General features: G+C 45.3%; 2 protein-coding genes across 2 annotated transcripts; one reads left to right on the top strand and one right to left on the bottom strand.

Annotated features, from left to right (window-relative positions):
• Positions 1 to 43,829: 43,829 nt before the first annotated feature.
• LOC136582069 (LRRN4 C-terminal-like protein) lies at positions 43,830 to 47,641 on the top strand. The gene is made up of 2 exons (XM_066582842.1): positions 43,830 to 44,068; positions 46,531 to 47,641. Exons 1-2 carry the CDS (start codon positions 44,048 to 44,050, stop codon positions 47,500 to 47,502), a joined length of 993 nt encoding a protein of 330 aa, XP_066438939.1. The 5' UTR covers positions 43,830 to 44,047; the 3' UTR covers positions 47,503 to 47,641.
• A 3,239-nt stretch (positions 47,642 to 50,880) lies between these two features.
• Positions 50,881 to 110,125, bottom strand: LOC136582068 (girdin-like). The gene is made up of 20 exons (XM_066582841.1): positions 109,939 to 110,125; positions 97,342 to 97,463; positions 94,926 to 94,995; positions 90,102 to 90,171; positions 89,942 to 90,000; positions 88,395 to 88,478; positions 87,780 to 87,920; positions 73,284 to 73,441; positions 72,103 to 72,184; positions 70,470 to 70,619; positions 68,656 to 68,802; positions 67,322 to 67,526; positions 66,955 to 67,133; positions 61,349 to 65,523; positions 60,841 to 60,966; positions 60,137 to 60,323; positions 58,265 to 58,410; positions 56,301 to 56,396; positions 54,402 to 54,544; positions 50,881 to 53,553 (listed from the first exon to the last, which is right to left on the bottom strand). Exons 1-20 carry the CDS (start codon positions 109,996 to 109,998, stop codon positions 53,306 to 53,308), a joined length of 6,648 nt encoding a protein of 2,215 aa, XP_066438938.1. The 5' UTR covers positions 109,999 to 110,125; the 3' UTR covers positions 50,881 to 53,305.
• Positions 110,126 to 144,179: the final 34,054 nt, after the last annotated feature.

Raw genomic sequence — 144,179 nt, 5'->3', positions numbered from 1 at the left:
CCTACTTCACCCAACATCCTCACTAGCGCTCTGCCTTTCTGCACCCCTGGCTTCATCACTGACCAGAGGCAGGACTTAGTTCCACTGGCTGGATTGGCAGAGTAGTCTCTCAGTTGTAATATGTGTGGAAGGAGCGAGGAACACTCCTTCCACCATCTTACATTACCATAGTAGTTTTTTTTATTCAGACACTATATGGTGGTATTACTGAGTTACTGTTTCATAGTATTATTCATTCACTGTAGGATGACATTATCCAATGACGGTTTGGTTGAATTACTTAATAACAGTATGGTGGTATTATTCATTCAGGGTATGGTGATGTGCTGTTCACGGTACGGTAGTGCTATGGCCTAACTGCAACAAATACAGGCTTCCTCACAATCATCCATTATCATCATTGTTCAGAGAAAATCATAACGATAATTGACAAATGTAAATGGGCCTTTAACAGGGTGTATTCAGGTTTAGTGCCTATGGCAGTATGCGCGGTAAATACAGCCCTGCCTAACCCTGTACGCTGTAGCGCTCAACTGTTGCTGTGTTCTCATGGTGTGACCCAGCAATAAAGCTCGGTCACTTTAGATGCAGCTGCTTGTTTTTCTTCTATGTTCTTTCAGTACAGCCGCTTCGCTCCTCGCAGGTCTCCCTTTCTTCTTTCTTGCCTGCTCCACTGCAAGCCAGCTCTTCACCCCAACAATCAGAACAGGAACTGCTCTCTATCTGCTCCAGACCACCATGAAGACTTCTTCCATCTAGGACTTGTTTGTGCATGCTTTCCTAATATTACCACTACCCCAAATGCTTTTCTCAGTGACCCCTACACAGTAGTAGTACCCTCACACAGTAATAATTTCCTCACCACAAAATAACAATGCCCTCTTCTGCCCCAACAGTAATAAGCCTCATCTGTGCTCACCACAAAATAATAATGTCTCTTTGTATCTTAATGGTAATAAGCCCCCACTCTGTGCTTCCCTAATTTTGTGACTGCCATGTTAATTCTTTATAAGCTCCTTCACTTGCCACAGTTATTGCTTTAGCAGTGACCTGCTTCTTGTAGCCTTCAGCCCGCACTGTGTGCATCTTCTATCCTCCTTCTCAGTCACTGGCCCTTCAGAGTATGAGGCACCAGAGCACACAACATGAGGGAAAAGGACGGAAGGTGACACAGTTCCGACCGAGTGCCACAATGTATGAGAAAGCAAGTCAGTAATGATTTGATAACTGTGGCCAGGAAGGAGCTCATTAAAGGGAATCTGTCACCTACTTTTAGCCCTATGAGCTACTCTCATGGGCTAAAAGTATGTGACCCACTGAGTCCTGGGATGTAAGTGTTATACTTACCTTTCCCGTCGTTCCCCCAGTATCAGTGCTGGAAGCCGCTCAATGCATTGAGCAGCAACGCTAAGTGTTCTAATTTTAAATTTGGACTACTTAGTGCGCCGCTCAATGCACTGAGTGACTGCTTCCAGCGCTGACACCGGGGGAACGTCAGGGGAGGCACGTATAACACTTGTATCCCCAGACTCAGCGGGTCACATACTTTTAGCCCATAAGCTTGGCTTATGGGGCTAAAAGTAGGTGAAAGGGTCTTTTAAAGAATTAACAATACAGTCCACTAACTCTCTTTTCCATCTCCACCACCCCCAAGCTTTCAACTGTATTTGTGTCCTGATTGTGCCTTTAGTAGGAAAGAGGTTAATTGGTGCATTTCCTGTGGTCTTTGGGTGGTCTAGAGAGGTGACCACAGTTTCTGAGAAAATATGTGGTAAGCATCACCATAATAATGAAGACTCCAGACCAGACCTAAGAATATAGACCCCGAACAAGTACGGTTCCTAAAATGACTAAAGATCCAATATGAGGACCTTTAAAAGGGCTACTCCCTTTTCCTTTGGTCACAGATGAGCTGGGCATCTAGCTGGCATCTGATTTCCAGGTTGTCACATTATGGCCCTCCTTGTCCCGCCTTCATAGAACTTGAACTCTGCCTGCCCCAACCCTCAGACTTGTGACCCGGACGTCGCTTGTACGCCGCCAGAGGACCATATCCTGACCACATCTATTGATGGCCTATCCTCAATAGCCACACTGATAGTGGTCCATTTTCTGGGATCCTTCATGATCAGCTGATTCCCGGGCCCGCTATCAGTGCAGACAGTGCTGTTTGTATTGCAAGTCACTTCCATTGAATAACTTTTTAATTTATATTTTATTAGGAGAACGCAGCATCTTCCTCATCTTCTCGCAATCTGAAATCCCTCCCGAGTCCTCCAAAATCCCACTGGAGTAAATATAGGACACAGAAGAGTGATTGGAAAGATTGCTAATGTAGCTTTTTTTCTCTTAGTGTATCCGTGAGATTTCAAGCGGAAGGGGAACCAAAGTTGGGACACATCTGATTGTCTGAGCACTATGGGATGAAAGCCACCAGGATGAACCTTGTCCACTCAAAGAAGGCCGAGAACAATAACTCAGTAACAGAAGCCATGCAAAGACCCACGTTAGCTACATGTGACATAGTTTGGTGACAGTTAATTTTTATTACATAACAATATTACTGAATAATATGCTTATTGCTTGTAATATGTATCACTCACTGTCCATTTATGTATTTATATTTACTTTGTTCTCTGCAAAAGAAATTCTTGTGCCTTCAGCCATTTCTGAACTTTTGGTATTTTCTTCAACCTTTTCCTTAGAATATAATTCCCTTCGCATTTCTGTAATATGACTTGGAGTATAATTGCTAGTTAGAGCTCTTTGTTTCCAGCTGACCATTCTCTGTCTTTTCCTATACGTATTTTGTGGATTAATGGTGTAAGGGATGACATATACGATCCAAAAGAAATGTAGGCAGTTTCAAATAAAAAACCCAACCCACTGTATTCCTGGGAGTGAGGAACCAGCCGCTTCCAGAAGAACATGGATTGTCACCAGGGAAATTAAATTTAAGTCTTCATATGTGCCAATCCAGCATATATAGGCTAACATGCCTTTATATTGGTTGTGATCCACTGAGAGAAAGAGCAGGAAGATCATGCAATATGTGATGCCAATTAAACCATAGAAGACGGAGTATAGATGGGGGATGACTCTCAAGGCATTGCTACTTCTTCTGTGTTATTGACAGATCTTAGTTGAATGAGAACATTCCTTAAATTTCCATTGTTGAAGACAGTATGAATAAAATTGTCCAACATCATACATATTCCAGATAAGGTGGCACCATCTCTCGGAGACAGACCGCAGCATCCAGTGGCAACATAATTGTTCATTCTTTGTACTGCAAAAAAATATGGGAACATGTTGATTGTTGGCTGCTTTTAGCTACCGTATCAATACATCACTGCGTAATTTTTACAAACATTCAATAATGTTGAATCGAATGGCAACCAAGAAAAACAATCTAAATGCAGATCAAGGTCAATGGAAGCAGATGGACAAATCATTATATGGAGCCACCTTCCCTTGTTTTAGACAGCAGAAAAGAGAAAAAAATCATAGGGCCATACTCGTGCCTAAAGAATACCATGCAGTGCCTTAGGGTCCTTTTTACACTGGCAGAATTTTGCGCATTCCGTACTGCAAGTCACAGCTCCATGTGGATTTTGATGCGGAATGAAAATGGCTTAAATAAACCTGCAATTCTGCACCTTAATCTGCAGTTTGCCCTGCGAATTTTGATGTGGAATTCTGTAGGCCGCAAATTCTGTAACATCCTGAGGGAAATATTCCATCCATGTGACAGGGCCGTTAAGGGAATACAGTGCTCAATATTGTCACCAAATGCTGCAAAATACTACACTATTTCCCCCCAAAAAAGACCTACCCTGAAAATAAGCACTACACAGATTTTGGGGGATATTCGTGGAGGCTTCTAATATAAGCCCTACCCTGAAAATAAGCCCTAGCTGCATTAGATTAAAAAAAAAGAATAAATTACGTAGCAGACTCAGTCCAAGTCCCTCCCGCTGCTCTCCAGAGCTCCGACGCGCTTCTTGCAGTCCTCGGCCGCCCTCAGAAGATGACTTCCTGGTTATGGGATTCATAAATCTCACCTCCAGGAAGTGATGGCTCTGATTGTGCAATTCATAAATCCCGCTCGAGAAACAATCAATGCTGCCGCTCAGCCAATTCATAAATCTCACCTCCACAACGTAATGGCTGTGATTGGTTCTTCAACTGCTGCTCAGCCAATCAATGCAGCGCTCGATGAGCCAAGCACAGCCATCCCATTGTTTCATCAAGTGCTGCATTGATTGTCTGAGCAGCGCTCTAGAACCAATCGGAGCCATCGTTTCCTGGAGGTGGGATTTATGAACCAGGAAGTTATCTTCTGTAGGCAGCTGAGGATTGCAGGACGCTCAGCAGAGCTCCAGAGAGCAGTGGGAGGACCAGGACTGAGTCTGCTAGGTAAGTATAATAAGACATTTCCCAAAAATAAGACCTAGTGCCTCTATTGGGGAAACAATTTAGACAGGGCCTAATTTTCGGGGAAACACGGTACTAATATATAATTCCTAAATAACAGTGCCATACACTTCCCAAATAATATTGTCTCATAGTAGTAAAATAATACAATAACACAATTACCAAATAGGGCCTTGCATGGCAGCAATAGAGACCCTGGAAGCTCCTGCAGTAGTCATGTGCTGTTCATTGTTCATGTGATCTCTGCAGCCAATCACTGGGCTCAGTGGTCACAAGACATTCATGGCAGTATCACCACTAAAATCAATGACTGGCTGTAGCAGTTACATGACGTGACCGCTGTAGGAGCTTCTGGGACTAGAATGGTGGCTGCGGTGGACTAGGAGCTATTCATGAGTGAGTAGTGCTCTAAGGGGATGCTTGGAACTTTGGGGATTTTTTCCACTAATGTTCTGGCCTAAGGATAGGTCATCAGTAGATGACTGTTGAATTTTTGGTGGTCTGCTGTTTGGGATCCTCGCTGATCAGCTGATTTTCTTTACTGCTTTCACTATGGACAGCGCAGGAAGCAGATAAAGCAATCTCTACTGCAGCGGCCTGGTTTAGTAGTGCAGGCGCAGCTCCCACTCAATGCAATAGGGGCTGCACCTGCACTACCAGACTGAGCCACTTCACTACAGATGGTGTGATCTTCTTCCTGTGCTGTCTGTACTAAAGGTAGTGTCAGCAATCAGCTGATCGGCAGGAATTATGAGTGGCAGACTCACTCCACCCCTGTTCTGCCCATCCATTGCAAACATTGGCGAGGATCAGAGAAGGGGCGGCAGCTCAGTGTACTGCTCCTGGCCCACCTCCTCCCCCTGCAGAAAGGGACACCATATATCGGCCGGGCGTGAAAACCCGGCCGATATACGGACGTGTGAATAAGCCCCAAAATAGAGGATAAAAAGTCTGAAAATGGTCATTCATTTACTCCTGGAGTAAAGTCCCTGGTCCCTGTCTGATGACATAAACCACCTCAGGTGCACAAACTTGTGCTGTCTGAAAGAAACACTTTTAGTTACTTTATTTTGTATTAAAGTTTAAACAAAGTTAAAATCCATCCAGCTCCGACATTTTGGGATGGTTTCACTCATTGATATTTTCCTGCGCAGGTCAGGCAAAAAACAAAGAAGTAACTTGCCCTACATTCTTTCTCATTCGCACACCAAAGGTCCCCACATAAGTCGATGCACAAATGTGCTTGCAAAAGGCAAGAAGATGTCTGATATGCTGCACAAGGCTTCATTCACACAAGCGCATATACAGCGCGTTTTTACAGCCGCCCATATACGCGATTATCTGAGACATTGGTTTCCAATGCATTCGTTCACACTGGCGAAAATATGTTGCGTAAAAACGTTGCATCAAAAAAAATGGAACATATGCAATCAAAATACGGGCCCGATGTATACACAGTGGCTAAAAAGATAGTTCTGGAACTATCTTTTGCCCAATATATGTCGCTGGGTCCAATAGACTCCTATGGGCGCTGAAAAAAAAAGGGAGGGGGAGGCATTTTAGCAGCGTCCAATGCAGGGAAAAGCTTACAGGCGCCTCTATATAAGCATTAGAAGGCATTCTAAGGATTTTTGCAGAGCGACGGTTTTCCGGGGTGCGATGTATTTTTTCACTAGAAACGACGCTCACGGTCATGTGAATGGGCGAGAAAACGATAGCCGTGTTTTCAGAAAAACGTCCATTCATGCGGATATACAGCGTAAAAACAGCGAGTGAAAGAGCCCTAATTCTGCTGGAAAAAGAACACTTCTAGAACTCATTAGACAAATTAGCTATTTCAATCCGTGCATCTTTGTTTGCTGTGCGCAAATGAACATGCCCTGCGGACACAATAAGTACAGTAAAATATGCTAATGTGTGCACAAAAAGCATTGTTCATTCCACAAAAGCACAATGCTCAGGCGTGTGCAAATTCGCATACGCTTGTGTGAAGGTGGACTGAGAAGAGCATTGCAGTTGCATGCATGTATTGTAGATGTACAGGTACAGAGTACAAGAATAGCAATAGAGAGAAGCATGGAAGTGGTATAGATAAGGTGCCGAAGGGGTCCAAAGAAATAAAGGGGAGGGTCAGTTGTAGGAAGAGGGGTGAGTGGTGCCCACAAGTCACACAGGCCAACCTAGTAGGGGTAAGCTGCTGAGTGGTCAGTAGTCACGCCAGGGGGACTAGATTGGAAGCATCATGTCATGACAGAATAGACGCTTGTTTCTCACTCACCAAAGAGATGAAGTCTGAGTTGTATTTTCATATCTGACATAGTAGATTGTCCACCCAAAGGAACAAAGTTGTAGAAAAATGTTAACATTTCTTGTAAGTAAGCAACTATAGTAATATAGACTTTAGACTGATGGAGTACTGCGCTCAACTATTTCCATCAGTCACATAGACATTAATTGGAATGGCAGGAATCATGGGACCTTGGGAGCTTGGGACCCCCATTCTAGTGATCAGTGAGGGCCCGCAATGGTCATATATTTGGTGGGATAACCTATTTGAGAGGAATGAGAAGAAACAGTGCAAAATTATGTTCATAGCTAGTATAATTTTTTTTTCGCTTGTCATACAGTTCAAAGTGCAACAAATTTATTAAGAGATCTGCACAGTTTAATAGAAATGTGCTGCATATATCGCCAACTTCCCGCTCCACTTTGACTGGCATAAAATAGGCCATTATTAGTGATGAGGACCTACGCCTGCAATCATTCTGGGTAATTAATATGCAGGACTCATCAACACATCAGCAACAGGTGTAGAGGTATGTTCACAAGTGGCAGCAGCTTATGGGAATGAGACCATGCCCACTTACGGCAGGCAAGGTTTTCTAATAGTCTGCTGATCGTCTGCACAATTTTGCCAGTAATGCTGCAACTTTATCCACAAAACTACACGGTCAATAACATTATTGTTAATGGACAGATAGATTTGCAGGTAGCACTGCAGAACTACAGGCAAGATCGTGTGGCAGACTATTTGCAAAAACCCCACCACCCAGCATATGTAAATTGTGAAATTATATAGGAGCCGACTGTTGGGCGCTTAAGCAACCGACAGCCTTCCCAATGATGATCACTCCTCTGCTTCCACTGAATGGAGGCGGAACGGGCCGCAGATCTTTTAGTCTGCCCGCCTCCATTCACAGTAAACAGGCAGTCATACATAGATGGATAACCTCCTGTTTAAATGGGTGTCACTCACTTGCCCAGTCAGGTGCCATGCTTACACGAAACAGTTGCCCGTAATCACTCCTTTGAGTGACTACTTGGGTGACTGTTGACCCTGTTAAGGTATCCTAAGAGAGCTAAAAATGAGAACTGGTGTGGTATCGGTTTGTTGCATTCATGGAGAACTTCACATCCTTTACTCTTTACAGTGTAAATGCAGAAGAAAAATGGACACGCTTGAATCTAGTGTTAGGGTAAATTAAATCATAGTCACCGTTGGGTTACAGATGTGAAAACAGAAGAAAATGGGAGAATCTTTATCCCCCAGATACTTACATTGCGCCACTCACACTCACTAAAAGACTGGACTTGACAGGTGGCTCTGCCCAACTGTTGTCAATCAACTGCTTTCCCCTTGAGGGCTCAGGCATGGGCAATAGAGCACAGATTGTACTAGAATGTGCGGACCACAATTCCCATTTAGATACAAATGTGAAATTATCTAATTATAAGAAGCAAGGGTATTTTGTTATATGTATTAATAAGCCAAACGTCAGTCTGTCGTCTACTATTAACTTCTTTATGGAAATGCTCTGAATTGTGATCATCGCGTTGCTCAATTTCCTTTCCATTCTCTCATAGGTGCAGCGTACAGTAGTTGACGGGACTTTTTTTTTCTAAATTTACAAATATCAGTTTTCTCTTAGATTTTATTGTTTGAGAAGAATCCTCCATTACCACAAGAAGCTCCTTTTGGAAAATGACCCTATAACAGCGATGTCAAGCTCATTTTACTGAGAGCCTGTAATCCTTAACATGATTTCTATGTACTATGATGGTGTTTCTTTCCTTCCCGTTCTTTAGCACTGAGTTTTTTCTACCTTGAAGAGGGGCCAGGGTGCCCGCGTGGGCTGTAAGAGCTGTGCCACCACCTCCGAGTTGCTATACAGAGTGGTGTGGAAGTGCAGATTGGAACTCAAAATCCAAGATGGCACCCACTCCCTGTGCTGGCGCTGTCCCTCTGCCAATCGCTGCTTGCATCTTCCAGGGAAAGTGGAAAGCCGGTCCATCTGTGTTTGTCGCGAGCCACATAAAATGAGGTGGCAGGCCGGATTCAGCATGCAGGCCTTATGTTTGACACATTTGCCGATAGGAAATGGCAGCAGCTCCTTAAATGGGCTGTATAAGATTAGAAAAGAAGGGCTGCTTTCTCGCAAAAATACTACTTCACTTATTGATGGGCTACTACTGGTATGGCTGCTCTGCCTCATTCACTCAGTGCTGGATTCTAGTTGATATATTGTGTAGCAAGTGCGCAGGTATCTTCGTTGGAGCTGTAGGAAGTGCGCAGGTATCAGTTGCAACCGGGCACTGGTACCTGAGGGGTCCAAAGGTCCCTCTGCCACATCAGAAGACATCAGTATAATAAATGGTTATATGGTAAATAGGAGACCTCTGTATTGCAGATTGGGACAGTTATTTCCATTCCATACATCTTTGATGATAACTTATCTCTGTGCTGATCAGAGGTGATACAAGTCAGCTTTGTCCCAATTCAAAATGAGAAAGTAGCTTTTTAATACTTGTGTTGCAAATGTGAAATGCAATAATGCCCCTCATTGCCTATTGGAAGGTGGCTCCTTTATGAGTAAATGTCCAACTTTGTAATAGGTCTTGTGACATGACTAGGGATATAAACCAAACCAAAGCCTTCTCCATAAGGAAGGATGCCCATTTACAGATAACTATATTTATCTGTAACTGTTCCTGATTCTCATCATAGAATGGTAGAGTTGGAAGGGACCTCCAGGGTCATCGGGTCCAACCCCCTGCTCAGTGCAGGATTCACTAAATCATCCCAGATAGTATGGAGTAGGGTTCTGGTGGTCTGAATGAGGCCATCAATGTGGATCTGGGGGAGGAGGCGTAATATTTCTCCTTTTGGACAGTACCACAAGGGTGTAGGGAGTATACCTTTCAATAGGTGGCACAATCTCACATTTGTATAGTTTTTTCCTAGGGAGCACTGTGTGGCCTGTAAGATTTTCTATGCCTTCCTGGCACTCTCCACAAGGAGAAACATTATCCCTCCCAGACCCAAATTGATGGCCTCTTACGCAGCCAATCAGATGATTACTTTGTACTGATAAGGTGCAAGAGCCATGACTATAGTTGTCTGCAGATTAGTGTCATTTCCTGTTGGTGAAGACTCTGGTTTGGCTTTCATTGCTAGCCATATTGCCAAGCCCGTTGACAGGTTGGGTATATTGACTCATGGGGTAGCTACTTTTCAATAGGTGGTGCTGTGGATATATTATTTCATGTCCAATGTGCATATTACTTGTATTGAAGTAGCCAAGTGCCCATGCCCTATATGCCTCCCTATAATTTGGCTCTGGTCTGGAGTCCTCTCAAGGCATATCAATCAATTTGAATTTCACAAAATATTGACACCCTCTGATATAATTTTACTTCTTGCTTTGTTCACTTTTTCTTTGTGAAAGAATACCAGAACGTATAGGGTAGTTTTCTTGTGCCAGAAATGTATTGGCTTTGTTGAGTTCTTGGTCAATAAATATAATTCATGTTAACACTGTACTTTGATGTAGTTTTAATGCGACTTGGTGATGATTGTTTTTGTGATTTCCACTTTTATGAAAGCTTTCAAAAGCGGCACTTATTTAGTAAAATGAGTTACAGAGGATACAGTCAGCAGCAATTTCCTTCCTGAGTAATACTGTTGACAGTGACACATAAATTGGCAGTTTATGGTGGTGCAATCTGGGACAAATACTACTGGGGTAATCTAATTAGCAATTTATTCCAGTTTTCCAGCAGAAAAAAGTTGGATAATTTGGCGCACAATGTGTGTGTGCAAACATTTGTTACTTTTTCCATGGGAGGTCACACCCCTTTTGCTCGGCCCCTCACTTTTTGAAAAAGTGGTAAGAAGGACTTGAAACTAAACAAGGCACAAATGTTTGTGCAAATCTGTCATGGGCCAAAATTTGCAACCTTTTCTGTTTTGGCCCCTCTGGGCTGGGTTTAGTAAAAGGAGTGTGACCTCTCATGACTCAAGAGATTTATTGTAATTTACACCAGATACTGCTATAAATTAGGCCCCCTGCACACGGGCAGAAATTTCGCGATGGGATTTCCCACAGAATTTCCGCCCGTGGGCGCTGCCATAGGATTGCATTAGAAAACGCAATCCTACGCAGACGGCCGCGATTTGCACACGTGAAATCACACGTGGAAAACAAGTTGCGGCATGTTCCATTTCTGTGCGAGTCTCGCAGAGGCCTGCACAGAAACGTCACTGGTAACAGGCTGCCTCCTCCTTGTGCATGCGCCAGCTGGCCGGCAGCTGGCACACAGCGCAGAGAGGAGACACCAGGAGGTATATATCCCTATTTAACACCACCTCTACTCAAGCCAACTCAAATAACCAATCACCATGAATCAGCCAACCCAAATAACCGATCACCATGAATGAGTAAATCCAAACAACCAATCAGGTTGCTAATGGTGTGGAGGTGGGGTGTAAAAAGCTAATATGCCACCGGGAGTGGGTGAGCCGCAGGCCACTGTAGGGGCACGGAACCGCATCCCGCTGCGGAAATTCTCACAGCGGGATCCGACCTGGCCGTCTGCAGGCGGCCATAGTGGAAATCCATGCCAGAAGGGCATTGTTACTTTGAGAGGGCAGAGAATGTCACTGCTACCTTTAAGAGCACAAGTGTTACTGTGCGGCAGCTGCAGGTCCTCCCGGGGCAGCGGGGTGCTGGGTCCTGTCCCCCCGGCTTGTTGTCCAGCTCCGGGGGCGTGATACTGTTGGTGCGCGGCGCTCGCGGGTCCGGGTGGCACCGTGTGCGCGCACCTGTAGTCAGCCCCATGAATTAGCACCTTTTAAATTGGTGCTGTGGGAGTGAGTGTCTCCCTCTCTCCGCCCCTGGGTGGAGGCTTGTGTTTTTAAGGTTGGCAGTGACCTGCATTCACTGCCAGTTATTTGGTTTCCTTCAGCGTGCTAGCATCCTGCCTCTGTTGGTCTCCAGCATTGTCAGCTTGTTCTGTCATATCTGCCAGGTTCTCCCATCTGCCTTGCTCTGCTTGTATTTTTCTGTTGGTTGTATCATCTGCCCATCCTGTCGGTATTCTACCTTGTTACATCTTGGTACGCCAGTGTCCCCGCTCGGTCCCTAGGGAGAGTAGGGACCGCCGCCCAGTTGCCCGCCTGGGGTTAGCCAGGAGTGGAGGAAAGTAGGCAGGGACAGGGGGTTGCGGGTAAGTTCTAGGGCAACCCAGGCTGGCGTACCAGTGGGTAGGATACCGTAACAACAAGATTATTACTTTGTAGGGGTACAGAGGGGGTACTATTTGAGAAGGCACAGAGGGGCATTATTACTTTGAGAGGGCACAGGGTGGTACTATAGCACAGAGAGGCATTATTATTTTGAGGGGTGCAGATAGTATTACGTTAAGAGGGCACAGATGGGCAAGATTTAAAAGCATGGCTTAATACACCACAGGGATAATCCCTCTTTTTGTTCTTTGAAAGATGTGAGGTATGCATACAATATTACTTGTACAACTTTCTTCACTTAAAGGGCTTGTCCCCCGAAAGCAAGTGGGGTCAGCACTTCTGTATGGCCATATTAATGCACTTTGTAATGTACATTGTGCATTAATTATGAGCCATACAGAAGTTATTCACTTACCTGTTCCGTTGCTAGCCTCCCCGTCGCCATGGTGCCGTCTAATTTCAGCGTCTAATCGCCCGATTAGACGCGCTTGCGCAGTCCGGTCTTCTCCCTGGTGAATGGGGCCGCTTGTGCCGGAGAGCTGGTCCTTGTAGCTCCGCCCCGTCACGTGTGCCGATTCCAGCCAATCAGGAGGCTGGAATCGGCAATGGACCGCACAGAGCCCACGGTGCACCATGGGAGAAGACCCGCGGTGCATCGTGGGTGAAGATCCCGGCGGCCATCTTAGTAAGGTAAGGAAGAAGTCGCCGCAGCGCGGGGATTCGGGTAAGTACTAAACGTTTTTTTTTTTTAACATATGCATTGGGTTTGTCTCGCGCCGAACGGGGGTCCTATTGAAAAAAGAAAAAACCCGTTTCGGCGCGGGACAACCCCTTTAACTAAAATGTGATTGCAGAGACAATGACTGAAAGCCTGATGCTCCGTGGACCTACAGACATGCTGAGTACCATTTCATTTTATTTCTCCATGGTCATTTTGTCTCTCTTCTTGTAACAATTAAATAAAGATGTTGAATTATCATTCTATAGATGTAATTTAATAGTGATTGCAATGCACATACACCCATGATTCAATGAGATCTAATGAGGTCTAAGGGTGGTTTCACATCTGCGTTGGAACCTTTGCAGTTCCAGCTAAATTCCAGAAGAAAAAGAGCTACATACATAAAACGGGCCCGTATTCTGAGTTTATGCAGTGGCTGTCCAGCAGTGAACACTTTCTTGTAAATTCATAAGAAACAATATTTAAATATTACATTAAAGGGGTTGTCCCGCGCCGAAACGGGTTTTGTTTTTTTTTTAACCCCCCCCCCCCCCCCCCGTTCGGCGCGAGACAACCCCGATGCAGGGGTTAAAAAAACAAACCGGAGAGTGCTTACCTGAATCCCGGCGGTCCGGCGTCTTCATACTCACCTGCTGAAGATGGCCGCCGGGGTCTGCTCCCTCCGTGGACCGCAGCTCTTCTGTGCGGTCCATTGCCGATTCCAGCCTCCTGATTGGCTGGAATCGGCACGTGACGGGGCAGAGCTACACGGAGCCTGCATTCTGCACGAGCGGCTGCATTGAAGAGAGCAGAAGACCCGGACTGCGCAAGCGCGGCTAATTTGGCCATCGGAGGCCGAAAATTAGTCGGCACCATGGAGACGAGGACGCCAGCAACGGAGCAGGTAAGTATAAAACTTTTGATAACTTCTGTATGGCTCATAATTAATGCACAATGTACATTACAAAGTGCATTAATATGGCCATACAGAAGTGTATAGACCCACTTGCTGCCGCGGGACAACCCCTTTAATGTATAACCTTACATAGTCAGTTAGTGCCCCCTAAGGTAAGTGTACTATAGCTTCCATTCCCAAAGGGTGCAGTACTGATTTAAAATAGATCTTCATAGGCTGGCATCAGAATAGCGTGCAACTTTCTGTTATACATCCCTATCCGAATTGTCTTCTGTGATCTTCAACAGTTATCATCAGGAACAGAAGCAGGAGGGAGGACTTGGCAGTGATATACTGTACTTCTGATTATACAAATAGGAACACCCCTGATGTCAGTGATTTACGTTCATGTGAGAGGTCATTCTGTATTTATGGTGCAGTGGTGATATAAAATGTATAAAAATGTAACAAATATTAAAACAAGCAAATGAACCAGTGGCATAGCTAGGGGAATGTGGGCCATGTACCCCAGGCTCAGAAGGCAGGGGGGCCCCAACAGGCACGCATTAACCGCAAAGGGAGAAATCCGAATGAGCTGGATGGGTCACAGGCGGTCCAATTTTCTGGGTTAGGCACAGCAGTTGGCCCTCCTGATCATTATTTTTTACAAAGTGTGTTTAATAAAATAAAAAAACAGTATATACTCACCTCCTGTGTCGCTCCCTGGTCACTGGTAGTCGGCACCGCTCTGGCCCCTGCTGACTTCCACATTGTGCAATCATGCGACACACATGATCGCTGTGGATGTGCAGACATTCACCGGCCTCAACGTTAGAAAGGCCAGGGATTGACTGCAGCGATCATGTGTGTGTCACAGGTTACTTGCAACGCTTATTCCAGTCCATTTCTTTGTCTTTCCTTGCCACTCACTGAGAAGCTGCATTTAGTTGCTGAACTTCGACTTTGTTGCCAGCCACCTTTGCTGCTCTTCTTTTCTTGGCTGTTCTGAGGCTTTGCTCTGACAACCAATAGCGTTGTTTTTCCTGCTTCTTATAGGTGAAATGCTTACTGGCTGTTTCAATAACTGTGGACCGTATTCCATGCCATAGTTCCCTTGCATACTTTTCTCATGTGTCATCATATATAGCAAGTAGCAAGAGGTAGTTCATTATATATAACAGGGGGCAAAAGGTGGCATTACATAATGCACGCGCTAAAGGTGGCATTATATATAACAGTGTGTTAAAGATGGCATTATATATAACAGGAGGCTAAAGGTGGCATTAGAAGTAACAGGGACTAAAGGTGGCATCATGTATAACAGAGGGCTAGAGGTGACATTATACATATCAAGGGGGTAAAGTTAGCATTATATATAACAGGGGATTAAATGTGGCATTGTATGTAACAGGGGGCTAAAGGAGGCATCATTAATAATGAGGCTAAAGGTAGCATTACATCTAATAGGATAGCGCCGATCGCAATAAAGTAAATAAAAAGTTTTAAAAAGTTACAGTTTCAGCTCTGCTCATGAATCACATCCACGAGGGGGCTGAAACTACTCACCCCAGTACTCCACAATGTTCCCCGCTGATCCGGTCTGCAATAGACCCTCTGGTGTCTTCTGCGCATGTGTATCTGAGTTAAAATGGTGATGCATGCGCAGATGACCAGATTGGCGCAGGACATTTGAAACCTCCTGCTTGCCGGCTACTGAAGGTAACTGGGAAGCAGGAGATGTCACCAGGGACCGTGGTGACCAGTCCCCAGCTCTGTGATCTCCGCTATCCAATGGATAGCGGTGATCGCGGAAAAGTTGTAAAAAGTAAAAGTTTCACCTCCCATCATGTATCCGATCCATGAGGGGAGATGAAAATATTCACCCCGGTCCTCCGCCATGTACCCCGGCTATATGGTCCTTCCAGGATCTGACGTCGCCTACTGCACATGCATGCCCGATAGAAACATCAGGCGTGTGCACAGAAGGGCTTGAGCCCCGGGAAATTTAAAATCCCTCTGCTGCTGGCTAGCATGTGTATGGATAACAGTGATCATGTAAAGTAAAAAAAAAATGTAAAAAAAAGTTCAAAAAGTTAAAGTTTCATCTCCCCTCACGGATCACATCTATGAGGGAGGATGAAATTAAAGGGGTTGTCCCGCGCCGAAACGTTTTTTTTTTTTTTTCAATAGCCCCCCCGTTCGGCGTGAGACAAACCCGATGCAGGGATAAAAAAAAAAAAACGGGTAGTACTTACCCGAATCCCCGCGCTCCGATGACTTCTTACTTACCTTGTGAAGATGGCCGCCGGGATCTTCACCCTCGGTGGACCGCAGGTCTTCTGTGCGGTCCATTGCCGATTCCAGCCTCCTGATTGGCTGGAATCGGCACACGTGACGGGGCGGAGCTACGAGGAGCCGCTCTCTGGCACGAGCGGCCCCATTCAGAAGGGAGAAGACCGGACTGCGCAAGCGCGTCTAATCGGGCGATTAGACGCTGAAGATTAGACGGCACCATGGAGACGGGGACGCCAGCAACGGAACAGGTAAGTGAATAACTTCTGTATGGCTCATAATTAATGCACAATGTACATTACAAAGTGCATTAATATGGCCATACAGAAGTGTATACCCCCACTTTGTTTCGCGGGACAACCCCTTTAAGTAGATAAGGCCCCCGGATTTGTCCGCAGACCTTACCCCGGCTTCTGCACACGTCGCCAAAGTGGTGGATGCATGCGCAAAAGCCGCAGATTGCCCGGGTAATTTAAAATTTACCTGCTCCTGGCTACCAAACATAGCCGAGAGCCTGGAGATTTCACAGGGTTCCACGGTACCTGTTCCCTGGTCACATAATCGCCGCTATTCAATGGATAACAGCGATCACGTAGAAGTAAAAAGAAGTTAATATTTCACCTCTCTTCACGGATCTGTGATTCATCTGCATCATACTGCAATTTTTCATTCGCAGAGAATTAATCACAGCATGCTGTGACTTTGTGAGGGTTCCGCACGGACGGCTTCCATTAAAGTCAATGGAACCAATCCATACCGCGGCACTTCCGCAGTGAGCACTGTTGAAGTATGGTGGTATACGTGTCCCCCCCAGTGCCGGTGGCTACTGTGTATCCGCAGCATGTGCAGAAGCCGCCGGACGGGTACTCTGAGGGCATCGGGTTGAACTCTGCTGCAGTAATCTCACATGCGGGGTCCGACCTGCCTGTGTGCAGGAGGCCTAAGGCCTCCGGCAATGTTCCCTGACAATGTTCCCCGACAGGGTCCTTATCCATTGACCTTTCCCGAACTTCAGTGCATGCACACTTCGGCAAAATGGCGGATGCAAATGCAGAAGCTGGGGAAATTTAAAATCTTCTTGCTCTTGGCTTCTAAATGTAGCCGAGAGCCTGGAGCAGTGACTGAGGGCCGCAGTGAGCGGTCTACGGTCACATGATCGCTGTTATCCAATGTATAATGGTGATCACGTAAAAGTTAAAAACAGTTGAACTTCAATGCTCCATTTGGTTTGGACCCCGTTGTGCAGCAAGACAGAAGATTAGGGCCACAATGGGTATATTTCTGAACATGGGACAAACAGGGGGATCCATTTTGGGGTGAAAGTCTTCATTTATATGTGTTCTGTACAAAAAAACTGTTTTTAAAATGACATGATTGTCAAAAAAATGAAAATCGTAATTTTTTCCTTCTGCTTTGCTTAGATTCATTTAAAAACTGTGGGGTAAAAATATGCAGTACACCCCTAGATGAATTCAATAAGGGGTCTACTTTTCAAAATGGGTTCATTTGTGGGGGTTCTCTATCGCTTTGGCGATTCAAGGTCTCTACAAGTGGGCAATGGGGCCTAAATCACCTTCAAGCAAAATGACGTTTCTGAAACCACTGGCTGCTCCTTGCGGTTTGAACCCCGCATACAGATAGAAGATTAGGACCACAACGGGTATGTTTCTGAGCACAGGACAAACAGGGGTATCCATTTGGGGGTGAAAGTCTTCATTCCTATGTACGCTGTACAAAAAAATTGTTTTTAAAATGACACAATTGCCAAAAAAATGAAACTCATAATTCTTTTCCTTCTGCTATGCTTAGATTCATTTAAGAACTGTGAGGTCAAAATATGCAGTACACCCCTAGATGAATTCGCTAAAGGGTCTAGTTTTCAAAATGGGGTCATTTGTGGGGACTCTACAAGTGAGCAATGGGGCCTGAAACGCCTTCAAGCTAAATTTCTGTTCTGAAAGCCACCAGCTGCTCCTTTCGGTTTGGGACTAGGACTAGGGCCACAATGGGTATGTTTCTAAACACAGGACAAACAGGGGGATCCATTTTGGGTGCAAATCCTTATTTTTATGTGCACTATATAAAAAAAATATGTCTTTGAAATGACATATTTGCAAAAATATGACATTTTATTTTTTTCTCCTCTAAACTGCATTTCTGAAAAAAAAATGTGGAGTCAAAATACTCCTGACACCCCTCAGTGAATACATTAAGGGGTGTAGTTTGTAAATGTGGTCATTTGTGGGGGTATCAATCATTCTGACACCTATGAGCCTTTGCAATCTTGGCTTGGTGCCGGAAAACAAAGTGTTCCTCAAAATGTTGATAAGTAATGTTAAATTTGTACGTCTGCTAAATGGTTAAAAAAAAAGACAAGATTTTTCAAATGTGCGTCCAGAATAAAGTAAACAGATGGAAATATATAGCTTAGCAAAAAGTTATACAGTATGTTTGCACATATTTGAGATACCCATATGATACAGTTGAAAATGTGAAAAAATAAACTTTTTTCCAAAATTTTCCCAATTTTGGTGCTTTAATAAATATTCACAAATTCTATCGGTCTGTTTTTACCACCTAAATGAAGTAAAATATGTGGCATAAAAACAATGTCAGAATCGCTTGGATATGCAAAACCTTTATGTTATTCTATGTTAAAGTGACACATGTCAGATTACCAAAATTTGGCTCCATCACTAAGGCGCAAACAGGCTTTGTCACTAAGGGGTTAAACACTGTCAATAATTGTAGCAGAAGCATATCCTGGGAGCTCTAAAACAATACATTTGGAATGCCATCCAACCCAGGTGATTTTTCATAAGGAAGTGTTACTACTGCATTCCTTAACTCATTCAGTGTCAAAGGAGCCTCTAATATCATCAGACAAAGTTGGCAACTGCACCTGAGCCAAATATTCACAAAGATCTTCACAATCCACACTTAACTTAGAAGCTTTTTAAAATAGAGAAAAAATGTCTCCAAAGTGTCATCGGTATTAGAGTATCTTGACGCCACCAGGAAGTGGTGGAAACAAGATTGACAGCTGTGTCACACCCCCTGAACCTGATAGGCTGCTGATAGATTGACAGCTGTGTCACACCCCCTGAACCTGATAGGCTGCATAGCTGTCTCCCCAGCAGGTCCTGGCAGCCCACTAGAATTCTGCTCTCACCTCCTGGCTCTTGTCTCGGCTCCCGGCAGTGATAGAAAAACGTGGCTGCTGACTGCAGGGGCACCTCCTTCACCATGTGTAAGACTTTCCGCTCTCCCCGCTGCAACGTTATATTCCCCGGCGGTTGTAAGTTTGCATCTGCGGTCCTGATACTGCTGCTGATTCGTGGCCGGCAGTTTGGCTGAGGTGGTCGTTATCCCCGATGGCAGGCCAGTATCCATGGGCAGGCGCGGCTCCCACACCCCTCTCCAAGGCTCCCCGCTGCAGCTGTATACTTCCCGCCGGCTGTAGCATCACACGTGCGCTCCTTGTACCTCCCCTGTTGTCGCCACTCACTAAGCAGCACTGAGGGCCGCCGGCCGGCACATGTGAGCGCTGCTATCATCCCTGAGGCTGCTCATGCACTGCAGGAGTAAGCAGCAGACATAGTTGCCGGACGCAAGATGTGAGCGCTGCTCAGCGGCAATGCGGTGTATTGGGGGAGGACATTTTTTCGGCCCACCGACGGACTCTATGGGTATTATTTGGGGCGCACATAGTGGTCAGAAACGCACCATACTGCAGAACAGTATGTGGAGCCCCGGAGGCCTGTATGCCTATTAGTGTATGTTGTCCTCAACCTTTCAGGACTTTGCCGACTTCACCCAATCGGGAGCTAGGAGTGTGACAGGGGAGTTCCTACATGGAAGACGTGTCAAACCCCGAACTTCCTGGTGGCGTCAAGATACACTAATACCAGTGTTATTCTCCCTTACAACCAAAGAACTATCAGGCCTGTTTAATGCTGTAACCGAAGATAATGATTCCTGTGCCTTATTTATGGAAGCCAAACGATATCCCCTGGTTCCCCTACCTCAAAGATCTTCTGCTTCGAAACAAGATGCTTATTTTTTGCAACACCTCTCAGATGATCAGCAAGTTGAGACTGTGCCTCTTTCCAATTAATTTCCGCCTGATTAGTGGGAGAATGTGTAGTGTCCCGGAATAACATCCTGGAACCCTCCATAATTGTCATGCATGTATTGTATAATGTGGATGCACTGTGCAAATCTGTCATGTCTGTTTTCTGTATGTGTGTTGCACAGCTGCAGTGTCTGAAGGGTTAACTCCCTTAAAATCATTGCCTGTTAGCTCTGTCTGTATGCTGAATGTATCTATCCTACTGTGTCATGTGGTACAAGTGAGGATATAAATGTGAGTGTCTGAGAGCAGGAAGAGGTCTTCTTTCTGTGTTGGAGTAGGGTTCCATCTTACCTGCTGCTCGGAGCTAACACAGAGCTGCATGAGAGCACCATCAGCTTCCATGTTGGCGAAGATGGAAGAGGAGGAACGACTACCCATAGTGCATGAAGAGTGGATGCAAACAGCGTAAGCCCAATACAGAGAAAGAGAGAGAGCGCACAACCCCAAAGATCCTACTTCACACAAACCAGGTACCCGTTCACAAAACAGGCACTTATTTTTTCTGTGTGACTGTCTGCCAATAGGATCACCACACAGAGGTACGTGATTTTGACACCCACGTACCGAATATGGGGGGTGCAATTAAGCTAAGTCTTCTTCTAAATAATTTTGTCTTGCCAGAGAGTATGTGGAGAGGATCTTGCCTTTTTGCCTCCTCCGGAGTAAATTTCATGTCCACGACCGGTGACATATAGATAACATAGACTATAGGGCCGTATTGTTCCTGTGTGTTTTTCCTATCAACCTCTGAGCGGTATTAGTGTATCTTGTCGCCACCAGGAAGTCCTGGTGGAGTCAAGATTGACAGGGGAGTGACGTCCCCTGTAGCTGATAGGCTGCTCAGAAGTTTTGCAAAAAGTTCCTGGAAGCCCACTAAAAGTGCCCGCAGAAAGCATACGGCGGGCTAATATAGCCCGCCAGCAGCTGTCAGCAGAGGACTGGGCGGCAGGGATCTCACTGTGCCTGTGGACGAGCACAAGCGCTCATGGCGACAGCTGGCAGAGGGGGAGCGCGGCCACGCAGCTGACAGTCCCAGCGATGGAGCAGCAGCACGGAGAGCGGAAGCTCTGAGCGGGCAGCGGCCAACAGGGAGCTGAGCTTTGCGGCGGCCAAACACAAGCAGTGCGGGCGGCATATGTGAGCGGGGGACTTTAGGGTAAGGCTTACATCACTTTGTTGCATTACACTATCACATTGTAATGCTGCGATGTTACAGCGCTAACATGGAGGCATTTTTGCAGGACCTTGATGCCTTGACCCTATCAGGAGCTTGGGGTGTGAGAGGGGTATTCCCCCTGTCAAACCCCTAGCTTCCGGTGGCGTCAAGATACACTAATACCTCTCTGAGCTTCTGCCTGTAACTGCTACCGTGAATGTACCTGTAATTACCTGTTTTACAAAGTTAAACTAAGTTAAGTTTTACCGGGCCTCAACCGTTCCTGAGGACCCGAGGTACGACACACTTGTCCAGTGTTTATTAATCCACCATGTATGAATGCCGGTGTGTGGAATGGTGGCGTCACAAACTTGACATCTACTATCATCCTGAGGACTACTGGCCCTATCCTTTGCTGCGGTAACTCCCTTTGGGACCAGGAGTTTATTAAGTGCCACCGTGACAGGTCCACGCACTACACCCTCCCAGCTCCAGCCATATGCGTGGGTAAGGAGTAATTTCCCTGCAGCATCCCATGCATGGGTGTTGCAGAAGTTAGTGTCTCTCACAGGACACCACAAGTATATTTATGCTTGCTCTGCATCCAAAGCTCATCACTGAAGGGCCATAATGAAATCCTGAGATTCAGGGTGCATTCACACGAACGTATATCGGCTCGGGTTTCACGCCGAGCCGATATACGTTGTCCTCGTGTGCAGGGGGGGGGGAGGCTGGAAGAGCCCAGGAGCAGGAACTGAGTTCCCGCCCCCTCTCTGCCTCCTCTCCGCCCCTCTGCACTATTTGCAATGAGAGGAGGCGTAACAGGGGCGGGGCTAAGTTCCGGGAATTAGCCCCGCCCCCGTTCCACCTCTCCCCATTGCAAATAGTGCAGAGGGGTGGAGAGGAGGCAGAGAGGGGGCGGGAGCTGAGTTTCTGCTGCTGGGCTCTTCCAGCCTCCCCCCCCCTGCACATGAGGACAACGTATATCGGCTCGGCGTGAAACCCGAGCCGATATACGTTCGTGTGAATGCACCCTCCGACTTACTTAAGGTAATCTTCTGTATATAATGACCATGTATAAATGCCTTCATAGCACTGCACACAGCCTCCTCCGTTTTAGCATTACCATCAAGCATGTTCAACCAAAAGAAATTTAAGCTCCAAACTCTATCCAAACCAAACCCCCCCATCATTCATAATCAAGGACAAATAGAGTGGAGGGTGATTAGGCACAGATCGTGCTAGGTATTCCACTCTACGAACATAAGGAAACATAAATGGCTGGTTATACCTCTAGTTATGCAGCTGAGCATCCCCCTTGCTTCTTCTACTGCGGGGCCACACTAGTGACTCATTTTGAGACTTACATAAATCAGTACCCCTGAATCTCTTTCTTTGGAAGTCTAAGCTAAAGGCCGTTTTACATGGGCAGATTGTAGTACTAAATAAGCCCCGATCAAGGAGGTTAACTGCCATTAAAGAAAAGTTTGTCCTGCACAAACAATCAAACCTGTTAGCAGCACATACCCCATTCACATAGGAAAATGTACAGCTGATAACGATGATTTGTTTTGCAATCAGCAAACACTTGTTCATCGTCTGATTGAGTGCAGCTTTACGTGGGACAACAATCAGGCAAACAAGCGTCTATACAAACATTCATGTCCAATTGGCTGCCTGTGTAGAAGAACCTTTAACACAGAACTATCAATGCAATACTCCAAGAATTAGAGAGCATTACTTCTACATTGCTTTATTTTACCCTTGGAAACATTACACTGCAATTTCCATTGTTTGACCATTTATCCAGTAAAGCTAAATCATTTCCCAAGTTACAGACAGCAAAAGGAAAATCAACTCTATTACACACGTCTTTGTCATCAGCAAACAGACAGATCACATCTACCAAACTTTTTCCTATTGTATTTCACCTAAAAACAGAGCCTTGCAGTCACATTTTGTAACACATCTCAGAATGTTCAGAATGCACATCACTAACAGTAACAGCGACAACTGACACTCTGCTGCCACGGCCAGGGTTGGAGAAGACTCCTCTCCCAATTATTCAACGATTCAGATGCTGCGGTCAATAGCGACCACAGCATCTGAGCAATTAAACAGATCAAGAGGGCTCCTCTTGGTCATTATATACAGAAGATTAACTTAAGTAAGTCTAAATCTCTGGATTTCATTAGGGCCCTTCAGTGATGAGCTTTGGATGCCGAGCAAGCATATATATATTCTCTCATTAAGCATCACTGCCAGAGGTGATCAAGCGAACACATTATTGAGTCTCATAATGGCACTAAAAATAAATGTAAAAAAGTCAGAAAGAATGTTTGAAAATTAGATAGAATGTTCGAAAAGTTTTTCCCCTTACAAAGTGCTTTATTATGTCAAAACGGAAAAATAAAATGGAAAACAGGTTATGGCTTTTAGAATGCGGCAATGCATGAATAATTTTTTAAGTGTTCTTATGGCGCAAAAGTAGTAAAATATAAAAAAAAATCATACTAGTATAAAATTGGTATTGCTCTAATCGTACTGACCTACATAATGAATTTAACTGTAATACTACAGAGCTGATATCTGTCTATTAGTTCAGGGAGTGGTACTGTAGTGGCCCAGTACATCATCCTGGTCCCCTCCATAAATGTCATACATGTTTGTCCCAAGTGGATGCTCTGTGCAAGCCTGTTTTGTCATTTCCAGTGTGTGTGTTGCACAGCTGTGGAGCTTGAGAGGTTAACTTCAATAAAATCATTACCTGCATGTAAATGTATCAGTCTATCATGTCATGTGGTATGAGTGAAGGTATAAATAGGTAGCTTGAGAGCAAGAAAGGAGCTTCCATCTTGCCATCAATCTGAGAGTCTAACACAGAGCCACATGGAAGCACCTTCAGCTTCCTTGTGGTCAAGATGGAAGAGGAAGAGAGATATCCTGTAGCGACTGTATGGTGGATGTGAGTGCAGTGAGCCCCAAGCATAAGAGAGAGCCTTTGTAAGTAATTCTGTAAGACAAGGCCCAGTGCAGAGGTACTAATTAAAGCCTCCAAGTTTTCCTACGCGACCGTCCAGAGATAGGATCCCCGCATAGAAATACGCTACTGAGTTACACCCACACGTCTCCAGTGTGGGGTGCAAATACTGAAAAGTCAATAATTGCTGTCAGAGTATCTGTGGAGTGACCTCTACCACTTTCCTCCTCCGGAGTGTTCCCTTTCCAGGAGCCGTTCCGGCAGATAATGTAGACTGCAGGGCCGGTGTCATCCTGCATTTCCTCCCTGACCTCTCATCTCTTCTCTTGCCTGCACTATATAGACTGTACCTAAATTGCCTTGTAATAATTGTTTACTGCAAGTTTGTCCAAATAAAGTTTTCCGGGCCCTAACTTTTCCTGGGGACCCGAGGTACTAAGAGACTGTGTCTGTGATTATTCTCCGCCATATACCATATTGGTGTGTAGGAACGGTGATGTCACCCATGACAACTACTACCCCCATCATCCTTTTTATTGGTATTCCCTATCCTAAGGGTGTCTTTCCCTATCCTAAGAGTGACAAGCCATCCTTAACCCCCCCCCCCCCCAACTCCACACGTATGTCAGGTGCCCGGGGTGTCCCTATGGGACGCTGCAGTACCAATTATATATTCCATTTGTCTGCCCTCAATCATAGGTCCGTTATCTATAAAGCCGGGTACTCTCTGAATCATGAAGGTCTTACATCTACACAGTGGAGTATTGGCTAGCATTTATCTGAACTGTTAAATGGAATTTCACTGCAAAGCATGTATGACACTAAACACTGTATAAAAATGTATAGAGAAGGTGAATACTACAATTCCCATCTGATTTTTTACTGTTACCATTAATTCTCGAATATTATTTTTACTTCTTCTATTTAGTTAGAACAAAGAAAGTATGTTTAGACAACTACTAAAGAATGACCGTCGCAGTATACCAGTTGTGGGGTGATAGCTTGGTAGCGTGCGGGTTTCGTGATATTTAGAGACAGAACACCAGCGGATGCAGTCCAAAGCAGGTGTGGCCTGCGTTTATTTTATAACAGCAACATAAAGTCCAACCTTCGCTTCAGGCAAAACAGCAACATAACAGTCTAAGCCTTAGTTTCAGGCAAACAAATAATAGTCCACAATCCCGCTATCAGGCCGTCCCGGCCTGATCAGGTCGCACTTAGCAAGTGCAGTGTACCGCAGGCCTCTCTCTCCAGCCGGTCACACAGGCTGCCAGGGTCCAGCAGCCATTTTAGCTCCCCCTGTGTCCGTGCACCTGCTATTTATATACACCCTGAGTCTGGCTCAGCCTCAGCACCTGGGCTGATTGACCTCGCTAACACCCTGGAGTGGAGGAGGTGGAATGGACAGCCCCAATACCAACCTGCCATCCATTCCAAAAAAAAAAGGGGCCCGGATATTTTTAAAGAACAGATCTCCAGCAACTGCTTGCTGGAGACCACATTACGCTCCCGGTTTCCTACATCTCCAATAGCAGGACGTGACCTTCCTCCAGTCCCCTTATGCATAATACCGGAACCTAGGGGCGACGTAGCGACCATCCACTACTACACCCCTCAGTACCTCACACAGTATATAACATTAAATCTTAACACTCTTGTGGCGACTATCCTGTTCTATCTCTACTTTAGGCTGACTGCACTCGAACAGATTTTTGCTTCGGAATCTGTGGCGGGCGTCTGCACCGCGGATCCACAGCAAATACAGCTCATAGCATACTATGGCAAATCAATACTTCCTGCACACTAGTGGAAACCAATTGTGGTTTCCACGAGTGGAGGAAAAAATTGCAGCATGCTCTATTTTAGTGCAGTGTCCAAACGGGTAGTTTCCATTGAAGTCAGTGGAAGCCGCCCGACCCGCGGCTCGTTCACAATTGACATCGCAGACAGATCATGGATTTTGCAGCATTGCCTAGCGACTGTGCGGGAAAAATAACCATTTAAAAAAAATGTGTACTGCACATGTCTGACGGCAGCTTGCCGCAACCATCCGCAGTACAGATGACGAACAGAAAAGACAGGTATGCGCGGATGCTGGCTGCTGCCAGGGTTAGATTCTGCTGCAGGCTCTCGCGTGCAGAATCCAGCTCTGCCGTGTGCAGGTGACTTTAGGGTGCATTTACACAGGTGAGTTCCTTGGACCGATATTGCACTTGCAAATCCAGAATTTTTATGCGAGTGCAATGCTTTTTGCGTGAAAAAAATAACTCCACGCATATGAAAGCCTCCTTATGCCTTATTTCACTTTTCAAAAAACGTGTAGCGAAACGGACATGAGTCAGAAACGCTGTCTTTTCTCCTTAGGGAGAGCACCTAGATGGTGAGGAGGCTTAAAAGGCCACTTACACTCCTCTGGGTAATATGCAAATAAGGGAGATGAAACAATGCCTCCACAGTGCCACCTATTGGAAGTCAGCAATACCTAAAGTCAATGTTTAGACCCTTTATACTAGCCTTGTGACAATGACTGGGAATTGAAAGCAAAGTCAGAGCCCATGCCATACAGATGTTTCAGGGTTTTTGCCCTTCATCAGTGTGCAGTAGTTTCTGACTTTACTAGAGAGAGACCTATGACTGGGGTCAGAAACGCTATCTTTTCTCCTTAGGAAGGGCAAAAGCCCTGAAACAGCTGTATGTGCATTGGCTCTGACTTTGCTTTCAATTCCTGGTCATTGTCACAAGGCTCATATAAAGAATCTAACATTGACTTTAGAAAACAAATCCAGAAAAAGGGCCATTACTTACTGTTGTTTTTAATTCTTGATTTCCCCTTCTGTGATGCATTAAGATTGAATTTAGGCATTGCTACCTTCTAATATTGTTTCATCTTCCTTATTTGAGAACCGGACATGACACGTGACTTGCCTGGCCAGGATTTAGAGACATTTATAACATACAGCATTTTAAAAAGTCGTACAATATCTGTGTGTATCTCAGTAGCCGGGTGTGTGCAAAGTCACTCCACGTCTCCAGACATGCAGCACTGTGCAAACATTTTAGACAGGTGTAGAAAAAACTCTGTAAAGTAAGAATGCCTTCTAAAAGAGAAGTATTAATAGTTTTTTGTCTGTTAAGAAAATGCAAAGTGAATGAACAAAAGAGAAATCTATGACCACCCTTCACCTTCAACACAGCATCAGTTCTTCTAGGTAGACTTGTACATATTTTTGAAGGAACTCGTCAGGAAGGTTGTTCCAAACATCTTGGAGAACTGACCACAGATCTTCTGTGGATGTAGTGACACGACTACAGCAAACCGTGACTGGAAGTGATATATTGTAACTAATGACTGCAAATACTTCCGGTCTTGTCAGGACTTGCAATGCACCTGGCTTTTGTCTGGCTTATACTCTGCAATTTTGTCTATTGTCAGTTTTGTGCGTGTTCTGTGTTTTATGTTCAGTCCTTCCGTAGTCCCCGGTTTGGTTCCCCAATTCCTCTCTGACTTTAGACCTTGCCTCGTTTAGGCAATGGGGTCATCCCTTTCGGGACAGGTGCTCCCCTTCGAGGTAGGTTCTGTCTGAGATGTTCAGGATGTTCCGCTCAGTTCTGTACCCCTGTGATTGGTCTGGTCCTGACTGAGTCTAGCCACCATTAGTGTCATGTACACATGCCTGTCCAGACTGCTCTGATACCTTGCCCACCGTAGTTTTGTCAGCAGACACAGATACATGTGATGTGTGTTTTATCACATTTTCTGTAAGTTATGCCTTTAGGTTGTATTGTGGTCTTAAATACGTGACAAAAACCTGGGAGGAACTTGACATTTTAAAACAGAAACGACATATTAGGAAGTTCTTCTTTTTTGTCAGACACTGAGATACAGTAATGAGCATTCAAAATAAAAATAAAACAACCATTCTTACTTTAGCTTCCTGACACTTCCTACCAAAATGTATTTTCAACATTAATTGCATTAACAATCATTTAGATTTCTTCAGCAAATGGCCATAAATGACAAAGTTCACAAATCACTAAGGACTGTAAAAGACATGTGAAAGACATGCTGCAAAAAGGCTAAGAAAAAGTAAAAAGATTATGCAACTTATCAAAATGAATGGAGAAAGAGAGACAGAGGACAAAGGCCTCATTCACACATCGTGGTTATTTTATGGAACATGGCCATACCGCTTTACCCACATATAGCGGCCAGAAAATACTGCCATACACTGTACATTAATTTTCTCTGAAAATATCACAATGTCTTATATTAATTTTTGCACCAAAAGAGGCGCAAGGTATTATTTTGGGGGGATTTCTTATTATACTTACCTAGCAGGCTTCGTCCACTTTCCTTCCGCTGCTCTCCACAGTTCCGATGAGCTTCCCGCAGTCCTCGCCCACTCATACAACATCACAAAGATGACCATCTGAAAACCATCATCTCTCCTCAGGAAGAACACCCAGAAGGGGTGCTATTCCCAATCATTGTTTTACAAACTTGGTAAAAACTCATACATTGATTTGAAGGAATGCTGCCATTCAATAGGTGGCGCTCCAGAGGTATTGTTCCATCTTCCTTGTTTGCAGGTTTGAAGGAGAGATTTCACATTCCTTGTCATTGGACTAATTATTTACTGTTATGGTCATCCCTCCCTGCTATTTATCTAAATCCTATTGATACCAGCATATCTGTCCCCTCTTACCCACGGTTTCTGGTATTTATCTAGTGAAAATTAAGTTCACCATGTTCCTGCCCTTCCATGTAATCAAGTGTATATATTAAATATGTCTTTAGATTTGCTCCATTATTGCCCGAGGAAGGACCCTGTGAAGTCCGAAAGCTCGCTATAAGATCATGTATTTTTGTTACCCATTAAAAGATATCATATCTACAAGATTACTTGGTTTCTTCTAGTAATAACAATCACATTTGCTCTACTGGGTAACATGGTACCAAACAAACCCCTTTTTTTTTGTAGATCCCATGGAGTTACTGATGTCCAGTTTATTAGTGCTCCAATCTTTGTTGTACACTATGTATAGTAGAACAGTTCTTGCTTTTCAGTATTCAGTAGTTAAGTGACCCAAAAGATGGGCACAGAAAATCAATCTCATATTAATTAAAAATCAAAGTGATATTAATATAATAAATGAAATGATTGTTGAAACAACTGTATTTAAGATATACATGCACAGCGGATTTGATGCAGAAATTTCTGCAATTGAAAATCTTCTTCTGGTGACAAGTGCAACACCCCAGAGGGGTGACTCTGGGCACCCGGCTAACATGAAGAGCTGGGAGGGATAAGTGCTGACGTGTCATGGTGGCACTTACCAGGCTCTGGTCCTGGACGGATGACATGTGGCCAAGGCCAGAGCAGGATCACAGGTCAGCTTTGACACCCCTATAATAGGGAATGCCAATAAACGGACTGGGGGAGTAGTAGTACAAATCCCTTGTGACGCCACCGTTCCCACACACCGTTATTCTATGCGACGGAGAAATGAACACAGAGACTTGTGTATAGTACCTTGGGTCCCTAGGAACGGTTAGGGCCCAGTATAACTTTTACTGAAAAATAACTTGTATAACAGGTAATGCAGGTACAATTCACTTCAAACAGTAACAGGCTATAGTTCAGAGGTAGGGAGGATACACAGGATGAATACGGTCCTACAGTCCACGTTATCTGTATGTCACCGGTCCTGGATTGGGAGCGCTCCAGAGGAGGAAGGGGATAGGGTTCACTCCGCAGACACTCCGCAAACAATTACTAAAGAAGGCTTAGCCAATAAACACCCTGCACGGTAGATGCATGGGTGTCACAATAAAGTACCTCTGTGCGGTGATCCTAACTACAGACAGCTGCACAGGAAAAGCCTGAAGTGTGAACGGGTACCTGGTAAAGTGGGTTCCTGTATACAGAATTATTTGGGGTTGCTCTCCCTCTGGGGATTTTAGTAACTCACTCTCCTCACACCCACGCTCCAACTACTATGGGATGTCGATCCTCTTCCTCTATCTTCACCTACATGGAAGCTGTAGGTGCTTCCATGCTGCTCTGTGTTAGCACTCTCTTGGAACTCCTGAAGATGGACTCTTTTCCTGCTCTCAATCTCTCCCATTTATAATTTCATCCATACCACATGACAAGACAAAGTGATACATTTACATGCATGCAATGATTTTATTACTGTTAACCTCTCAAGCGCTGCAGCTGTGCAACACACACACTGGATATGACAGGACAAGCTTTGCACAGTGCATCTACATAGGACAAAACATGTATGACATTTATGGAGTAGATAAGGATGGTGTTCTGGGCCACTACACAAGCAGATTGATTTCTGTAAGCCCCATTCAAATTAATGTGACAGTTAGGGGTCCATAAGGTCGCCCAGTGATGCTTGGTTCCAACCCTTTTGCTACTGGGTGTTTGGAACCAGTGCAGGACTCCATTCTCCAGAGGAACTGAATTGCTCGAAAACAAGTGGGTTGAGAATTGAAAACAGACACTGGGCTATTCCGTTCTGGGTGCCAAAATCTAGCACCTTAAATAAGGGGGATATTCTGACCTTTGCTATGCTGCTCCCACTTTTTTATGTATGCCACTGCTCATACACATCTATAAGAGCCATATTACAGCTCTGCCAAACAACAAAAAACATTCGAAATGCATTCTTCACACAGGTGATTCAAACTAAACCAGTAGAATTGGGGGCCTGGCTGTCCGGTGACAGCCCAGCATCTGTTTTAACAGTGAGGACCGGAAAAACTACAGATTCCCGCTGTTTAACCCTTTACATGCTATGGTCAATGCATGTAAAATACTGACAGATGGAGGGGGCTCACTCTCTTACCTACTGGATCCCCGCATTGTGATCATGGGTTCCTGATGGGTTACTATAGCTAGAGGCTAGAATATGGCCACTGAGTCTGCTATATACAGTGGCTTATGAGGCTTAGCCTCTGGCTGTGCCTTATGGACCAATATAATATACTGCTATACTAGTGTATAGCAGTATATTACACCAACAATCAAAGTGATGGGACAAATATAAAACGTGAAAAAAGCATTAAAACAAAATTAAAATATATTTTTACAAATTAAATTAAAAAAATCAAAACCCCACCTTTCACCCTTTACTATCTAAAAACCAAAAAAAATCATGGACCAAAATAATGCACTGCTATTGGCTGCCTGCACATTGTGAAATCCATTTGCATTGTAAAATCCAGAGCGGGCGTCCGCCTCCGAATTTTATGGGAAATCCAGCCCATAACATGCTACAACAGTACGCAATTTCCTGCCCATGAGCTGAAATCGATTGCAATTTTCCGCTCGCGGGTGAGAAATAGCAGCATACTATGATTTTGTGCGGGCTACGCACGTCCGGCTTCCATTGACTTCCATTGACTTCCCACAGCAATTTTGCAATTATCATTGCAGATTGATCATGGGAGTTGTGTTATCGCCAGAGCGGCAGCGCAGAGTGATCTGTATTGTGCATGTGCAACGGCGTGCTGGCCTTCACATCCGCATCACAGGAAGAAGATGCTGGACAAGTACGCTGGAGCCGCCGGCCGGGCACTCAGTCAAACTCTGCTACGGGATCCGACCCAGCCGTGTGCAGACAGCCATACTCAATTTACATTGCAGATTTTCTCCACAGCATGCGGGTTTCTAAAATGCCATCCACAATGCTTGCACTGTAACTGCTGGGCATATTCAGCAAATAATTTTAATTCTCCAGAATTTCCTACCCTTTTTAACAAACATTATATTTTTGACACTATTCTATGACATTCTTATTATGGGGGTATAATGGGGAACTTAGTGTCTACATATGACTGCTTAAGTTACCAGCCGCCTGCAATGCCGACATTTGGCAAATGAACCCATTGACTCATTGTTATTTGGACCCACCCTGTTGAAGTCCATAACTGTGAAATAACAGGAACTTGGATGCCCCAGACAATCATCTTTCCACTCAGTGGGTGTTTCTATTCTCACATAGTCCTTAACAATAAATAAAGTTTTCTGAAGGCTGTGTTGACCGTTTTATCACATTCCTGGCTACGCTAATATTTTACAGCTTATGGATAGAAATTCTAGGTAACAAATATAATTGCTTATAAAAGGCTGTGAGCAAGTTGTGTATGGCATCAGGCTCTTGAAGTGTCTTAAAATGCTATCAATAATCCTCTAACATTAGAGGCTCATAAACATGACTATATTACAAATATACCCATCCATAATACAGCCAATGAAGCGTTCAGCTGACAGGGATCTTATCTGTAAGGGTAGCCTTAAAGGGGTGTTCCAGAGACTCGGCAAAATGTTTTACATTTCCCTAACATTTTCACTTATCACCATTATTCCAAACCTGATTTTAATTACTGATGAGTGTATATATTCACAACTGTACAAACTGTGTCGTCATTACAGAATTTGAGGGCACAGAGCATGCCTGACCAGCAAAAAAGTAGAACATACTGGACGTAACCTTTGGATACCAACGGAGAACTAAGGAGGGGGGGGGGGGGGGATGGAAATCATAGGCAAAGTGATATCTCTGCAGCTTTGTAAAACAAGTTATAACAATGAATTGCAAAATTACAAGTTAGCAGGTTTGACTGAGTTTAATATACATGACCAGCTTTGCATTATAGATAAAGATAGCCTAAAAATGTATAAATAAAATAATACATGAAGTTACTTTAAAAGACAACTTGGATCTAAGACACGTGTCAAACTCAAGGCCCGTGGGTTGAATCCGGCCTGACATATCATTTTATGTGGCCTGCGAGGTCCGGACACAGAAGAATCTTTTCTAGATCAGAGGGTCCTGAGCTATTCCAGGAAAACCCTCTGTCGCACTATGGACTCATTCGCAGCTTGCCACTGGGTACGGGGATTGCGGTCGCCATCTTGATTCCACAATATTGGATGCATGCGGACTGAACACTGTGGCTGTTAATGCAACCCCTTTTGGTGTGCTCTCCCCTGTCTGCTTCTCTTGCTCAGCCTATCGTGTAGTACGGTGCTGCTTGCCGGGGCTCAGACCATGAGGCGACTTGTACATCCTGGCTGGTCCTTGATACCATCCTGCAGAGGACAGTCTGTTCCAACTTGCCTGCAGATATCCTGTGAGCCTTCTGCACGGATCACAGAAGACATTGTGCTATACTGCTGCTTAACCCAGTGAGTAAGAGCTCTGTCTAAGGACTTCTTGGGGAACCTTTCATCACTAACTTCCATATTTTTTTCTTTTCTGTGACTACCTGGCGGTTTAGAATCAGGTTTCTGTGTATGGAGACTTGTGTCCCAATTTTTCTGGACTACAACCTCGCTTTGGTCCTTCTGTTCTCTCCTCCTCCCTTTTTTAATATATTCTTTAAAATACTGTTTTACACTTACAAACAGGCAACGGCCCTTTGAAGGCAATCACAATGCTGATGTGGCCCTTGGTGAAAATGAGTTTGACATTCTCAGTCTAAGACCTCTATTTCTGTTTTTTTGTGTTAACGAAAACACATAGCGCCCTACACTATGCAACCATTCAACTGCTCAAATGAATGGCAATTGTGCCTGCAGTACTATTACGGGCCACCACATAGAGTATGGAGCTGTTTGTTTCTGGCACACAGCAGCTCTATTCACTAGTGCAGTAGCCATAGTGAACACCTAATTGGTGGGGGTCCCAGGTGAAGATAGGTTATCAATAGTTACAAGTGGAAAGATACTTTAATTGAAAAGATCAGTGTATCTACCTTCTACGCAGTATCCATATATAATATGTGCATTACATTTACAGTATATGGTAATTGTAATGTACAATGGCACTTATTCATAAACATTTGAAAGTACGAAATGTAAAGGTGCATTTACACTGCAAAGATGATCCCTCCAAAGATGGCTTTTGAGCAATCATTTTGCATAAACTACTACTTGGTACTAATGCCTATTAGTACCAAGTAGCAGTGTGTGAGCCGCCGGGAGCTGTATTCAAGGAATAGACCTCCCGCTGATCCCTGATTACATTCTCAACGAGACCGTAGAATGCGTGCGAGACTTCTTCTTCTGTGGCTCAAAAATTGACCAGACTGGAGAATCTATGCCAGAGATAAAACGTAGGATAGCATTGGGGCGATAGCTCAGCATAATTAGGGAGATTTATCAACACCTTTTTGATGCAAAAAAGTTACCCAATTTGGTGCAAGCCGTACTTGCACAAACATTATGAAACTTTTTGAAAGGTATGCCACTCAGCACCACTTTCCTGAAAGGGGGTGTGGCTTGTCAGAGGGGCTGGACCTCCTGCTGCCCTGGTCTAAAACTTTTATGCCAGACATCTACATCACCTATTGTATCCCCACTGATCTGAGTGATACATGAATGCTCTTTATAAAGAATCTTTATTTAAATGGTTCTATTATTATATGAATTAAAGAGATATTCCAGTTCCAACAAGAACAGTGCCCGGTTGGTTTCCTAATGAAGCACAGTTTGGGCAGTTGCACTGCTCTCCATTAATTTCAATGTGAGTGCCGAAGATTCCCGAGTGCTCAGACCTACGCCAATCAGCTAGTTATCCTCTATTCTGTCGATAGAGTATAACTTGCTGGAACTGGAATACCTCTTTAATGATTAAGCTGCCAGAGATGAATTTAACCTAAAGAGATACAGCAGAATTTGGGTGTAAAAAGGAGCACATCTTGCATAAGTCCCACTTGTGCAAAAATTTCTGACTTTCCAGTTTCGTGTGCCAGCCTCGCCATTTTTCTGAAAAGTTGGCAGGGCTTGTCAGGAGGGACTATGAACACTCCAAACCAACAGATTTATATATAATTTATGCCAGAAACTGACCTAAATTATACCAGAAATGTGCATCAGGTCAGACTTGGTGTTTATTTTTGTGTAGTCGCACAGAAGTGTCAAGATGCACCTAATAGGTGTGAGCCGCTGCATGCATTAAAGGGGTTGTCTCGCGGCAGCAAGTGGGGTTATACACTTCTGTATGGCCATATTAATGCACTTTGTAATGTACATCGTGCATTAATTATGAGCCATACAGAAGTTATTCACTTACCTGCTCCGTTGCTAGCGTCCCCGTCGCCATGGATCCATCTAATTTCGCTGTCTTCTGGCGTTTTTAGACGCGCTTGCGCAGTCCGGTCTTCTGCCTGGTGAATGGGGCCGCTCGTGCCGGAGAGCTGGTCCCGCGTCGTCATCGTAGCGTCGCCCCGTCACGTGTGCCGATTCCAGCCAATCAGGAGGCTGGAATCGGCAATGGACCGCACAGAGCCCACGGTGCACCATGGGAGAAGACCCGCGGTGCATCGTGGGTGAAGATCCCGGCGGCCATCTTGGAGAAGGAAGAAAGAAGTCATCGCAGAGCGGGGATTCGGGTAAGTAATATATATATATATATTTTTAACCCATCCCTTGGGTTTGTCTCGTGCCGAACGGGGGGCCTATTGAAAAAAAAAAAACATTTCGGCGCGAGACAACCCCTTTAAGCTCATTGTGTGCCAGGGAAATTATACTATAACCAGCACTGAAGATGTCAGCCTTAGTAAATTTCCCCCATAATGTAATGGTGAAGGTAAGGCCAAGGGGCATCAAACATGGAGACATCGAGTCTAGGTGGTCATGTGTGAGCAATAAATTGGATACTATGATGTATATTGTCTGCATGTGACACATCTTGATATGATTTGGAGAGTTGATCATTGGCTCATCAGTTAGTTATCAAGTTAGTGTTAAGCACTATGCATAGTTGTGTGTCTATGTCAGTCTTTCTGGTATATCTGTCATCCATTAGACTTTCTGTCTACTTTTCGTCTTTGTCTATTTATAACTTGGATCTCTCTTCCTGCTCCGGTAATCCCAGCTCTACTCTGACAGCAGATTCTTTTTTTGCTCTTCCTTTCACCATCACTTTCCCAATCTCTTGTATATTCACACCCACAGATCGTATGGGCCCATTCGCTTCATCCCCTGCAATTGGGAATATTTAATATTATGAAGTAATGACCACACTTCCTGTCCCTAAATCCCAGTACACATATTCTCAGCACTCTCCAAACTCTCCAGCAGCACTGGCACAAGAAAACTTTCCAACCTCCCACTCCACCCTACTGCCATATTTACTCAGTCTTGGGTTGGAGACAGGAAGTCAAATTTTCCAAAACAAATATATTAAGTGCAAATCAGAACATGTACAGATAATGGATAATGCTCACTGCAATGATTGCAAAATGATAACGCCGCTTGAATTCACAGTGGGCGAAAACTAAATCCTCTATATTATTATTAAATTACGTGCATCTGTTGCAAATCTGTCTGTACAGACACATGGGACCCCATTCACTACTGCCAGTATTGTAAGGGTTGCTTTAGACTTAGTACTACAGACTTGTATTGTATGAATGTTGTGTGCAGTGGACCTCTCTTTCCGCTTGTGTAGAGCTTGTTGACCACTAGACGCCTCTACTATGTTATCAAAGAGATTTTGTCCCAGTTAACAGAGTTTAAGAGAGAGCAAATTATTAGAATGGTGGATGGTCATATCAACAAATTGCGTGCCACCTGGGGTGTTCTGACCAGACTATTAGGAGGTGTTGGGACCAGTGGATGCGTGAGCGCACACATGGTGACTCGGCTCAGGATGCCCTCAATAGACCACCAATAGAGTGGATAATGTAATTGTCTGACAAGCACGAGTACCTTCAACTGTTTCATTGTCCGCCATCCAGATGCACGTGACACTGTCGTTACAGGCCCCTGTGTCTTTCAGAACTATTTCTAAGTCTTTGACTGAAGGACATTTGGTCTCATGGCGCCCATTACGTGTACTGCCATTGGCACCCACCTTCACCTCCATTTGTAGTGGTGTCATGAACAAAGAAACTGGACTGCTACGGCGCTGAACCAAGTTTATTTCAGCGACGAAACCAGGTTTAGTTTGGGCAGTGACGATGGCTGTGTTCATGTCTGGAGACCTAGGGGCGAATGCGTCAATCCTGTCTTTGCTGTGGAGCCGCACACTGCCCCCACTGCTGGTGTGATGGTCTGGGAGGGCCATCATATATGACAGTCGGTCACCCCTAGTAGTGGTATGAGGGACAATGACAGCTCAGCGATATGTTCAGGACATCCTGCAGCCACATGTGTTCCTCTCATGGTGGCTTCCAGGCATTTTTTCAGCAGGATAATGCTCGGCCGCACACAGCAAGGATATCACAGAAATGCCGCAACAACATTGCCGCATGCCATGGCCTGCCCGGTCACCAGATTTATCGTCAATAGAACATGTACGGGACACAATCTGAGATGACAACTTCAAAAGCCTACGAGTTTACATGATTTAGAGGCTCAATTACAGCAAATGGGGATCAATATGCCACAGGATACCATACAGAACCTGTATGTCTCCATCCCCACCTGTATCATATCTTGCATCCAAGTTAGAAGCGGCCCAACAGGGTACTAGAGCCTCTATGCCCGCCCGTATCACACCTTGTATCCAAGCTAGAGGCGGTACAACAGGGTACTAGAGTCTCCCTTCAAGTGTTCAGTGTTCCACAATAAATTATCCTTTTGCTCTGATATTGTAATAACTTTTTATATCAATGTTACAATCACATATAGAAAGTGTTTTTTTTAGCTTGATTTTGACAACTTCTTCCAATTGTTTTATTTCTGTTGACAATGGGTGTATGTGTATATATATATATATATATATATATATATATATATATATATATATATATTGATTTATAAATTGCTACTCGATGTACTTCTTCAAAGTACCCTCAAATTTGCACTAATTAAAAGCACAGCATAATGATAGAGTACCCACTAGAGACATGGTATGTATGGCAGCCAGTAAAGGCCCATGTACACGCAACGATTATTGCTCAAAATTCGTTTAAATGATGTCTTTTGAGCGATAATTGTTGCGTGTAAATGCTACCATCATTAGATTTTCGGCTGAACGATGATTTTTGTTTCAGCATAAAAACCATCGTTCAGACGGCCAGCTGATAGCAGGGACTGCATGTTGTGATTCTCCATGGGAGTGCTGATAACATTGTTTTCAGCTGCTGTCCCGCGGGAGAACAATGGAGCTGTATGCAGATAACAGACTACCGGCTGTTATCTGCATACAGCAAAGGGAGCCTCATTCACATGCAAATGAAGGTAATAAGCTACTAATGGGCATTAGTGCCCATTGGTAGCTTATGCAAAATGATTGCGCAAACTGTCATTCAAGCTATCTTTTGAACGAATTGTGAGCGATCATCTTTGCATGTAAAAAGTGTATTGTAAACATTATAGACAATGAAAAATAAGTCTGCTCTGTATTTACAAAAGACTTATCAGTATAAATGTTTTAAACATCGACCCTGGTGCTGTTCTAGTGGCCCAGAGTTAGTGAGGCCCCTCCAGAATGTTCTATGTTTGTCTCATGTCAATGTCTTGTCAGTGCCATGTTTGTGGAGTGCAATTGATTTATGTGTATTGGCTGGCTACAGAACTGAAAGGGTTCATGCTTGGTATGTTCTGTCCTGTCTGCAAAATGTATCGTTTTGTGTGTATCGTTTGTGATCATGTGATGTTGTATGATATATGTGTTTGCAAGAATGCAAGAGTGAGGAGAAAGGGTTAGTCAGAGAGAAGGAATAGGAGAGTTCAGGCTGTCAGATTGGTCTGTGAGTGGAGAATATGGAGGAGGCGAGCGACTGCCTAATGCTCAGCCTGGGCCCGTTCAACCCAGGAATCCTCAGTACTTCTGCTGAATTCCGAAAGAAAGATACTGCTTCATAGTGAGAAGAGGAGGAAAGTGTGAGAGAGAGTGAGTACCGGGAGTAAAGGAACCTGCAGATAACTTGAACTGTGGATTGTACAAATACCCCGTGAGCTCCACCGAGATATAATTCTTGTAAGCTGTGATTTCTGCAACTGTTATTGACTTTATTGAAACGTTTAAGTAAATGTACATGATAGACCGTTCTTGGTTTTGTACCAAAATATACTCTTCTGGTGGTGGACTATTTTATTCATCTGCAAGAGGGATCAGCCTTATTCACATTTGCACAAGGAAAAACCAGAAGCAATAGGATAAAACTGAAAGGGAGGAGACACAGATTTAGATATTAGAAAAAACTTTCTGACAGTGAGGGTGATCAATGATTGGAACAGGTTACCACGGGAGGTGGTGAGTTCTCCTTCAATGGAAGTCTTCAAACAAAGGCTGGACAAATATCTGTCTGGGATGATTTAGTGTTCCTGCACTGAGCAGGGGGTTGGACCAGATGACCATGGAGGTCCCTTCCAATTCTACCATTCTATGATTCTAAAATCCATCCCTGGAGAAACTGTGATGTCACGAGTGACAATTGGACTACAGGTAAGCCCCCCGGTTACTATCGCTGTGATCTCCCCCAGCAGTAACGTGGTAAGGTCCCAAGCTACCCTTAGTGGGAAGAGATGGTAGAGCCCCGTGACAAGGCCTTTCTCTACACTGCTTTCTCCTTGGCTGTAGGCCTGCTCCTCGGACGCTGCAGAGTAATTATACGTACAGGGATGCTGATCAAATCTCTTTGTCAATACTGGAAATCTATGTATAATTTATTGGAAATGGAATTTTAATGATAGCACTGCATGGCAGTATTTGATGGCTATACAAATACTTAGAGATGGTCTTCTCTTTGCATGTGCCTTTTTTATGGTACTGTTGCAGCTTGCAAGGTGGCATAATGACATTAAACTTGGTCTATGTGATCATGTCTTTGACGCATGCATCCTGTCATTTGGCATTTAGTGCCAATGAGTGTGTCTCTCCTGTCATTGCAGAAATTGCTTTAGGAGTTGTCTTGTTAAGAATTCCTTAGGGTTTCCTGTCACTGTAAAAGTTTCCTTAGGTGTCGTCTGCCGGGAATCCTTTGGTGTTTAATGTTCCTTTCTGCTGCACCCTACTTCAACATCTCTTGTGGTGTATGAACTGATTAGCCAACAGGGAGGTGTTTACCCTTATCGGCAACAACTGGTATACATTTACGTCCTGAATCCTCCCCTCATTTGGACGCCAGTTATTTTTCCGTGTGCATGCATGCTTTGTGGACCTTAGCTTGTTTGTCTGGATTCAGTGTTATCTATGTTTGATCTACATCCTGTCTTGATTGAGCCAACCCCCTATTGGTGGTCAGGTGTCTGAGTCCTCTCTTGTTTGTTAAACCCATCTACTGGTGGTCAGTCATGTGAGTTATGCCCTGTTTGCTCCCCCCAACCATTGGTGGGCGGACGCCTGATTCTTCTTTATCCGTATGCTAGTTGTACGCCTGAATCAGGTCCGGTCCGGAATCTTCTCCGTTCATACGGTAGTCAGATACCTAAAACATGTATGTTCCCCTTCCATCCGAAGGGTTGTCGGACGCCCTTAACTTGTCCTGTCTGTGGTGTTTTGTGTGGCTATAGTCTCCTGTATGCTATGTGCCTTTTCCTAGCTCTATTTGCATTTCCATCTGAGGACAGGATGATCCCATAGATAAGGGATATGGGGCTATCCCTATCGGGAGGATCACCCTGCTTTTTGGTATGGTCCACCCAACCAATGTTGGTTAGGGATAGTATTCCCATTCCTGTTTTTTGGTGTATTCCTTGTTTCGGTGATGTTAAATATGTATATGTTGATCCACTATGGACATTTATTACGTCTTGGTTTGAAATATTGATGATGGTCATGAGGGTTGCCATACGTGCGCCCCCCCCCCCCCCCCACAAACATAACATATAGCCCCCCTACAAGACAAAAGGTTATCTTTTTGACTAAGGCTTGGTTGATAGCACTGAGAAAAATCCCCCAAGTAGACTCTGTTGTGTTCATAAACATTAGAGGCCAAATGTGTGCCAAAAGGGTGTCCTGCAGTCCTTATTGTAATTTTATGTACTGTAATCTTACGGAGAAAAATCTAAATATTTACATGTATTTAGTCTCAAGACTTGTGTAAGCAGAGAATGGGGAAGGAAATAAATGGTAACATTGCATGCATAAACCTCAAATGTCACGTACACACGACCACAGAAAATCTAGGTGTAATCTATAACTCTGGTGACTGCGGAGAAGTCTGTACTGTAGATGCTGGCAAGGACATATTATTAATGGATAGGGAATCAGCAGCTTCTCAGCACAAAACTAAAGGCGTCCTCTGTCCACATAGATATTTCAACGTATCTGATCATTAAATCAGACGGAAGAGGACAAAGTCGTTATTTCAATCAAGCTGATTTTTCTACAAGTGCAATGACAGCTTAGTTTTTGGGATATATTGGTTGGTATGGATGCATAGCTTGCAGTATACCAACCAATAGTTCACATTTAGACATTTTTTTAAAGACCCTGTAAGAAATGGTAAAAAGGAATTACTGCTAGAAATCATCTGTCCTGTATGATGGCTAGGCGCCATTATTCCACAGTGAGCCAACATCACATAATTGTGACAGCAATAGTGACCGAAGCTACAACACTTCTATATAGAATATTACTCAGAGTCGTAACTTGACGTTTATGAGTCCCAATGCAAAATTTGTAACAGTGCTCCCTACTTAGAATATGCCATTTATTAAATGGGAGTCTTCTAATGGGGCAGAGGGTTCTTTGGGCTCCCTCAGATACCAGATGCAATTGCTACCTCTCTACCCCCGATATTACTGTAAGCTAGTTATGACAGTGAATGTATGGATAATGGTGGTGGGTGCAGAAGGAGGATTCATAAGTTTCCGCAGTTTTTTTTAAAGGCTTACAGGTGCTGTATTAAAAAAAAACCCTTTTTCTAAAGAAGGGTGCAGCTGGAAGGCCATACATTTCCCCTATAACAGGCATTACAGAGGAAAGGTAGTATTACATGCAGACAATCTAACGAATGACCAATCATGTAATATAAGGACAGGCTGGATTAGATAGAGTAGGAGTCAATGGGCAGTGCATGCCAATATAGGCATATGTTGTCTCCAGAAGAAAATATGGTATATGTTGGAGAACACTGCCTGACGTATACCTCTCCGATGAGCACTCGGCCTTACTTAGTGGCTGAGGATCCTGACTCACAGATGGGGGTTCTTGAGCAGGGTTTGCCTTGTATGATGTAAATACTCCCCAGGGAACATGTAAAGGGATTGTCTAAGTGAGAAAGTCAATAACATTTTTTATTTATGACTGTCTTCTTCAACAATTTTTTATTTACAAATTACCACAAAACATCCATTAATTCTCTGTAATAGAATTTTTGGAAAAGAGGACTAGGGAACACTCTGGATCATAAGGGTCCCAGTGGCCTCTACCCCATTACCAAACCTACATGGGTTTAAAGGGTTTTACACTCTTTTTTCTATTATCCCATTGAATGGGAGAAAGTCTACAATATCACTATCCTTAGGCCAATTTTACAGGTGTGGCAGCTGCACAAGAATCCAGTAGGTAAGAGGGCCTACTACCCCCCTATAAGCCGGTAACAGCTTCTTGCTGTATTTTAGTTTGTATGTAAGTGACTTAATAAGTAAATTTCATAGGTCCCAATTACTAGTAGATTGTTAGAGAGACATGTAGGACGTGGGTGCTCTATGATAAGGTATCAGAGACTAAGGGGCCCATATACTGTTTCAAAACGTGGGCTCTCTGAAGTCTGTCCCTGCAATATGGATTTGACATGCAAATCCATTGTGCATTTTACGGATAATTTTGAGGATTTCTTCTGTGATTTGCTCAGTAATACCCCATTTACACCGACAGATGATTGCTCAAAAGTCGCTCAAATGAAAGTTTGAGTGACAGTTTTGAGCGATTATCTTTGCATACCTTATAGTAGCTAATTAGCTACTATACAGCTATGCAGGCGCAGCTGGACACCACTGCTATATATTGCTGAATGCTACAGCTGTTTTTCAGAAGCAAACAACGGTAGTGTTCTCTGCACTTACAGTCCGTGCCCCGCTGTGAATTTACAGCAGGACACAGGCAGAGAGAATCTTATCAGTGCAGCCGGCTGATAACAGCTGATCACTCAATTCTAGCAAGCTAGAATTCAGTGATCAACAACTCGTGCACGGAAACTGCACAATGTCCCTGCATTTAGACAGAATGAGAATCACTCAAAAGACTCTTTTGAGTGAATTTTGAGCGATTCTCCTTGTGTCTAAATCAGCCTTAAATCTGCATACAGATAAGCCCTATTTTAATTCGATATATCTAACCTGCAGTTTTTTTTTCTTGCAAAGTCTGTGGCAATGATAAATATGATGTGGATTCTAAAATTTGATTTTTTTCATATTAATGGGATATACAATATTCCGCTCATTTGTATTGCCTATGGAGTATTATTGAATCCTGAGCGTATGAACATAGTCTTACTCTGAAAAGTCAAAATAACTCATAAGGTAAAAGCTTCACATTTCTGAATATGATTTATCTCATAAAATGACCTTATAGGGAACGATTCCTAGCAACACGCCTTGTACAAACACGGTGCACATCTGGTGCCAGGACGCAATGATTCCCACGCCGTATAAAACATCTGGAAAGAATATTTTATGGATGTAGCTTCTAGCAGTCTCCTGCAAGCTCTGTAGATTTACTTGTGTGTCTGCCTCTCCTCCCCTCATTACTCCCACATACTCAGTCGGTGATTCAGGGGTAAGTTAGGTGACATCAGTCTCATGTCGTATAAAGAGTCAGAATGACCCAGAGAAACAGACAGAAGGCTCTTAGGCAAGAAGAACAACTGTACCAAGCTTAGATTATATTTTACTGTATATAGGAATATCTTCAAGCTCAAAAAACTTTACAGAAGATTATTACAGGGGAAAACCACAAAGGATATTAGGAAATACTGCAATATATGATATTTACAGATCACAAGGTAAGCTAAAACTTCTATGAAGGTTATAAAAAACTGTTAAAGAATATTTGATTTATTTAAAAGTTGTATTTACTTGTCGGTGAGCAATTTATTATGCATGCTGGGGGTGCCTGACTTTGTGCCTAACTGAAGTAGGTCTGTGGCAAGAACAATAGAACTACTCTGTAGCACAAAAAGCTAACAGGTACCTTTTATGAGAGCCCCACATTATACATGCAAGTGATGAGTGATTATTGAACTAATCAGGTTGGGAGTGATCGCCCTGATTTTACACACCAGTCGATCACAATGAGCAACCCTAGTCTTGATGACAAAAACCAGTATGTTAGCTTTCTGCTGTCTAGGTCTACTATGCTGGTTCTCCCTTGCCCAGATCTGATAGATGCCACTACTCTTCGTCCTTTGATTGCTGTTCTAATTAAGAAAGTTATCTGTTAGTCAAGTTGTTTCAGTTCAACTTAGCGTTAGTTATTTAGTGGGATCCCATTCCTGACTATGGCGCTGTATGAATTCTAGGTATGACCTGGGCTGAACACTAGATAGTGAGACTGTATTTGAGTTATGCAGCATAGTAGTTCCTTGGGACAATGCAAGAGGCAGCTCATTAATAAACTGTACATTTTATAATGCTTTGTCCTTAGAGATGAGCGAGCACCAAAATGCTCGGGTGCTCGTTACTTGGGACGAACTTTTCGCGATGCTCGAGGGTTCGTTTCGAGTAACGAACCCCATTGAAGTCAATGGGCGACCCGAGCATTTTTGTATATCGCCGATGCTCGCTAAGGTTTTCGTTTGTGAAAATCTGGGCAATTCAAGAAAGTGATGGGAACGACACAGCAACAGATAGGGCAGGGGAGGGGCTACATGGTGGGCTGCATCTCAAGTTCACAGGTCCCACTATTAAGCCACAATAGCGGCAAGAGTGCCCCCCCCCCTGCACTGTCAGCATAAAGATCGTTCTCCTCTGCCATAGCTGTAACAGCTGTGGCAGAGAAGAACGATGTTAGCCCATTGAATTCAATGGAGCCGGCAATACAGCAGGTTCCACTGAAAGCCATGGGCTGCCGGCGTGCGCAGGATGAATTGTTGGGAAGTGCTTAAATATATAAGCCCTTCCCTGCAATTCATCCAGAAATGTGTAAAAATAAAAATATATACCGTATATACCGGCGTATAAGGCGACGGGGTGTATAAGACGACCCCCCAACTGTCACCTTATACGCCGGGAATACAGCGGAGCAAAGAATAAAAATCATTACTCACTTCTCCTGGCGTTCTGCGGTGCTCCTGCAGGCTGTCGCTCCCTCCTGGTCCACGGCAGAGCATTGCTTTCTGGACGCAGGGCTTGAAATCCCCGCCTCCAGAAACACACGTGCCTTCAGCCAATCACAGCCATTCAATGACATCATTGTCATTGGCTGTGATTGGCTGAAGGCACGTGTGTTTCTGGAGGCGGGGATTTAAAGCCCTTCGTAGAGAAAGCAATGCTCTGTCGGGGACCAGGAGGGAGCGACAGCCTGCAGCAGCACCGCAGAACGCCCGGTGAAATGAGTAATGATTTTTATTCTTTGCTCCGCTGTATTCCCGGCGTATAAGGTGACAGTTGGGGGGTCATCTTATACGCCCCGTCGCCTTATACGCCGGTATATATTTTTATTGTAACACATTTCTGGATGAATTGCAGGGAAGGGCTTATATATTTAAGCCCTTCCCGACAATTCATCCCGCGATCGCCGGCAGCCCATTGCTTTCAGTGGAACCTGCTGTATTGCCGGCTCCATTGAATTCAATGGGCAAACATCGTTCTTCTCTGCCACAGCTGTTACAGCTGTGGCAGAGAAGAATGATTTGTCTTCTATATGTTCTCAATGGGGTCGGCGCTGCTGCCGCCGGCCCCATTGAGCGCATATAGAGAAGAGAACAGAAATCGCAGATCGCACATAGGTTTCTATGGCCTAAGAAGGACCGTTGGGGTTCTTGAAGCCTAAAATACTCCTAACGCTCTCCCTATAGCAGCTCCGGCATCAACAACACTTTCCCTGAACTATGTCAGAATGCATCTGTGGCGAGCCGCGGGAGGGGCAGATTTTAATACTTGGGTGACACCTAATCTCACCAGCCACTCACTTCAGGGGGGTGGTATAGGGCTTGAACGTCGCAGGGGGAAGTTGTAATGCCTTCCCTGTCTTTCTATTGGCCAGAAAAGCGCGCAAATTTCTCAGGGAAGAAAATGAAAGTAACCCGAACAACGCGTGGTACTCGTCACGAGTAACGAGCATCTCGAACACCCTAATACTCGAACGAGTATCAAGCTCGGACGAGTATGCTCGCTCATCTTTATTTGTCCTGTATCATCATGTTTTGGTTTAGCATTTTAAAAGAAGAATGATAAACCTAACATTTCTTTTTTTCTTCTTTTTTCACCATTCTTATTTCATTATTCACACTTGGTTTCATTTCAGACCTGTGCAACCATCATGTCTCTACACATCTCTCTTCTATTGTCTCCACTTTTCCTTCTGTTTCAACTTTGTATAACCATCACAGGTTTGCCCCTTGAAAATAACACGGCATCCCAAGTGGACAACAATACCAGACTGCCATGGAGTAGTGAGATAGGCTTTGTCCCAACTGATTCATCACATCAGATGAACAATGAGGCTTCTGTCCCTCAAACCTTTGGCATGACACGGAGTCAGAAAACTATGCAGGAACGCATTCTGTTCATAACTGAACATGTTGACTATGATAATGATGATGATGATTATGATGAAGATGAAGACGAAGTTTTCACCGAGCCCCCATATTTTTCTTATGAGGCTTGTCCATATGATCGCTGCAAACACCTCCAGCTACCTTGTGATGAGATACAGAAGAGGTCAGGGGGGAAATGCCTTTGTCCTGGGATTAGTGGAAGCTCGGTTATTCCTGATTCTCCCCGTTTGAAACAAGTCATTCCTGGACAAGCTGGAATTGGGGTGAGCTGGTGTGCGCCGCTTTCAACAGTACAGTCATATAGAGTAATGTATGGTACACCTGAAGGACCACTGGAGATGGGACCCTTGCTCAATCAGTCATATCGCTTCTTCTCCATAACAGATCTCCTCCCAGGAACTGCTTACAGGGTGTGTGTCGTAGCCATTAATGGTGCAGGAGAAAGCCAGATAGAGCCTGGAGATGAAGAAGATGGAGATATGGACCAGGGAGATATTGTAGGGCCATGTGGCACATTTCATACCTATAACTCACAGAGATCTTATATGTATTTGGCAATAGGAGTTGGTTTGGCCATACTTGCTGGCATATTGGGGTTCTCTGTCCTTACTTATTGGTTTTGGAGCAGAAAGAAGATTAGAAGAATTAAAAGGACAAGAGGGGATGATATGGGGGTAACGAATATGTCATTTAAGGCGGAAAGCATTGAAAACCTGTAAGAAAGGAAGTTGTTTTTTTTTTGTAAATCTTGTATTAAAGTGGGAAGAATGATGTAGATTTAATGTGAGCTCTGTATTTTATATGTCTATTTTATGTGCTTATTTATTTATTATATTTATACAAAATAAATCTATTTTTTATACAACTCTGTTATCTGTATGATCCTATAACATTAAAGCACATTCCCAATTATTTAATTCATAGATTATTTACTGAAATAATTTAGACCATACTATTACATTTTAAAGGGGTTATCCCACTATTCACAGCATAGATAATAAAAGATCAGTGGTGTTCCCACTTGCGGCTGCCCATGACCATAAGGATTGGGGTCCTGTGGACTCCTCTCCTCCTCACTGCACCCCCGAAATGAGGAGGAGCTTAAATGGAACAGCAGACCACAATCCGTGCTGCTACTCCATTAATTTCAATAGGACTGCCAGAGATAGCTGAGTACAAGTGCTCAGCTATCTATAGGTATACCACAGAGCTGAATGGAACTCTATATGGGATAGCCAGAAATAGCAAGGCACTTATATTCAGCTATCTCCAACTGTCCCATTGAAATGAATGGAGTGGAAGGACACATGCTTGGCAGGCGCTCCAATCAAGCACCTTCTCGTTGCGGGAGTGCAGTGGGGAGTAGAGGAAGACCTAGGACTCCGATTCTTGTGATCGATGGGGATTACAATGGTGGGACCACACAATTAGCCTTTTTTTATCTATCCTGTAGATAGGTGATAAATGTCATTTGTGGAATAACCACTTTAAGGGTGCCTGTCCAAGGGCGGGTTTGAATTGCGTTCCCAGCAGCGATAATCTGGCCGCGGGAAACGAAGTGAACACTCTATGGAGAGCGCTTCCCCCCTGTCCACGAGCGGAGAATCATTGCGATTCTAATTCAATGGATGAGCACTGTCTGTGGTTGGCTGAGCGCTCAGCCAATGGCACCACCACTTTCTGGGGGCAGGGATTTTTCAATCCCTGGCCCCCAGAAGAGAGAAGAAGACTGCTGTGCCGGAGAGAAGAGCCGGACAGCTCTTCTAGGTGGGTATAATTTTTTTTTTTTACAGCTATGTCTGAGTTTCAGGGAAGGTCTTATATTTCAAGCCTTTCCCTGAAAATCATCACTGCAGGGGTTGCCTGCAACCCACTGCTATCAATGTGGCAGCAGCAGTGCCGACCCTATTGAAAGCAATGGGATAGCATCACTGACTTCTGCCACAGTTGTGGCAGAGGATTCCTTCGCCCCGCGGTCCCCACTGGGATGAAGGAATCCTCTGCCACAACTGTCACAGCTGTGGCAAAAGTCCGCAATGTATTCCCTAGGTTTTCAATGCGGCTGGTGCTGCTGCCCCCAGCCCCGTTGAAAACAGTGTGTGATATCAGAGTTTTCTCTGCGCTGCTATTCACTCCCTCTCGCAGCAAAAGAAAGAATATCGCTAGTGAGTAGCCACCCTTAGGCCAACTTCACACAGACATACTTGCAAGCGTATATGCACGCGCAATACACATAGAATAGAGCCCATTTTCAGTGGGTTCATACGTATTTCCGTATTTTGTGTGCACAAAAAAAAAAAAATAGAGCATGTTGTATTTTTCTGCATACTTGTACACTAAAGGTCCCCATAGAACTCAAAGGTGGGGGGGGGTGCTCAAATGGGGGGTGTACGTGCAATATAAGATGCTTGAATCACTGTGTAAGGCCCAATGTCCACGGGTAGGTTTGATTTGCGAAAGCCATGCAGGGATCCTGTCCACAACTGTGTTCCCACTGCATATGTTGCACGAACAAGTGATCCACAGTGAATGGAGTCAACAAAAGTCAATGGACTTTCATTGTTACATGCACACCAGCATGTGGACACTGCCTATCGAGACGCAAGAGAAATAAATCACAGCATGCTCTATTTCTCTGTGTAGGTACACAATGTGAGCCCTATACATTTGTATACTCTGCGTATGATACGCTGTCTATATGCAATACATTGCGTATGGGCAGTGTTTCCATACGCATCCCCACTCTGAACAGAGCGGGGGATTTTAAAATATATATATATATAACTGTGCATGTCCATGTGATACGCGGGCATGCACAGTACCATACGAAGCCATATGCACATTGTAATAGAAAAAAAACAAAACAACATTTAATTTAATGGGCAATTAGTTTTATTGGTAACAAATAAGAATAACAGTATATACATAATATTGCTTCCAAGGCAGCCAGAGTGTCCTTTTTAGGATGCCTTCACACAGGTGATAAACTCACACAAGAGTAGAACCCATTCTACTCAATGCATATATTTCCATAGGCGACATCTCTCTTGCAGCGAGACAGAAAAATCACTGCATATTCTATGTTTGTGCAAGTCTCGTACAAGAACAGAACATGCAGCCATGCAGTCTCATGCACATCGCACAGCACACGGACAAATGAATGACCAACCATGTAATATATGGATGGGCCAGGTTTACTGGTGGCTCTTTGCACTGGCTGATAGCGGTCCCTTTCGATGATGTCCGTACGCCTCAATAGAGATTGTCTTCATAGAAAAAAAAACTGCATAATGACTTTCTATTAGAGATGAGCAAACGTGCTCGTTTAGGACAATTACTCGATCGAGCATCGCTTTTTTCGAGTAACTGCCTAATCGGACGAAAGGATTCGGGGGGCGGGGTGGAGCGGGGGGTAGCACTCTCTCATGCTCCCCCCCCACTCCCCCGCAACCCCCCGCTCACACCCCGAATTGCGATCGAGTAATTACTCTAAACGAGCACGTTTGCTCATCTCTACTTTTTTATGCTGTGATGAAACTTGCATTAAAAAAAATGTTCATCCAATGCTGATAACAATTGTTTAAATGGCTGCCTGGACATCCGTAGTTTGAAAAATGGTAACGTGCAATGCACTATGGGTAACCTTGTGAATAAACAGCTCATCTACAGTAGGATAAGTATTAAATAATGGCAGTGCTTGTATGTACTGACAATATGGGCAACAATCCCTTAAAGTATAGAACACCCAACATTTCATGTCCACTATACTGTAGGGCCATTTTAGAAGGACAGATTTGCTCCGCAGGCATCTATTACAGGGTGGTATTGGCCAGCTGTAGAACCAGCTGCTGATAAACATACGTAGGCCTGCGTCACACAAATATGCGTGAACAATTACGTAGTGCAAAACAAAAGTGTGCTCCTTCACATAGGTGATTTTGCGCATGTTTTCGCTCACGCAAAACGCTGGCAATAGAAACCATTGATTTCAATGGGTTGTCGCTAGAGATGAGCGAGCGTACTCGCTAAGGCAAACTACTCGAGTGAGTAGTGCCTTATGCGAGTACCTGCCCACTCGTCATGAAAAAATTCGGGTGCCGACGGGGGGTGGGGAGCGGCGGGGAGGAACGGGGGAGGGGGAGATCTCTCTCCCCCGCTCCTCCCTGCTCACTCCCGCAACTCACCGCTCTCCACCCCCGACACCTGAATATTTTGAGACGAGCGGGCAGGTACTCGCATAAGGCACTACTCGCTCGAGTAGTTTGCCTTAGCGAGTACGATCACTCATCTCTAGTTGTCGCACATTCAGAATTTTTGCGCATGCATTCCCGTCGGGCATTTGAACATCAAGGCACCCAAGCGAGAGTTTTGTTGCATTTTTTTTGCATGTGCAATTGTGCACAACTTACAGTGAAAGGGTTGTTGCACACACAACTACTTAACGTTCAGTGGGCAAAAGCAAGGCACAAAAACACATGCCAATATGCTTATGTTCGTGTGACACGGGCCTCAGGCTGGATTCACACAACCTTATGCATTTTGCATCTGAGATACTTGGGTGCAGCATGCAATGGATACCACACGGTCTCCATCTGTTTGCTGTCCGATCTCCACGGACCGTGCATATTATATGACCCGCTCTCGTCTATGAAAACAGACAAGATTGAGGCTGGTGTCACTCGGGAATAAGTGCATTTGCTCACACACTACTGCTGCATATTTGCACAATGGGCGGTGTGTATTTGTGCATCAATGTGCGTGTTTTACTGTATTTTTTGCACTCAAGAAAACACACAACCATGTTCCCATTCTTTGAAATTGACAGTTAAGTTAATTAGTTTCATATGTGCTCTTTTAACGCCCAAATGCTATTTTCATGCAAATGCTGCGTATTGTTTAGCTCGAATGAAATGTGCGTGCAAATTACGTTTGTGTGAACGAACCCATTAAAAGCAATGGATTCTGTTCACTGCGCTCACAAATGTAACGTGCAAAAAGCTGCGCAAATACGTTCAAGTGACACAGGCCTAAGACATGCAGTGATTTTTTTATTGGGGTTGTTTGCTGTCTGTGGAATACACGGACAGCATACGGACTGATTTAATGAGCCATTCGCAGTTTTACTGTACTGGCCGTGTGTACTTACATGTGCATGGCTTAATCTTTGAGAGAAGCATATGCTACTGGCAGGATCAACTAGTTTGCCCACAGAAAAGGGGTTGTATGGCTAATGAGGAATTTGCTTGCCATGGCCATAACAAAAGCTACATTTGAAAATACGTGAAAAATATGTAAATGTCTAAATACATATATTTGTAGGTAACTATACAAAAAAATTACACAAATGGTTATTGTCTATTATTCTTGTAAAGTTTTTGTAAGCATAAGTACTATCCTATTATGTGCAAAATAAGCAGAACTCTACTAATCAGTAGGTGCTATAAAATAATACTAGGGTCTGTTCACACAATCTGCGTTGGACTTTTCCAAGGGGATTCCGCCTCTAAAAACTGCAGCAGAGATTTGTGGCTCAGCCGTGGCTCTGCACATGTGATCTGCATAAGGATTTAGCCCTTCCCAATGGATAATTCTGTATGCAGGAATCCTGATCCAGATTCCGTGCGGCATGTACTACTATTGAAAGTAATGAGCCAAAGATTTCCTGCGTATTTGATTCAAATCTGTTGCACTTTTTCCGCCATGTGTGTACCTAGGGACCTTTCACACAGGAAGGAATTAGGACTTAAACTCATGCATGCAAAACGCGACAAAGCGAACCTTCGATCTCAGTGTGTTCGTTTTTATGAGCAGGAATTGTACGTGAAAAATATAATACTCACTCTATCGCTCTGCGTGTCATGCAGAAAGCTGCCATAGAGGTCTATGGCAGGTTGAAAAAAAGCAAGGTAAAGTGTGTGACCCAGCATGCAACCCTTGTTCATGTGCAATCATGCTCCGTTGCGGTGAGCGTATTTGCGCATACATTCATCAGTTGAAGCCCTTATGCCGCAGGATGCAGCCAAATCTGTGGTGGTGTACTTCCACACCAAAATCTGTAGGTCTGATTGCAGATTTTGATGCGGAATTACAAGCAGGTTTTTAGTAATTTTCAATTCCACTTCATAATCTACAGGCAGCCTGTGGATTTTAGTGCAGAATTCACTGCAACTTACGGTGCGTCGTCCGGCCTTTTCCATCCATCCCCTGTGAAAGGTCCCATAGGATGCCTGTATATGCTGCCACTAATTGTGGGGCTGCACCAGACTTGAAATTTGAAACTACGGCATGTCCAAGTCTAGTCCAGCAATTAGTGGTGATCTGCATATGGTTACCATGGGTCGGTCACAGCATATATGGGCATCTGTAGGCTGGCCAATGACACTGCATATGGCAGCTACTTTTCACCACACCCTCAATTAATAATATTAATTTAGTATTTTGATTATATCATGTTTAGCAATAAGAGAGTGGGCCTTTCATCATATAGTCCTCTGCTCAGAGGTCTTCTTCTCCACCAGATGCTTAAGTTGTCTCTTCTCCTTTGCTGTCTCTCCTTCCGTCAGAGGCCGTGTCCTCATCTTCACTGTCTTGTATTTGCCTCGTGGTTCTCAGGCGGAACTTCTCTCTGGGAGAGCTGTCAGCGGCACTGAACGACTCACTGCCACGAATGGTGGAGCTGAGCTTTACACGGCGGAAACGAGGGGTCATCTGGTATGACTGGCTGGAGACACTGAGCGAACTTCTACTACGACGGAGAATCCCATCTCCAGCTGAGGAATAATACCAGAGGATATAGATAAATATGGAAAGAAGTAAGTATTGCCAATATTGCATCATCATTAGAGTTAATTAAATGGGATATTAGCGCTTGATTCTTCTTTATTTAGGCTTATGGATACACAGTATGTATGTGCTGTAGTTGGCTACTCCTTGAATTGACCAGGAATATTATGAAGTACAGGAATTCTCCCTTACTCAGCAAAACAGAAGAGTCTCCTGGATAGTCTTCCTCATTGCTGGCTGCGGATAAGGGGCGGGACGAGGGGTGGAGCTAAGCCCCACCCCTTGTCCATAGCCATCAATGGGAGGAAGCGGGATGGGGTGTAGTTTAGCCCCGCCCCATCCCACCACCTCCCATTACAAAGAATGAGCGTGGAGGAGAGCTCAGGTGAGCCTGCAAGGGGGAGGGAGGGGAAAGGGGCGACGGCATGGCGTATATGCGCTGGGGCCCATGTTGTGTGTACGGGCGCACAAATGTTAGATTTGTGCACCCGTTCAAGAGCTTCTACTCCCCAGATGATAGTCCATGAAAACGCCTGCCGATATACACTCATGGAAAAGAAGCCTTATGATGATTAAAGAAAATTGTTTGCTTTTTCTTTAAAAAGTGCTCCACTGTCCACGGTTGTGTGTGGAATATTGAGGTTCACTTCCTTTTACTGCTATGGAGCTGCTCTAGAATAAGAATTTGGTTCCTTTCTCTTGTGCAGAATATTTCTGCAAGACGCACCTAAAGACGCAGCAGCTGAATGAACTGCATCTTTAGGTGCGTCTTGCAGAAATATTCTGCACAAGTGAAAAGTCTCTTCTACTAATTTAAGCTGCATTTCTTTCTTACATTTTGAGGGGCTTTCTGGCTCCAAGGAAGGTTCTTTAGGAGGATTCAGAAAACGTGGTGCTTCTCCAGGGACCCTGGAAGGCTTTTCCTTGGTCTTCAGGAGTCTCTTCATCTTATCAGTTATCCAGTTACTTCTCTTGTGACTGTCAGTAACACATAAATCATGTTAGCGATATTACCTGCCGCGTCCACTATAGAAACAAGCCATCGAGAACATTTCACCAGCAAGACCCCAACCCATCATCTGACGGAACTAGCCCACCATTTGTCACATCATTTATTTAAGATGTAGTACTAGAGTTTCTGTCCGTAGCTTCTTCACTTCTGCCACTTTTTGCAGTGGATTCTTAGTCTTGGACCAGATTCACACAGGCGAGCGCGATATCAGGCTGAGAAATGCGGGAGGATATCACGTTTGCCAATGTGCGCTTTACACACCGATGCAAGACGTTTATCTTTATGAATGCCTCACATCATTTCTCTGATATTGCGATCCTCAGGTGTGTGTTCCACGCACGATAGAGGATCACAAGTGTTTCCCATTAATTTCAAGGCAAACATCACATCGTACAGCATGCGAGTGCCATGCGATGTATTTAAAGGTCCCATTGAACACACTGGGCAAGGCTTTCCGAGACAGAAACACCAAAAGACAGAACATACTGTGATTTTTAACGTAGCAGCATCGCTGTGAAGGGGAAAAAATCAGTCATGTGAATAACTCCATTCCAAAGAATGGAGTTTATATTCACGTACATTTTGTGTGTCTCGCAACACACAAAGCTCATGCGAGATTCTCACTCTTGTGACTTTACCTGAGGGCTTCCTCAGATGACCGTGTTTTTGCAGCTGTGAAAATCACAGTTGCAAAAAGTGACCGAACAAATCATTGATCTCAGTGGTTTTGTTTTGACTATCTGGATTCTCGCGCGCTAATACTATGCATGAGAAAAGACAGGACTTGCCCTATCTTTCTCGCAAGCAGTTTTTCTACATGCAAGAAAAAATAGGGCAGGATGTATCCTCCTGCTTTTTTTTTTAAGCAATAGCGTGAAATTTTAATGGTAAACGAAAAAAAAATGTTATTTTGTTCATACGTAAATACACTTCAGACGAACGTATATCGGCTGGGTTTTCACGCCCAGCCGATATACGGCATCTCTCTCTGCAGGGGGAGGAGGCTGGAAGAGCCGGGAGCAGTGCTCTGAGCTCTCGCCCCCTCTCTGCCTCCTCTCCACCCCCCTGCACTATTTTCAATGAGGAGAAGCGGGATGGGGCGGAGCTAATTCATGGGACTTAGCCCTGCCCCTGTTCCGCCTCCTCTCATTGCAAATAGTGCAGAGGGGCGAAGAGGGGGTGGAGAGGGGGCAGGAGCTCAGAGCACTGCTCTTGGCTAACCAGCCTCCTCCCCCTGCAGAGAGAGACGCCGTATATCGGCTGGGCGTGAAAACCCAGCCGATATACGGTCACCTGAATGCACCCTATAGCAGCAAGCATATTTGCGCATGCGCTCATCTGTTTTAGCCCTTAGATTAATATATTAGAGCAGACACACCCTCTTCTCAACATGTTCTGCTGCATACTGGCATATTTAGGGGTTAGCGGGCAAAGGCCAGATTTTACTACTGATAGTACAATGAGAAATGCTTTGCTTAGAAGCTTTAATTTAATAAAATTGGTAGTTTATCTTGCAGCGTGCCGCCTGCAAGAGATATGCGCGCAACACAACACAATTATGCAATGACATTGCTGCGTGCGCCAATCACCATGTACTATCTTGGCATGCATGCCATATTATGGTTGCATGATACTATCTGAAAACGACTAGTTGTACTGATGCAAATATCCATGCACTAGGAATACATGGATTCCCATTTCGGACTGAATTAGAGGAGTTACCTGTGTATTGCGGGCGCTGGTTCCAATACTCTGTACTGATCCATGATCTTATCAAGTAGTTTCTGCTTTTCATGTTTTAGCTCTGTCAATTTCTCTCTAGATAATAAAGAAAGGTGGGGTCATTCCAGTATTTCTATTTTATTTTACATACGGCAAAAAAAACATATGTTCTCACAAAGTTTATTGACTTTTAAAACTGCATCAAACAAAGCCTTCAGTTTTCTCAAGTTGAAGCATTTGCTTATGGCACAGTAATGGCATCTTTAAAAATGTACTTTTTGTGCATGCATTATTCAAACGCCTTCTAAAGGGGTTGTCCGACTTTTAAACATCTGGCCATGCTGCGCTGTCAGTCTGGCGGCAATCCTGGTCTGTGTTGACAGTGGAGATCAGGAGACTGCTGTAGCCAATTCAAGGCCACAGCATGACTATTCTGAACTCCTAACATCATGGTGCCATGAATGTGAGCACTAATGCCAGGAGAACGGGTGGTGATGCTGTTGCTTCTGATTGGCTGCAATGGTTGCCTGATTTCCACTGTCCACACAGACCAGGATCGCTGCCATAGCTGCTGCACAGTTCTTGGGAAAAGAGGAGAGGTGGGCATTTGTTATTTTATAGCAATGCCAAATCAGAGGCGGAGATTTTCCAATCCCCAGCCACAAGAGATGCTGAAGACAACTGTCAGGGAGCGGGGAAGACGGGCCGAGTCGGACAGCGCTACTTAGGTGATGTATGAGTATTTAAAAATTTTTTGATACAGCTAGGACTTTTACTATAGGATTTCCTACTGTCAATGTTAAATCGCATTGCACGAAAACTACATTTTTGTGCGATGCAATGCAACAAAAAGGAAGGCTCCATAGGAAAACATGGGCTAGAAAACATTACAAATGGCGACTGCATAGAGCATGCTGCAATTTTGTAGTCTCACAATGTCGCAGGCTGCAAAATATCGCTTGTGTGGAAGAACCCATAGGAAAGCATGGGCTCCACATACATGCGATTTATAGCACTATCTCATTGCGACAAAATCGCGTGATAAAGTCGCCCGTGTGGATGCGGCCTAAACTGCTATGTGTGAATCCATCCAACAAAATATTTGCATTGTAACTAGGCACAATGCTGGTTCTCTTATTTTTCTTATCTCCGGACCCACTCCTGCATGTACATTACGCCCCTTAGGCCTTATTCAGACAAACATATATCGGCCGGGTATTCACGCCGGCCGATATACGGCGTCCCTCTCTGCAGGGGAAGGAGGCTGAAAGAGCCGGGAGCAGTGCACTGAGCTCCTGTCCCCTCGGCACTATTTGCAAAGAGAGGAGGCGGGATGGGGCGGAGCTAAGTTTCGGGAGTTAGCCCTGCCCCCACCCAGCCCCTCTTATAACAGACTCTGTGGTCTGTTATTTCCGTTCTTCGCTTCTCTGTTTATCCTCATCCCCTCCTTCCTTCTTTGTTTCTGTACTCCCTGTTGTTCTTCTATCTTTGTCCTATAGGCGTTCTGGCTCACAAGGGTAAGTCAGCGCTTAGAGGAAGACCGTGGGGCCGTCCTTATAGGGACGAGTGCTCTGCTTATAGGCAGGGGTTTCTCCTGGTTATCAGTTCAGGGCAAGATACCTTCCCTAGTTTTCATCCGTATATGGGGCTGTTCATCTGGTATCTTACCTCCCACGCTAGGGTTGGCTGTCAGCTTTTCTGGATCAGATCTTTACCTACCCGGTAGGTTGATACAGTGGTTCCTCATCCACAGTCCTTACACATAGCAATCATTTGTGAGCACAAACTGTAGAGATGAATGCCTGCTCTGCATTGGACCATGACACTTTTCTCTTCCAATTACAAGTCAGAATTGAAATAGTAACAGAGAAGCACAAAATCATCCATTTCTTTCAAGACCAGTTAAATATGGACTAAATGCAGTGCTCGAATACCGACACATCTACGAAACATGACAACCTTACCGGTAACATCTCTCCTCCTCTTGCCTCAAAGCTCCACTCTCCAGACTCTTCTCTAGTAATTCACGATTGTCTTGAGTTAATAAATTAATCTGAGCCAGCAAATGATTATTCTGCTCCTGGATAGTATATTTCACCTGGGACAACACCTAATGACAATGTAGACAAAAATTTACAAAAGTTTATTTAACCAAGTGACATTTTGGCTCTCACTACAGTCTTTCTGAATTTTATGCATTAAACTTTATCACTTTTCAACGTGCTGCTGTCATTTTCCACCTGAATACAATTTTGGTAGAACTAATTTAGAATCTTAGATGGAACGATATTATTAAAAAAAAAAAGCGTTTGAACGGATGAAAGTGAACGATAATAATTGTTCAGTCTAAATGCTAGCCACGACTGAATGCCAAATGAGAATAGTTCGCTTGTCGAACATCCTTTATTGTATGCAGGCAAAAAAATCATCATTGGCGCGTTCACTTCTCATTCTGTTTAACCCATTAAGGACATGGCCTATTTTGGCGTTGAGGACCAAACGATTTCATCTCCATTTTTCAACAGCCATAACCTTTTTATTTTTCCGTCAACGTGGCCGTATAAGGGCTTATTTTTTGCGTGGCGAACTGTAGTTTTTATTGGTGCCATTTTGGGTACATAGACTACATTGTAAACCTTTTTTTTTTATGATCGTAGGGAGAGAAAATGCATCGATTCTGCCATAGATTTTTTTTTTTAAAGTGTTATGCAGCATAAATGACACAACATTTTTTTCTGCGGGCCGGTACCGTTACAACGATACCAAAATTCTTATATTTTTTTTTAGGTTTTTCCACTTTTCCACAATAAAAACCCTTTTTTTGGAAATTATTTTTTTCTAAGCTCACTGCATTCACAGTCCTATAACTTTCTTATTTTTCCATCGACGGAGCTCTCTGAGGGCTTATTTTTTGCGAGACGAGCTGTAGTTTTTATTGGTACCATTTGGGGTACACCCTTTTTTTTAATGACTTATTGCGTTTTTTGGCATTTTTTTTAGCATTTTTTTAAACGCTTTTTGCCGTGCAGGATAATAAGTGTGTTCAATGTATTATGCGCGTCGTTACGGACACATCGATACCAAATATGTGGGATTTTTAATTTTTTAAGTTTTTTTTAATGCTAATATGAGAAAAAGTATAAAAAAGGGTTTTTTTACCTTTTTTTACATTTTTATTTTTGCTCTTTTTTTTTTACACAATCTGTGTCCCTCTGAGGGACTTTTACTGCAGCACTGCAGATCGCTACGATAAGGCATGGCAGGACTTCTCTCCTGCCATGCCTTATTGCTTACTATAGCGATCACAGGCTATGGCAATACAGGACGCCGGTATCTGGCATCCTGTGGCCATAGCAACCAGCTGGGCTCTCGCGATGTAATCGCGAGAGTCGGCTGGAGTCACAAAGGGAGCGCGCTCCCTCTGTGAACCCTTTCCCTGCCGCGATCTACTTAGATCGCGGCAGGGAAGGGGTTAACAGCAGGGGGGCGCATCTCCGATGCCCGCTGCTGTCACAGCGGGACGCCGGCTACTATGATCTCGCGCTATTCCCATGACGTAAGGGTACATCATTTTGTGGGAAGTACCCCGCTCCCATGACGTACCCTTACGTCATGGGGCGGGAAGGGGTTAAAGATTGCTCCTTCGGTCTTTCACATTCGCTAATGTGAAAGACTGAACGATTCTCGTTGAACGAGTCAACAATAAATCTGCCTATCTAAACAGGCTTCATGAGAGCGAATGAGCTAGCAATGACGTACTTTGCTCACGCAAACAAGAATTGGCTCATCTGAAAGGAGCCTTAGTTGGACATCTACAAACTCACAGCAATACCAACCTGGCACTGTTCAGATAGAGCTATACTGCTGATCTCCATGCGTTGTACACACTCCTTCAATTCCAAACGCTCTCTCTCAAGCTGTTCTCGCTGTCTCTGCTCGGATCCTAGCTGTCTCTTTATTTCTCTTAGCTCTGACATCTTTTCACTATAAGTCATTTCTAATCGAGACAGTTCTTCTTGAAGTCTGTATTGGAAATGTAAGTTCCATTTGTTAATTCATTAAACCAATAAATACAGCCTGGAGGAATAGATGGCCACCCAGGGTGTTATTGAGGGGGTGGCCGTTTTCTATTATACAGGTAAAGATTTCCTTGCAATACTGGGTCTTACTGAAAGGAATCAGTTGCTCTCATTTGGAGTTGATCTCTGATCGTTCCCTTAGGAGCCAATTCTTTCATAGGCACTAGGTATTTCTTCACCAAATATACCTTGTATTATAATTTTCATACTTTATATGACTACATGTATGTGTAAAGGTAACGATCAAATGAGTTTTCTTTGACTAGTGATAACTTTTCCTGTCTGCAGAACCTCTACCATAGTGCAGGTCACTCTACGATCTGGAACATTGCAGTCCATAAACAATGAGAAACTACTGGAGAGGATTTAGCGGGACAATTGTGCTTGTACATTTCATATCAGACTTAGGAAAATATTGTGGAAATTTATAAAGAAAGGGCTCAGTTTACTTATACATTCACCTCTTGCCCTCATCTTGTAGTCTCTGGTTTTCCATCTGAAATTCTTGAGCTTTATCCACTTGCTCTTGCACTTTTCTTTGCTGTTCTTGCTGGATCTGTTCCCCTTGTATGGATAGTTGAGAGAACCTACCAGACAAGTTTAAAATACAAATCATATGTAAATCATGTGTTACTCTTTCATAATAACATGAATAATCTGGGTTTTATCTTGTAGTTCAGAAGGATCTGACTGGACAGAGTTCCCCTAGTAGGTTCAGGTTCTTGTGCCATAAAGAGACCCAAACACAAAAACTGACATTAGAGCAGATCATTTGCTGCTGGAGTACCTACTCTATATAGCTGGACTTTACTTAGACTTAGGAGACTTAGGTCCTTTTGGCACATCGGCTGTCTGTATAGCTAGAGGGGGCCTTTAGAATAACTTTTTATCAGCTTCTATGTAATGTAAAGTGCACTTCATTAGAAGCCAGTAAACCCCTGAGTGACAGTTCTCCAGATATTGCCCTACCTCTCCTGTAGCTCACGATGTTCTTGCTTTAGCACTCTCATGGCATTTCGACCTCGTCTCAGCTCTCTTTGCATCCTTTCCAGCTCTCCCTCCTGTCTTTGTAGGTCCCTGAGAAGGGAGTCATGACGTCCTTGTAAATCTGACCTTTCTCTTCGTACACCATGTAGTTCTATAAGTAGCAATGATAGGGGTGATTCTGTGGCAGAAAGAGGGGTATGAGCAGAATTGGGATCACATGTAGAATTGTGATCTGTAGTGGAGGTCACCTGACTAGATGATAAAATGTTAACTTTAGATCCAGACGTAGAAGGTGAACTCTTGGGAAATGAAGAAGTGGATTCAATATTTTTTATTTCAAACCCACATGGAACACAGACAGATTCAGAAATGGTTGATGGTTGTGCAATTGGGAAAGTTTTTTCTTCTAGCTGTCTGCTTAATTTTGGCTCCTGACCTTCTTCTTGCACCAGTCTCTTCACTAAAACTATTTCTCCAGTGTTTTCTTCCAAATGCCTTTTCCGAGGTTCTGCCTCTTGAAAATTGCTGCGTATTTTAATGTCTTCGGCTTTTCGCCTGCACAGTGTCTTTTCTCCAGTAGTCTGCTCTAGCTGACTTTTAAGAGCCCGTATATCTTCAGCACTTTCTTGCAATAGTCTTTGAAGAAGCTCTGCCAACTTTTTGCTCTCCTCAAGTTTGCACTTAAGAGACTGCTCAGACATCTCCCTTCCTTCCAGCTCTTTTATTAGTGAATGCTCTTTTCCTGTGGTTTCCTTCAACTTGCTTTTAAGGGTTTGTATGTCGACTTCTTTTTCTTGGAGTAGTTTCTGAGAGATTTCTGTGCTTTCTTGAAGTTGCTTCATTAGACATTGTGTCTGTTCATCTTTCTGCTGCATCTGTTTTTCCAGTGACTTTACCTCACCCGTCTCTGACTGCTTGTTTTCTTCATGAATCAAGCTGGTCATGCACTGTCTCTCTCTGGCCATTTCATCCAGCTGTCTCTTCAGCATTTGTATCTCCGTACTGTCATGCATTTGTTTTTCAGTAGCTTGCAAAATTCTGTCATCTAACTGTCGCTGCAAAGACAGTCTTTCTCGTTTATTTTCTTCCATTTGGATCTTCCATGACTTTTCTTGTTCCACACTGTCTTGCAGCTGTCTCCTTAGGAATTGGAGTTCTGCACTGTTTTCCTCCAGCTGTCTCTTTAGTAGTTGCTCTCTTTCTTCTAAGCGTCTGTTGAGCATAAAATTCTCCCCAGTTCTCTCATCTAGAAGTCTTTTTTGTGTTTCTGTTTCTTCCATACTATTTTGAATCTGTCTTTCTAGTGATTCTATCTTTTCTACTTTTTCTTTAATTTGTCTCCTCATAGAAATTTCACTTATTTCTTTGTCTTTCAGCTGTCTTGCCAGAGACTGTATTTCCTCCTCGTTGTCTTTCAGGAGGTTCTGAAATGATTGTTTCTCTTTTGTATGTTCTTCTAGTTGTCTTTGCTGCACTTTTCTCCTTCCCTCATTTTCCTCTAAGTGTCTCTTAAGTAGTTGCATCTCCCAGTCACTCTCCTCCAATTTTCTCTTTAGGGACTGCTGCTTCCCAGCACTCTCATCTACCTGTCTTCTCTGGAATAATATTTCTTCTTCTCTTTCTTCAAGCTGTTTTTGCAGGGCTTGTATATCTGTTTCACTTTCTTTAATCCTTCTGAGTAATAACTCTTCTTTCTCTGCACTGTTTTGTAATTTTCGAGTCAGACTTTCAATTTGGTCTGACCTTTCATGAAGTTGATTTTTCAATGAAGTTGATTCTGCTGTCAGAGTCTGCACTACATCAGCTTCATTTGCTTCACCTTGAAGCTGATGCTGAATGCACTTTTCCTCCATGTCCTTGAGTTGCATCTTTAATGACTGCACCATTGTATCTTTTTCTTGTAACTGTATCTTTAGGGTCTTTAGTTTTTGAGAACTTTCTTCCAGTTTCTTGCACTCGGTTAGCTTTTCCCTTTGACTCTGCTCAAGCTGTCGTCTCAATAATTGTCCATCGCTACAAATGTCTTGCAACTGTTTTTGAAGAAACTGAATGGTGACAGTGCTTTCTTCCAATTGTTTCTTTACTAGCTGTTCTATGCCCTCAATTTTTTCCAAGTTTCTCTTAAGTTCCTGCACCTCTGATGTCCTCTGCTCTAGCTGTCTCTTCGCTAAGTCATCTAATTCTTCTCTTTTTGCCAAGTTCTGCTTGAGTTCCTGCAACTCCCTTGTCTTCTCTTCCAGCTGTTTTTTAACAAACTGTTGGAATTCTCCTTCTTTTGCCATGTTCTCCCTGAGTTCCTTTATCTCCTCAGTTTTCTCTTCCAACTGTTTCTTCAATAGATGTTCTAGTTCATCTTCCTTTTCCAAGCTTCTCTTTAGTATCTGTATCTCCCCTATTCTCTCTTCCAGTTGGCTTTCCTTTAACTTCATTAATTCATTTAGTTTTTCTACATTCCTTGTGAGTTGATTTGCCTCATTATTTCTTTCTTCTAGCTGCTTCTTCAGCATGCGCTCTGTTTGCTCTCTTTTATCTAAGTTTTTCTTTAGCATCTGCACTTCACCTTTTTTCTCTTCCAACTGCCTCTTCACTAAATTTTCCAACTCTTCTCTGTTTTCTAAGTTTTTTCTCAGCAGATGTATTTCTCCCAACTTTTCATCCAGTTGTTTCTTCCGTAGCTGCTCAGCTTCCTCCCTTTTATCTAAGTTTGCTTTAAGAGTCTGAACCTCTGCAGTTCTCTCATCCAGTTGTCTTTTTAGTATTTCTACTTCACTTGTGCTTTCTTCAAACTGTTTCTTTAATGATTGCTCCTCTCTTTCTTGGAGATGCATCTTTATGGATTGCATATCTCTTGTGCTGGCTGCTAACTGCTTTTTTAGGAACTGCATCTCCTCAGAACTTTCTTGCAGATGCTGCTTAAGTAAGTGTGAGTCTCTCATATCAGATAATTGTTGTTTTAATAACTTTAACTCCACAACCTTCTCGTGAAACTGTTTCTGCAATGCCATGTTTTCATTTTCTTTTTCTTGTACCTGTCTCTTTAATGATTGTATCTCAGTAGAACCCAGTTCAAGTTTAGCATTCAGGGAGTGAACCTCAGCAGTACTTAATTCTATTCGTGTTTTCAGGGTCTGTACCTCTTCAGCATTTAATTTTTGTTGTGTTTTTAATGATTGGACCTCTTCAAATCTCAATTCTAGCTGTGTCTTCAGTGTTTGGAGCTCTCTGGAATTCAGCTCTAACTGTGTCTTTAGGGATCTTGACTCTCCAGCACTCATCTCCAGTTGAACCTTCTGTGATTGTACCTCTGCAACACTCATATCCAGCTGTGTTTTTATTAACTGTAGCTTTTCAGCACTCAGATCCAGCTGTGCCTTCAGTGACTTTACCTCCTCAGACATTAATTCCAGCTGTGCATTTAGAGATTGTTCCTTGTTTGTGCCAATTTCCAGTTGTGCCTTCATTGACTGTACATCTCCATCACTTTGTCGCAGTTGTGTCTTTAATGACTGTAAATCTTGAGTACTCATCTCCACTTGTGTAGTCAGAGATTGTACTTCTCTGGTGCTCAATTCTAGTTGTGTCTTTAATGTCTGAACTTCTCGATGACATAACTCCAGCTGTGTCTCTAGGGCTTGTTCATGCCCAGTTTTTAAATCCAGTTGAGACTGTAATGAGATGACTTCTCCAGCACTCAACTCTAGCAGTGTCTTTATGGACAGTACTTCTCCAGCACTTGATTCCAGTCGAGTTTTTAATGACTGTACCTCTTCAGTCCTCATTACTAGCTGCATTTTTAAGGATTGTATCTCTTCATGACTTACTTCTAATTGCTCCTTCTCCAACTTCAGAGTCTTAGAACTATCTGAACAACTTCCTGTTGACTGTAGAATTTCTGAAGAAATATCTTTTAATTGGCTTTGGATTATCTGATCAGAGTCTCCGAGATTTGTGTTGCTTTCTGTATCATTTTCAGTGTGCAGTTTTGATTGAGCGATGCTTTTGCTAGTTTTGAATGACTTTTCACTATTAGTTTCTGTCTTTATATTTTTTAGCTGTTCCTTTTCAACATCGCCTTCTGCCTTTTTCCTCTCTTTATCACTCCTGTTCCCTTCTCCAGATAAGTGATCCTTATCCATTAAGCTGCCACCATCTGGCTCCTAGTAAAGTAAAACCGTGTAAAAATTTATATACAGGAAATATTTTTTAGCATTAACATTACAAAATGACAACAATTTATTCATAAGAGAATACCCCATGCTATCTGATCACCCCTCCACAGCATGGAATAATTGTATCTCCGAGTCTGCAACTGAACAATCCGTAAAAAAAATATTTTATGCTGGATCTCATATTTACCCTACTATAAACTGCAATCCAGTGTTCTTCAATCTGTGGCTCTCCAGCTATTGTAAAAGTTGTAGTTTTGTAACAGCTGGAACACATAATTGGAGGCCATTGCTCTAATCATTTGGACTATTATTTAAACTCAGATTTTGGGTAGACTGGAAAGAATGGTGCACATAGAAATGTATGGTGAGTTAGGACTATTAAATATCTTGAGAGTCTATAATTATCCTTTCATCTCTCATCTATTACTACATTTACACTAAATATATTGCAATTTGCCAATTTTCTCCTGAATCATATAGAATTATATACATTAACCATTGTTAGCTACTTTTAGGCTAGGGCTACACAGCGACTATAGCCCTATGACTGTGTACTGCCATTGAACTCAATGGAGTTCCAATAAAAGTCATAGGTTGTCACTAGTGTTGCTCGTTGTGATTGGTTGAGCAATAAAATCACGCTGATTTCTGGCAAATCAGATTGGATCATCCCGATCAGATTTTTAGCAAAAATCACGAAAATACTGGCTCTCTGGTTTGAGCAGAAGGAAAGGTGTTTTGGCTTGGTGCTGCTGTAGTTCTAGGTTTGAATTTGACCAGGATGGGGATCTGAACCTGGGACCTCACCACTGCAAGGCAGTAGTGCTAATCACTTAGCTGCCTCCACTACTGCCACTGTTGTTCAAGAGACATTTCGGAGGCCAAATTAGAGAACCTGAGGCTCACGGCTATTGATTTTAATGGGGGGGGTCCAAATTCACAATTATTTTAAAATCAGGTTGATCACTCCGATCTGATTATTTCAATAGTAACTCAATCTCGTTACCATGTAGCCCTCTCCTTACTCAATTTCTCTTAGCTGTTGTTTACATGGTCTAGATAAGTTTTTTTTTTACTGGGCCCTAAACAGCCAGTATGTGGTGATGCCTGGGCATCAGCTCTTGCCAAAGTTCATGTCAAAAGTAAAAACAATTCCTTCAGTTTATCTTTGATTTGTTCCATAAAGCAGTATAACACTGAAAATAGTCAATTATGTTGCTAAACCAGAGATTGGTGCAGCCAGAGGAAAGTCTATGCAGCATATAACCACTTCTATCAAAATAACTTCCCAAGTGACTCGTTAATAACGACTGGGGGCTCTTCATCAGCAAAGTCCACCTCCCATTTTGAGAGTCCCTGCACCTAATAGTTGAGCTTGAACTGTCCTTTTTATTTTCCTTTCCAATGCAGGAGTCTCACCTCTCGGACACACAAGTCACGTAGTTTGTCTGAGATCTGTTCATCTCGCTCTTTTTGCTGTCCTGTATTCTCAAGTCCCATTTTATCTCCAGTCAGGAAATGTAGTCTTTCTCTTAGGCACTGATTTTCTTTCTCTAGACGCAGGAGGGTTTGAGACATCTCTGCACTTAGATCCAAAACTGTAAGTGAGATTATAAAATGATGGTTCAAACATGTACATATATCATGCAATGCAGACTAAGCGGTCTCAAAGAGAAAGCGAGGATAAAGGAGAATCTATAACAAAACACTCTTCGCCCTGTTGGATATAATGGATCAATAGAAATGCACAACATATAGTTTTCCTAATACATCTACCAATACTTACATTCAGCTTCAGTATCCTGGCTCTCACCACTTTGTTCACTCTCAGTCACAGGTCTTACTTCCCACTTTGGGACAGTATCACCATCTGTCTCATAAACTCTCTCCCAAACTTGAGATGTCTCTTCCCGTAGCATTCGTATCTCTTCAGCAAGAGTTAGATTATCCTGCAGAAGACTCTGCACTCTTTGGCCCTCCGAGTCTCTCTCCTGAAAAAAAAACAGCTATCCCCATCATACACATAACAAGACAGTCATAAAGTAGATTTGACATGATGTACTAGAAGCTCCAAACACGTAGATATGAATATACACACTACAAATGTCTATTTGGTTAAGTCAAGAAACTTGACATGTTAAAGGGACTTCGGGACGTGAGCAAACATGAGAATGAAAAATGAAAAATGGTACTCTATAAAGAGTAATTGTAAAGAATACATAATTAAAGACTGATATGCAGTAACCGAGGCCAGTGTCACAAGACAGGGAAAACCATTTGAAAAATGAAGAGATGGCATGAAGGTACAGTACAATGTAAAAGTTCTAGGCAGGTGAGGAAAAATGCTGCAAAGTAAGAATATTTTCAAAAATAGAAGGTGTCTCATTCACTCCAAATTTACTGTGCAGCAAGACAACAACCCCAAATACAAAATCAATGTAATTAACAACATAAAGAGGTCTTGGAAGTGCTGATACGGCCCTATAGAGCCCTGATCTTATCATCATTGAGTCTGTCTAGGATTATATGAAGAGACAGAAAGATTTGAGCAAGCTGACATCCACAGAAGATCTGTGCTTAGTTCTCCAAAATGTTTGGAACAACTTCCAATGAAGTTCCTTTAAATACTCTCTGCAAGTGTTCCTAGAAGAACTGTTGTTGTTGTAAAGGTGAAGGATAGTCACACTAAATATTGATTTGATTTACATTTCTCTTTTGTTCATTTTCTTAATTGACAAAAATCAATTGTTAACACTTCTATTTTTGAAAGCATTCTTATTAGAGATGAGCGAGCATGCTCGGTTAAGGCAATTACTCGAGCGAGCATCGCTTTTTTCGAGTAACTGCCTGCTCGTCCGAAAAGATTCGGGGGGCGGCGGGGGTGAGAGAGAGAGCTCTCTCACTCTCCCCTCCCCCGCCGCTCTCGGAATCTTTGCAGACGCGCAGGCAGTTACTCAAAAAAAGTGATGCTCGCTCGAGTAATTGCCTTAACCGAGCATGCTCGCTCATCTCTAATTCTTATGTTGCATCATTTTTTCCACACCAGCCTAAAACTGTATCTGTATAAGAATATTCTGACTAGGTTTCAGAGTGATAGATGCAGTTAGGACCGTATTATACCATTTCAACTCTCTTCAGTTTCTCTTCAAGCAGCTGCTTTTGTCTTTCACACATTCGCAGTCTTTCTGAGCGTTCTCTTTCTGCAGAAAGTTGATGTTCTAACACTTCTTTATCTTCTATCAAATTTCTTGAGAACTCTTTCTCCTCCTGTAAAAAGACTCCAAATTAATATATTTTAGGATTTCCTGATATATTTTCATTAACAGTAAAATACATATAAGTAGATACATTGTAAGATACATATATACAATAGAAAAGAGTTACTATTGAATTGCGCCAGATTTCCGGCACAAATCGCACCAGAAAACTGTCTTACAGGCTTTGTACCACATTTATGATGTGTTTTAGATATGCTTAGATACTTTTTTCACCAAGTCTGAAAAGGAGGCACTAATTTTTGGGCTTTGCATGAACTAGCCATGACTCAAATACAATTTTTGGTAACAAAAATGCACTGAAATTGTGGCATAAAATCTGTAAATGTGAAACTAAGACAACTAATAGGTGCTATAAACATAGACTAGGAATTTGGAAAAAGAAAAAAGGTGGCGCATAACCCATATAATTGTGATAAGTAAAATGCGATGCAAGAACTGTGGGGGTTCTGATGGTACTAAGGAAAGTAGAGGAGCCGCCTACCAGATAACACACCACATGAGTGAACGAGAAGATAGGACCAAAAGAATTGGTGGTTTTGGCGCAACACTCTAAATATGAAAGAAATATTATGATACAGTGCAAAACTTTTCCTTTATTAAATAATGTGCGTAGCAAGCATGGAAAAATCTGTTTCGGGTCAAAACCCCTTCATCAGTTTAACTGGTTGAAACATATAGACAATTCTAGACCGAAGGATGTTGGGTCCCAAATGTCAAGGGGAATTCCAACAAACCTGTTTGGAGTTAAGCCTTTTGGTCCTATCCTCTCATAAACATAGACTAACAGTCTAAAGATGGACCAGATTAAGCATGCAGCTTGAACCACCGTGATAAACCTGGTGGATTTTAAAGTATTAGACTGTATTAGTGAATCTGCTCCGTTTCATTGAGGGGCATTTGTAGAAAAGAGTGTCAGAGAATTTTTAATAGGAGTGCAGCAGAAAATAGTGTACACCATATACATATACAAATATATATATATACAAATATATATATATATATATATTTCCTGATCAGTCTCATAGCGGTACATATACATGGTGCATTCTCTGCCTATAAGTATTGATTAGCTCCATGAGTGTCTCAGACAGAAATGGCAACCAGCACTTTCCATTAATGATAAAAAGTAACCACTTTATAGATAACCCCGAATTAAAATAGTAACCACAAGTGCAAAGACTTATGCGCTTTTTGGTACAATGCCATTGCTCAAAACATATATTCACTATCCACAGCACTGAAATGTAGAAGCAGCCAATCAGAATCCAGATTTTAAAATTATGCAAATTTTCAGACATGACAAAATTGGAAGCATGAAAAACTTAGCGTACCCAAGATTGATAAAGATATGTGAAACTTTCTAAGCTTAGGAACACAAAGCTGAGGAACAAACCAACATATAGCTTTGTCTACATGTGGCACTAGTATAATTGCAACTTATTTCTTCAACACAAGTGAGCAGATCACCCAGTTGGAACTGATATACACAATTCAGGTGCAAGATGCAGTCACATACTACAACAAAGGTTAGAGGTTGTAGTGAACTGCTTTGTTAAAGCAGTTGCTTCCTGACTACACACATTATATACATAGTATCATCATCTGCCGATGGAACCACTGTGTTATACATTATATATATGTGTGCAGAAGTCAGACCTGTAAAGCTCGCTGGACCAGGTCCATGGTGCGTAACTTCTCAGTGAGAACATTTACTTGTCCCTCAGAACGCCGGGAACGCTCTCTTAATGCATCGAGTTCATCACGAAAACCACGAGACTGTGCAGCCAGTTGGGAGAGTTCACGAACCTTGGGAGCAAAACATGAACATTCCATAAAAAACATCAAAACTTTCGGACCATTTATTACAAAACTTAGGTTTTCCAAATGGGAAAGGGATGTCAGTATGGGCTAAGACGCTGTGAAGTGCAGACATAGAGGTGTTTGAGGAGTGCAGGGCTCTTGCTGGAGGCTACAATCAAGTATAGTTTCTACCAACTCTAGGGCGTGAATGCACGTCTGGACTCCCAACTAGATAAGCACAGATTGCCCAAAACTGAGACATATGTCATCTGAATTTCTCAGGGCTTTAGCTCTACTATCTTAAGTGGATGCTCTGACAACTATCAGTCCTCCTAGCCTAAAAACAGAGCACTCTTACACTGATATATTAAACAGTGCGATCTTTAGCCAATGGGCATAAACACTTTGGAGATGTGTGTATAAGCATCAAATACCACATCATCCACATATTTGATGCAAGTGCCAACATCGCCTCTGATCGCAAAAAGAGGGGATATCCCCATATAATTGAGTTATACTCTTTAACCCTCTGAACTACTCCATCACAAGTACTAGAAACACTTCAGGCAATTCTGTGCCCAGGCAAATATACCACCATGTTAAATACAGTATAAACCAGTGGTATTATCGGTCGCAGGCGTCGACCACCTGTACCTCTAGAAGGACAATAGAAATAATCACGAACTAACCACATATAAGTGTTATAAGCCCTACAAACCATTCTTCATTTGGGGCATTTGAGTACAAAAGACAGAGGCTATTTGTCTTGATCCTGATGAATCGGCTCACTTATTACATCAGGGCCGTAGAAACGCGTCGATTAAATATTATTTGTCTATCATCCTTAGCCTTCTGAAATAAAATTTATACCGTTATTACCACTGTATAAATAGTAATATAACCGTACCTGTAAATCTATTAAGGGAACGGTAATTAACATCGGTATAGCGGATCACCACGATAAGGTGATATACCTATCCCCTGTCTTGTATGTTCTTTGGGTGTTTGTATGTTTATGTTCGTCTAGTTTTCTGATGTGTGCTGGGCCATTTGGTGGTGTGATTTAGTGTATTTTAAATAAAGTCCTATAATAAAAGTTATCTTTTAATAATAGAACAGATTATCTAATCTAATATTTCTGGGGCACTTTCACAGTGAAATTAGGTTTTCCAAATTGATTTAAGAGACAGAATGCAAGAATGTTTAGATCGGGTTTGGCTTCATTAACCATCCACGATTGCCTTTTTCTGGGAAAATGCAACATCGCATGTTGGCCATTCATATGAATGGGTGTCCATATTATACATGAACAAACCAAGTCAGCTAGAGCGGAAGCTGTTTTTGTTAATAGATATCTGCTATGGCTAATAGAGGGGCTTCCAAAAGGGGGTCCCTTTCTAAGTTGTAGGATTAGTTTAGGAATATTAGGAGGAGTGAATTGAAAAGGACAGCAAGAGTAAAATGAAGTGGTTTACATTCTGTAGTCTACCTGCTGATGCATTTTTCTTAACTCCACCTCTAGCAATTGACCTTGTTGCTGACTGTCAAGTAATTCCTCCGATTTTTCTTCCCTTAGAAAACACAAAAAGAAAATTCTGAGCATTAAATAGAGTCTGTTACCTGTGACCACCCTCATCTGTAACACCCAGCTGTCAATTTATATAGAAATGTATAGAAGGAATAAAAGAGGAACCGCATGTGGCAAACTGATAACAATAGATACTCCAGAATTGTTATTTCATGGGGAATACAATTATCTACCAAAATATACGTGTCAAGAAAGAGGGGGACATTTTTGTGATAGTGTTATTCCATACCAAATCTTCACAGAAAAATGAATTTTTCAACCCGGCAGTCTGAGATTTTCATGAAATCTGGTAGGATGGAGGAGGGCATAAAGTAACTTACAGATGTAAAGTTTTAGTCCTCTGTGATTCTCAGTATTCATACAGCAGGGTTGCAAACATGAGGGAAAAAAAGTGAAATTTATGCTTTCTGGGTCAAAAAAAAAATTAAAACTCTACTTCTAATTCTGGTGAAACTTTCATCTGGGGCTCATTTTGAAGCAAATGGAGCACACTTTTCAAAAAAAAATGTTGTATAATAAAATATTACATTTTTCACTTGAAGGTCACATGATGTAAACTTTGACTTTGAATATCTGAAAAAAGTGTATGTTCTTTTTTTGGGAATAAAGCCTGTAGTACAGCTAAATGCAATTTCTGCTGAGTGGAAGTTTTATTTTGGGACAGCTTTGAGAACAGGAGTAAAAAAAAATGTTAAAGTGGTTGTCCCAATACTTAAAATTGCTTTACACAACCACTCTGTCCTTTCTGGTTGCTGCCTACCAAGACATGTCACTGCTGCAGCCAATCAGTGATGGTTGGGTTGGGAACTGTGATTATTTGACATGGAATGGCCCGATACTCACAAGATTGCATACCAGAGCCTCCAAAGGAAACCCATATAAACGTCATGCAGATGCTCTGTATCCTTGGTTGGATTTGAATGCAAGGACGACAGTGTTGCATTTCTAATCACTGAGCCACCATGCTGCCCAAAACGGACAAGTCTTTTTAAGACACTCACATCAGTGTTGGCATATGTAGCGCCATGTTTTACGTGTGTCAGAAGATGCCCACAAGATCTATCATTCTACATATGACTTACAGCTCTTGGCGTACACGGCGTAGCTTGCTCTGTAGATCAACGATGCGCAGAGAGTGATTCTGCCAAGCATTTGGGTCAGAAATCACATTTTGAGACATTGTTTGAGACCTGGGATCAGTCGGTTTGCTCTGTTGGTCACATCGGATGATTGACAGCCGCTGTAGAGGAGCAACAATGATTATTACTGAGAGTTTAGAACAACTATATTTTACAAGCTCATGCTTGGGTCATGTGGGTTATTTGCATATATCACATGTATCTACATATAATATCTACATATATATAATAAACTGCTGAAACAAACTGGATGATTATTCTAAGGGTTCTCCAAAGTTACTGAATTTCTATGAATAATTATTCAAACAATTACTTGCCTTGGATCAATTGCATGATGCCAGTATATAATATTGACTATGTACAGTATATTCTATCAGGAAAAGGCTTGGGCTGGATACTTTTTGACATGCATTTTGCAATGGATTTGATGAGGAATCCACCTTGGGAACAACGCCCCAGGGACCCTTCACACAGGACAGAGTTAGTCTGTGCTGACGTTTCTGCGTCACAATGTTATTCCTATGGGGCTTGAACTCCACATCTGTTAAAATACTGCGCGGCTTTACTTCAAAACCACAAGATTAGACTCTGCAGTTGAAAAGCTTTCTACTGCGCAATCAAGGACGTCTTATGGAATTGTAATTGGGGATTTCTAACATACAGGAGATGTATTTCTGCAATTAAAGTTTACGAAAAAAAATGCAAGAAATTCCACAAAATGTTCTGCAGAATGCATTCCGGAGTTAAAAATGCTATAAAATCTGTACTAATTTACAAAATCTGCATCTGTGCTACATCCGCAAACACTCCCGTCCCGTGTGAAAGGTGCCTTAGTGTTGTTTGGTTGTCAGCCTCTATTTAATGTACACCTGTATGGTGCGTGTTTTCTTGTTTCTTTTTTCCTGTTCGCTTTCTCATTTTTGTTGCTGACCCAGCTCTCTACCCGACGTTGGTTACTGCATTGTTGCTGCCCCAACCTGTTTCACCCTACTTATGCTGGTCGATAATTATCTGTTCATACTTTGTTTGGTTGGTTCGCCTACCACAGGCTGTTTGTAGGCAGCTATTTGAGAACCCAAGACCTGCAGCAATGCTCTTACCCCCTTGCATAGGTTAGGGCTTAATAACAAAATTTCACTTAGACTTCATATCCTCATCTATTCTGTGTCATTTCAATAAAAGTCTGAGGCTTCCTTTTTCTTATCTACAGGTTGTCTACAATTGATCTTTGACACTGATGTTAATGATAAGCAATCCTTTTTATGGGTCCAAAATAGTATACTGTGTCAATAAAGATGGTAGGTTTTACATTCAATATTTTTGTAAAGGCCCATATACATGCAACGATTATTGCTCAGCATTCGTCCAAACAATGGCTTTTGAGCGATAATCATTGTGTGTAAATCCTACCATCGTTTGCTTTTTTGTCGAACAATGGATTTTATGGGAGCACGAAATCCATTTTTCGTGATAGCAGGGACCGAATGCTGTGATTCTCCACGGGAGTGCTGATAACATTGTTTTCAGCTGCTGTCCAGCTGGAGAACAATGGAGCTGTATGCAGATAACAGAGCACCTGCTGTTATCTGCATACAGCGAATGAAGCTAATAAGCTACTAATGGTCATTAGTGCCAATTAGTGCATCACCGAAGGGGAAATAAAAATTTAAAACAAACACAGAAAATGGCCGTTACTTACTGAGTGAGGAGTGCATATAGATGCATCCTCTCACCATGCAGGTAGCTGACTACCAAATGGAGGAGCGAATTACACCTGTGCAGGACACCAATGAGACAGCCACTCACACTACCTCTTGATAATGCGGGGGGTGGCTGCTTGGTGTATACTCCCACACATAGTGGATACAGGGTGGCAGACCATTCTGATATGTGTAGTTCACCATGCAGACCAGGCTTTAAGACTCCAGGGGGAGCCCAGGGTGGCAGTACCAATGTGGTTCACTGATGGAAATGCAGGGCAGCCCGCCGAATTATCATGGCGTCATTAATAGGTTGCTGGTCTGCATGGTGAACTACATATATCAGAATGGTCTGGCACCCTGTATCCACTATGTGTGGGAGTATACACCAAGCAGCCACCCCCCTCATTATCAAGAGGCAGTGTTAGTGGCTGTCCCATCGGTGTCCTGCGTCGCTCCTCCATTTGGTAGTCAGCTACCTGCATGGTAAGAGGATGCATCTATATGCACTCCTCACTCAGTAAGTAACGGCCATTTTCTGTGATTGTTGTTACTGCCATTTAGTAGTTTATGCAAAATAATTGCTCAAACGGTCTTTTTAACGAATTTTGAGTGATCATTTGAGATGAGCGAGCACCGAAATGCTTGGGTGCTCGTTACTCGAGACGAATTTTTCGCGATGCTCGAGGGTTCGTTTCGAGTAACGAACCCCATTGAAGTCAATGGGTGACTCGAGCATTTTTGTATATCGCCGATGCTCGCTAAGGTTTTCATTTGTGAAAATCGGGGCAATTCAAGAAAGTGATGGGAACGACACAGAAACGGATAGGGCAGGCGAGGGGCTACATGTTGGGCTGCATCTCAAGTTCCCAGGTCCCACTATTAAGCCACAATAGCGGCAAGAGTGGGCCCCCCCTCCCGACAATTTTTACTTCTGAAAAGCCCTCATTAGCAATGCATACCTTAGCTAAGCACCACACTACCTCCAACAAAGCACAACCACTGCCTGCATGACATTCCGCTGCCACTTCTCCTGGGTTACATGCTGCCAATTCCCCCCCCCCACGACCCAGTGTCCACAGCGCACACCAAACTGTCCCTGCCCAGCCTTCAGCTGCCCTCATGCCACGCCACCCTCATGTCTATTTATAAGTGCGTCTGCCACAGGAAAAGCAGGCACACACTGCAGAGGGTTGGCACGGCTAGGCAGCGACCCTCTTTAAAAGGGGCGGGGCGATAGCCCACAATGCTGTACAGAAGCAGTGAGAAATCCAATCCTGTGCCACCTCCATCTGGAGCTGCACACGTGGGCATAGCAATGGGGAACCTATGTGCCACACACTATTCATTCTGTCAAGGTGTCTGCACGCCCCAGTCAGACCGCGGTTTTTTATAAATAGTCACAGGCAGGTACAACTCCGCAATGGGAATTCCGTGTGCACCTACAGCATGGGTGGCTTCCTGGAACCCACCGGCGGTACATAAAAATATCCCATTGCAGTGCCCATCACAGCTGAGGTAGTAATGTCATGTTTAATGCAGGTGGGCTTCGGCCCACACTGCATGCCCCAGTCAGACTGGGGTTCTTTAGAAGTGGAAACAGATGCATTTACAACTCCCTGTGGACCCACAGCATGGGTGGGTGCCAGGAAGCCACCGGCGGTACATAAATATATCCCATTGCATTGCCCAACACAGCTGAGGTAGTAATGTCATGTTTAATGCAGGTGGGCTTCGGCCCACACTGCATACCCCAGTCAGACTGGGGTTCTTTACAAGTGGAAACAGATGCATTTACAACTCCCTGTGGACCCACAGCATGGGTGGCTCCCTGGAACCCACCGGCGGTACATAAAAATATCCCATTGCATTGCCCAACACAGCGGATGTAACGTCAGCTGTAATGCAGGTGGGCTAAAAATTCATTTGATTACACTCTAGGCGAGGGCCCACAAACATTGCTGTATCAACAGTACTAATGTACCTCTGAAAAATTGCCCATGCCCAACCAAGAGGGCAGGTGAAACCCATTAATCGCTTTGGTTAATGTGGCTTAATTGGTAACTAGGCCAGGAGGCAGCCCAGTTAAAATAAAAATTGGTGGAGGTGAAAGTTTCAACGCTTTAATGAGCATTGAAACGTATAAAAATTGTTTAGAAAAATTATATGACTGAGCCTTGTGGGCCTAAGAAAAATTGCCCGTTCCGCGTGATTATGTGAGGTTTCAGGAGGAGGAGGAGGAGGAGGAGGAGGAGGAGGAGGAATATTATACACAGATTGATGAAGCGAAAAGGTCCACATTTTTGATGGGGATACAGAACGATGCTTCCATCCGCGGGTGCAGCCTACCTATTGCTTAGGCATCGCTGCTGTCCGCTGGTGGAGAAGAGAAGTCTGGGGAAATCCAGGCTTTGTTCATCTTGATAAGTGTTAGCTAGAGATGAGCGAACGTACTCGTCCGAGCTTGATACTCGGGCGAATATTAGCGTGTTCGGGATGCTCGGTACTCGTAACGAGTACCACGCGATATTTTGGTTACTTTCAGTTTCCTCTCTGAGACGTTAGCGCGCTTTTCTGGCCAATTGAAAGACAGGGAAGGCATTACAACTTCCCCCTGTGACGTTCAAGCCCTATACCACCCCCCTGCTGTGAGTGGCTGGGGAGATCTGATGTCACCCGAGTATAAAAATCGGCCCCTCCCGCGGCTCGGCTCAGATGCCTTGTGAGTTAGCTGAGGGAAAGTGCTATCGTGCTGGAGCTGCTGTAGGGAGAGCGTTAGGAGTTAGTGTAGGCTTCAAGAACCCCAACGGTCCTTCTCAGGGCCACATCTAATAGTGTGCAGTACTGTGTTAGCACTGTATTTTTTTTTTTTTCAAAATTGGATCTGCAGAGCATTGCGCCCTGCAATAGGGACAGAAGTGGTGGTTAGGCAGGGAGAGTGTTAGCAGTGAGTGTAGGCTTCAAGAACCCCAACGGTCCTTTCTAGGGCCACATCTATCCGTGTGCAGTACTGTCCAGGCTGCTGTTAGCAGTGTTGCATATTTTATTTTTTTTTCTCAAAGCCGGCTGTGCAGACCATTGCACCCGGCATTAATACTACAGGGATAGAATTGTGTAGGCAGGGCCAGAAGACATACATTATTCATTGAATAGACGCAGTGTGGCTTTTCCTTTGAAAAACAAGGGAAAAAATTCTATTTCGCCTGCCTCTGACAGTCCTCAGGGCTCTGGGTACGTGTGTGCTGCGTGCAGAACGTTAAAAAAAATCAGACGCAGCCAGCTACGTTTTACTGCAGGCTTGCGCCAATTTTTTTCCTGCATGGGAAATCCCTGATCTGCTGTAGCGAATAACTTTGCATCACTGCAGTTCTGTGACACATTTGCAGGGCCACAACACAGTTATTAAACTTAGTAGTATTCATTGAATACACGCAGTGTGGCTTGTCCTTTGAAAAACAAGGGAAAAAATTCTATTTTGGCTGCAGGCTTGCGCCAATTTTTTTCCTGCATGGGAAATGCCTGATCTGCTGTAGCGAATAACTTTGCATCACTGCAGTTCTCTGACACATTTGCAGGGCCACAACACAGTTATTAAACTTAGTAGTATTCATTGAATACACACAGTGTGGCTTGTCCTTTGAAAAACAAGGGAAAAAATTCTATTTTGGCTGCAGGCTTGTGCCAATTTCTTTCCTGGCTTGGAAATCACTGGTAATACAGCATGCTGAGGGGTAGGGGTAGGCCTAGAGGACGTGGACGCGTAGGCCCAAGTGAGGGTGTGGGAACAGGCCGAGCTCCTGATCCAGGTGTGTCGCAGCCGACTGCTGCGCGATTAGGAGAGAGGCACGTTTCTGGCGTCCCCACATTCATCGCCCAATTAATGGGTCCACGCGGGAGACCTTTATTAGAAAATGAGCAGTGTGAGCAGGTCCTGTCGTGGATGGCAGAAAGTGCTTCGAGCAAGCTATCATCCACCCAGAGTTCTGCGCCGTCCAGTGCTGCAAATCCGAATCCTCTGTCTGCTGCTCCTCCTTCCTCCCAGCCTCCTCACTCCACTACAATGACACATGCTCAGGAGCGGGAAGACTCCCAGGAACTGTTCTCGGGCCCCTGCTCAGATTGGGCAGCAGTGGTTCCTCTCCCACCAGAGGAGTTTATCGTCACTGATGCACAACTATTGGAAAGTTCCCGGGGTCCGGGGGATGAGGCTGGGGACTTCCGGCAACTGTCTCAAGACCTTTCAGTGGGTGAGGAGGACGATGACGATGAGACACAGTTGTCTTGCAGTGAGGTAGTAGTAAGGGCAGTAAGTCCGAGGGAGGAGCGCACAGAGGATTCGGAGGAAGAGCAGCAGGACGATGAGGTGACTGACCCCACCTGGTGTGCAACGCCTACTCAGGACAGGTCTTCAGAGGGGCAGGCAAGGGCAGCAGCAGGGCAGGTTGCAAGAGGCAGTGCGGTGGCCAGGGGTGGAGGCAGGGCCAGACCGAATAATCCACCAACTGTTTCCCAAAGCGCACCCTCGAGCCATGCCACCCTGCAGAGGCCGAGGTGCTCTAAGGTCTGGCAGTTTTTCACAGAGACGCCTGACGACCGACGAACAGTGGTGTGCAACCTTTGTCGCGCCAAGATCAGCCGGGGAGCCACCACCAACAGCCTCACCACCACCAGCATGCGCAGACATATGATGGCCAAGCACCCCACAAGGAGGGACGAAGGCCGTTCACCGCCTCCGGTTTGCACCGCAGCCTCTCCCCCTGTGCCCCAACCTGCCACTGAGATCCAACCCCCCTCTCAGGACACAGGCACTACCGTCTCCTGGCCTGCACCCACACCCTCACCTCCGCTGTCCTCGGCCCCATCCACCAATGTCTCGCACCGCACAGTCCAGCCGTCGCTAGCGCAAGTGTTGGAGCGCAAGCGCAAGTACGCCGCCACGCACCCGCACGCTCAATCGTTAACCGTCCACATAGCCAAATTTATCAGCCTTGAGATGCTGCCGTATAGGGTTGTGGAAACGGAGGCTTTCAAAGCTATGATGGCGGCGGCGGCCCCGCGCTACTCAGTTCCCAGTCGCCACTACTTTTCCCGATGTGCCGTCCCAGCCCTGCACGACCACGTCTCCCGCAACATTGTACGCGCCCTCACCAATGCGGTTAGTGGCAAGGTCCACTTAACTACGGACACGTGGACAAGCACAGGCGGGCAGGGCCACTACATCTCCCTGACGGCACATTGGGTGAATTTAGTGGAGGCTGGGACAGAGTCAGAGCCTGGGACCGCTCACGTCCTACTCACCCCCAGAATTGCGGGCCCCAGCTCGGTGGTGGTATGTTCGGCGGTGTATGCTTCCTCCACTAAAGCACCCTCCTCCTCCTCCTCAACCTCTGTCTCGCAATCTAGATGTGTCAGCAGCAGCAGGACGTCGCCAGCAGTCGGTGTCGCGCGGCGTGGCAGCACAGCGGTGGGCAAGCGTCAGCAGGCCGTGCTGAAACTACTCAGCTTAGGAGATAGGAGGCACACGGCCCACGAACTGCTGCAGGGTCTGACAGAGCAGACCGACCGTTGGCTTGCACCGCTGAGCCTCCAACCGGGCATGGTCGTGTGTGACAACGGCCGTAACCTGGTGGCGGCTCTGCAGCTCGGCAGCCTCACGCACGTGCCATGCCTGGCCCACGTCTTTAATTTGGTGGTTCAGCGCTTTCTGAAAAGCTACCCACGCTTGTCAGACCTGCTCGTAAAGGTGCGCCGGCTCTGCGCACATTTCCGCAAGTCCCACACGGACGCTGCCACCCTGCGGACACTGCAACATCGGTTTAATCTGCCAGTGCACCGACTGCTGTGCGACGTGCCCACACGGTGGAACTCTACGCTCCACATGTTGGCCAGGCTCTATGAGCAGCGTAGAGCTATAGTGGAATACCAACTCCAACATGGGCGGCGCAGTGGGAGTCAGCCTCCTCAATTATTTTCAGAAGAGTGGGCCTGGTTGGCAGACATCTGCCAGGTCCTTCGAAACTTTGAGCAGTCTACCCAGGTGGTGAGCGGCGATGCTGCAATCATTAGCGTCACCATTCCTCTGCTATGCATCTTGAGAAGTTCCCTGCAAACCATAAAGGCAGCCGCTTTGCGCTCGGAAACAGAGCCGGGGGAAGACAGTATGTCGCTGGATAGTCAGAGCACCCTCCTGTCTATATCTCAGCGCGTTCAGGAGGAGGAGGAGGAGCATGAGGAGGATGAGGAGGAGGGGGAAGAGACAGCTTGGCCCACTGCTGACGGTACCCATGCTGCTTGCCTGTCATCCTTTCAGCGTGTATGGCCTGAGGAGGAGGAGGAGGATCCTGAAAGTGATCTTCCTAGTGCGGACAGCCATGTGTTGCGTACAGGTACCCTGGCACACATGGCTGACTTCATCTTAGGATGCCTTTCTCGTGACCCTCGCGTTACACGCATTCTGGCCACTACGGATTACTGGGTGTACACACTGCTCGACCCACGCTATAAGGAGAACCTTCCCACTCTCATTCCCGAAGAGGAAAGGGGTTCGAGAGTGTTGCTATACCACAGGACCCTGGCGGACAAGCTGATGGTAAAATTCCCATCCGACAGCGCTAGTGGCAGAAGGCGCAGTTCCGAGGGCCAGGTAGCAGGGGAGGTGCGGAGATCGAGCAGCATGTACAGCCCAGGCAGTGCAACAGTCTTTAAGGGCCTGGACAGCTTTATGGCTCCCCAGCAAGACTGTGTCACCGCTCCCCAGTCACGGCTGAGTCGGCGGGAGCACTGTAAAAGGATGGTGAGGGAGTACGTAGCCGATCGCACGACCGTCCTCCGTGATGCCTCTGCCCCCTACAACTACTGGGTGTCGAAGCTGGACACGTGGCCTGAACTCGTGCTGTATGCCCTGGAGGTGCTTGCTTGTCCTGCGGCTAGCGTCTTGTCAGAGAGGGTGTTTAGTGCGGCTGGGGGAATCATCACAGATAAGCGTACCCGCCTGTCAACCGACAGTGCCGACAGGCTAACACTAGAGATGAGCGAGCACCAAAATGCTCGGGTGCTTGTTACTCGGGACGAATTTATCGCGATGCTCGAGGGTTCGTTTCGAGTAACGAACCCCATTGAAGTCAATGGGCGACCGGAGCATTTTTGTATTTTTGCATTTTAGTATAGCCAAGGCCCAAGTTACATTTATGTTGCTAAAGTGTAGGCCAACCCCACACACCTTTCTGTACCATGAGTGCAGGCGAAGAACATAGAAATTGCTATGATTACACTGTAGGTGAGGGCCCAAAAAAATTGGTGTACCAACAGTACTAATGTACCTCAGTAAAAATTGGCCATGCCCAACCAAGATGGCAGGTGAAACCCATTAATCGCTTTGGTTAATGTGGCTTAAGTGGTAACTAGGCCTGGAGGCAGCCCAGTTTAATGAAAAATTGGTTCAAGTTAAAGTTCCAACGCTTTTAAGAGCATTGAAACGTATAAAAAATTTTTAGAAAAATTATATGAGTGAGCCTTGTGGCCCTAAGAAAAATTGCCCGTTCAGCGTGATTACGTGAGGTTTCAGGAGGAGGAGCAGGAGGAGGAGGAGGAATATTATACACAGATTGATGAAGCAGAAATGTCCCCGTTTTGGATGGTGAGAGAGAACTATGCTTCCATCCGCGGGTGCAGCCTACGTATTGCTTAGGTATCGCTGCTGTCCGCTGGTGGAGAAGAGAAGTCTGGGGAAATCCAGGCTTTGTTGTAGGTAGTGTGGTGCTTAGCTAAGGTATGCCATGCTAATGAGGGCTTTTCAGAAGTAAAAGTTGTTGGGAGGGGGGGGGGGGCCACTCTTGCCGGTATTGTGGCTTAATAGTGGGACCTGGGAACTTGAGATGCAGCCCAACATGTAGCCCCTCGCCTGCCCTATCCGTTTCTGTGTCGTTCCCATCACTTTCTTGAATTGCCTAGATTTTCACACATGAAAACCTTAGCGAGCATCGGCGAAATACAAAAATGCTCCGGTCGCCCATTGACTTCAATGGGGTTCGTTACTCGAAACGAACCCTCGAGCATCGCGATAAATTCGTCCCGAGTAACGAGCACCCGAGCATTTTGGTGCTCGCTCATCTCTAGTGTTAGCCTGTCGGCACTGTCGGTTGACAGGCGGGTACGCTTATCTGTGATGATTCCCCCAGCCGCACTAAACACCCTCTCTGACAAGACGCTAGCCGCAGGACAAGCAAGCACCTCCAGGGCATACAGCGCGAGTTCAGGCCACGTGTCCAGCTTCGACACCCAGTAGTTGTAGGGGGCAGAGGCATCACGGAGGACGGTCGTGCGATCGGCTACGTACTCCCTCACCATCCTTTTACAGTGCTCCCGCCGACTCAGCCGTGACTGGGGAGCGGTGACACAGTCTTGCTGGGGAGCCATAAAGCTGTCAAGGGCCTTAAAGAGTGTTGGCCTGCCTGTGCTGTACATGCTGCTCGATCTCCGCGCCTCCCCTGCTACCTGGCCCTCGGAACTGCGCCTTCGGCCACTAGCGCTGTCGTATGGGAATTTTACCATCAGTTTGTCCGCTAGGGTCCTGTGGTATAGCAACACTCTCGAACCCCTTTCCTCTTCGGGTATGAGAGTGGAAAGGTTCTCCTTATACCGTGGGTCGAGCAGTGTGTACACCCAGTAATCCGTAGTGGCCAGAATGCGTGTAACGCGAGGGTCACGAGAAAGGCATCCTAACATGAAGTCAGCCATGTGTGCCAGGGTACCTGTACGCAACACATGGCTGTCCTCACTAGGAAGATCACTTTCAGGATCCTCCTGCTCCTCCTCAGGCCATACACGCTGAAAGGATGACAGGCCAGCAGCATGTGTACCCTCACCAGTGGGCCAAGCTGTGTCTTCCCCCTCCTCCTCATCTTCCTCCTCCTCCTCCTCACCGCGCTGAGATATAGACAGGAGGGTGCTCTGACTATCCAGCGACATACTGTCTTCCCCCGGCTCTGTTTCCGAGTGCAAAGCGTCTGCCTTTATTCTTTGCAGGGAACTTCTCAAGAGGCATAAAAGAGGAATGGTGACGCTAATGATTGCAGCATCGCCGCTCACCACCTAGGTAGACTCCTCAAAGTTTCGAAGGACCTGGCAGATGTCTGCCAACCAGGCCCACTCTTCTGAAAATAATTGAGGAGGCTGACTCCCACTGCGCCGCCCATGTTGGAGTTGGTATTCCACTATAGCTCTACGCTGCTCATAGAGCCTGGCCAACATGTGGAGCGTAGAGTTCCACCGTGTGGGCACGTTGCACAGCAGTCGGTGCACTGGCAGATTAAACCGATGTTGCAGGGTGCGCAGGGTGGCAGCGTCCGTGTGGGACTTGTGGAAATGTGCGCAGAGCCGGCGCACCTTTCCCAGCAGGTCTGACAAGCGTGGGTAGCTTTTCAGAAAGCGCTGAACCACCAAATTAAAGACGTGGGCCAGGCATGGCACGTGCGTGAGGCTGCCGAGCTGCCGAGCCGCCACCAGTTTACGGCCGTTGTCACACACGACCATGCCCGGTTGGAGGCTCAGCGGTGCAAGCCAGCGGTCGGTCTGCTCTGTCAGACCCTGCAGCAGTTCGTGGGCCGTGTGCCTCCTATCTCCTAAGCTGAGTAGTTTCAGCACGGCCTGCTGACGCTTGCCCACCGCTGTGCTGCCACGACGCGCGACACCGACTGCTGCCGACGTGTTGCTGCTGACACATCTTGATTGCGAGACAGAGGTTGCGTTGGAGGAGGAGGAGGAGGAGGAGGAGGGTGGTTTAGTGGAGGAAGTATACACCGCCGCATATACCACCACCGAGCTGTGGCCCGCAATTCTGGGGGTGGGTAGGACGTGAGCGGTCCCAGGCTCTGACTCTGTCCCAGCCTCCACTAAATTCACCCAATGTGCCGTCAGGGAGATATAGTGGCCCTGCCCGCCTGTGCTTGTCCACGTGTCCGTTGTTAAGTGGACCTTGGCAGTAACGGCGTTGGTGAGGGCGCGTACAATGTTGCGGGAGACGTGGTCGTGCAGGGCTGGGACGGCACATCGGGAAAAGTAGTGGTGACTGGGAACTGAGTAGCGCGGGGCCGCCGCCGCCGCCGCCATCATACTTTTGAAGGACTCCGTTTCCACAACCCTATACGGCAGCATCTCCAGGCTGATAAATTTGGCTACGTGCACGTTTAACGCTTGAGCGTGCGGGTGCGTGGCGGCGTACTTGCGCTTGCGCTCAAACACTTGCGCTAGCGACGGCTGGACGCTGCGCTGACAGACATTGCTGGATGGGGCCGAGGACAGCGGAGGTGAGGGTGTGGGTGCAGGCCAGGAGACGGTAGTGCCTGTGTCCTGAGAGGGGGGTTGGATCTCAGTGGCAGGTTGGGGCACAGGGGGAGAGGCAGCGGTGCAAACCGGAGGCGGTGAACGGCCTTCGTCCCACCTTGTGGGGTGCTTGGCCATCATATGTCTGCGCATGCTGGTGGTGGTGAGGCTGCTGGTGGTGGCTCCCCGGCTGATCTTGGCGCGACAAAGGTTGCACACCACTGTTCGTCGGTCGTCTGCACTCTCAGTGAAAAACTGCCAGACCTTTGAGCACCTCAGCCTCTGCAGGGTGGCATGGTGCGAGGGGGCGCTTTGGGAAACAGTTGGTGGATTATTCAGTCTGGCCCTGCCTCTACCCCTGGACACCGCACTGCCTCTTGCAACCTGCCCTGCTGCTGCCCTTGCCTCCCCCTCTGAAGACCTGTCCTCAGTAGGCGTAGCAAACCAGGTGGGGTCAGTCACCTCATTGTCCTGCTGCTCTTCCTCAGAATCCTCGGTGCGCTCCTCCCTCGGACTTAATGCCCTTACTACTACCTCACTGATAGACAACTGTGTCTCATCGTCATCGGCCTCCTCACCTACTGAAAGGTCTTGAGACAGTCGCCGGAAGTCCCCAGCCTCATCCCCCGGACCCCGGGAACTTTCGAATGGTTGGGCATCAGTCACGATAAACTCCTCTGGTGGGAGAGGAACCACTGCTGCCCAATCTGAGCAGGGGCCCGAGAACAGTTCCTGGGAGTCTGCCCGCTCCTCAGAATGTCTCATTTTCATGGAGTGAGGAGGCTGGGAGGAAGGAGGAGCAGCAGCTAGAGGATTCTGAGTTGCAGCAGTGGACGGCGCAGAACTCTGGGTGGACGATAGGTTGCTGGAAGCACTTTCTGCCATCCACGACAGGACCTGCTCACACTGCTCATTTTCTAATAAAGGTCTACCGCGTGGACCCATTAAATGTGCTATGAATGTGGGGACGCCAGAAACGTGCCTCTCTCCTAATCCCGCAGCAGTCGGCTGCGATACACCTGGATCAGGAGCTCGGCCTGTGCCCACACCCGGACTAGGGCCTCCGCGTCCTCGGCAGCGCCCACGTCCTCTAGGCCTACCCCTACCCCTCAGCATGCTGTATTACCAGGAATGCAGAAACACAACACTGTAATTAAATGTGCCGCTTATTGGCCTGTGGTTGGAGGCTGAGTTCGCTTACGGAATGCCAGGAAATAATTTGGCGCAAGCCTGCTGTAACACTTAGCTGGCTGCGTATTTATTTGGAGAAATACTACCCCCAGCAGACACGGACCCAGAACACTGAGCAGAGTGACAGGCAGGCCAAATAGATTTTTTCCAAATATTTTTTTCTAAAGGACCACTGCGTATATTCAATCTATAATATGTCTTCTGGCCCTGCCTACACAATTCTGTCCCTGATGTGTGTGTCACGGAACTGCAGTGTTGCAGTGTTATTAACTGCAACAGACCGGTGATTTCAGAGCCAGGAAATAATTTGGCGCAAGCCTGCTGTAACACTTAGCTGGCTGCGTATTTATTTGGAGAACTACAACACCCAGCACACACGGACCCAGAACACTGAGCAGAGTGACAGGCAGGCCAAATAGATTTTTTTCAAATATTTTTTTCTAAAGGACCACTGCGTATATTCAATCTATAATATATGTCTTCTGGCCCTGCCTACACAATTCTATCCCTGGAGAATTACTGCAGGGCGCAATGCTCTGCACGGCCGATATACCAAAAAAAAAAAAAAGTGCAACACTGCTAAAAGCAGCCTCCACACTAATGCACACGGTTAGATGTGGCCCTAAGAAGGACCGTTGGGGTTCTTGAAGCCTACCCTAACTCCTAATACTCTCCCTACAGCAGCTCCAACACGATACCACTGTCCCTGATCTCTGTCACAACGCATCTGAGGCGAGCCGCGGGAGGGGCCGATTTTTATACTCGGGTGACACCTGATCTCCCCAGCCACTCACTGCAGGGGGGTGGTATAGGGCTTGAACGTCACAGGGGGAAGTTGTAATGCCTTCCCTGTCTTTCAATTGGCCAGAAAAGCGCGCTAACGTCTCAGAGATGAAAGTGAAAGTAACCCGAACAACGCGTGGTACTCGTTACGAGTAACGAGCATCTTGAACCCGCTAATACTCGAACAAGTATCAAGCTCGGACGAGTATGTTCGCTTATCTCTAGTGATCATCTTTGCGTATAAATGGGCCTTTAGTCAAAGTATGATAGCTCTTTGGAGTTCTTCGACTCTGACTACACTTTCAATCTGAATAATGCCACTTCTAGTCCACTTTTACAACCTACCTTATACTGGAATTTTTGGGTTAATTGCGGTGTATTATAAGTAATTAATTATTGTAATACTATTATATTACACATACAAACACAATAGTATTATTCTTACCCCCAGAGCATCATCTCTCTGCTTCAGGATGTCCTTCAAGTGAGCACACGACACATGGACCAGGTCCTCCAGGTCAGAATGGGAGAGCTGACACAACTCTGACCCAGGTAGAGAAAATATTTTCTGAGGGTCTTGAGTTATCTTCAAAGAGAGTAAAAAAATAACTGTCAGCAGAGATCAAATAGAGAAACAAGTCGGACAATAAAAATAAAGAAAGTTAGAAGACAGACAGTAAACTGTAAAAAGGCTTAATTCACAGGGGCGTATTTTCTGCCAAATTTTTACGCACTGAATATGGACCCATTGAATTAAATTGGTTTATCCAGACATTGGTATTTTACACATGCAAAATAAATCCCAGCATCTACTACTGCGGTCCGAATTACGGGCCAAAATCGCTGATGAAAGTCTATGGGAGTGTAAAAAGACACAGCGAAAATGGATGTTACATATGTATTCATATTCACTGCGGGTTTTTTTATGAATGTTGCCAGTGGACAGTGGGGAAAAAAGTGACATCAATTGCACACAGTGCTCAGAGAAATGGGGCATTTTTCACAGACCAAAATTGCATACGTCCGTGTGAATGGGGCCTTACAGTTCCTACAGGTTCACCTCTTGAATTTTCTCTGCCAACTTGGTTTGGAAATTTAGACTCAGACTGCGAATTCCACCTATTATTTCCTCGCGACCCTCTCCCTGTAAAGAGATGAATGTTTGGAGACATTACTGGAATAATCAGAATAACATTCTCATGTAAACTTGCTGACGACCATATTTGCTGGCGTTGCAATGCACAGAGAATAGAACACATTGATGTCAATGGGTTCATGCTCATGAAAGGTGTTTTGCGCATGCGGAAAAAAATAGGTCCTGCTCTATTTGCCCATTCGCGCAACAAAGGCCCCATAGAAGTCACCTGGAGATGCACAAATGCAGACTCAATCTGCGCAATACACCACACTATTCGGTGAAAAAAAGAACATATTTGGTCCTCATTAGGCAAAATAGCCTTTTAAATCATGGCTGGGAGGATTTTAGAGGGATTTAAGAAATGCTACCTTTTAAAAAGATGCAAAATTTGTCACCGTCTCAGTTCAGTAGCTGGAGGTGTAAAAAGTGACTCCATAGCTTTAGACATATGTAAAGTTGTGACAAATTTTTTGCAACATTTGATACTTTTTAAGCAAATAATGGCAACGTGGCCTCCATCAAAACTAACATTAGGCCTCATGTCCACGGGCAAATCCGGATTTAAAATCCGCAGCGTTTTTCCTGCACGCGGATCCGCGCCCCATAGGGATGCATTAGACACCTGCACGTAGTTAAATACCTGCGGATGTCATTTTTCCCTGCAGGCGCAGGTCCCGCGTGCAGGAAAAAATCCGGACATGCTCCATTTTCGTGCAGGTCTCCCGCGGGGATGGCTCCCGCACCTGAATTAAACTCACCTGCTCCGGACGGTACGGGTCTTCCCTTCTTCGCGGCCGGATCTTCTTTCTTCGGCCCGGTGGATGTGCCCGGCGCATGCGCATGGCACGCAGCCGACTTGCCGAGCACATCCGCCGGGCCGAAGAAAGAAGATCCGGCCGTGACGGAAGGAAGACACGCACGGACCGCTGCGGGTAAGTTTATTCTGATTTTTTAGCCTTATGTCCGCGGAGCAGGAGGGACCCGCTACGGATTCCCCATGGAGAAAATGTACGTGATACTGAATATAACGACTATTCTCGTAACACTGAATATATGACTATTATCTGTTTGCTGTGATGTACAGCAGGATGGGGGAGATTTATTAAGACCAGCGTATGCAACAGCGGTCTCAATATGATCCCTGCCCGCGCACAATCAGGCGAATATCTCTTCATTCATTAGGTGCATCCTGGCACTTTTGGTTGCCAACATAGAAATCAATGCCAGCTACGAACTGCAGTAGATTTCTGATATAGTGTACACCAAATTCTGGCATATACTATACATAAATGTGTCTTGCCAAGGTGGCCATGCTCCCCCCAACAAACCACACCCCTTATTCTAAAATGAGTTGCGGGATGTCGTAGATCCTTAGAAGTTATAACATTTTTGTGCCAGCAGAACGTCCACTTAATTTTGCCACTTTTCTATGAAAAACAAAACACTTGATAAATCTTGCATTTTGTTACCTGAACCGCAGCTCCAAGCATGAGTGATATCATCTTCTCCATCTCTTGCAGAGATGCATCTAAATGAGCAGGTGTTACATATTGTATAAATATTCACATATTGCTGATAATTCATAGATACAGTAATTATATTTCTGGGACTAGTGGTATGCCAACTGACCTGAGACGGGGTCCTGAGAGATAAGATGTGTGTCTGGAAGGGACATCAGGATCAGTTGCTGGAGTTCATCCTAGAACAGATTATAATATACTGATACTACAGTATAGAGTATAGTAGGTTGACAGTCTGCATACATTAAAGGGAATGTGTTATCAGAAAATGACCTATTATATAAATCACATTTTTGTGTTAAACATATTTATTTAGAATTTGTGGTGGTTTTCATTAACTTTTAATGCACAATCTATATTTTAAAAGAAATCATAAAATCCTAATACTAGTCTGTCACTACCTGATCTGTAGAGAAAACTTTTCAGCAGTCCTCCCACTAACATCCCAGTCAGGATTACACTGAGATGTAACACCTATATGTAGACTAGTAATTTTTAGGAAGTTATAGTACCAGTGTTTCTGGTGGCGCACTGCGTCACACAGCTCTGGTACATGCACGTCACACACACAGCACTGCTACATATATTGTTCATCCCATACAACAGGGATCAGAAGCAGCACAGCGCTGGTGATGAAGGACCTGAGATAAAGTCACCATCATGCGCTGCCCCTGATCACATGAAGGTGAGGCTCATCCCAAGTGAATGACTTGCATGCTCCGCCCCAGATCACATGTCAGTGACGTCATCAAAGATCCTTCATCCCCAGTGAGGGAGTTACATGCTCCGCCCCTGATCACATGATGGTGATGTCATCACAGGTTCTACATTCTTGTGCAGATTACAGGCGGACTACAAACCCCCTGTGGCCTCAGTTGGTATGGTATACTAACAAACTGCTAGCCGGACAGCAGCCGTGTGCATACAGGATTTGTGATGAGAACACCTTCAGGTGATCAGGGCCGGAGCATGTAACTCCCTCACTAGGGATGAAGGACCTTTGATGTTAGTCATGTGATCAGGGATGGAGCATGTAAGTCACTCACAAACCCACTCACTACTCACTGAAGCACAGACGGACATCTTGTCGTTAGCATTTTATTAACAAAGGATCCACCATTCACTATTGCTGATCAGCTGTGACTTATTCCCCCCTCCCTGCGAAATTTCCTCTGCACAGGTCACAGAGCATGCCTAGAGCAGTCTTCCATACAAGTCAATGAGTCAGCTTCTGACCATTCTGTGAGCGGCCCATGTAGCTGCTGTAAAGCATATCTCTAACAGCAAAAACACATGGGTGCATGCGTTAATACACTCGTTGTTACGGAGCATATTTGGGAATGTTTTTTTGAAAACAAGTTTTCAAAAAAAAGCAGGAAGATAGGTCCTGCCCTATCTTTCTTGTACATAATATTAACTACAAGCGATAAAAATACAGTAAGTCTTATATTTTCACACACATAGCAATAACACGCAGGAATCTCGATAGTGGAAAAGAAACCATTGAAATCAATAAGAAATGCAAACCAGAAACCAGCTCCTCCGCAGTTGCTCCCACGCAAGGACTGCCTGGAAACCACAACTGATGCACAGGAAAACAGAGTAAGTCCAGCGTTGGGTAAAAAACTTTTTGTCCTTATTAAACAATTCAGGCAGACATGGAAGAAGAAGGAAGCATGATAAATAAAGAGAAAACTTTTTTACCCAACGCCGGACTTACTCCGCTTTTCTGTGCATTGAAATCAATAGTTTCATTTCAGTTATGAGCGCTGGGGTCATTTTTTTCTTTTCATTCTTGCTGGTGTCATTTTGGGTCCCCCATGCTGGGTTGACCCAGAGATCCAAGCAGCTCTCCAACCATAGGATTTGGAGGAAGAATTTCCTATATTCAAGGCCACCTTGGACCAGGAGGTACTAGTGGGGCCTGACATCCGTGGGGCCTCACTTAGTACCGGGTAAGTCCATTAAAGTATTTACTCACTACATTATATGCCCGCAGGAGTGCTGGTTTGACCTCTGTATGTTTTATTTTATTTCATTTCAGTTATGTGACCCTGATTTTCATGGTCACATAATGGGGCTAAAACACGCCTATCTGTTTAAGCTCTCAGTGCTGTTAAATCTAGCTCAGGAAAGATGGCTGCCCCTATAGTCATACAGCAGAATTAAAAAATACTACAATCAGAAAATAAAAACAGGTTAAAAAATGTAATATGTTTCTCTATCTGGTTTCAATAAATAATACAAGGCTAGGCCTGGCTCACACAGGCGGATTTGCAGCACCTGCGCAGGAGAAACGCAAATCAAGCCGCCCCTAGGGATACATAGCATGCGGCTGTGATTTTTTACCAGGCGCGTGGGTCGCACACGCGGGAAGAGATTGCAGCACGCCCTATTTTCCTGCGGATCCTGCAGGGACGGCTTCCATTGACGGACCCACAGCGGTCACTGCGGATACGCGGGAAAGTAGAGAATTTTTTTTAAAAAGACAATGCGCTGGGCACGTACTGAAGAAAGACCATCCGAACGCAACGGAGGAGACCCACGCTGGATCTGGAGGGGTAAGAAGCTGCCTTTTAATGTTTATTTCTGCAGGCACACACGGATTTAGCAGCGGGATTCCGTAGCCGAATCCATGCGTGCCCGCGTGAGCCAGGCCAAAAGAGGGAGCAGATTTGGGGATTTAATTACTAACAAACTACAAAGGACGGGTGCACAATGCGTACATCACTGAAAGAGGAAGGTTTATAAGTTTTTATGACATACCAGTAAGTCCTATTTTCTGCCAGACCGCAACGCTGATACTGGTTGTAGGACAATGGTGACACCTCAGGAGAATGCGTTTTATGTGCTTGAGTTTGCCATGTGTGAATCTATTGCTCAAGTGCAAAGTGAATTCCGGCATCGATTCCAAAAACTGTAAATTTACAGGCGGCACATAAAATTTGTTGAACTTGGTTGCATATGCAAACACACCTAAGGGGCCATAAAACTGTAAAGGAAACACCCAGCGCTCCCATGTGGAAGAAAATGGGACTTACTGGTACGTCATAAACTTTGAACCTTCCTCTTTCCAGCGCTGTATGGATTGTTCACCCGTCTTTTGTAGTTTGTTAGTAATAAAGTCCCCAAATCTGCTCCTTATTTTTGACTAAACATGTAAAACAAATAGTGATATAATCTCTTTAGGTATGTGTAGCACACTATCCACTTGCCTTTAGAACCAGACCTCTGATTTAGTTCCATTTGTGACTCATTGTATTGTTTGCTAGACATACTATGTGGTAACTAGGGGATGTTGTGGTCTTTCTTTCGCCTAGGGATGCCTATGCACTGTAGTAAAAATGATCACCTCACCCAGTGGACAGCACAACCCTGGATGCCACAGGACCCCATGATACAGCAATGCAAGCCACTGGCTCCTATAATGTCAGCCACAGTACATTCATATGCAAATACAACAGGACACCGCCCCCTTCAGGCTGAATTATGCAGAGCGTATTAGCACATGAACCAGTCAAACAATTTTTTCTTCTTTTACCGTACAATTTTATGCTATTGTGCATGGGTAAAAACAATAAAGCAGGAAGAAAAACTGCATGCGAGCAAGACAGGGCAAGGCCTATCTTTTCTTGCACGTAGTATTGGCGCACAAGAATCCCACTAGCCAAAATAAAACCATTGAAATCAATTATTTCGTTTCACCAGTTTTTGCGGCCGTGATTTTCACGGCCACAAAAAGCTGCAAAATCATGGGCATCTGAAGAAGCCCTAAGTGCCATCAATTATGTTCTCTTCTCTTCTAGATGAAAGTGACTATGTGCAACCAATCACCTAAGTGTTCATAGGAACAAAGAAGACAAACAATGACCAAACCTCCACTGCCATGATGGGGGATTGTGGGGACACAGACAAATGCCACAAGGAGGCTCAAGATTGTTATTGTTTGTTTTACAGAACGCTTCCCTGCCCTCTCGTTACCAACCTTTATGTGTCACAATCACATTACCTGGTAGTAGGATCTAACCTTTATGTGCCACAATCACATTACCTGGTAGTAGGATCTAACCTTTATGTGCCACAATCACATTACCTGGTAGTAGGATCTAACCTTTATGTGCCACAATCACATTACCTGGTAGTAGGATCTAACCTTTATGTGTCACAATCACATTACCTGGTAGTAGGATCTAACCTTTATGTGCCACAATCACATTACCTGGTAGTAGGATCTAACCTTTATGTGCCACAATCACATTACCTGGTAGTAGGATCTAACCTTTATGTGCCACAATCACATTACCTGGTAGTAGGATCTAACCTTTATGTGTCACAATCACATTACCTGGTAGTAGGATCTAACCTTTATGTGCCACAATCACATTACCTGGTAGTAGGATCTAACCTTTATGTGCCACAATCACATTACCTGGTAGTAGGATCTAACCTTTATGTGCCACAATCACATTACCTGGTAGTAGGATCTAACCTTTATGTGCCACAATCACATTACCTGGTAGTAGGATCTAACCTTTATGTGCCACAATCACATTACCTGGTAGTAGGATCTAACCTTTATGTGTCACAATCACATTACCTGGTAGTAGGATCTAACCTTTATGTGCCACAATCACATTACCTGGTAGTAGGATCTAACCTTTATGTGCCACAATCACATTACCTGGTAGTAGGATCTAACCTTTATGTGCCACAATCACATTACCTGGTAGTAGGATCTAACCTTTATGTGCCACAATCACATTACCTGGTAGTAGGATCTAACCTTTATGTGCCACAATCACATTACCTGGTAGTAGGATCTAACCTTTATGTGCCACAATCACATTACCTGGTAGTAGGATCTAACCTTTATGTGCCACAATCACATTACCTGGTAGTAGGATCTAACCTTTATGTGCCACAATCACATTACCTGGTAGTAGGATCTCAGTCTCATTTTCAGGCCATGTAGATCCACATTTCCATGGTACGGCCGAGAGTCTCTAATAAAGAGACAATTATTACTAACGCTAGATACAGTGTAACACGTAGCATAGCACCAAATGCACATAGTAATCGTAACCCTTTAGTGGCGGGCCTATTTTACGTCTTAATGATCAAGGGATTTTCTTCATCATGATATTTAAAATTCTATAACTTTCCTATTTTTTTCATTAACCTCGCCATATCAGAGTTTGCTTTTGCAGAACAAGTTGTATTTTCTAATAGCATCATTTTGGGGTACATATAATGTATTATATAACTTTTCTTTAATACTGCCATTTGATTCTTTTTAGTTTTATTTTTACTGCGTTCAGCATGCAGAATAACTACTGGAAGATCATTATTCTCTGGGTCTTCACAATTCCAGCAATACCAAGTTTATACAGTTTTTTAATGTTTTGCTATTTTTTACACTAAAAATACTTTATTTAAAAGATTTGCATTTGTGTTGCCGCATTCCAAGAACCATAGTATTTTTATTTTTCTATAAGGGCTCAGTTGGACAAGCAAATTTTTCCCGCATTTAATAAATGGCTGAGCGCTGCCTGTGATTGGCTGAGCGCTCAGCTATTCAGACACAGCCCTTTCAGGAGGTGGGGATTTTAAATCCCCGCCTGATGAAAGAGCTTCAATACAGTGCTGACTAGCCAAGTGGTATATATATTTTTTATTTTTTTAGAAAATCACTACAGTGGTTCCCTGCATCCCATTGCTTCCAATGGGGTGCCAGCAGCAGCCCCATTGAAAGCAATTGGAGAACATTGCGATCCTCTGCCACAGCTGTCACAGCTGTGGCAGGGGATTCTTTACTCTCCGCTGGGAGTCTCCTTGTCACTGAAGGTTTTCAGTGATGAGGGGACTCCCTGGGGGGAATATTTACGGGCAGCACGGACCTTCCCAGCGAATGGATGCCCTATCTTTTGCAGGCGAATTTGCACGCCTGTAAAAGACGGACATGTGAACACACCATTGGAGACCAATGGTTCTAATAGATGTGCAGTTTTGTGCGCACATACACGCGCACAAATACATGTCTGAATGATGCCTAAGGTGGGAAAGTTAAGGTTTCATTATTTTTCTTTTTTTTTTCAATTTTTACACTCTTTTTAACTTTTAACTTTCGTCTCACTAGCATACTTGAAGTATGTATCTTTAGATCGTTTGTATAATACACTACAGTACATCAGTATTGTACTGTATTACATTGCCTATGAAACTCATCCAGAGTTTAAGCCTTATATGCCTCTGTAGATGACACACTGGAGCCGTTCTTTAAGCCTACGGGTGTCTTAGCAACCCACAATAGGACGCAGTGACCACATTGCAGGGGTCCGATGGGAGATAGAGGGAGCCCACCTCTTTAAGCCATTTACATGCCACGGACATATTGACTGCGGCATGTAAAGGGTTAAATGGTGGGGATTGGAAGTTTCTCTGGTCCCCGCCATTAGAGCAAATGCCAGGCTATCATCAGATAGCTGAGCACCCATTTCACCTGGCGCAAGGGACCAGTACCAGGCATCTTATGCAGTGCTATAAGAAAATGTATGCATTACAATAAAGCCTCTTAATGCTGCTATGAAAAGGCATATGCACAGTAATTAAGGGAATAAAAGGACACTTTAGTCAGACATGGGTATTTTTTTAAAACTCAATATACATTGTAAAAAATGTTGACAAGTTTTATCTATCTTTTTTAATTTTAGCAGTAATATGCAAATCAGTGTTAAAGAAACTGTCAGCAGGTTTTTCATTTACTAGGGCTCCTGACCCTGATTCACAACATGTATTTTGGTTTGTGCATACTCACAGTTAGCCTCAGCTGTCTTTCCACAAAGGTTATGGTCCCTAATGCAATAAGTAGCCATCTCATACTAAAGCTTGCACCCCGTACTGCGCCAAATTTAAATTAGCAGTACCAATCCCAGCCCACCCTCACTGATTGACAGATTAATGTCATAAGCAAGCCCAGAGCAAATCTCATGTAGGCACCACTTAACTCCTTCACTGAGTAGGCGCAGTAGTGATCTCTGACATCAGACCTATCACTGCACCTTCCAGTAGAGCTTGGGTTTGGGTGGGTCAGGTGGAGCAGCTCATAGGTATTCATTAATCAGGCAGAGCAAAGTGAAGGAGTGGGTGTGGTTTCTGGATGACTGACAGGTATATTTCAGACTACTTACGGAGATGCCGATGAGTATACACAAACAAAAATCCATAACTGGACTCCTTGTTCCTCTCTTATGGTTGCTGCAAGTTGGGGGAGTAACACTTGCTGACAGATTCTCTGCAATTACTAAACATTGTTCATTTTATAGATAAGAACACTTATTTATGACTTTTACATAAAACTCATGATGTAGTGCAAAGCGCATCCTGTAGTCAATTGCAGGTATTCTCTCAGGGGATCTTTCATAGGAGATAGTGGTCCACAATCAAAAGCTCGAGATTGCTCAAAAGTTCGGATCTGGAATTGAGAAAAATAATGAAATTTTCATAGACTTTTATTATTATTATACAACAAATGACAAACGTACATTATTAGTGGGGTTGTCCGAGAGTAAAAAAAATCTAGCAGCACAAAATGTTATAACTTAAAAAACACAGTACTCATCTGTTAAATGCCCACCGATCCAGCAGTAACGCTCCAGTAGTCCCCAGCCAATACAACGTTGATGCTCCGGCCAATCTTTGTTTACATTTCAGTAGTAATAAATTGCCCAGTCCGCTTAATGTCATAAATGGATTGTTTAATTGGCCGTTTAGACAGCATTCTCTTTTGTACAGATTACAATCTAACAGGAACTGGTTCTGTAACTCACTAAGGGATCTTTCACATCAGCCGAATATTTCCGCTATATGCACCCAACGGCACAGACAATTCCTCACCAAAATCCACAAGTATACATGTGGGATATGAAGCAGAAATCCACAACTGTGTGTTTAGGTGCATATTGGAGTAATATTCAACTTGTGGGAGAAGTCCCTTAAAGGTTTGTGGAAAGAGCCATATATACATGCACAGACACCTTTCCATTCATTCTCCATCTGGAAGCAGTGGCCACCTCAGCAGGTGGATTAAGGCCCAATACACGGGCGGGTCGAATTCCGCAGGTTTGACCAACTTTTCTCTCGTGTGTATGACCAACTTAACACTATCATACTTGTTCATTAAACATTGTGACCTATGCTATGGTATGTATCACAAGGTATTCACAATGTTCTCAAAATGTAGGACTTTACCTATTACTGTATTAGTTCTTTTTGGCTGATCTGGACTCTGCACCTAGGGCTAACATGCTCATACATTAATTCCCTGTTTCCCCCAAAATAAGTCAGGGTCTTATATTAATTTTTGGCTTATTTTCTGGATAGGTCTTATTTTCAGGAAACAGGGTTGTACAACATATATAAAGCATTAAAATAAAAATAACTACTAGAACAACAAAAATTGTAACAGTTTCATGTCTGTACTTGCTTGTATGAGTCACTGGATGTCTCAGAGGTTTACAGTGAATAGAGACTGGCCCGTTGTTTGTGTGTGTCATGTTATTCGGAAATATCATACATTTTTAGAAAAAAAAGTGTTATATACCGGGGGATTCTCTTGCTAGGAGACCGAAATATTCCTCAATAACTTTGTAATTTTTGTATGTTTCGCTATGAAAACTGACACAGACAAAGATCATGGAGCAGATGTTTAAAAGAAAAAATCTTTGTTACCCATAGCAACCAATCACTTTTATTTCATTTTTCAAGAAGAGCACTATGAGGAACGAACGCCGAGCTGTGATGGGCTGCTGCAGGCAACAAAGACAGTTTTTGTTTTAGACAGTTTCCTAAATCTCCCCTATGTCTATCGAACCATCACACTTCTCAACAAAGTGAGCTGTACCCAGGATGTTGAGACTCAGCCGCCAAGCTGGCAGTGACTCAATGTGCCATAAACATGTACGCAGTTTGTACAGTGTGTGTTTATTGTTCGTGAATGCTGACAAATGTGTTTATTTAAACGTCAAAGGGGATTTCACAATAATTATGGAGAAGGAAGTGTACGAACAAACTCCTGTACTCCCAAATTAGGGGAAAAAATTTAAGACAACCGGAAGTGCTTTGACTCCACATACAGGAAGCTGAAAAATGCCTGGCCCCATGATCTATATGAAGATCAATTATTTTTACTTGCTAAGAAAATTTTTGCAAGAAACTGGCGTCCCTCATTCCACATGTCAAAGAAGCTGCACCCATATCATGTGTTTGTGGTCCAAAAGGCCGTGGTGATTCCATGAAATTCTTCTTTATTATATGTATTAGGTTGTGCTGCTGGAGCCCGTGGTTCTATGGGTTTCCATGAGCACTGCTTCACAGGTGAGGGATAATTGAGCTGGCTGGGTGTGGAGTTTGTCCTGCCAGCCAATCCCCTCTGGTCTGCTGCATATATATATATATATATACACACATACACACACACACACACCAGGAAGCTGGTATCCCTTCACTCTACGGTTTGATTTCCTGCATGCCTGTATATGTGTTATGTGTATGAACAGTGTCTTGTCCAGTGTTTATGCAGGTGGCCAGACATTGGGTGTCGATAGTCTTGTTCTGTGTGTGTTCTTACATTTATTTTCTGTCAGTTTCATGTCAGTTTGTCTTTGCTTTGTCCTGGATCATTTGTCATCTCTTGGCTAGTATGCCCCTTAGGTTCCAGTGCTAGGCTGCGCTTATCGAGGCGATCACCTTGCTTGCTGGCAGGGCTCTGGTGGTTGTTGTCTCATTAGTGTAGGGACCCGCGAGACAACGAGGAGCCGTGAAGTGGCTTGCAGGCTTAAATGCCCTGGCCAGTTCATTAACCAATACCTTATACCTTCATAGCAATTCCATCTGTTATGTGTGCAGGTATGCAAGGTGAGTGTTTTGGTCATTTGTCAGTCCCTATGTTATGTCTGTCCATGAGTCCAGTTCCCAGTATGCAGTTCACTGTCTTGTTGGTGTTCCAGCTAGCGCGTCCTGTATGAATGCTTTACCCTCCCAGTGTCAAGCATGACAGAGTTCACATGGACACAGTAAGAATGCCAATGTGTTTTATGGCTGGCTAGATATTTACAACAGCATCTATAAATACTAAAATCACTTAATCACCAAATGCAAGATCCACCCTGAACACAAAAAGCAGCAAGGTGGAATTGTTTCCAAAACAGGGACATTGAGTTACCTCAAGTTCCACTGAACATATATAAATATGTGGCCATATGCAGCCAAAACAAAGTACAGCACACAGGAGTATATGAGACTATAGACAATCACTAAAAACCCATGCAATAAGCGAATGCTCACTTCATTCTGCAAAGCTATGTTGCTAATCATCACGAGATAGTGGAAAGACAAATGACGTATGATAAACATCATAACCTTATGCTATCACATGACCATAGACATCAATAAACACTATAACCAAATGTACATAAAAATAACAAAAATATCCATAATATCATGATGTGTGACAATTGCGTAGGCACACCAACCAAACTGCCTATTGCACAATGAAATTCTGTTAAGGATACTGTTCACTCAAAGCAAACAAAACTTTTTGGCGTGTGAATAAATTGCATCAATACATGCACGTGTATGCTCTACCTGTTGCGGCTTGTTGGTCGCGACAGCTTTGTGGCATAGTGGCCTTGACACAGGCCAAGACCTGTCGCCTTCTTAGGCAGGTCAAGGCCATGCACCATGTGCAGAGACTGCTGGTGCTGTCTTTCTTTGATGCATAAATGCATGCTGGATTAGTCTTGCTTGGGAGTAGGGTGGAGGTGTGGTTTTCTATACACTCTGCCTGTTTTCAAGTGCAGAGTGGCTTTATATTCTCACCCCTCCCTTTGTTCAGTGCTGCTTATTCCATTCCATGGGGGAGTCCTTGGAGTTTGGAACTCTTCCATGCTGGGTGTATTGTGACTCGCAGATAGGTTGCTGCGTGTTCCTTTTCAGTTGTTTTCCTGCTGTCTATTTCTGTTTTGCTTTGCTGTTCAGTTCATCTCTACAGGGGCTCCTACAGGGACAGTCAGGGCCCAGGATGAAGAGAGTGGGGCCATCTCTATCGAGACAAATACTCTGCTTCTAGGCAGGGACCCTTCACCTCCCCTGCTAATTTAGGGCCAGGCTTCCTTCTCCCTTGAGCGGTGCTATCATTCAGTATAGTGTGGTTTGCAGCTATTTCCAACAGTGTGTACTTGGCCTATTGCCGTGCTGAGTGTAATACGCAGGTGTCGCACAGGCTTTACATCTGAGTTACAAATGTCAGTTGTGGCGCGCACTGTTCTGCAGTGCATAAATCTATCTACTACTGTAGTTGTCAACATCACCCTGCGTCAGTGCTGAGCGTGATGCTTGTGAGCCGCACGGACGTGACACTACACATTTGTGATTCTGTGTGAAGGAGGGTGCGACAGTCTGCAGCAACGCCGCAGACCATCGCGAGGATGAAAAGCCGGCGATAGGTAAGTATAGACCCCCACCCCGAGCCTCAGCTTGCAAGCTTTTTGACTTGCAGTCTCGTACCCTGAGTTTTTGCTCGTAAATCAGAGCAAAAATTCAGGAAAGAGCCTGCTCGCAAGTCAAAAAACTCACAAGCTGAGGCACTTGCATCCTGAGGTACCACTGAATTCACACTTTTTAGACACTGTCCTAAACTCATTTGTGGAATTCTTATTGTGTCCATGTGAACTCTGTCATGCTTTTAAAAAAAGTTGTCGTAATAAAGAAGGATTTTACGGAGTCATCACAGGAGCTGAGGTTTTTGAAAGAATCTGGAGATTTCAACAAGGATCCTTCAGTGCTCCATGTTTGAGTTGGAAATAAGCAGGTGAGCTGGCATTCTCTACTTTGTATGGTTTACATAACTTTTCAGCTTCTTTGGGATCACCAAAAAACAGAAATTTATTTTACTGCACATAAAAATTAATTAAAATTATTCAATTACATGGGAAATTTAAGTTCAAACGGATTTTATTTAGTCATATTTCCAACTAGTGCGAACAATTGCAAGATGAATTTGTCTCCCATATCTTAGCACATAGAGACATTGTTCATGTAACTTACTTTACATTGAAATAAGAAAAATGACTAGGTTTTCTTAACTGAATTATACAAAAAGAAGAAACTTCAGAGAGTAGAATTTGTAAGTAAGAGAGATAGAAATTAAGAAAGATAGGTGAAGAAGATGAAGAAGATCTCCCCCGCGCCCGGTGGAGGCGCCACCCCCCCTCGTCAGTTTATACCTTTATATTTTCCTAGAGCCGTGACATCTACCTCAATATTTCCCCTCTGAGGAGCCATTCCTTGATTCGGTTTACATGGGAAATTTAGCAGAAATGTCCCTCACCCCTTAGCAACCATCAAGTGCTTCTGTCAGCCTACAGACTGTTCTGTATGGAGTTATGGAACAGGTTATTTTTGCCTGAAGCCACTTCTGTAAATGAATCATTTTATTAGAGGGACTTTTGCAGAACGGATACTGAACTAGAGGAATAGGTAACATTTCTTGTTTCTATGTGGTTGTTCCATTAATGTACGACATAAGGAAACATAACCCTTACTGTAAATTTTATGCAATGTACCCAAGTGTAATCTCACTCTTGAGCAGGAATACTATATTAGTAAGACTGTATCGATGGTGACAACTTGGAAATTCCCAAACATGTATAAGGTGTGAGGTGTTATCCTGTGAGCGAGGCCTTATCCAACATTCTCATGGTAAAACGACGTGAATTATAAGAGTTTGAATGAGGCATGATAGTGGTGCCAGACACATGGGCCATTCTATTTACAAAGTTGTGTGGGCATTTAGAATTTCTTGATTCACAGTGTCACATGTATACCGGGAATACATCAGAGAAGGGATTACCATCCACCGTGGACAGCTCAGTGGACAGCCATCGGTGCTTAATGATTGTGATCAGCGATTTCTGTCTAGAAGTGTTAGTGCGAACAAATAGGTGACTCCAGTAGAAATTGGAAGGGAGGTAAGTGATGCCCCATACCCAACCCCTTACACAGAGAAGCGGCTTACAGTTGCTGTTACAGTGGCCCAAGGGTTGCTTGTTAGCCCTACCCGATACCCACTGTGGACGGGGAGCAGACAGGTGAACCGACAAACGGATATTCTCAGTGCCTGCATCGCTATGTGGAATACCGCCCTGCTGCCCCAGTGACACAGCCAGGGTGGAAAAAAACAGGAAGGTGCATACAAGCACTGTAACAGGGCTCCTCCTTCCTGCTAATGCAGTGGCGGAGGAAGGGAGGGAATAAGGAGAAGAGGAGATTGCTACGGGGAGGAGGTTCTGCCCCTCTGTGATGTTGGCAGTGACGTGGCTAGCATGTTACTGCCCAGAAGAAAAGCTATTACTAGGGCTGGAGTGATAGGTATGGAGGCTCCACCTACTCCCTCCCATGCTTCCCGTGAAATGAGCCAGAAGGATCTAAAAAGTGCATGGGCTGAGAGTGTAGCCCCACCACTATGTGATATTACGGCAGCCATCTTAACTAGTGTGTGAGAACTGATAGCAATGCAGCAGCAGTGACTGGTGGAAGCAGCAACTGAAGATTAAAAAGGACGTGGTAGCAGCTTTTGCCAATGAAGTGGGCCATTACACTGCATAGCAAGATCAACAGAACACGGGGACATGAGGCCCTGTATGGTAAACCAAGAACTTTATGATAATGATGCAATAAGTTCTGAGAGAAATAGAGAGGGCAAAAACTGTTCTGCAAGTGTCAGAGAAAGGTGGCACCATGGAGAAACAGTTTCTTAGACAAAGGACTACTGGATGTGCTGTATCTGGACCGCCTGAGAGGACCCCATGGTCCAGCAACAGTGTGTAATTGTGCAAGAGCATTGAATCATAAGTAGCCTGGCCTTAAACAAAACAGAATGGTGTACACTATGTGAGAGACTTGATAATTAGTAAGCAGGCCTGCCAGCAATGTAGGAAGGATACAGGCCCCATGTTTATAGTAATTGATAAGACCAGAGTCAAACATGTACTGAGCTAATTAACCCCTTAATGACATGGTCAATTTTGGGTTTAAGGACGCAACGATTTTTGGAGGATTTTCATCTCCATTTTTCAAAAGCCATAACCTTTTTATTTTTCCGTCGACGCGGCCATACAAGGGCTTGTTTTTTGCGTGGCGAGCTGTAGTTTTTATCGTTGCCATTTTTGGATACATAGACTATATCATAAAACATTTATTATTCTTTTTATGATAACAAAGAGAGAAAACGCATCAATTCTGCCATAGATTTTTTAGTTGTTTTTTTACAGCGTTAACCATGCAGCATAAATGACATGATACATTTTTTCTGCGGGTCGGTATGATTACAACGATACCAAAATTCTTGTACTTTTTTTAGGTTTTTACACCTTTTTGCAATAAAAACCCCTTTTCTTGGAATTTTATTTTTCTAAATCGCTGCATTCAAAGTCCTGTAACTTTTTTATTTTTCTATGTACGGAGCTCTATGATGGCTTATTTTTTGCAAGACGGGCTGTAACTTTTATTGGTACCATTTTGGGGAATATACAGCTTTTTTGATCACTTTTATTGCATTTTTTGGGAGGCAAAATGCTAAAAATTTGCATTTTGCCTCTGTTTTTTAGCGTTTTTTTTTAATGCTTTTTGCCGTACAAAATAAAAAGCATGTTCAACTTTTTGTACAAGTTGTTACGGACGCGTCAATACCCAATATGTGCCTTTTAATTTTTTTTCCCTTTTTTTATGCTAATATTAGAAAAAGGACCAAAAAATCGGGTTTTTTAACATTTTTTTTCCATTTTTCTTTTTTCACATTTTTATTTTTATTTTTTTTACACTATTTAAGTCCCTCTGGGGCACTTACAGTACAGCACTTATGATCGCTGTGATAAGGCATGGCAGGGCTACTGCCCTGCCATGCCTTATCGCTTATACAGCGATCATAGGCATTGGCACTACAGGACGCCAGTGTCTGGCGTCCTGTTGCCATGGCGACAGGCCGGGCTCTCGTGATAACATTGCAAGAACCGGCTGGAGACGCAGAGGGAGCGCGCTCCCTCTGTGAACTCTTTCCCTGCCGCGATCTACTTAGATCGCGGCAGGGAAGGGGTTAACAGTGGGGGTCGCATCTCCGATGCCCCCCCCCCCCCCCCCCGCTGTTGCAACCAGAGGCCGGCTATCACTGACAGCTGGCTCCCGCTGCAGGATAGCGCGAGATCAGTCAAGCGGGAGCGGTACCCTTACGTCATGGGGCGGGAAGGGGTTAAAGTTATATATTTATGTTTCTGAATTATGAAGTAATTTGAAGTTTCACTTGCTTTATTGCCATAATGCATAAATAAGGATTATGAGTCACCGGAGAGGGAAAGAATATTTAGGAGAGACCTGTGATAGTTAATGTTTGTGACGTCTGGTGTCTCAAATGTATTACTTGGTTAAAGGAAAGAGGTCTAGGTAAAAGCTAGCACCAGTTCCAAAAATCACATCTACATGCAATTCTAGAGGTCCCACATGCATATTCCAAAAGTCAGTGCAGCATTCTTAAGCTTCCGTGGGATATGGCAACAGAAGACTCATCAGAGTGCCTCTGTTGATGCCACAACACTGGACACAGCACCTCACCTGGACTCATGAGGTTGCTAACTGGACCCTAGCGGACTGGCAACATGTGGCTTGGCGCAATAAGTAACAGTACCAATTGTTTCAGGCTGATGGGAGGGTTTGTGTTTGGTGCCAATCCTATGGGCCTCTGTTGTCAACAAGGCATTGTGCAGGCTGGTGGGGGTTCTATAGTTGTGTGTGGTGTATTCTAATGGCATCTATTCTGTCCACTGGCCTACCTAAACACATCATTGACTGAAGCCCACAACGTTTTACTGCTTAGTAACCATTTTAGCTTTTCATGTACCCCCATAATCATTGGTTATGCCAGCAGGACAATGCACCATGCCATTGGGCCCAAATTGTCCAGAATGTTGTCCAGTTCAAGGAGCATTCTGGTGAGTTCCTACATGTGGTGTGCCCTGCACGTTTACCTGAAATGACCCCAATCAAGCATTTATGGTATGTGGTAAGGAGGTCCATTCGCACCCGAGATCCTGCACCTACAAATAGCACGGAGCTGTGGGTGGCTATGCAGACAGCATGGTTCATCATACATCCAAACATCTTCCATCCACTACTAGAATCAATGCCACATTGAGTTTCTGTACTTCAACGGGCTAGAGGGTGTTCTACACAATATTATTTCCTGTCCCATGACTTTTGGCATGGTAGTGTCTATGTAGTGTAGACATGTACAAGGGAATGTAGACATGGGGGGAGTGTATATTTCACTCAAATACTTGGGTGAGATAAAACTCCAGTACAGGTCTTCCTTCTGGATCCCAGTGAGCCCAGCTGGACCCACTGAGATAATGACTGGGACATAACAGGCTGCAAGTTCACGCAGTTAGAGTCTGGAGTGAGCACATCTACCTGGTGGACTTCTGCTGTTTGCTGACCATTGCTGCACGTTAGTAGTAAGTGAGAGTACTGCTGTTTAGTTAGCACCTTGATGGGCAAGTGTTTGTTTGTTGATTGCACAAACTGTATGTGCTACCAGTGGTGATTGTTTTCCACTGAGTGTTCTGTTAGAATATCCAAGAAAAATACAGTTATTCAGACTTTTACGTGGACTGTGAGTACCGCTGTCGCCAGCCCCCACCCAGACATTGCCACAGTAGCTATACACACACTCAGTGTGACACTGTATGATGGTCTGTACTGCATAATGTATAGGTTTATCTTCCCCTATAAACCACGTTATAGAAGATGCCATAATTAGATTTATACAGAATACAACTGAAAAAAAAACACCAATTTTCACCAGACCCTGCTAATATTCTGGTCAGTTTTTTGCATTTGTCTTGTTAGTAAAGTTGAACCTACAGAGAAAATGTGTAATGGAAAGATTTGCATTTCTTCCATATTTTGGACCCATTCCTAGATTTTCCCTCTCTACCTACATTGTATGTCACAACAGTCCAATCAGTCCTGTCATTACATTCAGGAACTAATAGACAACATAAGATAAAAGAGTGCTAATTATACGTCTTAAATAGAAGAGTATTACAGAGCATGGAATTTTATGTGGGCCTAGGGCAAAAAGTTGATTTAAATGATAACATGTATTATGTACTATTTTATTTTTTTAGAAATTATATTTTAAGACTTTTTAAACATCAAGCAATGTCAGATGTGGTTTTCACTTGATTAAGAAGTATGTTCTTCAACTGTTGTGGAACTACAACTCCCAGCATGACCTGAAGTCACATAAGGATCATCAATCTTTAATTTAACATAACATTATTGTTAGAATCATACATTTTCATGTGATCTAGCCATATGGCACCAATGATGTCAGCAGTAGGGGATTGCAAAGAATGTTACATTGCAGTCACATTGTTGATAATTAGCTTCCGTTGGCACAAAGGGAAAATGAGGAAGGGACACAGATGGAGGGATAACCTGATGTTGCAATTGCAACTGCACCTGGTTACACTGTGGCCACTTGTCCTGACTTAAAGTAAACATCCATTCTTATGGTGTTTCACAACATCCTATGGTTTTGTGGGGCCATAGACGGTCAATACTATCTACTTTGTCGATAAATCAATATTCTCCTTGATACCAGTAGTTCCTGTTGCCAATCCCTGTACCAACTGAATCAAAAAGGAGATTAACTAACAATTCTGAAGCATCGTTTGCATTATGCTTTTCCTATGTTATTCCTCCTGGAAATGTATGATAACATTGACAAATGCGTGTTACCATTTTGCTTGTCAACATGATGTGCCCCTACAGAGTCTAAAGCCCCATTTACACGGGACGAATGTTGGGCAAACAATGCCTGACACTCGTCCCCGCATTACATAGGAGCGAGTATCAATGGTTCTATGATAGAGCGGCCAGCAGGGGGGCAGAGCGGCTGCAGGAGATTTCTCCTCGCTCTCCCCCACCCCTCTCCATTCACTTAATACAGCAGCCGTTGAGTACTGAACGGCTTTTGTTTGCACTGAACAATCATCGTTCAGATCATCACTCATCGTTTAGGCTGCATAAAATCCTGAACGACGATCGTTTAGTATAAACAGCAGCTGTTCAGCACTGAACAGATGCTGTGTTTAAGTGAATGGAAAGGGGCGGGGGAGAACAAGGAGAGAAATCTCTTCCAGCCTCCTCACTGCAAGCCAATGATACTCGCTCCTGTGCAACAGCACGGGAGCGAGTAACATTCAGGGATGAGTGTCAGGCATTGTTTGTCAAGCCAGCCAGTAACCCTCGTGTACCTGTCTGGATCTGTATTGCGGATGTGCGGCCGGCGTACTGGCACACACGAGCAGTACAGATTATGCCATATCATCGCTAGATGATGAGACGGATTCTGCAACCTTTCCGCAATGATGACTGCAGAAGGGTCGCAGGGCGGACGGCTTCCATTGACTTCAATTGAAGCCGTCTGCACAGAAGTCACATAGAATCTCATCATGCTGCGATTTCTTCTTTGCAAGCAGAAAATGGCCATCGATTTCCACTCATGTAGAGGATATAGTGTTTTGTCATAGCATGCTATAAAAGCGGTATTTGCTGTGGAATCCGGAGGCGGCCTCAGACTGGTGTATGAAATGCTGGTCCTAAAAATAATTCCTCGCAGCTTATTCGCACAGCCATGTGGACTTAGCTTTTCAAACTGACCATATTTTTTTCTTTTCTGGTTAGTTCCTTTTTATTATGATTTCATCATAAAAAAGGAGAGGCTGTTGATACCATTTTAAAAATACAATACAGGAAGCCTCAAAAAAAGCCAACAACAGACTGTGCGAATAGCATTTATCTATCTAAATAAGCCGTGTATGTCGGGCATTTAATTCTGTAAGGGCTCTTGCACACAGCCTCTACTGTACTTGTAGGACTGCAAGTCCATACCAATCTGACACAATTAAAGTTGTAGCATGCTCCATGTATATGTCACACGATGGAACCTGCACCACAGCGGAGGGGGGCTATACTGCTCTGGACTAGGGGGCTATACAGGCTACGCTGTGTTCATCGGGGGGGGGGGGGGGTTAGGGTGCTTAGTTAGTTAGTTATCTCGCTTGGACGACGAGGGTCCGCTGCGCCGATTTAGAACCGATAGCATTGTTCCATTCAGTGTAGATGTCGGAGGAGGTACTGTTGCCTATCTGTTGCACCCACAAGCACCGGGTGCTTGCACTTATGTTTTTCCTCTTTCCTGTTTATTCACAAACAAACAATATGGTGTATACAGATGGAGCAGGGCTATTGTGTAATTGTTCCTTTTGTGCACTGTTAGAACTCTTTACTTAAATAATAGAGTAGATTTATCTACAGCCTTATGAAAATATACAAATATCATATCACAATCATCTGCAGCATATGACACATTCAACGCTGCTATATCTGTATACCAAGCTACAAACTTGCATCCCTATAATTGGCCTGTTACATACACAGGCCCATGACCCACATATATGGCATTCCTCTAACTCTGTGCGATTAGCATCAGATGTACAGACGGCTGTTAAACCACCCTGTTGTACAATGTACTGGAGGAGGAGTTGAGGTGAAAGAAAAAAAGTCTGAAAATTAGGAAATGGATTTTCTCAACCACAGTTGCCTCAGCTTTCGTTACCCCAGCTCACTCTGGGGTAATGATTCACAGAGACATATGCAAAGTATAATACATAATATAATATAGGGTGCAACATGCAGGTGATGCAGTGCTTACATCTATAACATATAAGGATATTTTACACGCTGTGCTCATGATTCACATGTAGTTTAAAAAAAAACAACAGATCTATGATTTTCGATTGAAGACCATAATGCCGATAGAAGCTTCTTACCCATGTGACCAATGCTCCATCCATTACATGGTTCATGGTTGGCCCCACTTGGCCGTCCATGTCTTCCGGGTTTCAGCCCTTCAGTATAACCTATCTGATCTCCTCCGCTAGCTCTCCTGTCCTTTATTAGACATCTCATTTATGCACATTTGTTTCGCTGCTCTGTCGTCAATCTCTTTCCTCTGCTCAGAATACTTCTTCACAATGTCACTGTGGTTTCTTCAGATATATCAGTTCCTCTCTTCGTCCTGTTTCCTCCCATTTCTTACCACATAGTCACTAACTTGCCGGAAGCATCTCAATACGCAGTCGCTGAATTCGCCCCTAGATAGGATGATTTTACATTGCATTGACTTTAGGAGAACTATTCATATGCTAGTAGAGTACAAATGTAGCAAACGCTAACTTGACGCATTATGAGAACTCCATTAATAGCATTGCAGTTAAGTTCCTGTGATGAGCCGGTGTACATGTACATTATTGGTTATGTGAATAATAAGGACGCGTCCTCAAAGGATTTTTATATTTGTAGTTCATTCAAACATTATATAGGTAGTTAATGCAATGAAGCAATACAAACAATAACATATTGACTTTGCAATGATATATTAACCTTTTAAGCATATTTGGGGCTTAAAGGGGTATTTCCAGCTCAGCTCATCATAGTTGCAATAAGAATACTCCTTTGTTCACTGCGGTCAGGCTGGGGGGGTAGTAAAGAAAGAGCTTGGAACGCACTGTGGTGGCTGTGCACAAAACTCCCATAGAAGTGAATAGGAGTTACAAAAGCAGCATAGTACAGCGAGCTATGCTGTTCATGTAAATTGGGGGAACTGCAAAACCAGCATAGGTCAATGTACTGCACTGTTTCCATACTTCCAATTCACTTCTACGGTGGTTAGAGAAACAGCATAAGACAGTCTGCTTTACTGTTTCAGGGCTCAGATCTTGAGATAGGCGCGGGTTGTAGAGGGGCAACCTGCATCTATCAGACTTTCCAGTGGATATGCCATGAAGTCCCATATGGGAATACCCCTTTAACCCGCTTCAGTCACATTAAAATTGGAAAATCCCTCCTGAAAAGGACACTTTTTTTACATTGTACATTTTAAAATTTATGTCTCAAGTAAATACAGTTGGTGTACAACTCAGCTGCTCTTTAACCCCTTAGTGACGCAACTCATTTTAGCCATAAGAACCTGCACGTTTTTTATCCTTTGTGTTTCAGCAGTCATACTTTTTTTATCTTTAATTCAATGTAGTTGTTTTACACCTTGTACTTTGCAGGAAGAGTTAAAGCTTTTATTGGACTCATTTTGGGGTATATACAGTGGATATAAAAAGTCAACATATCCCTGTTAACACTTTGCAATCCAATTTTGGATTCAGGGTTTCCTAGGGGATTTTCTCTTTCTGCCATTATACCATGGTGCCATCTGTTGGCTAGAGCCAGTACTGCAATATGGGACATGCTGGAGAGGCCCCCCGACAACAGAGCGGCCAGTAATATACAGTAAGAATACCCTGCCGGAAGTCTTCCAACATCGAAGCTGTACAGCCATCAACCAGAATGTCTTTAGACATCAGACAGTGGATTGGAAAGGGTTAAAATTAGAGATGAGCGAACGTACTCGTCCGAGCTTGATACTCGTTCGAGTATTAGCGTGTTCGAGATGCTCGTTACTCGTAACTAGTACCACGCGATGTTCGGGTTACTTTCACTTTCATCTCTGAGACGTTAGCGCACTTTTCTGGCCAATTGAAAGACAGGGAAGGCATTACAACTTCCCCCTGCGACGTTCAAGCCCTATACCACCCCCCTGCAGTGAGTGGCTGGCGAGATCAGGTGTCACCTGAGTATAAAAATCGGCCCCTCCCGCGGCTCGCCACAGATGCGTTCTGACATAGAGGAGGGAAAGTGGTATCTTGGTGGAGCTGCTATAGGGAGAGTGTTAGGAGTATTTTAGGCTTCAAGAACCCCAACGGTCCTTCTTAGGGCCACATCTAACCTTGTGCAGTACTGTGGAGGCTGCTTTTTGCAGTGTTGCACATTTTTTTTTTTTGGTATATCGGCCGTGCAGAGCATTGCGCCCTGCAGTAATACTCCAGGGCCAGAACCGCTTAGGCAGGGACAGAAGACATATTGATTGAATATAGGCAGTGGGCCTTTGCAAACAAATTTGGGGAAAAAAATCTATTTGGGCTGCCTGTGACTGTCCTCAGTGTTCTGGGTCTGTGCTGGGTGTAGTAGTTCTCCAAATTCATACGCAGCCAGCTAAGTGTTACAGCAGGCTTGCGCAAAATTATTTCCTGGCTCTGTCTGGGCTGTGAAATCACCGCTGTATTGCAGTTCACAGTGCAACACTCTGCAGTTCTTTGACATACTCCAGGGCCAGAAGCGCTTAGGCAAGGACAGAAGACATATTGATTGAATATAGGCAGTGGGCTTTTGCAAAAAAATTTGGGGAAAAAAATCTATTTGGGCTGCCTGTGACTGTCCTCAGTGTTCTGGGTCTCTGCTGGGTGTAGTAGTTCTCCAAATTCATACGCAGCCAGCTAAGTGTTACAGCAGGCTTGCGCAAAATTATTTCCTGGCGTTCCGTAAGCGAAGTCAGCCTCCAACCACAGGCCAATAAGCGGCACATTTAATTACAGCGTTCTGTTTCTGCACTACTGGTAATACACCATGCTGAGGGGTAGGGGTAGGCCTAGAGGACGCGGGCGAGGACGCGGAGGCCCAAGTCAGGGTGTGGGCACAGGCCGAGCCAGTGCGGTGGCCTGGGGTAGAGGCAGGGCCAGACCGAATAATCCACCAACTGTTTCCCAAAGCGCCCCCTCGCACCATGCCACCCTGCAGAGGTCAAGGTGCTCTACGGTGTGGCAGTTTTTCACAGAGACGCCTGACGACCGACGAACAGTGGTGTGCAACCTTTGTCTCGCCAAGATCAGCTGGGGAGGCACCACCACCAGCATGCGCAGGCATATGATGGCCAAGCACCCTACAAGGTGGGACGAAGGCCGTTCACCGCCTCCGGTTTGCACCACTGCCTCTCCCCCTGTGCCTCAACCTGCCACTGAGATCCAACCCCCCTCTGAGGACACAGGCACTACCGTCTCCTGGCCTGCACCCACACCCTCATCTCCGCTGTCCTCGGCCCCATCCAGCAATGTCTCTCAGCTCAGCGTCCAGACGTCGCTAGCGCCACTGTTTGAGCGCGAGCGCAAGTACGCTGCCACGCACCCGCACGCTCAAGCGTTAAACGTGCACATTGCCAAATTGATTGGAGATGCTGCCGTATAGGCTTGTGGAAACGGAGGCTTTCAAAAGCATGATGGCGGCGGCGGCCCCGCGCTACTCGGTTCCCAGTCGCCACTACTTTTCCCGATGTGCCGTCCCAGGCCTGCACGACCATGTCTCCCGCAACATTGTACGCGCCCTCACCATCGCGGTTAATGCCAAGGCCCACTTAACAACAGACACGTGGACAAGCACAGGCGGGCAGGGCCACTATATCTCCCTGACGGCACATTGGGTGAATTTAGTGGAGGCTGGGACAGAGTCAGAGCCTGGGACCGCTCACGTCCTAACCACCCCCCGAATTGCGTGCCCCAGCTCGGTGGTGGTATCTGCGGCGGTGTATGCTTCCTCCACTAAACCACCCTCCTCCTCCTCCTATGCAACCTCTGTCTCGCAATCAAGATGTGTCAGCAGCAGCACGTCGCCAGCAGTCGGTGTCGCGCGGCGTGGCAGCACAGCGGTGGGCAAGCTTCGGCAGGCCGTGCTGAAACTACTCAGCTTAGGAGAGAAGAGTCAGACGGCCCATGAACTGCTGCAGGGTCTGACAAAGCAGACCGACCGCTGGCTTGCGCCGCTGAGCCTCCAACCGGGCATGGTCGTGTGTGACAACGGCCGTAACCTGGTGGCGGCTCTGCAGCTCGGCAGCCTCACGCACGTGCCATGCCTGGCCCATGTCTTTAATTTGGTGGTTCAGCGCTTTCTGAAAAGCTACCCACACTTGTCATACCTGCTCGGAAAGGTGCGCCGGGTCAGCGCACATTTCCGCAACTCCAAGACGGACGCTGCCACCCTGCAACATCGGTTTCATCTGCCAGTGCACCGATTGCTGTGCGACGTGCCCACACGGTGGAACTCTACGCTCCACATGTTGGCCAGGCTCTATGAGCAGCGTAGAGCTATTGCGGAATACCAACTCCAACATGGGCGGCGTAGTGGGAGTCAGCCTCCTCAATTATTTACAGAAGAGTGGGCCTGGTTGGCAGCCATCTGCCAGATCCTTGGAAACTTTGAGGAGTCTACCCAGATGGTGAGCGGGGATGCTGCAATCATTAGCGTCCCCATTCCTCTGCTATGCCTCTTGAGAAGTTCCCTGCAAAGCATAAAGGCAGACGCTTTGCACTCGGAAACGGAGGCGGGGGAAGACAGTATGTCGCTGGATAGTCAGATCACCCTCCTGTCTATATCTCAGCGCGTTGAGGAGGAGGAGGAGGGGGAGGAGCATGAGGAGGAGGGGGAAGAGACAGCTTGGCCCACTGCTGAGGGTACACATGCTGCTTGCCTGTCATCCTTTCAGCGTGTATGGCCAAAGGAGGAGGAGGAGGAGGAGGATCCTGAAAGTGATCTTCCAAGTGAGGACAGCCATGTGTTGCGTACAGGTACCCTGGCACACATGGCTGACTTCATGTTAGGATACCTTTCTCGTGACCCTCGCGTTACACGCATTCTGGCCACTACGGATTACTGGGTGTACACACTGCTCGACCCACGGTATAAGGAGAGCCTTTCCACTCTCATACCCGAAGAGGAAAGGGGTTCGAGAATGATGCTATACCACAGGGCGCTGGTGGACAAACTGATGGTAAACTTCCCATCCAACAGCGCTAGTGGCCGAAGGCGCATTTCCGCGGCCCAGGTAGCAGGGGAGGCGCAGAGATCAGGCAGCATGTACAGCGCAGGCAGGGGACCATTATCCAAGGCCTTTGCCAGCTTTCTGGCTCCCCAGCAAGACTGTGTCACCGGTCCCCAGTCAAGGCTGAGTTGGCGGGAGCACTGTAAAAGGATGGTGAGGGAGTACGTAGCCGATCGCACGACCGTCCTCGGTGACGCCTCTGCCCCCTACAACTACTGGGTGTCGAAGCTGGACACGTGGCCTGAACTCGCGCTGTATGCCCTGGAGGTGCTTGCTTGTCCTGCGGCTAGCGTCTTGTCAGAGAGTGTGTTTAGTGTGGCTGGGGGAATCATCACGGATAAGCGTACCCACCTGTCAACCGACAGTGCCGACAGGCTTACACTCATCAAGATGAACAAAGCCTGGATTTCCCCAGACTTCTCTTCTCCACCAGCGGACAGCAGCGATACCTAAGCAATACGTAGGCTGCACCCGCGGATGGAAGCATCGTTCTCTATCACCATCCAAAACGGGGACCTTTTTGCTTCATCAATCTGTGTATAATATTCCTCCTCCTCATCCTGAAACCTCACATAATCACGCTGAACGGGCAATTTTTCTTAGGCCCACAAGGCTCAATCATATAATTTTTCTAAACAATTTTTATACGTTTCAATGCTCATTAAAGCGTTGAAATTTTCACCTCAACCAATTTTTATTTTTACTGGGCTGCCTCCAGGCCTAGTTACCAATTAAGCCACATTAACCAAAGTGATTAATGGGTTTCACCTGCCCTCTTGGTTGGGCATGGGCAATTTTTCTCAGGTACATTAGTACTGTTGGTACACCAATTTTGGGGGGCCCTCGCCTACAGTGTAATCCAATTAATTTTTAGCCCACCTGCATTACAGCTGACGTTACATTAGCTGTGTTGGGCACTGCAATGGGATATATTTATGTACCGCCGGTGGGTTCCAGGGAGCCACCCATGCTGTGGGTCCACAGGGAGTTGTAACTGCATGTGTCCACTTCTAAAGAACCCCAGTCTGACTGGGGCATGCAGTGTGGGCCGAAGCCCACCTGCATTAAACATGACATTACCTCAGCTGTGATGGGCAATGCAATGGGATATATTTATGTACCGCCGGTGGGTTCCAGGGAGCCACCCATGCTGTGGGTCCACAGGGAGTTGTAACTGCATGTGTCCACTTCTAAAGAACCCCAGTCTGACTGGGGCATGCAGTGTGGGCCGAAGCCCACCTGCATTAAACATGACATTACCTCAGCTGTGATGGGCAATGCAATGGGATATATTTATGTACCGCCCGTGGGTTCCAGGGAGCCACCCATGCTGTGGGTCCACAGGGAGTTGTAACTGCATGTGTCCACTTCTAAAGAACCCCAGTCTGACTGGGGCATGCAGTGTGGGCCGAAGCCCACCTGCATTAAACATGACATTACCTCAGCTGTGATGGGCAATGCAATGGGATATATTTATGTACCGCCGGTGGCTTCCTGGCACCCACCCATGCTGTGGGTCCACAGGGAGTTGTAACTGCATGTGTCCACTTCTAAAGAACCCCAGTCTGACTGGGGCATGCAGTGTGGGCCGAAGCCCACCTGCATTAAACATGACATTACCTTAGCTGTGATGGGCAATGCAATGGGATATATTTATGTACCGCCGGTGGGTTCCAGGGAGCCACCCATGCTGTGGGTCCACAGGGAGTTGTAACTGCATGTGTCCACTTCTAAAGAACCCCAGTCTGACTGGGGCATGCAGTGTGGGCCGAAGCCCACCTGCATTAAACATGACATTACCTCAGCTGTGATGGGCAATGCAATGGGATATATTTATGTACCGCCGGTGGCTTCCTGGCACCCACCCATGCTGTGGGTCCACAGGGAGTTGTAACTGCATGTGTCCACTTCTAAAGAACCCCAGTCTGACTGGGGCATGCAGTGTGGGCCGAAGCCCACCTGCATTAAACATGACATTACCTCAGCTGTGATGGGCAATGCAATGGGATATATTTATGTACCGCCGGTGGGTTCCAGGGAGCCACCCATGCTGTGGGTCCACAGGGAGTTGTAACTGCATGTGTCCACTTCTAAAGAACCCCAGTCTGACTGGGGCATGCAGTGTGGGCCGAAGCCCACCTGCATTAAACATGACATTACCTCAGCTGTGATGGGCAATGCAATGGGATATATATATGTACCGCCGGTGGCTTCCTGGCACCCACCCATGCTGTCGGTCCACAGGGACTTCACAATAGGGAGTTGTACCTGCCTGTGTCTATGAATTAAAAACCCCGGTCAGGTTGGGGCATGCAGTGTGGGCCGAAGCCCACCTGCATTTAATCTGACGTTAGCTCTGCTGTCCAGGGCACTGCAATGGGATACATTTATGTACAGCCGGTGGGTTCCAGGGAGCCACCCATGCTGTGGGTGCACACGGAATTCCCATTGCGGAGTTGTACCTGCCTGTGACTATTTATAAATAAACGCGGTCTGACTGGGGCATGCAGACACCTTGACAGAATGAATAGTGTGTGGCACATAGGTTCCCCATTGCTATGCCCACGTGTGCAGCTCCAGATGGAGGTGGCACAGGATTGGATTTCTCATTGCTTATGTACAGCATTGTGGACTATCGCCCCGCCCCTTTTAAAGAGGGTCGCTGCCTAGCCGTGCCAACCCTCTGCAGTGTGTGCCTGCGGTTCCTCTGGCAGACGCACTTATAAATAGACATGAGGGTGGCGTGGCATGAGGGCAGCTGAAGGCTGGGCAGGGACAGTTTGGTGTGCGCTGTGGACACTGGGTCGTGGGGTGGGGTGGGGGTTGGGCAGCATGTAACCCAGGAGAAGTGGCAGCGGAGTCTCATGCAGGCAGTGATTGTGATTTGTTGGAGGTAGTGTGGTGCTTAGCTAAGGTATGCATTGCTAATGAGGGCTTTTCAGAAGTAAAAGTTGTTGGGAGGGGGGGGGGGCCCACTCTTGCCGCTATTGTGGCTTAATAGTGGGACCTGGGAACTTGAGATGTAGCCCCTCGCCTGCCCTATCTGTTGCTGTGTCGTTCCCATCACTTTCTTGAATTACCCAGATTTTCACAAACGAAAACCTTAGCGAGCATCGGCAATATACAAAAATGCTCGGGTCGCCCATTGACTTCAATGGGGTTCATTACTCGAAACGAACCCTCGAGCATCACGAAAAGTTCGTCTCGAGTAACGAGCACCCGAGCATTTTGGTGCTAGCTCATCTCTAGTTAAAATGCCATGTTTTTGGTATGTTAAAATATCCCACAAAGATGAATCATTTCTTATTTCCCCCTTCAATGTGACCCGTTATCTGTACAATTCTATTGAAAAACAAACTGAAATCATTTAGAATGGAAAAATAAATATAACAAAACTAAAGTAATGTGGTTGATAAGTGTGAACACTCTCTTATATTTCGGGATGTGGCTGTGTTCAGAAATAGACAACTCCTGTTAATTCGTAGTCAGTACTCCGCTGCCATTATTTACAGTGATTCTAATTACTGCCATATAAAGTTCAGCTCTTCTAGGAAGATTTTCCTGACATTCTCTTAAGGCCCATTTACACTGAGCAATGATAGCTCAAACGACAGTTTGAGTGACAGCTTTGAGCAATCATTTTGCATAAACTATTCGGTAGCTACTCAGCTACTTAAGAGCAATTAAGTATACAAATGAAGCCTTAGCTGAAAGCAGTTAATAGCCCGAGGCTCTTATCTGCTTTCAGTTCCTTTGTTCTCCGAAGGGAAACAATGCTATCAGCACTACCCATGGAGAACTCCTGATAAGACTGAAGGACGATTTTTAGGTTGGCCTGAATTTAATGATTAGTCCATTGTGCACGAAAAGTGCACGATGGATGTGCGATTAGACACAACGATGATCGCTCAATCGCTTTTTAGCGATTTTTGAGTGATCATCGCTTAGTGTAAATGGGCCTTTAGTTGTGTTTTTTTTTAGTAAAAGCCATAAAGAGCTTACAGCACATCAAAGGGATCTGATTGTCGAAAGGTATCAGTCAGGAGAAGGGGGCCAAAACAATCCTAAGATATTACATATACCGTGGAACACAGTGAAGACAGTCATTAAGAAGTGGATTAAATTTGGCACAACAGTGACATCACCAAGAACTGGACATACCTCAAAAATTGAAGAAAAGACCAGAAGAAAATTGATCTAGCAGGCTGTCGAGAGGCCGACAGCAACATTAAAGGAGCTGCAGGAATTTCTGGCAAGTACTGGTTGTGTAGTGCATGTGACAACCATCTCCTGTATTCTTCATGTCTAGGCTGTGGGGGGGATGCAAAAAAAATCCAGCAATCTTGTTTTTGGAATTTATTATTACAGTGTTCACTATGGCCCCCTGCACATGGACGGAAATTCCACGGCGGGATTTCCCGAAGAATTTCTGCCTGCATAGGATTGCATTACAAAACGCAATCCTATGCAGACGGTCACAATTTGTCCGCGTGAAAATACACGCAGAAAAAAAAAATCGCGGCATGTTGTATTTCTGCGAGACCCGCACAGAAATGTCACTCCTGGCGCGACAGCTCCGCTCTGTGCATGCGCTGGCTGGACGGTAGCCGGCACATCACAGAGCCGGAGCCGCGGGAGAAGGAGAGAGCCGCACTGGTCCCTGCAGGGGCGTGGGTTGGATCCCACTGTGAGACTTCTCGCAGGGGATCCAACCCGGGCGTGTGCAGGCAGCCGATGCAGTACAAATTCTAGGAGTTATTACGATGATACAATATATGTACAGTTTTTGCTTTGTTTTACTTTTTTTGCACAATGAAAACATGATTTTTTTTACAATAGGGCTTCTTTCTGTGTTGCTACATTCTAAGAGCTATAGCATTTTTACTGTTCTGCTTACACAGCTATATGAGAGCTTGTGTTTTGTGGAATGAAATGTAGGTTTTAACTGGTAACATTTTGGGGTACGTATGACTATTGATTACTTTTTATTTCTGTTTTTAGTTTCGGAGGCAAGATGTAGGCTGGTCCCACCTGAACGGATTTGAATTGCATATTCCGCAATCGCCATCCGTGCATATGATAAGCGGTAATGTGCAGGCACTGAAACGCATTAACTTTCACTGGTTCTCTCACACCTGAAGAAAAAATTGCAGCATGCTCTATTATACAGTGGATTCCATGCGTAAGAGCTCAAATGAGCTCTATGAGTGTGTTCAATACGCAGTGCAAAAGCAATTACATACACTCTCATCACGACAGCACAAGAGAATGTCTCCTGGGCAGTCGCCTGAGAGATACAAGGGTGTTTCAGGGGGTTGGGCTAGTTTCTGATGTCATTCCCTGCTTGCGTTCGTTCTGCTGCTTGGATGATACATTGTCCTTAAATGTACATCAGTGGGGAAAACTGCATGCATACGCGTCTTCCACTGCGTGTTTAGGCTTGCGGTATCTGACCTGTTCGTATGACACCGGCCAAAGTGAAAATTAGAATTCTGGCAATTTATGACATTTTTCATTCATTTTATAGTATTGATTGTTATGGATGCATAGATAAAAATAAACACTGAAAATAATATTGTTTTTTTCACAAATAAAACATTGTGTAACTGAAATTTATTTTTACTATGAAGCCACTTAAGTGCCACTGTCAGCATTGATCGTGACATCCAAGGGGTTAAACAACTGGCTTATAAAGTCAATAAAAAGCCTAATTAGGTACATTAGATTGATTAGATGAGCAAATGATCATCTAAACAAAACATTTATTTTCTGAAAAATAGCAAGTTTGACAATAACAGTCGAAGAATAAAGCTCATTTACTTGCAAAGATGGTCGCTCAAAATTTGTTCAAAAGATAGGGAGAATGAGAGTTTGAGCGATCATCTTGCATAAGCTGCTAATAGGCACTAATGCCTATTAGCAGCTTATTACAGATAGTCCCTGACTTGCGAACGTTCGATTTATGAACTTCGCAAGATGCGAACAATCTGTCCTGCACAGTATGATGTTATGCTATGGCATTACATCATACTGTGCAGGGACCGGACAGGCTTTTATCAGGCTTGATCGTGGGACACTGCACGGTTGCTAGGCAGCCGGGGGCCTTCTGAAAGGCCCTAGGGCTGCCTATGCAGAGCGCCTATCAAGCCGTGCTCTTGATAGGCACTCTGAATAGGCAGCCCTGAGGCTTTTCAGAAGGCTCCCGGCTGCCTGCGATCTTATCGCGGGACACTGTACGGGCCCCCTGAACGTCGGGTGCAGGCTGTATCTTACAGCCGGCACCCGGCGGCAGCAGTTCCGACAAGCTGCGCCTTGTCAGAACTGTTAACACTTTAAATACCACTCTGACAGCGGTAAGAACAGCCGGCACCCGACGTTGTATGGAGCAGGATCCACCCGCGATCCTGCTCCATACAAACATTTGTTCGGACTTGCGAACAAATGAACTTGCGAACAGGTTCCTGGAACGGAACCTGTTCGCAAGTAGGGGACTATTTGTATCTTCATTTGCATCTAAATGAGCAACAGGAGCTGTATGCAATGAACAACAGGTGATCTGTTCTCTGCATATAATTTCCTTGTTTTCCCACTGCACTGTAAGCTGAATACAATGTAACCAGCGCTCCCCATGGAGAACACAGCATGCGGTCCCTGCTATCAGCCAAGCAATGGATTTTATGTTCATCTAAAAATCATTGTTCAGCCGAAGAGTGAAAGATGGGAGCATTCACACACAACTATTATCGCTCAAACAATGGCTTTTGAGCGATAATCATTTCGTGTAAATTGGGCTTAAAGGGGTTGTCCCGCGATAGCAAGTGGGGTTATACACTTCGGTATGGCCATATTAATGCACTTTGTAATATACATCGTGCATTAAATATGAGCCATACAGAAGTTATTCACTTACCTGCTCTGTTCCTGGCGTCCCCGTTGCCATGGTGCCGTCTAACTTCAGCGTCTAATCGCCCGATTAGACGCGCTTGCGCAGATGGTTCTTTTCCTTTCGGCTGCCTCCGGCATCATCGGCGTTCTGGCTCCGCCTCCTTGGACGCGTCATCGCGTAGCTCCGCCCCTGTCACATGTGCCGATTCCAGCCTCCTGATTGGCTGGAATCGGCACATGTGACGGGGCGGAGCTACGCGATGACGCGTACAAGGGGCGGAGCCAGAACGCCGATGATGCCGGAGGCAGCCGAAAGGAAAAGAACCATCTGCGCAAGCGCGTCTAATCGGGCGATTAGACGCTGAAGTTAGACGGCACCATGGCAACGGGGACGCCAGCAACGGAGCAGGTAAGTGAATAACTTCTGTATGGCTCATATTTAATGCACGATGTATATTACAAAGTGCATTAATATGGCAATACAGAAGTGTATAACCCCACTTGCTATCGCGGGACAACCCCTTTAAGTATGCTCTCAAAAATCTATGTTACATCCTCCACTCGCGTGATTGGAAACCTAACAGAGGAGACAGGCTATTGCCAAAAATTTCTCCTCTCCATGCACATTGCTAGTTATCCCCCCCCCCCCCCCTCTGCTTTGCAGGGCTGAAGGGACAGCTGCAAATTTAGTACATGCAACATACATTTCAACCTGCTCTATCTCCGCCTAGAACCAGGCAACCACTTTTTGGTTTTGGTCTTGTTTGACAAAACACTTGTCTCAACAGACAGAACTGTTAGAATAGTGCCGCCCCTCCAAACTCCACCCAGAAGAGTGCTCGGGCTTAAGTATTAGGTCCTCTTCTTTCAGCATGAGCACCATTCAGGTAAGTGGTTAAGAATCAAGCATTTTTTTTTTGTTTTTACATCAAATGCATTCCAAGGGCTATAATAACTTTTTCATATTTCCACTTATATAGCTACATGACGACTGTTTTTGTGCAGGGCAAAATGTATTCTTCAAAGCCACTATTTTGGAGTAAAATTTATTCATTAGCCTTTCGATTTTTTTGGGTGGGGATAGCAATTGTAAAACATTTTTTTTCTTTATATTATTTAAATTGTAATAGCTTAGGAAATTACGGAAAGGTTTACGTCTGCTTTTGTTGTGTTACCTTTTCTTTAACTTTTTCACTGAAGCAGGAGAATCTACTAGATAGTTTAGATATAGAATTTTCACGGTTTAGGATTCTATGCAGCTTAAAACGTAACTTTTAATAAATATCCACGCAAAACTTGAAATAGACTTAAGAAAGTCTAGAAATAGGACACACAAACATAAAAAAGTCACAAAAAATTCCTCATAGCCCTACTATATTAGTAGAAACCAGGGCTGGAGGGAAAGGAAGAAAGAGGGCAAGAGGGAGAGGCCAAGAACAATGCCTCTATGCAGAAAGCCCTCTATACCAGGACAGGTATACTTAATCAAGAAAGCCAGACCAAAAATCATCGGTCTTTTCGAGTAACTGATTACTCGTCTGAGCACCATGTGGGGGGAGCAGGGGTGAAAGTGAGAGAGATCTCTCTCTCCACCCGTAGCTCCCCACCGCTCTCCCCCGCTGTCCCCCACATGGTGCTCAGACGAGTAATCAGTTACTTGAAAAGACTGATGCTCTCTCGAGCATCAGCCTTAAAACGAGCGTGCTTGCTCATCTCTAATCAGGACCCTAAGTGCAATAGCTTCTTCACATGGAATTGCTTGCTGTCCACGTCCCCGATGCAGTTCTGAAACTGCGCAGCATCTTAAAAGCCTCCTTTGATGTCCAGCCAGGCTCGTGGAGAGAGCGGTCTCTTCACCATTGGCTCCCAAATCACATCACAGGTCCTGCTTATGATGTCACAGATGGTGGAGTGGCCCAAAAGGAACTCAAAACGCAATGATGCAAATAAGTTCCTGGTGGTGAGGAATTAGAAAAGAGAAAGATACAAATATTAAAGATATTTAAGAAGAAAAAAAAAGAAACACTTTCTAGCGAAAAAAAGGATTTCTCAAACACAAAATACACATGGAAACCTGCTTGTTCTTACCTCAGGGCCCCCCACAGACGCTCCTCAGGGAAGATACACTGGCGCATTTTAGTGTCGGCATAGCTCAATCTGGGAAAGCACCTCCTCCACCAGCTTGTCAAATGATGCCACGGATATATGGTAGAAGGTTGAGAACTTTTCTGAATGCTGGCGCAAGTCACAGTAATGGCTGTTGAAGTCGCCCCTACTGGCTCGCTGCAACACTAGAGGGTGAACCGAGAACCTCTGCTTCTTTCTTCTGGGCTCTTCCTCCAGCATCAGACGAGGCTATACAAAAAAAAGTGGTAAAAACCAGCCAAGCCAAGAGCATAGCGATAACCTGACTCTCAGAGCAAAGCTAACTGTTAGGAATGTGGATCCACTGTGTCAACTTACCAGATATGTGATGGACCAGTCCAGCGAGGCAGACAGCTGACTCACTAGCATGCAGAGGTAAAATACCAGATGGCTGCAACCCAGTCCAGTGATGAGAACCAGGACGGTACCTTGCCCTCAGCTGGTATGAAAGGGAAGGAAGACCCTGCCTATAAGCAGGGCTGACGTCACGAAAAGGTCTTCCTCTAGGTGCTAGCTGACCCTAACAGGACAGAACACCTATACAACGAAAGACAGACCAGGACTGGGGAGAATAAAAGAACAGGGAGTGAGACAGGCTTGCAAGTATAACACAGAGGAATGCAAGAACAGACAGAACGACAAAGCAGAGGGCACTGAATGCAAACAGGATAGCTGCAGAAACAGGAGCCAAGCAGGGAGTCAGAGAGCCGAACTCAGCAACAACACTGCAGCACTGAAAGGAAGTCCCAGCTCAGCTATATATGAAGGAGATTGGCAAAGGACACACAGCTGAGCAGAGAAGCCCTGGAGCAAGTAACCATAGAAGTGCTGGAAGCAGGTACGAATAAGCTCAGGTTATAGGGCGAGCAGAACGAAGGCCTTGTCTACCGGAACCAGGGAAAGGGAAGTTGGTCTGAACAGTGGATCTAACACTAACAACTCTCACCATAGAGGAAAGCACAAGAAAATGGAGCCTGTGTGGTCACGTCATGTTTCCATGGGGTTGAGCAACTTCTGACATCATTTCCTGCTTGCATTCTGGTTTGCGAGCATAAAATACGCTGTACATATGCAAGCATAGAAGCGCAAAAATGCATGCATACGCGACAATACGCAGGGATACACAATTCCATACGTAAGTAAAATGCTGCAACATTTACGTAGCATATTATAGTATGGTAGTGTGAGTCTGGACTAAGTACTTTTGTAAAATAAAAACATGTTTTATAGGAAATGTGTATTTTTGTATTGCTGCATTCGAAGAGCCAATTTTCTTCCCATGAACATAGCCATATGAAGGCTTGTTTTTTGTAAACTGTGTTGTGTTTCTTATGGGTATCATTTTGGGGCACATATAATATCTACAAACTTTTTTAATATCTACAAACTCTGAGGAATAAAAAAAAGACGTGTAGCAAAAAGAGCAAGTTAATTTTTGCTATGAGTTGTTACAATTGCAATGGTCTGAAATCTGTTATTTTTATGGTGAAGCGAATAGGAGTGGTACTCCATAAGAGCGGCTTCTGTTTTGATGGACTCTGCCCTTGCATTACAGGATGAACGTTAATCTGAATTGGCGTTCTATAGCACCGCATTTTTCCTGCAGCAGCTGGCCTGGTTGTGGCTTCCCATTGCAAAATAAGCTGTTTGTCAGGGGTGCCAGGGGCCTCACATTCTGAAAATGATTGTGTCTGATGGCACAACGCCTTTGAGGGGTTTAACACAAGAATTGATATGTCATTTCATTCTATAGGGAAAGTAAATGTACCCTTGGCACCAATACCTGGCAATGCTTCCTCTGGCAGTTTCTGACATTGTCTGCAAAAAGTTCTTACAGCTTTTCAATGTATGAGAGGTTTCTTGTGTGCACAGCTGGTTCAAATCTACTGGCAGCATCCCAGAGGGATATACGAGAATCTATGTTTGACTTGGCCATTCAAGAACCCTCCCGAAAATTATCCTCAAGCACCTCTTGTACAGTAAAGACTTCATTATGCATTCTAAGGTAAGCAGGTGCATGGGCCCTGAATCAGCAAGGCAAACCCACACCATAACGTTATCACTCCGTGCTTTACCGTAGTTATCAGGTTCTATGAGTGAAATGCAGACATTGGTTTTCCTCAAACATATCTTTTGGTACAGTGGCCAAATGTTCATCTGTCCAGAACACATTATTCCAGGTCTTGATGTCTCTTCTAGATGTCCATGAACAAACATGAATTGCACCCTTATCTCCTTAGGAGAGCACCTAGACAATAAGTGAGGAGACTCAAAAGGCCATTCACGCTCCTTTGGGTAATATGCAAATAAGGGAGATGGAATAAATCCTCCACAGCGCCATCTATTGAAAGGCAGCATTCCTTCAAGCCAAAGTTAGACTCTTTATACAAGCCTTATAACAATGACTGGGAATTAAAAGCTGCTTTGCATGGGAACATGGGGGCACAGGAGAGAGAGAGGATCAGTGCCAGCAGCAGCACCTTAGGGCACAGTGTGCTCCTTGTGGAAACTTGTGAGCTGTAGCTCTGTATTTCTATATTGACATATTTTTCATTTGGGGGGGGGGGGAGTAGAAGGAGGAAACATGGCAGAAGCAGGAGGAGAGCAGCAGCGCCTACAGCAAGAGCACCCTGATCGCACAGTGCATTCTTTGATATAAATGCTCAGTCATATGTGAGTAAAAATTGCCATCATGCTAACTAATCAGTGGAATCTACCACGGGGGTGCAGAATTCAGGTGAAATCCATGTCAGGTGGAGGCATCTGCCAGCTATCACACCCACAACTTTGCTTAACACCCTTTCTGATAGCACACTGGCAGGGCAGCAGGCAAGCACCTCTAAAGCATGTTTTTCCAGCTCTGGCCACTCATCCAGCTTAGACAATCAGAGGGCCACGTCATGTTGGAGTACATCCATGCAGGGGCTGACATACTCTTGGTCCAACATTTATAAGTGCTGCCTGTGACTGTCAGTCCTAACCTGTACTGTTGCTGCTGTGACAAAAACTATGCAATAGCTCTGTTAGACTTCCCCTGCCACTGATGGTGCTGCTGCTGCTGCAACAGCTTTCTGCTCATCCACCATGAGCCGCAGAGCTACGATCCATTGAGGATGCATCCCTGTGGGTTGCTACATTTTCAAGTCCCTCTCCACTGTCGGAATGAGTTTTATCATTTTGGCCCTGTAGCAGGGATCAAGGAGGGTGACCACCCAGTAATGATCTGATTTTTTTTATGTGGGCTATGCAATGCTCCTTCTGCAAGAACCGCAGCATAAAAGCACTGATATGCCTCAAAGTGGCTAAGGGTCATGGCCCACATTTATTGGAGCCAGGCCTTAGAGTGTCCTGCCATCCAAACAGAATAGCTGAGATTAGTGTCCAAGAAGAAAGTCCGATAGCAGCACAAATTGTGAGATCCCAACCAGGGGCTGGGCATACAGCATGCAATAGCCAAAGCGAAGTGACTGGATCCTTGTCACTACAAGAAGTGTATACCATAAAGACGAAAAAGCTTCAGCAGCATCCAAGGTGCAAATTCAGTATCCAAAAGGTTTTATTTTCCCATCACAAAAAACAAGCAGGCAACGTTTCGGCCATGTTGGCCTTTGTCAAGCTTGACAAAGGCCAACATGGCCGAAACGTTGCCTGCTTGTTTTTTGTGATGGGAAAAAAAACAAAAACCTTTTGGATACTGAATTTGCACCTTGGATGCTGCTGAAGCTTTTTCGTCTTTATAGCTGGGATTAGTGATGGATTAAAGGAATGTTCCATAGACCCCCTCCCCTAACTCTGGACCTATATTATCCCCCTCATCTATACGTCTCCTATGGGTGGAGAAACATGTTGGAGAAGATGTCCCCTTTTCTTGCCCAAATTCACCCTCCCAGAGATGGTCATACTGATTAGTGCATCATCATGACTGACCATTTTGATTGCTTCCTCAAAGTGCAACGGCCGAGCACAGTGCGCCAAAGTGAGGCGTTGCAGAGGGGTTGTCACAGGTGGCTCTATGTTTCCTTCAGCACTTTTTTCTCCCCTGTCCTCCTGCACACAGGACCTCCGACACATCCTATACATCTTTGGAATCGTGTCACCCCTAGGCATCCTGTTGTCCTATCCAGCCGAACTGACGAAGGGGTTCTTCCCCGAAACGCGTATTCCATTGCTGGTTTTTAATTTCTGAAAAAATAATAAAAAAGAAGTGCTTTCACCATCACACATTGGACTTTGATCTACATCTTCTAGTAGCTTAGAGTGTTGCGCCTCCATACCAGTTCTTTTCACATCCTTTTCGCTATGTTTCCTTCAGACAGTGGAGCCAAAGGTGCTGTGCTCGGGGATTGTGCAGCGACCCAAGGAACGTACCGAGGTATGCTTACAGAAAGGCCTGTTTTGTCACACGTGACACCAGTACTCTGATTAGACCCTCGGGATGGAATGCTGATAAAATAATTGAGGCGAGTCCAGAAGCTTGGGATAGTAATCTGAGAGTACACAGATTTACTCAAGTGGATATTTAGCAAAACAGTTAAATATACAATTCCCAAAACGGTACTTGAAATAGTACAAGAAGGTGCAGCAGTATGCAGTAGATTAAAGACGGTGGAGAACACAGCAATATTGTCTTGCTTAAGAGCTGACTTCAATGCTCTCTCTTTTACTTTCTCTGAACTGATATGAGAGACAATTTCCCCTCTAGTTGTCCTGACTAAAGGGATGACTTAAAGGGGTTGTCTCGCGAAAGCAAGTGGGGTTAAGCACTTCTGTATGGCCATATTAATGCACTTTGTAATATACATCGTGCATTAAATATGAGCCATACAGAAGTTATTCACTTACCCACTCCGTTGCTGGCGTCCCCGTCTCCATGGCTCCGTCTAATTTCAGCGTCTAATCGCCCGATTAGACGCGCTTGCGCAAAAGGGTCTTCTCCCTTCTGGTCGGTCCGGGCACGAGCGGCGTTCTGGCCCCGCCCCTTCTACGCGTCATCGCGTAGCTCCGCCCCGTCACGTGTGCCGATTCCAGCCAATCAGGAGGCTGGAATCGGCAATGGACCGCACAGAGCCCACGGTGCACCATGGGAGAAGACCCGTGGTGCATCGTGGGTGAAGATCCCGGCGGCAATCTTGGAGGAAAAGAAGGAAGAAGTTGCAGAGAGGGGATTCAGGTAAGTAAAATTTTTAAAAAAAATGTCAACACATCCCTTGGGTTTGTCCTGCGCTGAATGGGGGGCCTATGCAAAAAAAAAAAACCTGTGTCGGCGCGGGACAACCCCTTTAAGTTTAGTGAAGCGTAGATGAAGCAGAGTGTAAAGTGGCTGTTAGATTAATCCTGGCTTTGAATTCACCGGGTAACATAGTAACATAGTATGTAAGGCTGAATGAAGACAATGTCCATCTAGTCCAGCCTGTCTATCCTCCTGTGTTGATCCAGAGGAAGGCAAAAAACCCCAAGGGCAGAAACCAATTTAGCCCTTTTGGGGAAAAAATTCCTTCCTGACTCCCTAATGGCAATCAGACTGTTCCCTGGATCAACCCCTAATAGTTCCTACCTGCCTGTATACCCGGATTGACAATTAACCTAAGACTTGTATCCTATAATGTCCTTCCTCTCCAGAAAGACATCAAGTCCCCTTTTAAACTCCTCTATGGTTTTTGCCATCACCACTTCCTCCGGCAGAGAGTTCCACAGTCTAACTGCTCTTACAGTAAAGAATCCCCTTCTATGTTGGTGATGAAACCTACTTTCCTCTAATTGTAGCGGATGTCCTCTTGTTACCGTCGCGGTCCTGGGTGTAAACAGATCTTGGGAGAGATCCTTGTATTGTCCCCTCATGTACTTATACATGGTTATTTGATCACCTCTTAGCCGTCTTTTTTCCAGGGTGAATAATCCCAATTTGGATAGCCTCTCTGGGTATTCCAGTCCCATCATTCCATGTATTAGTTTAGTTGCCCTTCTTTGAATCCCCTCAAGCACTGACATCTTTCCTGAGCACCGGTGACCAGAACTGAACGCAGTATTCCATGTGAGGCCTGACAAGTGCCTTATATAATGGAAGGATGATGTTCTCATCCTTCGCCCCTATACCTCTTTTAATGCACCCCAAGACTTTATTTGCCTTTGCAGCAGCTGACTGGCATTGGTTACTCCAGTTCAGTCTACAATCCACTAGTACTCCCAGATCCTTTTCCATATAACTTTTCCCTAGTGGTACCCCATTAAGTGAATATTGGTGACATCCGTTTCTCCTGCCCATGTGCATAGTCTTACATTTTTCAACATTGAACTTCATTTGCCATTTTTCTGCCCAAGCCCCCAGCTTATCTAGGTCCGTTTGTAGCCGCACATTGTCCTCCATTGCATTAATTATATTGTATAATTTTGTGTCATCTGCAAATATTGATATTTTGCTGTGCAGCCCCTCTATCAGGTCATTGATAAATATGTTGAACAGAGTGGGGCCTAATACTGAACCCTGTGGCACCCCGCTAGCGACTGTGGTCCAATCAGAGTACGAATCATTTATTACCACCCTCTGCTTTCTATCTCTGAGCCAATTTTTTACCCATTTACACACGTTTTCGCCCAGTCCGAGCTGCCTCATTTTGTATATTAGCCTATTATGTGGCATGGTATCAAAAGCTTTAGAGAAGTCCAGATATACGAGATCAATAGATTCTCCCTGGTCCAGCTTAGAGCTTACTTCATCGTAGAAACTGATCAGATTTGTCTGACATGAGCGGCCCTTCATGAATCCATGCTGGTGAGGAGTTATTCCCTTGTTCTCCTTGAGGTACTCATCGATGGCGTCTCTCAGAATCCCCTCGAAAATTTTTCCCGTTACTGAAGTGAGACTTACTGGCCTGTAGTTACCAGGCTCACTTTTGCTCCCTTTTTTGTAAATTGGAACCACGTTGGCAATGCGCCAATCCAATGGTACTACACCGGTCTTGATAGTGTCTAGAAATATTAGATATAGCGGCCTAGCTATCTCGTCACGTAACAGTTCCCTTAGTATCCTTGGGTATAATCCATCTGGGCCCGGCGATTTATCAATTTTACTCTTCTTTAGTCGCTTCCGCACCTCCTCCTGCGTTAGGTATGAGATATTTTGTGATGGGTTCATTTTATTTCCCTGCATCTCGTGTGGCATTTCCTTTTCGTTTGCGAATACACTTGAGAAGAAACTGTTTAGTAGATTTGCTTTCCCTCCATCATCATCAATGATCTCTCCTGCATTATTTTTTAAAGGGCCAGTGCTCTCCCTGCAAATCCTTTTGCTGTTAATATAGTTGAAAAATAGCTTCGGGTTGTTTTTGCTCTCTTTGGCGATCAGTCTTTCTGCTTCCTCCTTGGCAGTTTTGATCTTATCTTTGCATATTTTGTTTTTTTCCCTGTATGATTTTAGCGCTTCTTCGCTGCCTTCTTGCTTAAGTAGTTTGAACGCTTTCTTTTTTTCGTTTATTGCCCCTCTTACCGTCTTGTCGAGCCACATTGGTTTCCTTTTAGTTGAGTTTCTTTTATTTTTAAAGGGAATGAACTGCTCACATGAGGTGATTAGGATCCTTTTAAACTTTTCCCATTTGTCCTCTGTACCGTCATTTTTGAAGATGTTGTCCCAATTAATGGTACCGATAGTAATTCTGAGCTGATCAAATTTTGCTTTACTAAAGTTTAGCTTCTTTGTCGCTCCTTGATAAGGCTTCTTATTGAATGACAGCTGGAAGTTGATTATATTGTGGTCACTGTTCCCCAAGTGTTCTCAACCTGCACCCCCTTTATACGATCCGGTTTGTTAGTTAGTACTAGGTCCAGAATGGCCCACCCTCTTTTTGGTTCCTGTACCAGTTGGTTCAGGTAATTGTCTTTAATTACTCTCAAGAACTTATCACCCCTGTGTGATTTGCAGGTTTCGTTTTCCCATGTTATATCTGGATAATTAAAGTCCCCCATGATAATTACTTCATTGAGGTTTGACACCTCTTCTATTTGCCTTAATAGTAAGTTATCAGTTTCTTCTGTTGCTTTTGGTGGTCTATAGAAGACCCCTATCAGGATTTTGCTATTTTTTCCTCCCTGTATTTCTACCCACAGAGATTCCACCTGTTCTTCTCCTACCCCTATATCCTCCCGTAGCCTCGGCTTCAAGTTCGAATTGACGTACAGACATACCCCTCCTCCTTTCTGGTTCCTTCGGTCCCTTCTGAAGAGATTGTACCCCTGCAAATTCACCGCCCAATCACACTTATCATCAAGCCATGTTTCTGTAATTCCGACTATATCATAATTTTCATCGGCCATTCTTGCTTCAAGCTCACCCACTTTACCAATCAGACTTCTTGCATTCGTGGTCATACAATTTATATCGTTTTTTTTGTTATTTAAATTTGTTTTGTTGCTATTCGTACTAATGGCTGATCTATCACTTCTAACTGTACTAACCCCACCCCCTGCTCGACCCCCATTCCCTTTGCTTGGACCCGGGTCGCTAGTTACACTGGCTACCCCACTATTTCTCTTTTTGCCCTCCCCCCCAGTCCCTAGTTTAAACACTCCTCCAGCCTTCTAGCCATCTTATCCCCCAGCACCGCTGCACCCTCCCCATTAAGATGCAGCCCGTCCCTACGGTAGAGCCTGTAGCCGACAGCAAAGTCAGCCCAGTTCTCCAGGAACCCAAATCCCTCCTCCTTACACCAACTCCGGAGCCACTTGTTTACCTCCCTAAGATCCTGCTGCCTTTCTAGTGTGGCTTTAGGTACAGGCAGTATTTCTGAGAAAACTACCCTGGAGGTCCGCGCCCTGAGCTTGGACCCTAGGTCCCTGAAATCATTTTTGAGGGCCCTCCATTGACCTCTAACTTGTTCATTGGTGCCAACGTGCACCATGACCGCTGGATCCTCACCAGCCCCTCCCAGTAATCTGTCAATCCGATCCGCGATGTGTCGAACTCGAGCGCCAGGAAGACAACACACTGTTCGATGATCCCGGTCTTTATGGCACATATTCACTGAAAAAGCCAAAAATACCTGAAAGTCTGCAAAGCAGACACGGTCGCCATAGGCACGATCGCCATAAGGCAGGCACAATCGCCACCGGCACAATCGCCGTAGGGCAAGCGCAATGGCCTTAAGCCCTGAAAATATGTAGTCAGCCAGACAATAATGTGTGGAGGAGCAGCTTGTTCCTGGCAGGCTAATATGCAGTCACCCACTCAACCCAGCCCAGTTTGGGGAGGAGTGACTGCATATACTAATAGCCTGCACATGTGAACGATACCAAAGATGTCAGCCATAGATGGGTGGTGACCCACCATACAGGATATCAACCCTGGCTGATATGACAGCGGGTTGCCCTGTATCTCCAAGGTGGGCCACACTGGCTGACATCTTGGGCTCCCCCACCAACTAGCAAACTACATACAAAGATACTAATGCATACTAATAAAATGCGGGTGTTAGTACTGCATTTTGGCCAAAACGCATAGGCTGACTCATCGCGTCGAGGTCACACCGCTTCCGTCAGTACCTACGCTAACTCACAATAAATTACATAAAATCACAGAGGTGAGGAAAAAGAAAAAAAACACATATTCACTGAAAGCCAAAAATAACTGAAAGTCTGCAAAGCAGACACGGTCGCCATAGGCACGATCGCCATAAGGCAGGCACAATCGCCACCGGCACAATCGCCGTAGGGCAGGCGCAATGGCCTTAAGCCCTGAAAATATGTAGTCAGCCAGACAATAATGTGTGGAGGAGCAGCTTGTTCCTGGCAGGCTAATATGCAGTCACCCACTCAACCCAGCCCAGTTTGGGGAGGAGTGACTGCATATACTAATAGCCTGCACATGTGAACGATACCAAAGATGTCAGCCATAGATGGGTGGTGACCCACCATACAGGATATCAACCCTGGCTGATATAACAGCGGGTTGCCCTGTATCTCCAAGGTGGGCCACACTGGCTAACATCTTGGGCTCCCCCACCAACTAGCAAACTACATACAAAGATACTAATGCATACTAATAAAATGCGGGTGTTAGTACTGCATTTTGGCCAAAACGCATAGGCTGACGGATCGCGTCGAGGTCACACCGCTTCCGTCAGTACCTACGCTAACTCACAATAAATTACATAAAATCACAGAGGTGAGGAAAAAGAAAAAAAACACATATTCACTGAAAAAGCCAAAAATAACTGAAAGTCTGCAAAGCAGACACGGTCGCCATAGGCACGATCGCCATAAGGCAGGCACAATCGCCACCGGCACAATCGCCGTAGGGCAGGCGCAATGGCCTTAAGCCCTGAAAATATGTAGTCAGCCAGACAATAATGTGTGGAGGAGCAGCTTGTTATGGCAGATTGCCCTCTCTGTCCCCCTAGTAATTGAGTCCCCCACCACTAGAACCTGTCTAGCCTGCCCTGCACTCCCCGTCCCCGTCTCACTGGAGTAGTCATCCCCCTGGCGTTCAGAGGGCCTGTCGTGCTGCAGCGGTGCTGGCTCTGTAATGGCATCGCCCTCATCTGCCAACGTTGCAGACATGTTGGGTTGTGCCAGTTCAGGACTAGCCTCCCTGGATCTATTCCCTCTACGCCTCCTTCTATCTGACACCCAGCTTCTTGCCTGCTCCCCCTGCTCTTCCGTAGCACCATCCGCCCCAACCTCTACCCCAGCGAGTGTCTGCTCAGTGAGCACCAAACTCCTTTCCATGATGTCAATGGCTCTCAGTGTTGCCAGTTGCTGATTTAGATCCAGAATTTGGGCTTCTAAATGTGCGACGTGCACGCATCTTGCGCAACAGTATGCACCCTCGATCGGCTGATCAAGGACCGCATACATTGCACAAGTAGCACACTGGATGGCATTGCCAGGCATGGAGCTTATCCTAATGGGGATTTACAATTTACTTGTGGAAGTAGTGAAGATAGACTTGTTCACACTCCGCTCACACGCTGCCGCAACCGCTCACACGCTGCCGCCTCCGCTCAAACGCTGCCGCCTCCGCTCAAACGCTCACACGCTGCTACAACCGCTCACACGCTGCGGCCTCTGCTCACACGCTGTTGCAACCGCTCACACGCTGCTGCAACCGCTCACACGCTACTGCCTCCGCTCAACCGCTCACACGCTGCTGCAACCGCTCACACGCTGCTGCCTCCGCTCAACCGCTCACACGCTGCTGCAACCGCTCACACGCTGCTGCAACTGCTCAACCGCTCACACGCTGCTCAACCGCTCCAAAAATTTTTATTTTTTTTTTCTTCCCCCCCTCACAAACACTTAGACCCACAGACACACACACACAAACAGAAGACACAACTAGGGCACACCAGATACACAGAAGACACACACTTAGCTCACAAACACACACAGAAGATACTTATCAGCTCCTGCGGCTCCTCCGCTCCTCCTGGTGACGTCACCCGCTCTCCCGGCGGCCGCTCACTCTCACCTCCTGTCTCAGCTGTTCTGCTGCTCCGTTCCGGTCCCCTCCGCTGCTGCAGTCGCTGGACTCCTGGTGGCCTCTTGGCGCCGGCTACTTCTCTGCTCCGCTCACCCTACTGCCCCCGCACCTGCTTCGGCGCCGGTATCCGGGTAGTTTTTAGACTCACTGTTTAGTAGAAGACAGACCTCGGAAAGGCTCTTCTCTCTGCTCTGGGACCTCAAGGGAGCTAAATAAAACCTCGCTCAACCCTGGGAAGAACATGCTGCTAGTGCTGATCTTGCTTATACGCGTGCCTAACTGCTCACTGACTCCTCCTTTTATTACCTCTGTTTCTTTCCCACACTTTCTTGACTCCTCCCACTGTTGCATAGGGACTTGTATTGTGGCATCCCCGCCCTTGGACTCTTCATCAGTGAGATTGAAGCTATCGGCCAATAGGACAGCAGCTGACATCAGAGCTAAGCTCTAAGCTTAGAGAGAATGGGAGAAACAGGGTCTCTCCTACAGATGGCACCTTCTATGTCTATGGATGGCACATAGACAGGTAAGACAGGACAGTGTTGGTGTGAGTGTTCTTTTGGACCCGCTGGGTCACTGCAAAAAAGCAGCCACATATGTTTTTGATATGCAGCCGCTTCACAGGTGTCAAGTGAATGGCTGCCATACAACGTCTGCTAATGGCATACACCATCTAGTACTCCACAATCGCTCTCCACTGCTGGCTTAGCCTCTGCAACATATGCAATGTGGAATTCCACCATGTAGGCATGTCACAGATGAGACGGATGGCCTTTTTCAGCACCTTCCAGCAGCTGAAGATGGCCCCGTATAGTGCTTATATAGCTCTATATGGGCCATCTTAAGCTGCCAGAAGGAGCCGAAAAAGCCCTTCAGAGCAAATGAAAGTGTAGGTATTCTTTAAGTTCTCTTCTACTAGCTTTCACAGCTAGAAGCAAAATATCCTCTGTAGAATATTTGTCCCAATTAACGACAAACCAAGTGTTATGTATGCATATAAATGTGACGCAGCTTTTTTCTCTGGTTTCTCCAATATAACCCTGGTATACAAGTTTTCACAACAGCAGCAATATATCCGCTGTTCAATATCTGGCCCTAACAACAGACCACTTGTTATATAAACATTAGAGATGAGCGAACACCAAAATGTTCGGGTGCTCGTTATTCGGAACGAACTTCCCGCGATGCTCGAGGGTTCGTTTCGAACAACGAACCCCATTGAAGTCAATGGGCGACCAGAGCATTTTTGTATTTCGCCGATGCTCGCTAAGGTTTTCATGTGTGAAAATCTGGGCAATTCAAGAAAGTGATGGGAATGACACAGAAATGGATAGGGCAGGCGAGGGGCTACATGTTGGGCTGCATCTCAAGTTCACAGGTCCCACTATTAAGCCACAATACCGGCAAGAGTGGCCCCCCCCCCCCTCCCAACAACTTTTACTTCTGAAAAGCCCTCATTAGCATGGCATACCTTTGCTAAGCACCACACTAGCTACAACAAAGCACAATCACTGCCTGGATGACACTCCGCTGCCACTTCTCCTGGGTTACATGCTGACCAACCGCCCCCCCTCCCCCCCACAGCGCACACCAAAGTGTCCCTGCGCAGCCTTCAGCTGCCCTCATGCCACACCACCCTCATGTCTATTTAGAAGTGCGTCTGCCATGAGGAGGAACCGCAGGCACACACTGCAGAGGTTGGCATGGCTAGGCAGCGACCCTCTTTAAAAGGGGCGGGGTGATAGCCCACAATGCTGTACAGAAGCAATGAGAAATAGAATCCTGTGCCACCGCCATCAGGAGCTGCACACGTAGGCATAGCAATGGGGAACCTATGTGCCACACACTATTCATTCTGTCAAGGTGTCTGCATGCCCCAGTTAGACCGGGCTTTTTAATTCATAGACACAGGCAGGTACAACTCCCTATTGTGAAGTCCCTGTGGACCGACAGCATGGGTGGGTGCCAGGAAGCCACCGGCGGTACATAGAAATATCCCATTGCATTGCCCAACACAGCTGAGGTAGTAATGTCGTGCGTAATACAGGTGGGCTTCGGCCCACACTGCATGCCCCAGTCAGACTGCGGTTCTTTACAAGTGTACAGATGTATTAAAAACTCCGTGTGCACCTACAGCATGGGTGGCTCCCTGGAACCCACCGGCGGTACACAAAAATATCCCATTGCATTGCCCAACACAGCTGAGGTAGTAATGTCGTGCATAATGCAGGTGGGCTTCGGCCCACACTGCATGCCCCAGTCAGACTGGGGTTCTTTAGAAGTGGACACATGTAGGTTAAACTCCCTGTGGACCCACTGCCTGGGTGGGTGCCAGGAAGCCACCGGCGGTACATAGAAATATCCCATTGCATTGCCCAACACAGCTGAGGTAGTAATGTCGTGCGTAATACAGGTGGGCTTCGGCCCACACTGCATGCCCCAGTCAGACTGGGGTTCTTTACAAGTGTACAGATGTATTAAAAACTCCGTGTGCACCTACAGCATGGGTGGCTCCCTGGAACCCACCGGCGGTACACAAAAATATCCCATTGCATTGCCCAACACAGCTGAGGTAGTAATGTCGTGCATAATGCAGGTGGGCTTCGGCCCACACTGCATGCCCCAGTCAGACTGGGGTTCTTTAGAAGTGGACACATGTAGGTTAAACTCCCTGTGGACCCACTGCCTGGGTGGGTGCCAGGAAGCCACCGGCGGTACATAGAAATATCCCATTGCATTGCCCAACACAGCTGAGGTAGTAATGTTGTGCGTAATACAGGTGGGCTTTGGCCCACACTGCATGCCCCAGTCAGACTGGGGTTCTTTAGAAGTGGACACATGTAGGTTAAACTCCCTGTGGACCCACTGCCTGGGTGGGTGCCAGGAAGCCACCGGCGGTACATAGAAATGTCCCATTGCATTGCCCAACACAGCTGAGGTAGTAATGTTGTGTGTAATACAGGTGGGCTTTGGCCCACACTGCATGCCCCAGTCAGACTGGGGTTCTTTACAAGTGTACAGATGTATTAAAAACTCCGTGTGCACCTACAGCATGGGTGGCTCCCTGGAACCCACCGGCGGTACACAAAAATATCCCATTGCATTGCCCAACACAGCTGAGGTAACGTCAGCTGGAATGCAGGTGGGCTAAAAATTAATTTGATTACACTGTAGGCGAGGGCCCACAAAAATTGCTGTATCAACAGTACTAATGTACATCCCAAAAATTGGCCATGGCCAGCCAAGAGGGCAGGTGAAACCCATTAATCGCTTTGGTTAATGTGGCTTAAGTGGTAACTAGGCCTGGAGGCAGCCCAGTGTAACGAAAAATTGGTTCAAGTTACAGTTCCAACGCTTTAAAAATTGTTCAGAAAAATTATTTGAGTGAGCCTTGTGGCCCTAAGAAAAATTGCCCGTTCAGCGTGATTACATGAGGTTTCAGGAGGAGGAGCAGGAGGAGGAGGAGGAATATTAGACACAGATTGATGAAGCAGAAATGTCCCCGTTTTGGATGGTGAGAGAGAACGTAGCTTCCATCCGCGGGTGCAGCCTACGTATTGCTTACGTATCGCTGCTGTCCGCTGGTGGAGAACAGAAGTCTGGGGAAATCAAGCCTTTGTTCATCTTGATGAGTGTTAGCCTGTCGGCACTGTCGGTTGACAAGCGGCTACGCTTATCTGCGATGATTCCCCCAGCCGCACTAAACACCCTCTCCGACAAGACGCTAGCCGCAGGACAAGCAAGCACCTCCAGGGCATACAGCGCTAGTTCAGGCCACGTGTCCAGCTTCGAAACCCAGTAGTTGTAGGGGGCAGAGGCGTCACCAAGGATGGTCGTGCGATCCGCTACGTACTCCCTCACCATCCTTTTACAGTGCTCCCGCCGACTCAGCCGTGACTGGGGAGCGGTGACACAGTCTTGGTGGGGAGCCATAAAGCTGGCCAGGCCCTTAAAGACTGTTGCACTGCCTGGGATGTACATGCTGCTCGATCTACGCACATCCCCTGCTACCTTGCCCTCGGTACTGCGCCTTCTGCCACTAGCGCTGTCGGCTGGGAATTTTACCATCAGCTTGTCCGCAAGGGTCCTGTGGTATAGCAACACTCTCGAACCCCTTTCCTCTTCGGGAATGAGAGTGGGCAGGTTCTCCTTATACCGTGGATCGAGCAGTGTGTACACCCAGTAATCCGTCGTGGCCAGAATGCGTGCAACGCGAGGGTCACGAGAAAGGCATCCTAACATGAAGTCAGCCATGTGTGCCAGGGTACCTGTACGCAACACATGGCTGTCTTCACTAGGAAGATCACTTTCAGGATCCTCCTCCTCCTCCTCCTCCTCAGGCCATACACGCTGAAAGGATGACAGGCAATCAGCCGGTGTACCGTCAGCAGCGGCCCAAGCTGTCTCTTCCCCCTCCTCCTCATCCTCCTCATGCTCCTCCTCCTCCTCCTGTACGCGCTGAGAAATAGACAGGAGGGTGCCCTGACTATCCAGCGGCATACTGTCTTCCCCCGCCCCCGTTTCCGAGCGCAAAGCAGCTGCCTTTATGGTTTGCAGGGAATTTCTCAAGATGCATAGCAGAGGAATGGTGACGCTAATGATTGTAGCATCGCCGCTCACCACCTGGGTAGACTCCTCAAAATTACCAAGGACATGGCAGATGTCTGCCAACCAGGCCCACTCTTCTGAAAGGAATTGAGGAGGCTGACTCCCACTGCGCCGCCCATGTTGGAGTTGGTATTCGACTATAGCTCTACGTTGTTCATAGAGCCTGGCCAACATGTGGAGCGTAGAGTTCCACCGTGTGGGCACGTCGCACAGCAGTCGGTGCACTGGCAGCTTAAAGTGATGTTGCAGGGTGCGCAGGGTGGCAGCGTCCGTGTGGGACTTGCGAAAATGTGCGCAGAGCCGGCGCGCCTTTACGAGCAGGTCTGACAAGCGTGGGTAGCTTTTCAGAAAGCGCTGAACCACCAAATTAAAGACGTGGGCCAGGCATGGCACGTGCGTGAGGCTGCCGAGCTGCAGAGCCGCCACCAGGTTACGGCCATTGTCACACACGACCATGCCCGGTTGGAGGCTCAGCGGGGCAAGCCAGCGGTCGGTCTGCTGTGTCAGACCCTGCAGCAGTTCGTGGGCCGTGTGCCTCTTATCGCCTAAGCTGAGTAGTTTCAGCACGGCCTGCTGACGCTTGCCCACCGCTGTGCTGCCACACCGCGCGACACCGACTGCTGGCGACATGCTGCTGCTAACACATCTTGATTGCGAGACAGAGGAGGAGGAGGAGGAGGAGGAGGAGGAGGGTGCTTTAGTGGAGGAAGCATACACCTCCGCAGATACCACCACCGAGCTGGGGCCCGCAATTCTGGGGGTGGGTAGGATATGAGCGGTCCCAGGCTCTGACTCTGTCCCAGCCTCCACTAAATTCACCCAATGTGCCGTCAGGGAGATGTAGTGGCCCTGCCCGCCTGTGCTTGTCCACGTGTCCGTAGTTAAGTGGACCGTGGCAGTAACCGCGTTGGTGAGGGCACGTACAATGTTGCGGGAGACGTGGTCGTGCAGGGCTGGGACGGCACATCGGGAAAAGTAGTGGCGACTGGGAACTGAGTAGCGCGGGGCCACCGCCTCCATGATACTTTTGAAGGACTCCGTTTCCACAACCCTATACGGCAGCATCTCAAGGCTGATGAATTTTGCTATGCGGACGGTTAACGTTTGAGCGTGCGGGTGCGTGGCGGCGTACTTGCGCTTGCGCTCCAACAGTTGCGCAAGCGACGGCTGGACGGTGCGCTGAACTACACTGCTGGATGGGGCCGAGGACAGCGGAGGTGAGGGTGTGGGTGCAGGCCAGGAGACGGTAGTGCCTGTGTCCTGAGAGGGGGGTTGCATCTCAGTGGCAGGTTGGGGCACAGGGGGAGAGGCAGGGGTGCAAACCGGAGGCGCTGAACGGCCTTCGTCCCACCTTGCGGGGTGCTTGGCCATCATATGTCTGCGCATGGTGGTGGTGGTGAGGCTGTTGGTGTTGGCTCCCCGGCTGAGCTTTGCGCGACAAAGGTTGCACACCACTGTTCGTCGGTCGTCAGGCGTCTCTGTGAAAAACTGCCAGACCTTAGAGCACCTCGGCCTCTGCAGGGTGGCATGGCGCGAGGGGGCGCTTTGGGAAACACTTGGTGGATTATTCGGTCTGGCCCTGCCTCTACCCCTGGCCACCGCACTGCCTCTTGCAACCTGCCCTGCTGATGCCCTTGACTCCCCCTCTGAAGACCTGTCCTCCTGAGTAAGCGTTGCACACCAGGTGGGGTCAGTCACCTCATCGTCCTGCTGCTCTTCCTCCGAATCCTCTGTGCGCTGCTCCCTCGGACTTACTGCCCTTACTACTACCTCACTGCAAGACAACTGTGTCTGATCGTCATCGTCCTCCTCACCCACAGAAAGTTGTTGAGACAGTTGGCGGAAGTCCCCAGCCTCTTCCCCCGGACCCCGGGAACTTTCGAATGGTTGGGCATCAGTGACGATAAACTCCTCTGGTGGGAGAGGAACCGCTGCTGCCCAATCTAAGCAGGGGCCCGAGAACAGTTCCTGGGAGTGTTCCCGCTCCTGAGCAGGTGTTATTGTAGTGGAGTGAGGAGGCTGGGAGGAAGGAGGAGCAGCAGACAGAGGATTCGGATTGGCAGCAGTGGACGGCGCAGAACTGCGGGTAGACGATAGGTTGCTCGAAGCACTTTCTGCCATCCAGGACAGGACCTGCTCACACTGCTCATTTTCTAATAACCGTCTCCCGCGTGGACCCATTAATTGGGCGATGAATGTGGGGACACCAGAAACGTGCCTCTCTCCTAATCGCGCAGCAGTCGGCTGCGACACACCTGGATCAGGAGCTTGGCCTGTGCCCACACCCTGACTTGGCCCTCCACGTCCTCGGCCGCGTCCACGTCCTCTAGGCCTACCCCTACCCCTCAGCATGCTGTATTACCAGTGATTTGATTTCACAGGCAGCTAATAAATTGGCGCAAGACTGCAGGCCAAATATAATTTTTTCCCTTTTTTGAAAACGAAAGGCCCCACTGCCTCTAGTGAATGAATAATCTAAGTTTAATAACTGTGCTGTGTCCCTGCTAATGTGTCACAGAACGTGAGGGTAGCAGAGTTATTAACTGTGGCAGAGCAGGTATTTTTTTTCCCAATTAAGGAAAGCAAATGGCGAAGCCAGGAGTAAAACGTAGCTGGGTGCGTCTGATTTTTACAGGTTGCACACGCAGCCGACACGTGTCCACCGCCCTTAGGACGGACAGCGGCAGGACAAATAGAATTATTTTCCGTTTTTTTGCACCAAAAGGCAGCACTGCGTATATTCTATGAACATGAGAAGTTTAATAACTGTGCTGTTTTCCTGCTAATGTGTCACAGAACGTGAGGGTAGCAGAGTTATTAACTGTGGCAGAGCAGGTATTTTTTTTCCCAATTAAGGAAAGCAAATGGCGAAGCCAGGAGTAAAACGTAGCTGGGTGCGTTTGATTTTTACAGGTTGCACACGCAGCCGACACGTGTCCACCGCCCTTAGGACGGACAGCGGCAGGACAAATAGAATTATTTTCCGTTTTTTTGCACCAAAAGGCAGCACTGCATATATTCTATGAATAATAACTGTGTTGTGGCCCTGCCTATACAATTCTTTCCCTGCAGTATCAATGGAGGGTGTAATGCTCTGCAGAGGCGATTTTGAGAAGCAAAAAAAATGCAGCACAGCTAACAGCAGCCTGGACAGTACTGCACACGGATAAATATGGCCCTAGAAAGGACCGTTGAGGTTCTTGAAGGCTACACTCACTCCTAACACTCTCCCTGCCTATGCAGCACTTCTGTCCCTAATGCCGGGTGCAACGCTCTGCAGAGCCGATTTTGAGGGGAAAAAAATTGCCACTGCTAACAGCAGCCAACACACAGCTATCAGTGGCCCTAATAAGGACCTTTGGGGGGTCTTGAAGCCTACACTAACTACCAATTCTTTCCCTACAGCAGCTCCGGTACAAACAGCACTGTCCCTCATCTAACTCACACGGCATCTGAGGCGAACCGCGGGAGGGGCCGACTTTTATGTTCGGGTGACACCTGATCTTCCCAGCCACTCACAGCAGGGGGGTGGTATAGGGCTTGAACGTCACAGGGGGAAGTTGTAATGCCTTCCCTGTCTTTCAATTGGCCAAAAAAAGCGCGCTAACGTCTCAGGGAAGGAAGTGAAAGTAACCAGAACACCGCATGGTGTTCGTTACGAATAACGAACATCCCGAACACCCTAATATTCGCACGAATATCAAGCTCGGAAGAACACGTTCGCTCATCTCTAATAAACATGATGCAGCTTCTCTGTCCTGTGCTCAACTGTAAAATGGCTGCTCGTTACACTGTGCCTATGTTATATATGGTTAAGTCATGTGATGAAGGCATCCAATGAAACTGTGTCCAGTGTAAGATGGAGGACACATTAGGTGCCCTAGCTGCCGTTTGGCTGTGTGCTGACCTCTGCAGCAGACATTATGGGAAATACAATTTACCTGTGGTTTTTACTGCAGCGGCTGGGTGCAGGCCTTCATGGGGGAGCAGCGGGGACTAAGATGGTTGTCAACAGTGGCTCTATTGTCCCTCGCTACCAACCCACAGCCTGAGCTCGGCTGCACACAGTTGTATAAATAATGATGGTGAAGAAATACGGTAGTTTGAATGTTCTTGTGACCCCAGTACCTTTTAGTGAAGCGTTCTGGTAGTGAAGAAATAAAGGGTCCACAACAGTCTTGAGAAAGTAAACCAAAAGTACACAG

The sequence above is a fragment of the Eleutherodactylus coqui genome, chromosome 11 (assembly GCF_035609145.1).
Source record: "Eleutherodactylus coqui strain aEleCoq1 chromosome 11, aEleCoq1.hap1, whole genome shotgun sequence".
In the NCBI taxonomy this organism is placed as follows: Eukaryota; Metazoa; Chordata; class Amphibia; order Anura; family Eleutherodactylidae; genus Eleutherodactylus; species Eleutherodactylus coqui.
This window is presented reverse-complemented; position numbering and strand designations above follow the sequence as displayed.

What these genes read in the sequence shown, in the direction of transcription:
- LOC136582069 (XM_066582842.1), top strand. Translation starts at nt 44,048, where the DNA reads ATGATATTTACAGATCACAAG. An exon ending in TGATATTTACAGATCACAAG is followed by an intron (nt 44,069 to 46,530) that starts GTAAGCTAAAAC and finishes GTTTCATTTCAG; the next exon opens with ACCTGTGCAACCATCATGTC.
- LOC136582068 (XM_066582841.1), bottom strand. Translation starts at nt 109,998, where the DNA reads ATGGACGGCCAAGTGGGGCCAACCATGAACCATGTAATGGATGGAGCA. An exon ending in GTGACTTGTGTGTCCGAGAG is followed by an intron (nt 65,524 to 66,954) that starts GTGAGACTCCTG and finishes TTACTTTACTAG; the next exon opens with GAGCCAGATGGTGGCAGCTT. An exon ending in CTACAAGATGAGGGCAAGAG is followed by an intron (nt 60,324 to 60,840) that starts GTGAATGTATAA and finishes TTTCCAATACAG; the next exon opens with ACTTCAAGAAGAACTGTCTC.